General features: G+C 42.1%; 7 protein-coding genes across 19 annotated transcripts in view; 5 read left to right on the forward strand and 2 right to left on the reverse strand.

The window, feature by feature from the left end:
• The first annotated feature begins 3,990 nt into the window (after positions 1 to 3,990).
• Positions 3,991 to 8,148, forward strand: cd8a (CD8a molecule). The gene is made up of 7 exons (XM_083667483.1): positions 3,991 to 4,358; positions 5,314 to 5,631; positions 5,768 to 5,866; positions 6,275 to 6,379; positions 6,795 to 6,834; positions 7,029 to 7,093; positions 7,806 to 8,148. Exons 1-6 carry the CDS (start codon positions 4,310 to 4,312, stop codon positions 7,081 to 7,083), a joined length of 666 nt encoding a protein of 221 aa, XP_083523609.1. The 5' UTR covers positions 3,991 to 4,309; the 3' UTR covers positions 7,084 to 7,093; positions 7,806 to 8,148.
• A 115-nt stretch (positions 8,149 to 8,263) lies between these two features.
• On the reverse strand, positions 8,264 to 54,376 carry cast (calpastatin; the record flags this gene model as incomplete). 13 transcript variants are annotated; one of them, XM_083667474.1, is made up of 35 exons in its annotated part: positions 8,264 to 9,823; positions 10,006 to 10,109; positions 10,297 to 10,326; positions 10,771 to 10,851; positions 11,143 to 11,274; positions 12,577 to 12,621; positions 12,992 to 13,084; positions 13,527 to 13,631; positions 13,841 to 13,948; positions 14,433 to 14,543; positions 15,082 to 15,198; positions 16,471 to 16,575; positions 16,707 to 16,799; positions 17,088 to 17,201; positions 17,506 to 17,616; positions 18,663 to 18,779; positions 19,499 to 19,603; positions 20,001 to 20,069; positions 21,053 to 21,115; positions 21,282 to 21,350; positions 21,673 to 21,714; positions 22,120 to 22,200; positions 22,537 to 22,623; positions 23,658 to 23,702; positions 24,653 to 24,733; positions 25,078 to 25,176; positions 25,292 to 25,336; positions 26,223 to 26,375; positions 26,792 to 26,902; positions 27,280 to 27,408; positions 27,760 to 27,849; positions 28,470 to 28,613; positions 30,800 to 30,877; positions 52,267 to 52,359; positions 54,192 to 54,376. In XM_083667474.1, 34 exons carry the CDS (start codon positions 54,237 to 54,239, stop codon positions 10,014 to 10,016), a joined length of 3,090 nt encoding a protein of 1,029 aa, XP_083523600.1. In that variant the 3' UTR covers positions 8,264 to 9,823; positions 10,006 to 10,013. The 13 variants fall into 13 exon arrangements, with proteins under 13 accessions (XP_083523600.1, XP_083523602.1, XP_083523601.1 ...); XM_083667476.1 differs by lacking the exon at positions 54,192 to 54,376 and adding an exon at positions 53,482 to 53,770 and having other exon boundaries at positions 52,267 to 52,356; XM_083667475.1 differs by lacking the exon at positions 54,192 to 54,376 and adding an exon at positions 53,482 to 53,770.
• Positions 54,377 to 80,586: 26,210 nt separating this feature from the next.
• Positions 80,587 to 98,806, forward strand: pcsk1 (proprotein convertase subtilisin/kexin type 1; the record flags this gene model as incomplete). The annotated part of the gene is made up of 14 exons (XM_083669320.1): positions 80,587 to 80,772; positions 81,953 to 82,057; positions 82,482 to 82,604; positions 87,928 to 88,074; positions 89,598 to 89,674; positions 92,378 to 92,466; positions 93,116 to 93,288; positions 93,699 to 93,911; positions 94,626 to 94,726; positions 95,011 to 95,244; positions 97,049 to 97,206; positions 97,430 to 97,563; positions 97,794 to 97,955; positions 98,357 to 98,806. The coding sequence occupies 14 exons, from the start codon at positions 80,587 to 80,589 to the stop codon at positions 98,804 to 98,806; spliced, it is 2,352 nt and encodes a 783-aa protein (XP_083525446.1).
• A 6,251-nt stretch (positions 98,807 to 105,057) lies between these two features.
• Positions 105,058 to 107,052, forward strand: LOC310803630 (globoside alpha-1,3-N-acetylgalactosaminyltransferase 1-like; the record flags this gene model as incomplete). The annotated part of the gene is made up of 2 exons (XM_083668482.1): positions 105,058 to 105,061; positions 106,094 to 107,052. 2 exons carry the CDS (start codon positions 105,058 to 105,060, stop codon positions 107,050 to 107,052), a joined length of 963 nt encoding a protein of 320 aa, XP_083524608.1.
• A 6,733-nt stretch (positions 107,053 to 113,785) lies between these two features.
• ell2 (elongation factor for RNA polymerase II 2) lies at positions 113,786 to 132,306 on the forward strand (the record flags this gene model as incomplete). The annotated part of the gene is made up of 12 exons (XM_083668624.1): positions 113,786 to 113,959; positions 117,695 to 117,742; positions 120,600 to 120,721; positions 120,894 to 121,057; positions 123,117 to 123,376; positions 125,123 to 125,247; positions 125,895 to 125,973; positions 126,387 to 127,101; positions 127,925 to 127,991; positions 128,373 to 128,544; positions 129,056 to 129,100; positions 129,319 to 132,306. The coding sequence occupies 12 exons, from the start codon at positions 113,786 to 113,788 to the stop codon at positions 129,433 to 129,435; spliced, it is 2,088 nt and encodes a 695-aa protein (XP_083524750.1). The 3' UTR covers positions 129,436 to 132,306.
• A 2,462-nt stretch (positions 132,307 to 134,768) lies between these two features.
• Positions 134,769 to 142,220, forward strand: glrx (glutaredoxin (thioltransferase)). Its single transcript, XM_083668656.1, has 3 exons — positions 134,769 to 135,044; positions 135,552 to 135,681; positions 141,309 to 142,220. Exons 1-2 carry the CDS (start codon positions 134,838 to 134,840, stop codon positions 135,663 to 135,665), a joined length of 321 nt encoding a protein of 106 aa, XP_083524782.1. The 5' UTR covers positions 134,769 to 134,837; the 3' UTR covers positions 135,666 to 135,681; positions 141,309 to 142,220.
• The window catches only part of rhobtb3 (Rho related BTB domain containing 3), a gene marked incomplete at its 5' end in the record, with an annotated part of 25,441 nt that continues 22,561 nt past the window's right edge, over positions 141,300 to 144,179 (reverse strand). The window contains 3 exons of the mRNA XM_083668486.1: positions 141,300 to 141,447; positions 142,777 to 142,873; positions 143,435 to 143,601. Coding sequence (XP_083524612.1) covers positions 141,329 to 141,447; positions 142,777 to 142,873; positions 143,435 to 143,601 — 383 coding nt within the window. The 3' untranslated portion in view covers positions 141,300 to 141,328. The remainder of the gene's footprint in view (positions 141,448 to 142,776; positions 142,874 to 143,434; positions 143,602 to 144,179) is intronic.

Raw genomic sequence — 144,179 nt, forward strand, 5'->3', positions numbered from 1 at the left:
TAAACAAAGGTCATTTTCACTTTACACTCAAAAGCCCTGATTGCATTTTACTTGAAGTGTAGTGTATCATGTGTTGTATGTGCGGTGTGGAAGGGAAGCTTGTATTGTGTGTGATGTGTACTGTGTATATTGGCTATTACCAGTGCTATGACAGTGATCTACTGTAATTGTGTACGACAAATTCCCAACAAATCATTCTAAAGTATTAAGACTTTCTTATTACACAATGCCAATCAACATATGTGTGTGTGTGTGTGTGTGTGTGTGTGTGTGTGTGTGTGTGTGTGTGTGTGTGTGTGCGTGTGAAGTGTAACAGTGTCAATTATATCTCTCTAACAATGACAACTAACACAGGTAGTCAACCATGCTCTACTGTAATTGTGTACGACAAATTCCCAACAAATCATTCCAAAGTATTAAGACTTTGTTATTACACAATGCCAATCAACATATGTGTGTGTGTGAGTGTGTGTGTGTGTGTGTGTGTGTGTGTGTGTGTGTATGTGTGTGTGTGTGCGCGCATGTGTAACAGTGTCAGTATCAATATATCAATGACAAACTAACACAGCTAGTCAACCATACTTACTGTATGTGTTTGAGTTCACTCCACCCTTTGGGTTGCCAGAGATAGCCTCTCCGTCTCCTCCCTTCCCACAATGCATAGAGCCCCTGATCACAGGCAGGTCAAAATCACACATCTTTGCCAGAAGTGCTAACAAGCTAACATACTGTACCCTCATAGAGCTGCTATTGCGTTGGAAATGGCAGAATCCCTCTTCTGATTACATTTAAATGTCGACTTACTCATACTCTGTTTGTCTGATATGGATACATGTTCAGGGGACTCTCTTTCTCACTGGCACCCCCCCCCCCCCCCCCACACACACACAGATGTGTTTAGTGTTGGAGACCCCTCAGTGTGACTCAGACAGGGAAGCCCAGGTGAGAGATAGAAAGCAACGTGGAGGTGTATCTGACTCAACACTGAAACAGAAGAATGGAAACACCAGGCGGCTAACCGTCAGACATACAGGTCTTCTTGGACACCCACCTTCAAGATAACACATCAACAGAATCCCCCTGTTGACTGAAAAGGATATTGATCCCGGGGGCAGCATATTTCCGATTATGATTTAATACTGAAAGTACTTGTGTGTTAGCCAGAGTAAAATGAAACATGAGAAAAATAGAATACATTTAAATAAATTATAGGCTACTGTCTTAAGGGAACAATGTGCCATGAAGTTACTATTTTGTTCATTTACTATTTTGGTAAGCAAATATAACTACTTAGCAGTAGGGTAGCTGTAGTAAAGCTAGAATGATTGAATTGTAAAAATAAAAAACGGTTCAATTCAGTTTCATTAGGCAACTTATTGGTCTGTGTGACTTGCTAAGGAAGAGTAAATGACTGCGATATGGATATGACACCTCCTGAGATATTGGCCAATTTTAGTAGTTGGCAATGTCATTCAACATGACATTCAGATGGTTATTTTTACCCTGTGCATCTGTAAGTAAAAAAAGAAAAGAAACAAAAAGCATACAATTTACGTATGTAAGTGACGTGAACAAGACGTTATTGCAACATGAACGAGATGAGAAGGGCACTGAGTAGGTGGGCTATGATTGCAACGTGATTATTCCAATGGAACCGTTTTGACGCCCACCGTTGGCGAAGATTACCACACCTTAATATTGAACCCCTTTAAACGCGTTTTGCATCCTGTACGATGTTGCGCAAACACTCTTTTCCGGTAAGTCTCTCTATCTTTAAGTCAGGACTCATTCCGTCCCACGCAGCTTCTTTTATTCTGTCACGGGTACATCTTTGTCAACACGAAGGTCCACGAAGGTCACCAATGCCTCAGTGAGCGCCTATTAGATTACAAGTAGAATGACTCGTAACACAATGGAGTTTTATCTCTTCTTTTTTTTTTCAATACGGTTTTGCAGGTGGGTGTCTTTTGCGCACTTATACTCTCATTCTCACCAAAGGTATCCCCAGTGAGTCACCAAGAACAGATACAGCCATTTAGGCTTGAATCGTCATTGGAATTACAGTAAATTGTTGTTTTTTATGTGAACAATTTGTCTTTAGGGGGCGATATAACCTAACATAATTGCATTAGGCCTATCAACTTATTTCAATGACGATGAAGTGCTATGATTGAGGTTCTTTGACTTAGATATCTGGAAGTAACATTTCTGAATAGCCTGTAGTTTTAGAATAGCTAAAACAATATAAATTAAAAGGTTCTGTTAAATATACACTCACTTAACACTTTATTAGGAACACCTGTACACCTTCTCATGGTGGAGGTGATGTAATGGGGTGGGGAATGTTTTGTTGGCACACTTTGGGCCCCGTTTAATAACAATCAATCATTGCTTGAATGCCACAGCCTATTTGAGTATTGTTGCATGTGCATCCCTTCATGGACACAATTTATATCTTCTAATGGCTACTTCCAGCATGATAATGCATAAAGCAAAAGTCCTCTCAAACTTGTTTCATGAACATGACAATGAGTTCAGTGTTCTTCAGTGGCCTTCCCAGTCACCGGATCTGAATCCAATACAACACCTTTGAGATGTGGTAGAACAGAAGATTCACAGCTTGAAAGTGCACCTGAAAAATCTGCAGGAATTGCGTGATGCAATTCTTCTGTGGAGAAGAGCACACATATGAGTGCAACCTATTTTTTTGGTCCAGAAGAGCCCCTAAAAATACATTCTATGTTGAGGAAACCTGTGTGAGGATGTAAGGAATTCAACATCTGTGTCTTGGGTCTAACCTTGAATACCGTATAGGCCTGTAGCCTACCTTATTTTGATGCCAGTAGTCTATGCATCTATTTAAACATAATCAGGAACAAAACATTAGACTCAGTTTTTGACTGTTGAAGGTTTTTTTCCTGTCGAGTGTTTGGTTTCTAATTAGCCGACATTATTTGACATACACTACTAACCTATGAGTTTTCTCTCCTGGCTACAGAGCCCTGCGTAAGGGATCTTCTTCTTTTTGAACTGTACACCAAAAGTTTGGATTGGAAATCAAACAATGACTATGAGGTTAAAGTATAGATTCTCAGGTTTTTGATGGTATTTGTTTACATACACTTTTTATGCATAGTCTTACTATTTCAGGGTAACACAACTAATGGGACAGATTAATATAATGTCTTTGATTGACAATCCTTTGCAATAACTGCAACCCATTGACCATTGGTATCTTCTATGGTGATGCTTTGCCAGGCCTGTACTGCAGCCATCTTCAGTTGTTGTTTGTGTTGAGGTCTTTTTGCCTAAACTCTTATCATCAGGAAATTAAATGTTCAATTGGATTTAAATCTAAAGATTGACTTGGCCAGTCAAGACCTTTGCACTTTTTGCCCTGAAAAACTCCTTAGTTGCTATGGCGGTATGTTTTGGGTCATTGTCTTACTGTATGATGAATCACCATGTACTTGAGCAGACAAGATGTTCCTGTACACTTCAGAGTACATTCTGCTGCTACTGTCAGCAGTTACATCATCAATGAAGACAAGTTAGCCAGTTCTAGAGGCAGCTATACAGTACATGCCCAAACCATAACACCTGCTCCACCACATTTTTAACAGATGAGATGGTATGCTGTAAGTCATGGGCAGATTCTTTTTTCTCTTTTTCCTCTTGCAATCACACTGTACAGGATAATATTTGTATTATTTGTCCATCAGACCCTTTTCCAGACCTCTGCAGGCTTTTAATTTACTTTTTAGTGTAGTTCGCTGAGAATGTATACCGTCACTTTTCGGAGGATATAGCCATAAAAACATTGCATTGCATTGTAAATTCGTAATGATGTAAAAATGATAAATACAATCATTTTCTCTATGTTGAAAAAACATGATTGAAGATTGCATTTCATTTTTCAAATTAGAATAATGTTTAGCAACACGGGCAGAAATGCACGTCCTCAAAAGATCACTGAAGTATCTTCTGCTCTTAACATGCCTCCACTTTTTGATGTTATAACTTCATTTCTATGTTTCCTATGCTTTAGTGTGTCGCCACATTTGCGCTCTGGGTGAGCGCTCAGATGGTGTGCGGTCTGTGCGCCCCGCCAGACTCGGAGGGCTCTAAGAGCAGACTTGCAGACCACCTTTCTGCAACACTACATGCAATGATCCCATTTAACAACGAGGGATGAAAAAAGAGCGAATGTGGGGCGGGGTTGGGGTCGTTCTGAGCTCTCTATCATACCCTGTTCCCACGTCTGATCACACGAGCTTGATAAAGTGTCGCTGTGTCAAATAAGGTGAAAATGGTCCAAAAGTGGATGCAGGCATTTGCTTTACTGCTCTTTTGTCAAAGTAAGTTGATTTTAATTACTGAAGCCAAACATATACACAGTAGCTTAATATTTCACTAACGTTTAAGGTAATATTTAGTCCATAATGATCGAGATGTTACCTATATTCAGAATGTACCTTTCAAAGATTAATGAAAAGGTGTCGTTGTGATGGAAAGAAACGTAACGGTCAAGGGAATAATTATTTAATGTGTAGAGCTATTGATTTGAGCTGCTTAAATGACCTTGAAAAACTCAAGGCCCTATTAAAAGCCTGTCATTTATTTCGCCTTTTATTTGAAATACATTACATGCTGCATAGACATTTACATTTTACATTTATGGCATTTAGCAGACGCCTTTATCCAAAGCGACGTACAACAAATACATTTGTCTAAGTAAGTGAATCATCTATCCAACAGTCATCATAAGACAAAGTAATCAATGCTCACACCAGGGGCCATTGGCAGTCGTAATGCCAGTAGGCTAATTTAAAAAAAATATATATATTTTATTAGCAGGAGAGAACTTGTACAGGGGGGTAGCAGGGGAGAAGAGGCCTCGGGGTTAGGGTTAGTATAGGGGGGGTAGTGAGGGTGAAGGGTCTTTACGAGGGACTGTTAAGATAGTAGCTTGAAGAGATGGGTTTTCAATCTACGGCGGAACCTAGAACATAGAGTGATGATAAATTATACACAGGATATTAGGGGAAAACTAAGAGCTTAAATCATGAATCACATTATGTTTGTGCACTTTTATTTTAAAAGGTTTTGCTGTAAAAGTGATACATTAAGCCTCTTGCATTTTCAGTGTATCAATACCATTTCCCCAAATTTGTAAAGATACAGATTATTTTAGAATACGTAGACTGGGCCTAGTTGGAATCAAAATGCCTATTCACATGAAATAACAACCTAATTTTAACAGAAACTATAAGGTTATCTGTCCAAACTAACCGACATACACCTATTTCTCAGAAACGTTTTCAGCCAAGCGCACAGTGGTCGAGGAGAGAACGCAGTACGACATCACCTGTAGCCCTGGAAAAGCTAGAACCTCCATGGTGCTTTGGTTTCGAGTGCCAGACAACGGTGGAATCGAGTTTATTGCATCTTTTGGCAGCAATGGTCAGCGGAAAACGAATTTGGACAACAATGTCTTCCTCGAAACAAGTTACTCAAGGACCATACGTCTGAGATCTTTCAAGAAGGATCGTGACAGCGGCGTTTACAGCTGTGCATCAATTAACGACAATTCGCTTGTATTTGGTGAGGTGACCCGACTTGCTGGTCCAGGTGAGAAGGCTACAACATCATTGTACCGTATGATGACCTGGAAAAAATTGATTCCCTGCACATTATGTTTATATATTGCAATGTTAAAACAAATAAATGCTCTTAACGTTTTATAACACTTTCCTTCTTGCTTTAGACCCTCCGAAAACTACCACGGCACCACTGACAACCACAGAACCGAACCCATCCACCACCACCACCACCACCAAGCCCTGTATTTGTAACTCCAACAAAGGTTGGCTTCGTTTGGTTAAGCCACTGTTCATTAGCTATTACTAACTGAAAACAACAACAAATATGATATTAATATTCATAGTAGTAGCAGTAGTAGTGGTGGTAGAGGGGCTTTCGAAATATCCTAACAGTACTGTATGTACTGTTCTTTTATCATCATCGTATTATATCATTAGTGAGTGTGAATGTGAATGGTCATTGGAATAACACTCAATAATGGAATAACGCTCAAATATTCAGCTCATCAAACTTTTTTATTATACCACGTTATGGCAGGATAACAGTTACATGAACTCTTCATTTGCTGTGAAATCTATCCTACTGAGAATTTATACAAGAGCACTTAAGAATAATTATGACCTTTTATGAATATTGCAAATATACAACTTGTGTGAGTTGTGCTTTACAGGGGTGAACCCGAGTGTGTCCTGTGATATTATGGTGTGGGCCCCACTTACTGCTGTCTGTGGCCTCTTCCTCATCCTCCTCATCATCACCATATGCCACTGCAACCGTGAGTCCTGCATGTACCCCCACCCATTTCCTTCATATAATGTTGCCTGTAGAGCAGTAACACCTGCGGTACCCATACCCTTTTGTTCCTGTGTCACACCCACTTACCCCATCCTGCCTGATCTGCTAAACAAACTCTCCAACATCAAACTCTTCAATGGTCACATCCCTTTTGAACACCGACAGCACAGCCATAACAGTAACATCGAGCCAATTAGCATGTAGCCTACTGTAGATACAGAGGCACAATTTATCTATATGTCCTAACCTATGCAAGTTCGCTTATAACTCGATTTTTATTTCTACTTTGAAATGTTGAACTCATCACCACATTACAGGCTTGTAATGATGCCATGTTACCACTGTGTTGAGTGCCTCAGTTCAGATGTTCAAATGTTAACATGACTTTGCTTTAGGTATAAGAACGAGACGCTGTCCTCATCATTACAAAAGACAGTAAGTTTTCCCTTTTTTTTCTTTGGCAAACCTACAGAAGTAACTGAAACAATGTATAGAAACATCTGCCCTTATGTGACCGTTTACAGCAGTGGTATAATGGTGTAATGGTATAAAGTTTGATCTACCCTAAATTGGTTGATAATTGTATGATGTTAATTTCTTAAATGTTCTCTAATTTCTCTCTTGGACAGGCCACGGATGGAAGTGTCCGAAAAACAACATCCGATGACCAAAAGAAATGTCTAACCATCAGCAGGTAAACAATACATTTTGTATACATTTTAATGGTAAGTCGTCTATAGACTGTTGTTAACTATTCATTTATAAAACGTTTATAAATAATTTATAAATAGTTAAAACTCATTGGCCTTGAAAATAATAATAAGCTATTCAAGCTCATTTGTCAAGGAAAAAGCTAAATGGAATTGCCCAAATTACAAATGAACAAGACAATAGTATATTGGATCACTCCTGAACGAATTCTTTCAAGATTACGTTTAGTATCAATCCATGGAATAATATAGATATAATTTTACACAGTATATGATTACAATTCAAAGATCAGGTTAAACATGTTTTCAGAATGTTGTGTTGTTGGGTGTTGTTGAGTTAGCTCACTTCACGTTTAACATTTCCACATTTTCAAAAAATCATTGTCAATTTCAGTGATCAAAGAAAACAAAATAACTAATAATAACTGCTGGACAGGGTTATATGATGGGTTATATGATGAGGGTTATATATCTGACTTATGAATACAGCTCTAAGCAGTGTTTTGTCGCCACATTTGAACTCGTACAACTAGAGAGCAAAGCTGCAAGTCATTTGCTAAAGTTGACATTTTGTAAAGCCTTCATTTTTAATGACTTCAAAAGCAAAACTCTTACGTTCATAATGTAATAGTTAGCATCTTTTGACAACTAGTATGTTCATTATATAACCAATATCATTGTCAATTCTTCTCACAGATGAAGATTTACGGCCAGAACACATCATCTTGCTGAAATGATTCTCAGATGTTGTCTGTCACACAATTTTACATGTTCAGCTTTACAATTCCATGTTTTCCATTCTTACATATTTAGTGTGGCATATTAAGCTCTTCATACATCATAGTTGAAATAGCTCTTCTCATTTGTACAAAATATGGGATTTATAGCAGCTTTTTGTAGTTGATTTACTATACTGTGTGCCAGTGTAATATAGAGGGGTATTGCTTATAGGCTACAAGACATTTTTCTTCCCCTGACTTCCTGTAAATGACATAGTTACAAGCTCTGCAGTGAAACTTAATAAAAAACTATAAAACACTTTCTGCCTCAAAATGTTGCTATTCTTCTACTGTATATACTCCTATTCAGTCAATATGCATGATTTATTCAATGCTTTGAGGAGTAATGATCTCTTCTGAATGACAAGACAGAAATGGTAAAACTACATACCTTTTTATTTTCTTTATTATTATTGTTTACAACACTTGAAATCCATTTATCCTGTGTATTCTATCCCACCAGTTATTACAGCAAACTTTCCAAGGCCATTTCAAGCAAAAACAAAGTATTGAAGTAGGTTTTGAACAGACAATGGAAGTACACATTCCAAACTCTATACCAGGAGAGGAAGCATGTTTGTAAAACTTTGCAAACTAAGAAAACCACTGAACTGCTTCATACAAAGAGAGAAAAGTATTTCTGATATTTTACATGACTGTGAATAATGACATGAGAATTAAAAAAATTATTCTCTTTACATAACTGAAATACAAACATATACACTACATTTCCCCTCTACCAAATTATTCTTTTACATATTTTCGGCATTTTTGCATTCGTTTATAAGGTAAGGTTACCCCATGTTGGCTACCACAATTATATTTCTGCTTTGAGGCACAAGGACTTCATTCATATCCATGAATACTGAATGCACACAGCAAATACACAATTATTATTCACAGATTTTTATTTAATTAGAATTCCCATCTCCAAAATATCTCTCAACCTTAGACCTACACCTAAATTCCATGTAAAATTCTATGATAAAATTTGGAAAAATAATCCATTATTCAAAATGTTCACTGGAAGAGAACAGCCCATGGGACTGTGAAATAATACAGTGTTGTCTTATATAAAGCCAAGTTCTTTTTTTACAGTATACAAACATAGGCAGTTTCCAGAGGTAGAGACCACCCATGTTCACTTGTAAGTGCACTTTCGGAGACCAATACTTCTACAAAGCTTACTACACACAAAAAGACCCTTCTAAATATATATATTGCTTTACAGAAAGTAAATATAAAGGATTGCATGAGCTCTCAGTTGCATCTGTATCAAGCAGACCATATCCTGTAAATCCTTGACACATTTCAATATTGTAAACTAAAGTGTTATCATCAAACTAAGCAGACAATGCTGTACACTAGTGTCTTATGGTATCTGTCCACACAACGATAGAAAACACGACTCTCTGTGTACAACAAGATTGCACAGATATCCCGATCCTATACCCCACAATGGACTGCTCCCACCCTAGCTGACACTCACTATTACCCCAACATTGGGAGAACGTTGCTGCAATGTTGGGGGAATAAAACTGTTAACTAGGATGGTGTATCAGGTCTCTGGTGGGCAACGCCTCCCTGTCATTCTCCTCACGGGATTGGACAGAAGATCTGTCAATCCTGGGGAAGAAGTGAAACAATCTCTCTCTCTTTCTCTCTCTTTCTCTCTCTCTCTCTTATTCTGTTCTTTCTACATCTCAAAAGAAAAGAAACCAAAACTACAATCTTCTGTCATGTGTGAAACCAAGCAGGAAAGGCATTGCGCACAGTGTGTGTGTTTGTGTGTGTGTGTGTGTGTGTCTGTGTGTAGATGTTTGTCTTTCATCCAGTATACGTTCTCCACCATCTCAAAAAAATATGATCATCATTCAGAGCAGCTCCCTCAAATGGCGCCTCCGTGTGGCAGGGGAGATGTGGTGCACTCGGAACCTGCAATACGTCATAAACAATCAGTTGGAAGGAAGATTCACTGTGTATTCAAAAGCTTTCTAAGTGTGCTCAGTCAATACAGCTAAACTCAGTAAAATGCTAGTACTTCACAGGACATTGTGATACAGATTAGGGGGTAGTGGCTAGGGGTAGATTTGTAGTTCATCCAATGGGGTCCTTACCCAGAGGTCTAGCTCTTCCCACCCTTCTTTGATGTTGGCACTACGTCTGAGCTCAGCTGTCCTGACAGGAAGTCTGTGGCCGATGGGTCCTCTGCATGATGTTTCTGAAACACAGGGTCCAAGTTTAAGTGAATGAACTGACATTCGTACCCAAATCACATGAAACTGGGCATTTATTTCTCATACATGAGAACCTTTGGTTTTCTTTGCATGACAATGAGCTTTAAGGCTCATCTGCATTTTTACAATCATTTAAATGTGGTTTATGATTTAGTGAGGTTGTTTTCTTACCTTTGGTTTAGACCTTGACTTGCTCTTGCCCTGCAATAGAGATTTGAGACCTTGGTTAGAGTGGATAATGGAGGAAGCTCCATGATATAGTGAGAAGAGAGCCTTGTAACTAGTTTTGCAAAATGTAGAGGGCGCTGTAAGACAATAAACTACCACCACTATGGGATATAGATTTGGGAATCATTCTCTATTTTGGTCCCACCTGAAAGTCATTACAACTTAGGAAGGTTTATTGAAGCATTTATAAACACTTCATAAAGCATACGTCATAAAACATTAATAAGCACATTGATACTATATTAAGCGTGTTATAACAGGTCCTGGCATCTGGCTCTTTACCAAATGTGGCATACTCCCTTTTCCAACCTTTATGTGGCATAGCATGGTCATGAATGAAGCATTTCTATGTAGATTTATGTTTGATAAAGCCATAAAAGTTGTCATGAGTCATGAGACAGCACTTTCCCCTCTCACCTTTGGCTTGTCTCCTTTGGATTTGATCTCGTCTGAAAGCAAAGTGCCTGACAGGGCATCCAGAACAGGGCCAGACATGGGCTGGGCAAAGAAACAAACAGCCAATCAATTAATCAGTTCTGGAAAATGAAGAATGGCCGGCTTATAATGACTTTATTAGGCAAAATAAATAAATCAAGCTTGGAATGCAAAAGCCAGAAGACCTCACTAGAGAGCCCAGAGAAGAAGACCTGACTAGAGAGGCCAGAGAAGAAGACCTCACTAGAGAGCCTAGAGAAGAAGACCTGACTAGAGAGCCCAGAGAAGAAGACCTCACTAGAGAGGCCAGAGAAGAAGACCTGACTAGAGAGGCCAGAGAAGGTCTGTGGGTACCTGGAGGGGCTCTGTCTGCAGAGCTGGAGCAGTGAATTTTGTTTTCACTCCGGCTGAAGGCTCAGCTGGCGCAGCGGAGGCAGAGAAGTCAGAAGACAGGAGGTCAAGGGCAGCCGTGTCATCCATTGACTTCTGTAAGATAAAGAGACAGATAAAGTCAGTACATCAACATGTGAAATACTTCCAGCAACACACCTAAAAATGTCACCATGACATCATCGATAGTTTGGATACAACCGTAGGCTACAGTAACACTATTTTACTAGCTTCAATTTCTCTTCTGATTGTATTCAATGAAAGGAATTGACTGAAAGGAATTAACTTAACGCACATATATCTTTTACAATCTTATCAAAATGTGTTCTTTATCAATAATATGAGAGGAGATCTGTAGGACAATAAACATCTACCACTGTTTTTTGAATCTACGTACAGCCCTTAAAACGAGCAGTCTGAGATTGGTACATCATTAGGGAATTTTTAATGAATGATATATAGACATTGATTCTTGAATAATATAATGTATGCCTCATTAGCTTAGTTGAACTGTCTTATCCCATAAAAAATAAATAAATTGCAAAGCATTGTTTGTAAAGAACGTAAACAAACACTGTGTAGTCTGGCTTCAAAACATGGTTAAAACTATCATTTTGATCTCATGGAAGGTCAGTCCTTGATCCATAGCTCCATCTAGCTCCATCTAATGAATTTAAGAGTAGTTACATTCTCTAGCCTCATCCTTCAACTGTTTACCAAAAGTGTGAGTGACTGCTTTGTTGTTGTTGTTGTTTGAATCCCAAATCTGCCATTTAAAGGGGCAATCTGGGATTGGTACAGTACATACATGTTTGGACTTGATAATATATAGCTATTGATTCTTGAAAAATATAAGTATTAATGCCTCAAGCTTAGTTTAACTGTCATACCCCATCAGAACCCAAAATATAAGCTTATTTTACTCCATTGTTTGTAAATATTGTAAACTGTACAAGACATGGTTAAAACAATAATTTTGATCTCATAGATGGTAATTCTTTGCATCTATAGCTCTATTAAATTGAGAGTGGTTACATTTCTTCACACCCATCCCTCAGCTGTTTACCAAAAAGTGGCAGCAAGAACGCTTTGTTGTTGTTTGAATACCAGATTGCTCCTTTAAACCAAGGATAACTTCTGAGGATGTTATGGTGCATTCCTAACTGTTTCATAAAGCCTACTGTACATAGATGCCTTTTAAATTGTTTAATAAACATTAATAAGCACATTATTCATACTGTGGGTGTGATCACAGGTCCTGGCATCCATAACCCTTTTGCCAACCTTTCAACAGATTTCAGCGCTATATGGCATTACAATAGTGAAACGGATATGAGAGTGGGACTTGATGTGATACGATTTGACCTCTGTTGTCTTCTGCATGCGTATGGATCTCACCTGCTTGGGTCTAACAGCTGGTTTGGCCTTTTCCTCTGCCATTGCCTGTTAGGAAAAAAACAAACAATACTTCACACCTGCACTACAGGGTGAACATTCAACAGACTTAAACATAATTGGCTCAAATGTCAAGGAATGTAAAGCAAAATGTGGCTATGTAACATTATTCTATGATAATATATATGTTGAATTCCAAATCTACCCCATCCACCAAGTCCATCCTGTACAGTAAATGTGAAAGGATTGGACAGGTACAGTATAAGCAAATGGTATCACCATGCCTTCTGACAAGCTACTGTAAGTGGAGTGTTATGCCATATTATTTCAATGCTTTAAGATCTATAGGAATGCATAGGAGTTAGGGGCTAGCGACCCACTTGAAATTCAGCAGTAGTATAATAATGTAGTTGGTTACCAGCAGGTCTGCCTCTGTAGGCCGGTACTCGGGTGGAAGGCTGTCATCTTTCTCTCCCATCTTGATCAGCTTCTCTTCAGTTATCTTCTTTTCCTAGGATGAGCGGAGATCAGACAAGAGATCAAATTAGAGCTAGTTGTAGCATTAGCCTACACTAAGACTGAAAGGTTTAGCTCAACTGAGGTTTGTTTAGCAGTTTTCCCCCAATAACATCTGAAAAAGTCCAAGGGCTGAGTTCCAAACTGAAAACCTTTCCCACTCCCTTTCCTCTTCATGACTCTGCTTTGCCGACATGTGGGGAATGGGTCAGTGATAGGTTGATCGTAATAGGTTAGCATTTTGGCTAAGGCTCCACCTAACTCTCCAATAGGCAAGAAGTCTTCCCCGTATTACCCTCACCTATATACAGTCGTCATTTCCAGTGTGTCATCAAGGGCCGAGGGAGAGGATCTAGTTTTCAGTTGGGAATCCAGCCCATGTGTTCAGACTCTTTACAGCATGTGTTAGTTCTATTGGACATGAAGCGGAGGAGTACCTTTATGATGTCTTTGACTGGGACGGGTGCAGGCTCTACGACAGGGGTGGTGTCCATCAGGGTGTCTGACAAGAGGTCCAGAGCATCTGCAGTTCCTTCAGATAGCTGAGGACACACACACACACGTACACACACACAGACAGAAATGACAACTACGTCCCTGGGGTGCAGTGTGTGTGTGTGTGTGTGTGTGTGCATGTGTGTGCGTGTGCATGCGTGCGTGCATGGTGTGTGTGTGTGTGTGTGTGTGTGTGTGTGTGTGTGCGTGTGCGTGTGCGTGTGCGTGTGCGTGTGAGTGTATGTTAGTACTGAACCTGGCGGGCAGCTTGGGCAGGCTGGGTGACAGCACATTTGACTGCAGGAGCAACAGCTGGAGCAACAAAGTCCCCTGCCAGGGCATCCAGGGCAAAGTCGTCTAAGGGCTAGAGACAGAGAAGAGGAGAGGTGGAGTGAGAGTAGAGGAGAAAATAAAAATACTACTTATAACATCAGCTTTCAGATGTTACAGATGCTGCCAATAAGAACAAACCAAGAAATGATCCTTGTAATACCTGCCATAACTAGTTATAACATAACCTTCTTTACGACTATCATATGATAACTGTTATGGTGTTATCGAATGGTAAACATCTTAATCATAGATTCAACTTCTGACCCCTTTTGCATTATACAAGGGTTATGTCCACTGTAATAACCATAAGAACACTCTTACGTCACTCTTATGAGAGAATTATATAAGCTTTATGTCAAGAAGAAGTATCAGTACACCCTCAATATTACCAGAAACCAAGTACACTGATTGGATGGCTATAGATTGAGAGCAGAGTCTGTCCAATGAATGGACAGATGTTTGATGGATGGAGTGAGCTACAGTGCTGTCGACCAATGGGAGAGGGCCTGTGTCACCTGTGGAGGAGCTGAGGGGATGAGGACCGGGGCCTGGACAGCAGGAGCTACAGAGGAGCTCATGAAGTCTCCAGACAGGATGTCCAGAGCCTCTCCTGAGTCCATGGAGGGCTGGAGAGAGAAAGAGAGAGAGAAAGAAAGAAAGAGAGAAAGATAGAGAGAGAGAGAGAGAGAGAGAGAGAGAGAGAGAGAGAGAGAGAGAGAGAGAGAGAGAGAGAAGGGTAGAGAGGTGTAATATCACTATTGGACTCCTATCCTATAGTCCAACAGCATGCAACACCCATGCCATTAAGCTCAATTTAAAGGTGCATTCTGTAAGATTTTTCTTAAGCCCCTAATTTCCCATGATATCGATAACACTTTTAAAGGAGGTATATGAGGTATATGAATATTAAAACGTTCTATGAGGCACACATATAACACATTATAGGTAAATCTTACAATGCCCTATGAACACATTTAATTGTATGCTCTAAGTACAGTGTTACCGAATGAATCGTCAACTGTCTATAAACCACTTATATAAATCCTTTATAGGCTTTTAACAAAGTACTTTATTGTGACTTTAATGTCAAATGTTATCTCATATGTAATTATTACATCTGATAGTAATAAGTCTAAGGTGTGTTGATGGCCATATCTGACTCACCTCTTTCTTGGGAGCAGGCAGGTCTTTGAGTTTGTCCTCTGTGAACCTGTACTCTGGTGGGAGAGTGTCCTCCCTCTCACCAACCAGCACACCCTTCTCTGAGTCCAGTTTTCCCTCCTACATACCCACACATACATACAAAACACACATGCATAAACATGTACAGACACACAGACAAGTAGACTTAAAATGGAGGGATATTACATGCAGAGTTCATAGTCATTCTTTAAAGGATTGGTATGCATTACTCTAAACTCTGCGAAGAGAATTTATTGAAAAGAGATAAGAATTCTTATTGAAAGCAGCGTGGAAGTGTGGATGATAGACAGACTTGTTCCCTGGAGACAGCTGTGGAAGACTGAATTCATTTAAGGCAGCAGAGGTCAATAGATTTTATCTATTCATTTTTTATTTAACCTTTATCCAAGCCTTTATCCATTATCGTGCTATATCTGAGTGAGCCAGAGCGTGCTACTGTAGCGCCAGAGAAATGAAAAGCAGAGAGACTGAACCAACAATGATTTCCTGTTTGCAACACGCCTTGGCATGCACTGACTCGTCTGCTTCACAGGAAGTAATCACTTATTGAGTCTCTCGGCTTCACATTTCTGTGGAGCTAGCACGCCAGCTATTAGCCGGCTTTCTACAACAGGGCTTAAGCCGTGCATGCCAAGGTCAATTGCTTTTCCACAGTCACTCCCAGGCTTCAACTGTGCTTCCTTTGGGCCTATTTTGTGCTTAAAACTCCACCTTTTAGCCTCCTCTACCCCCCTGGTCCTTATGAGGCCAAATGGGACTGGGGGAGCGGTTTAGAGTGAGGGCGGGATATTCTTATCTTCCAAGTGCAGTTGGTTAGTGAAGTTTGTGGGTGGCAGGCTCAGTTAGCTAAGTTAGCTCAGTGTTGCTACACATTGATTTGAATAGCGCTTTTTAATTACACGTTTGCATACAAGTGCCAAGGGTCAGGGTTAGGATGACAAGTTACCAGAACCTGTTGCGAAATCGGGGGATTTGACATATTGTCTCCATACAATTGCTAACCTTACGAACTGCAGAAAGTAAACATACTGGAGCAGGACTAGAAAGCCCAGGCAGATGCGGAAATTCAAAACAAGCTTGTTCACTAGGCTCGAAGCACTGGGCTTTCAGTACTAGCTAGTCATCATTAAGTCTTGGCACGCACTGGTATAGCTGTCGAAAAGAGGCTATTGAGGACCTCTTTTTCAAGGTAGATCTGGCCAAGAAAGCATACTTTTCAGCAGTAGTTTTTGTCAGCACTTCTCAGCTTTCCTTTGAGTGCAGATGTTATTCCTTCTATCAATTCTTCAAAAAGAGACAAACCGTAGGCCACAACAGTATGCACGGTAGACAATCCATTTGAGTCCATACCGTGACAATGTCCTCAGGTCTGAGCTTGGGGGGTTCTGGGGCCGGTTCTGGAGCGGCCAGGGTGTCTCCCAGAGCACTGAGGGCATCCAAGGACATGGACCCATCCTGGGGACACAGAGAGACAAAGGGGACATGGGGACATGAGGCAGAGCCATGGTTGAGTAATCTATGCCTCCTGTACAGTAGGTGGCGCTAACACACTTGTGGTGAGGATGCACATAGTGCTTCATAGTTACCTCATCGGTTGTGGGTTTTGGAGCAGGTGGGGCTGCGACAGGGGCAGTGATGATGTCAATAGGACTAGGCTTGGCAAAAGGACAAACAGCTATCTATTGACGGGAGGCAAACATGCATATGACACACGTACATACAGTACATATGACAACACCAAAAAGTCCACAGGACACACTTAAACATGAGCCAGGACAAACAGGGCACTCAATTCCTAGAGAAGGTCTCCATTTCTTTTGGACACATTGAACACGCACACACTATAAAACGAAAAAGACATACTGTAGATACACAAGTGCACACACACATGCGCACACACACACACACACACACACACACACACACACACACACACACATACACACACACACGTGCAGTGGATTTACCTTTGGGGGCTTCTTGACGGGGGGAGCCATTGGGGCCTGTACAGCAGAGGCCTTAGTAGGAGCAACAAAGTCTCCAGCCAAAGCATCAAGAGCTGACAGCTCCTCTACTTTAGGCTAGGGGAGAAAGAGTAACATGATTCTTCAAGCTTCCAGCAGAAATGCCTTTATAACAATGACATACTGTAAGAGGAAGAGTGAACCCTGTTATGACATGCCATAGTAGTTCATGTCAACCCACTTGCCCTTATGTCAGTTGAATAATTAGCATGTCATGTTTTGACAAATTAATTTGACTCAAAAAACACATTTGTAAAAAGATTCATCTATTGAACGGGTGAATAGATTGACACAGAGATGACCAATCAGTGAACCAATCGGGAGATGGATGAGCTGCTGTCGACCAATGGGAGAGGGTCACCTGTAGAGGAGCTGAGGGGATGAGGACCGGGGCCTGGACAGCAGGAGCTACAGAGGAGCTCATGAAGTCTCCAGACAGGATGTCCAGAGCCTCACCTGAGTCCATGGAGGGCTGAAGAGAGAAATAATAATAATAATAATAATAATAATAATAATAATAATAATAATCAACTTTATTTATATAGCACTTTTTTAAAACAGTGTTACAAAGTGCTTTACAAATAGATAAAACAGATATGCAAATAAAAACTAAAATATAAGTAGAAACAGTAAAACACAACACATTAAAAAGAATAAGAGCAGCATCAAAAACAAAAATAAAAGTTGAAAAACTAAAACTGTAAAAAAAAAAAAAAAAAAAAAAAAAAAAAAAAGAGAGAGAGAGATCACAAAGAGAGAGAACTCTCTCACTAATCCACCACCAGACTAGTATGAATGCTTACAAATACCATACCATCAGACTACGGTGAATGCTTATAAACACCATACTATCAGGCCACTATGGCTGCTTATAATGTCCTCTAATAGGTATTCTTCTAAACCGATTTGGTACTGTAACACTTTACCTGTAGGGTCTGAGCATTCTACCCATATATTATGACACCCACACCCAACCATCAGACCCCTGAGACTGCTTATTACATCAAACATCAGATCACTGTGGCTGCTTATAAACCTCAAATCACTATGGCTGCTTATAAACATCAGATCACTATGGCAGCTTATAAACATCAGATCACTATGGCTGCTTATAAACATCAAATCACTATGGCTGCTTATAAACATCAGATCACTATGGCTGATTATAAACAACCACATCCAGCAGTTTGCTGTTTTTACTTAAGCTTGTATGCCTGTCGGCATCACTACCAGATCACTATGCCTACTTATGAACACCCTGGAATAGTGCTATGGCTTTGTAAACAGTAGCTAGCTACTGCTGCCTGTATGATGGCAGACTTCTGGTTCCTGAAGTAGTCTAGTAATAATATATAATATATGCCATTTAGCTGATGCTTTTATCCAAAGTGAGTGCAGTGTGTGCATACATTTTCAGTATATATGTGTATGTATGTATTCAGTATATAGTCTAGAAGGTGCAAACTGGACAAAGAGTATCCTTCTCCCCCATGTTGTTGACACCCATGTCTGACTCACCTCTTTCTTGGGAGCAGGCAGGTCTTTGAGTTTGTCCTCTGTGAACCTGTACTCTGGTGGGAGAGTGTCCTCCCTCTCACCAACCAGCACACCCTTCTCTGAGTCCAGTTTTCCCTCCTGCAGATAAACACAGAGATATATACATACAAGTGAGATATTGCCAGGGAAGTCAAATGAACTGTGTGTTGTAAAAAGAGTCCCTCTTTTAGACTAAATAGCTATGAGCTTCACAATCGTTTGTCAAACTTTAAAGAGCAGGTTGTAAGTCTGTTGGAAATCTGCCAACTCTGGCCACAGAGGTGAAATTCAGTTTGAAGTTCCATACAACAACATCCTCCATAATAATAATAATAATAATAGTAATAATATACCCTCCCCCCCCCCACAGAAAGGTGAACATCGATGAGTCCACTCCCCGAGAACACCCCTGGCCAATTGTAAACAAACAATCACCAATCGCCCCTACACACAACATTTTAGAAAGTGCTTTTTGGGACCAAAACATCTGTAAATGAAATATTTATTTCAATGGAACTTTTTCCCTGATCTCTACCTATTAAACATTCTCAACATAAGTCATTTAGAACCATTAGAAAGCTTGAATGTTACATATTGCACCTTTCATTTAAAGGTTTGCTCATAAACTGAACCATCATCTATTATTCATAAACAGTTTGTACATTTATTGTTAAGTTCTTTGCTAAACCAAGATTACATTAACATTATGTATAATCATTTTAATGATCAATTTATAAACAAAGTATGATGTTACCCAAATGTGGAAGAAATACAAGTTGCTAGGAAAACAACTGTGAGGAGCAACTGTGAGTCCATACCATGACAATGTCCTCAGGTCTGAGCTTGGGGGGTTCTGGGGCCGGTTCTGGAGCGGCCAGGGTGTCTCCCAGAGCACTGAGGGCATCCAAGGACATGGACCCATCCTGGGGAGATGGGGGTTGGGGTGGGGAGAGAGATCAGATCATTTGATCCAAAAGTATCTTCAATATATTTTGCAGAACAACTGCCATCAGATTGGGATTCTTTAAAATGGAATCTTTAAATGAATACCACAACTTCAATTCCAATTATGCTGCTTGAAGATTCTTGTAATTCCAATTCAAGATAAATTAATCACTTCATGAATTAATGAATTGTCCCTTGGATTTCAATTGGAATTAACCCCAAACCTTGGCCTGCAACACAAATGTTTTATAACAGGCATAAGGGAGCTAATGTGAGAGGGAGGGAGAGAGACAGACAAAGAGAAAGAGAGGGAGAGGAAGAGAGCGTTAAAGAGAGAGTATGGGGGCGGGGGTAGAGAGCCACCAAATGTCACACCTCATCCTTCTTAGGCTTGGTGTCCAGTGGGGCGTCGCATCCTGACATCAAAGAAAAGTCACCAGCAGCCTGGAAAACAGACCGTAATAAGGTCATCAGTGACAAATTCAAATTGTGCTCTCTTACTAATACTAACCTTAGTGTGAGGGTTTGAAATAACTACAGATGCATAACATATCAATAAGTCATAGATAACATGTATATAAAATATTACTCTGTATAGCATGCCTACTGTATGTATGTCAGCAATAGCAGGGTATAACTACTGACATAAACGTGTTTATCAAGGCGTTATTCACTGCTTTTGAATATGTAGTGTAGTGTAGCGTCTTCTGTGTTTCATAACTTTTGGGGAGGAAGAGACTGGAATAAAGGAAAGAAATGATTCTTGTAACACTCTACCAGCCACCTCTTCGCTTATGCATCATAAATACACTGTGCATTCATATACTCTTAAATGAGCTATGTTTGAGCTATGTACCTGTGTGTTACGCATTGTGAATTCTGAAGCTAGACATTAATCAATAAAGGTTGTTAAATGAGGTGTTATGAAGGACTCTATAGTCTTATAATGTACTGTAACTTGAAAAAGAGATGTAAATCTCAGTGTGACTTGTCTGGTTAAATAAAGGATGAATAAATACAATAAAAACCAGCTAACTAGCTAAGGGACGGTTCAAGAAGCAATGTGCTGAGCCAGGCACAGATACACCAGACGAGACAAGACAAAACTGGCCAGTTTTAGAATGCTGTGGGAAAACATTAAGTAGCTGAAATAATATTGCTACCTCGCCAACTTTCCCATACAGAAACAACAATAATATGTGTTGCTTTTGTAAGTGATCCAACTAGAAAGCTAGTCATAACAAGCTAACTGTTAGCAGAATTTTCTAGAAGAGCTCCATCTTGTCTTTCAGTCCTAAACTAAGATTAGACATGGTGAATCTTGGAGACGTCAACAGTCAAAATGAGTAGTGCAGATCAAGAAAACTGTGTTCTAAAACTGTCCAGTTTCATCTCATCTGGACTGGGCTTAAGCATTCCTGCTTTACCTTGATGGGGGCAGGTGGAGGTGGTGTAAAGTTGGAGAAGCCAGCAGACAGGGCACCAATGGCCTGCAATACAAATGTTCTATTATAACAGATGCATAACAACACTAAAGAGAGAGGGAGAGAGAGAGACAGACTAAGAGAAAGAGAGAGAGGGAGGGACAGAGAGTTAAAGAGAGAGCAATATAAAAGGGGAGGGGTAGAGAGAAACTAGAGCCATCAAATGTCACACCTTCTCCTTCTTAGGCTTGGTGTCCAGTGGGGCGTCGAATCCTGACATCAAAGAAAAGTCGTCAGCAGCCTGAAAAACACACCATAATAAGGTCATCAGGGACCTCTCATTATCCCAGTTTTAAACAAAATGCCAATTCAAATTGTGCTCTATTACTAATACTAACCTTAGTGTGAGGGTTTGACATAACTACAGGTGCATAACATATCAATAAGTCATAGATAACAACACCTTTGTAGAGCATTCTCACATGCCTACTGTATGCACGTCAGCAATAGCAGTTATAGTATCTATAACTACTGACATAAACATGTGTTTATCAAGGCGTTTATTCACTGCTTAGGAATCTGTAGTGTAGAGGTAATATGGGAGCGTCTTCTGTGTTTCATACCTTTTCCACCTTGGCTTTCTTGTCAGCAGGGGGAGTAGGAGACTGGAATAAAGGAAAGACATGATTGTTGTAACACTACATGCCACGACTTCTCTAATACATACATTAATATGCATTCATATAGTCTTAAATGAGCACTGATTACAGTATTAATGCTTATAATGTAGTATGTTTTACAATGCATATTACCACCTGTGTTGTGAATACATCTGAAACTAGGCATTCATCAAGAAAGGGTGATAAATGGGATGTTATGACTTGTTGTTAATTCTTATCAGTAGTATAACTAGCTAACTAACGAAGGGAGGGTTCAAGAAGGAATGTGTTAAGCCGGGCAAAGCAATAAAAGAGGAGACAAGATAACACTGGACAGTTTTAGAATGCTGTGGTAAAACTCAGCAAGACAGTTCAGGTCACAACTGTAAGACAATTGTTGCGTTGCTGTACCTTGATGGGGGCAGGTGGAGGTGGTGCAAAGTTGGAGAAGCCAGCAGACAGGGAATCAATGGCAGCAATGTCCTCTTTTTTCTGATGGTAGAAGAACCAGGAATATTGTTGGGTTCATAAGGCAGTGTGTTCATATCAAAGGGCTAGTTTCCCAGACACAGAGAAGCCTAATTTTATTTACTTTAATTCAACTTAATCAGCCAGTTTATGTTTAACCAGGATTGTGAATATTTGTGGCATAAACAAAAGAGAAATTTGGTTTCCAAAATATGCTCAAAATGCTAAAATGATCATCTGGTACATACATATACTTATATCTTAAGGGACTAATAATGATTTAATAAAGCTGGATAAAGGATGTTTTTTGGACACGGGATGCAGGTTGTTACAAGTTGTTAAATAAATACAGAGACTTACCTCTTCCTTCTTCTTAGTACTTGGGGCAGTAAAGGTCATGAACCCATCAGAAAGAGAATCCAGAGCCTCGGCTGTGCTCAAGGGTTTCTGAAACAAACACATAAACGATTTGTTCAGGACTCTGACTCTCCATTTGATAGCAACAAATTAGATTCCTAGTTGACCACTGACTATTGGCTCATTACTTATTGCCCCTAAATATGTCTGTATCTTACAGAAACAGTTTTATCTTAAAATATACCACAAGAGGGCGACTCAGACTAACACAAAGCAATGAAACTAAATCATGCAAACCAGACTGCATGTGCCAAACCAGGAGGAAAAGTACAGACACACCCATTGCATTCCGTGAAAATCACAACAAAGCTTGCTCAAAAGGAACATATTACTGTAGCTGTACATACTGTAGCTGCGTCAGTTCTGTTTCAAAAATGACTGCTTATCATATGATGAAAAGGCAACTTTAGAGAACTCTAACTTTAGACAACATACTTCAGGTAAATATGTTTGCTAGTGTACACATACAAAAACTAAATAAAACAAGGCATAAAACAGAAAGGAGTGCAGTGTCGAATGGGTGGAATGGAATAATAAGTGAGTGTGCGCTGACTGTATATCCGCTGTCTGTGTGTGTGTGTGTGTGTGTGTGTGTGTGTGTGTGTGTTGGGTTAAGCAAAACAAGAACCAGCTGGAGGTGGTTCTAATATTGTTTGCAAAGCCAACACCCCGCAATGCAATGTAACCTTCCACATTGTAAAGTGTGTGTGTGTGTGTGTGTGTGTGTGTGTGTGTGTGATTGAGCCTGTATGAAACATTGAGGGACAGAGAGAGAAAAAGAGAGAGAGAGAGAAGGAAGGGAAGTGAGTGACATATTAAGGGTTCAGCACTTTCCTTCTCTAAGTTGACAACACTTTTCTTTGGGTCAAGCCAGTATGCTACCATGAGATTATGTCAGGTTTTCTCATTCCAAATGACATTCTCTTCACTTACTTACCTGTACACTATGGTTTATCTCAACAGAATATCACCACACTGTATAAAGTTGTCAACATTACCATTTTTGACAACCTTCAAAACCTTTTCCAAGACAAAACAAAATGTAAACATCAAAACTGTCTTACCTCAGGGATGACCTTTGGCTTGTAACCTGGTTTACCAACTGGGGCCTACGAAAAATGAAGAAACCCATTTCAGATGAATAAAATATAAATGAAAGCGATAGCTCACCCAAATTACCATTTGGTTAGGTAGTTTTGGTCTGAAAGTAGTCAGAGGGTAGACTGAGATCCACATTTGTGGCCAAATCATCACTAAGTAACTTCAAACCATGTCCATTTAAGTTGATTGGCCATGCAATTCTGAACTCATTCTACTTGGCCCATTCATTCCTATTGTTTTTGTTTTTTTTAACAGTCCCACAAGTTAGGAGTAAGTTGCGTTCGCTCTTTAAACAAATTGGAACCGTGGACTACTTTCAAGGCAAGGAACTATCTAACCAATGTTATAATTTGGGTGAACTATGCTGTTAAGCATCACATCTAAGACATTACAATAATGCCTAAAGACTTCTCAATTCAAACTGTTTCTCAATTAGCCTAAATATTAACTGAGAATTTTGAAAGAAGGGGTTAATGGTCACAGTTAAACCCTCAGTTATAACTTGTCAATAGCATGACAAATCAGGTGTCATATGCAGTCATAACTGCTGAAAATGTGCAAATATTGATATAACACTGTCATGCGGCACACAGCTGTATGTCAGCTCAGCATAGTTAGCTTGTCAGCTAGCTACCTAGCCAACCTAAACTGCAGCTTGTGTCATGGCTGTCTGTTATCAGAAACCTGTTATTAGCTATTTTAAGTGCTTACAGTATAACACCTGCTTTGACATGATAATGACAATAATACATATGACAATAATGACAATAATGATAATGTAAAGTCAACTTTATAACAAAGAGCGCAAGCAGTGTAGTAAACCATGTGCCACAGTGCATAGCAGCAAGCTTAAAAGCATACACACACACACACACACACAAAAGAAACAACAACAACAACAGTGGGTTCAGGGTGGGCTGAAAGGACAGATTGTGGATGAAGAGAGGTAGGAACTGACCATATCCTCATATCTGTATCCCGGAGGCAGTGTGTCGTCTCTCTCTCCACATAACACGGCCTTCTTTGAGTCATGGCCAGGCTGTGATACATGCACACTGTTACAATACCCACGCAGTCACCTGACACACACTACAACACATGTATCCAACTCACACATACACACACCAAATAAATCAGAGAGACAAACAGACAGATAAGACACAGACCACAAACACACGCGCGCACACACACACACACACACACACGCACGCACACACACCATAAACACACAGACCACAAACAAACACACACACACACACGCACACACACACACACACACACGCACACACACACACACACACACGCACGCACACACACGCACACACACACACACACACACACACACACACACACACACAGACACACACAGCAAGGCTGTTGTACCTCTGTCACCTCTGGACCAGTGTATACAGGTAGAGGGGCCAGAGGCTCTGATGGAGGCAAAATGTCGGCCAGGGCATCAAAGGGGTCCACAGCAAGCTCCTAAACATGCAACACAATTCAACAACATGCAACGGACTGCCATTCCATTCATTCCTTTAAGTATAACATCAAATCCACATAGCATTATAGAGAGGAGATGTAGTGGCAGAATTACCTCTTTGGCTACCTTGGCTCCTGGTGGACCTACCTCCACCTGCACCTGTAACCCAGACCAGGAGATATGAGTGAATAACATACACACATAGTAGTTCTACTATACCATATTTGCACAACTGTTCTGTAACTGTCGCATCAGTGCTGTGAAAACTGCAGGTACACCCCTCTAGGGCTGCTTCAAATATTCAGAAGTATACTTAGGTGCGGCCAGTGCACAGAAACATAGTCACACACTATACTTCAGTAAACAAAGACGTTCCCCAAATATGGCCAAGGTATGTCTCAATGAAAGGCTGTTTTTAGTGTTGCTCGACTACACTGAGAATCCATGTTTTACTGTATTGATTTGTGAACATTGTCCCAATGTCGCAATGCACAGGAGTTGCTTTAAAATAGTAGAATGGAGTAACACTCATGATCACTGAATGAAAACTAAAGACTATTAAGTCAACTGCAGAGCTTTCAACAGTCTTAATCCATAAAACTGCAAATGAATAGAGCCTTGGCACATTTCGTTAATTATGTCACAAATCAGGCAATAACAGTCCTTAGCTATGTACTAACAATACAGTGTGACACAGTTTGAAAAAAACAACAACAACATGTAATTAATTAAAAGTTAGGCATCCCCTCCAGCATCTCTTGAACACAATTAGGAACTACTCATAAGAGTAGATATAGAGAGTAAAAACCAGAGAGTATGTTATTGTAGACATACAAGGTATTGCTAACTGGTTACATTATATCGTCAGACATCCTGTTACCCACAAATAATGTTATTGCATAGTACTTTAATTGAATCTAGATAATCAAAAACAAGAAAGAACGATAATAATTCCCCCCCACCACCAACCCAACCCCCAGGGCACCCCCCGCCCCTCTCTCTTCCACTGTGGCATGTTAATACCCAAGAGTAATCTGGAGTCTACCTTGGTCCCTGTTGACTGAACAACATCTCCTGGTTTTCCTTTCACAGAGGCGCTCCCGGCCACAACAGCTGCTGCTGCTGCTGCTGCTGGCTTTGCCACTTTAGCAGGATCAATTTTAGCAGTGTCAGCTTTGCTTGATGTGTGAGGCACATTCTATAAGGCATGAGGTTGACACTATTTAGACCAGGTTGAGAGCAACACTCAAATTGCTGCTCGCAAATCACAGTTTAGAGTCCCAGTTTACTAGAGTAATAGGACGATAGTTGGCTTGTTAGTTTACGCTTGTTATTTTAGTGTAACAGTTTAGTATAGGCCGGTAGTCAGCACTTTATCTCCCATCGGCTTTTGAAGAGAGGGTACCATGAAAAAAAGAGCATGAATATGCAGAAGAAATGCATGGACAGGACAGAGACCGCATTCACCTCAAAACCTTACAAACTACACACACACATACCCCAAAACCACTATAATATATGAACCAAGATGTGGTGCAAAGCAATGAGAAGAAGAAGTGTAAAGTAATTTTTTTTTAGAACAGGTTTTCCAACCAACAACCAAAGGAGTCTAACCTTTGTTGTATTTTTAGGGATACTTTCCACTGGTATACCCTTGCTGACAACAGATCCTGCTGATGCATCAGACTTGGCAGACATGGCCAGGCTTGGTGTGTTCAGCTTGCTCTATAACACAAGTGTGGGCATGCTGGTAAGACATTCAATCTTGGGAGCAAAAGAGTCAATTCACTGTTCAGTCAAACACATCCAGACAAGAAGAGGGGATGTCAGAAGCAGAGGCATGTTTCAAAGACATCTTCAGAGCGAAATGCGTATGGATGCCACATAAAAAGGGTGGAAGAATATGAAGATAAAAGAAAATGACCGAAGCTCTTCAAGTTGCTGTATCTGAAAGGGCATTGAGGAGAGAAGAATGGTGAAGAAACAATATTTGGAACAGTGGTCAAGGGGAGTGTTGAATTGGTGGGAAGTTGAAATGAGACAGGCCAGGCAAAGAACCAAGATCCAAAGGGGCCCACATTCTCTTCTGGTTGGGCATCTACCTTGGCAGTCTCTTTTGGAGAGTCTTTGGGCTTCATCACTTCGGATTTCCCTGTCACCACCCCTGTAGTACCGGCTGCTCCAGTCACAGGGGTAGGAGCTGTAGCTTTGGCGTGGGAGATGGGTGCAGTCTACAATCAAGAGGCAGGGTGAAAACTCACAAACACTGAAATGCACAACACAAAAAGCAAAATCACTGTCTTAAAAGTGCACTCTGAGACTATGTTAATGTGAGGTTCAGGAATTGTTTGAAACTTGAAGTAGCATGAAGTTGCCCCTAGACACTAATCTGAGGTCATATTTGCATTTCCCCTTACCTAATGGCTAAAATTAGGATTTACAGGGGAAAGCTGTTCCTAGATCTGTTCCTACAGGCAACTCCTACCCAGAGATTAAATTTAGCAGCCATCGAGAGGTCACAAAGGAGTCAGTTGACGAAACCATTTTATTTTGAGTGAGGAGAGTGTGGGGGGGAAGGTTACCTTAGGGATTTCTTTAGGGCTGCCTTTGGTCTCAGGCATGTCAATAACAGTTGCACCTGCTACCGCAGTGTTAGGAGAGACAAGTGCCGTCTACAAGCCAAAAGGCAAGCATAGGAAACAGGAAATGATGATGATGCAGTTCACATCATGAGTTTACAGCAGCAATATGCACCCCCAACATTGGCAGCGTGTTAGAGCACTCATTGAATTCTCCAGCATCATAGGGTTGGGCGATATTTGGAATACTATGATTGTCGATTTGCCTGTGAAATTATCGAACATATGCCCAATAGAACCCTCAAATCATATTTGTTTTATTGTACAAAGTTCCGCTTTCTCAAAAAAACATTGTGGTCTAGCGGTGTACCGATACTTTGGGTTGTACTCTGTATTAATTGATATAGCACTCACGTACTTGACTAGGTATCTAGGTATCAATCATCGTCGATAAACGTTACAATAAATCAGCCCAACCCTAATCATATGACAAGCAAACCATTTTTATGGTGGTGAAGACAATTTTTATGGTTACACAATGTAAAATAAAAAAAACTAAATGTGAGGAGGTAAAAGTTAGAACCCTAAGCAAGACAGCAGACATCAAGAGCTGCGGAGGATGGGAGGGGAGGGTTAAGAAAGTCAGAAAAAGCCTCTGCCCATCACTATAGCTCCAGAACATAAGTAACTCCATAGACTTAGAGACTGTATACCTCAGGCATCACTTTGGCCATGGCTCTCTGTGTTGTACCCACTGTCGTGGCCCCTCCCACAGTGACACCACTTCCGGTGGCACCACTAGTTTCCGTGGTGAGTGCCCCAGGCTTTGTAGCCATGGCTGATGCAGAAGATCCCTTCTGTAACATAATTACCATTAGGATTTGTTTAACTTCAATTACAACAGGTCCGTATCCAATTAATTTTTTTGCAGGAATACTGACACATTGCCTTCATCAACCGAAACAAATTCAAAAGAAAAAAGGAAAAAAAGGAAAGTGAGGAAAACTTGCTGTTAGCATCAGAATCTATTGTTGTCAGACCTATGGATGACATATTGTACATAGCTATATCCAAGTGTGCCTGTGTGTGTATGTGTATACATGCCTACATATGCACTGCATGGATGTGTGATGCAGTGAAATCTGAGAAGCTGTCCACTTCGAGTAGCATCATTACTTCACAAGCCAGAGGGATTAGCACCGGAAGGGGAGAGACCCCCAAGGTCAAGTTCTAATGAGAGTCCTTTATAGCCCAGGGGCATTGGCTAGGTCAAACCCAGTATGTCAACACTGGTTAATACAACCTTCTCAGTCATCATATTCCCAAACGGTAAACTACCAGCAGTGATGTCATTATCATAATATACTGGCAAATTACTCCAAATGACAATTCTACATTTCCATGCTGCTTGCCTTCATAGCTTGTTTAATAATAGTCCAACCAAAGCCTTTCCCTGGGTTCTGTCCTGAGTCAACACACCAGAACAGATGACATTTATATTTAGTTGTCATGGAGGTCCAGAGGGGACACGTGAACATGCCACCTCAGGTTGGCATCGCTGCCCTGGGCTGTCACCATGGCATTGTCTGGGCACAGGATTGAGAACCTTTTGAACAGACGCAAGAAAGAGATTATCCGCAAATAAGTCCTTTCTAGGGGTAACCAGAACTGAGATGCTTTTGTCCTGATGGATAAACGACTGGCCAAAGCATCCAAGCTCAGATTGTAAACTTCATCTGTGCTTTTATCAAAACCTATTCAGAGAGAGACTTCCAATACCTAGACAAAATCCCCACAAAAACAACAACAACAGCTGACATTTACTTAGCAGAACAGTTTGTTCTAACTGACAGGCCCCTATTGACGTGGAGAGCAATATAACCTTACAGTATGTGCTGACTACAAGTATTTTCTGTGATTAATCAGTCTTATTTCTGGCGACACCAGCTAGCAGTGAGAGCTGAAGTTGAGACGCACGCACGCACACGCACACGCACACGCACACGCACACGCACACGCACACGCACACGCACACGCACACACACACACACACACACACACACACACACACACACACAGTGGAGTGCCTGTGTGAAGAATGTTTGATGGATATTACTGTATAATGATTGGTTAGTGCCTGTCTATTTTATCGCTAGTATCTGTACAGTGTAAGCATCTTGTCTTGTGTTCTTATCAGCTAGTTGCAGTGAGGGTTTATAATAAGTGTGTTTGCACAGTCACAACATGTTTTAGTTAGCTGGTTAGTTAAAATCTAACTGCACAAGGCATGGAGGTTAAGCTATTAATGCAATTAACTGATCAAGGGTTCTGTGAGTAATATTCTCTTAACAAGCCCAATTCCCGAACATCAGGACAAGACTGAGCTTCTCTGAGAGGCCAGTAACCAACAACAAACTCCTGTGGAACACTGTGAGGGACATGACCTTTACACACTTTCTCAATAAAGTGCTGTATGTTTTCCCTTAATGTGAAATCCAAACATAACAAGTCACACATTTCAAGCATACACTCAGAATGTATGGAATAATTCTTAGCATGTTTTAAATATTCCATTTAGAAGTATTAGCGACATCAAACGAGCTAACTATTTCATTTCCAAACCATTGTTTCAGGCCGGGTGTAACCAACCATTTGCTTTGAATGAGAGGAAGAGGAAAGTTTTCTTTTTGTAGTGTTGCTGCTTGATTCTCAACCCTATCCCTGTGCTCTCCTTGAAGATTTTATAGTAATAACAGATGGGGTCTACACAAAAAGAGCAGTCTACTAAAACAGGAAGGAAACTAACAGTGCTGAACATTGCCCAAAGAAGAGGTCGTAGGTTAGACAGACAGGAAACTGGGATGTGTTCCAAAAAAAAAGAAGACGGTCTGCAGCCCATTGACTTCAGATTAGAGTGATGAGAGAGAGAGAGGAGAGAGAGAGAGAGAGAGAGAGAGAGAGAGAGGTTGGGAGGGGGGGACCATAGACAGAAGATAATTACTCATACAGACAAACAGAGTGTTGAGAGAGGATTGTACATTACCTCAAACTGCGCTGGCTGTGCTGGCTTCACGGAGGAGACCTGGGCCACTGGGGTGGACGCGGTCTGTCTGGGTTGCGACTAGAGAGAGAGAGAGAGAGAGAGAGAGAGAGAGAGAGATTGTTTTACTTATTGGCCAGGATTGACAGAGCATCTCTCCAATACCATGAAGAAAATTACATGGAGGTGTTGCATGCAAAACAGGCCTGATATTCCAAGCAAGCTAACAAACTGCATTCTCCTAACGTTGCATCAATGTTGATCCAAGTCCAAAACAAAGATGAGACGCATGTCACGCATAGAAAAAAAACAGGTGGTCATATTTTTGTCAGAATAACTGAGGCCATGATACATAACCTTGGACTGAAATGGAAGAGGACTGCAGAAAAACAACAAATTCAGCCCAGTTGTCTGTTCGTGCAGGAAGAAAATCACGCTGAGTTTGCGGTCAACAAAATTCAAATTTACCACCAATTTCGCATGACAATGAGAGAGAAACATCAACACACACCTAGCTATCTATGGAAGCTACCCAACTAGCAGTCACGTAACATCATGTAGCTATCCTGATAAAAAGACCAGAGGTTAATGTACCTCACCAAAGAGTGCAATGATTTTGAAAAGTTGTTTTTTTTACAGATTTTATTGATTCTACCGTATGTTGTTGTTTTTATTATACTTAATTTGCTCAAAACATTTCATTACACCATCTATGGCTGTAGATTCTGTGTATATGACAAATCAACTTTGATTTGATTTGATTTGATTTGTAACTGGAACAAGAGAACCGGCAACCCGTGATCTCAAGAGAGAGGGGAGGTGATAGTGTAATAATATCATATGATCGTCACAACAAAGATGATCTAATTTATCACAATTGTATTGTCTGGGCATGATGTACTGTACACTATTCACTCAGAAACCCATGTCCAAAGGAGTTAACTGTTGTTTCAACTTTGTCTTCAAAACTCAATTATACTCAGACTTTAATAGTCTGAGTATAAGTGTGTGTGTGTGTGTGTGTGTGTGTGTGTGTGTGTGTGTGTGTGTGTGTGTGTGTGTGTGGAGAGAGAGAGTAGAGCTTTCATTGCTTTCAATAGACAGAAACATACAGTACTATAAACCAGTGACCCTAAAGTACCTCAGCTCTTACTCAGAACATTATAGAACAAAGGTGATAACATTTTGCATTGTGTCTGAAGTTATGTGCATCTCTGTGATAATGTTACAGGGTGTGTACTGTATGTAAGACTAGGACTACAGGATCAGATGTTCCAAGGTATGCAGAAGCAAGGTGGAGTTCTGTAGCTATGTTCAACAGAAGCGGTCTCTGCCATCTCCACCCAGGCAGTGTCCACCCTCTCCACCCATACTGTCCTTGCCTCATATGTACTCTAGTTTCACAGCACAACCTAAAGTATGATGGTGCAATACATCTGATTATTAATGATTCAATTCTTAATATGAATGTTTTAATTTCTTTCTATACCTATATTTCAATTTATTTATGAGTGATTGTATGCAATCCACGTGTGTGTGAGTGTGTCAAACCCTATCTTCATGCTTCAGAGTGAACAAACCAGTCCGGTGAGCTCAGAACGACTACATAGCAACATTTAACGAAGAGATAATAGGATGAATGTTAAGGACAGACAGAGAGAGAATGACAGAGGGAGATTTTACAAGTTGAATTGCACATCAAATGTTTACTCTTCAAACTCCTTTTTGGAATCAGATTCTCCTGACACTCTTCATATCGATTCTCCCTTTTGCCACACTTGGAGATGATTACTTCATCCTAGTCGAGTGGGAGTACAGTCGTGTTGACACATTTGAGCGAGACAATGTCACAACCCAGGTCTGAGAGTAGCCAGTGAATTCGTCCCCCAGTCAATACTGATCCAAATAGGCCTACTGCTTGATAATTATTAGGGGTTCAAGACCGAAGGGCTGAAACTCTATTGTAATTGTTGGGGTTCTTATTATTAATCTTGGGCCCTCTGCCATTTATCTCAAAAACTGGCTGGTGAAAAAAAAAAAATTTCAGCAATATGAAAGTCCATGTCCATATAAGGGAGGAAAAAAGAAGGCTATCGGACAGTGATCGCTGATGTAATTTGCAAAAACACCACTGGCTATAGCATAGTAGATTATTTCTGGATTCTTCAAGGTAGGTCGTGTTGGTTTTGAGATTGACTGTGATAGTTGTAAACCATCGCATATAGATAGAAGTGCAGCTAAGTTATCAAGGGTGCTATGATGAGCAGATGGTGGGTGATATACTTGTATGACAGACAACTTAAGAGTTATTTCCAAAACACAAACTTAGGACTAAACATTCATATTGATTTGGTACAGTGAAGGACAGCAGAACAGATGAAGTAAAACAGTTTTTGACAAAAATAGCCACCTCTCCTCCGTCTGTCTTAAATATGGTATAGTCATTTGAGGACACATCATTGTCAGGCACCGACAAATTTAGCCATGTTTCAGAGAAACAAAAATGTCTGATGTTTGATGATGATGCTTACATGGTTTAATCCCCGTCCGCTTCATTGCTGTTGCAGCTATATTTCAATATATATTCAATATATTATTTTTAAAGGCTTCCACTGTCCCCTCTGCTATGTAATCACTGATCCAAGGGATTGGATGAGTGAGTGTAAGATCACTACACTCCTGCTTTCACCCAATCCAACCTGTCAGACCAGAGATTGCATTGAAACAGAAATTATTAGGAAGGAAGGAAGGAAGGAAGGAAGGAAGGAAGGAAGGACGCATCTCTAAAGTCTTCAAACAGGGCCCCCTCTGTTAGGAGGCTTGGGAGGAAGTCGAGGGAGGGGAAGTGAGGTCATAGCCTAGTCAGGCTGCACTCCTTTTTGGTAAATATTGTTGGTTGCCAGGCAACAAATGAGAATGAATGAAAAGAAGATTAAGAAAGGAAGGAGTATTGCACAGGCATTCTGACTAACTCTTATTTTGGTGACTTTATCTGAGTAGTTGAATCCACAGCCCTCTATTTAGAAAATACTTTTGAATGCTGCCAAACTTTATTAGCTATGTTTTGTCTTCTGAAGACTTAGCTTGATCAAAATGTAGTAGAAAGGAAGAACCTTGGTGGCTCCCTGCCTTATGTTATTGTATTTTATGTTGTTAAACTTGAGGCTGGGAGCTATACAGAGCAGAGCCATCCAATTACGCCAGACCTAATGTACTACCATTTTTCATTAAACAATATTAAACTGACTTAAGTGCCCTGACTGAAATGTTATTATTTGTTGCTAGTATTATGACTTTCATTCAAATATTCCTCTTCTTTTATAAAGGCATGTGATCATAGTAGAGAAGGAACGTCTAACTGCTAGCTTGTCTGTTGTCCTAACCCTAACCCTAACCCTAACCCAACCAGTGGCAAATGAGGAACACATAGGAAGTGGCTTTCGTGTAAACAAACCAAGCTTCTCCTTTTAATGGAGCTTAATTTCCTTCCTGTCCCACTGACATTCAATATGTTATCACCAAGTCCTTCTTTGACATATTGGCATACAACCGACTAGAAGCCAACTTGAACTTAAAGTATACTGGTCTGGCTAAGCTCTTGATTCACTAAAAGCACACCCCAGACACCAACTCAAAGAAGTCCATCTGAATGTATCAGTTGAGAAAGTAAAGGGACAAAGGAATGGTAAAAGAATGTGCCCCAGACCAGTGTGAAATAACTAGACCCTTGACCCTCACACACATTCCACTCTGAGCAGTAACGTCTGAGCGCAGAGGATGACTGGTCTCCTCTAGGGCACTGCTTTCTTTTGAAACACTGATGCAGTCTTTCCACTCAAGCCATATAGTGTATGATACAGTATATGACATATATTATGTAGAGGGTCGGGGAAAAGAGTTCATAGGTCAACTTAAGAGTTTGTTGCCCAGGCAGCCACTCAAAGTAAATAAAGGCCTAGAATATAGAAGCGAAGCTTTGGTGATTCTGACTGGTGTATTTGAATATTATTGCTCTGTTATAGTATATTTTAGTATATTTTATAGCATATTTTGCTTCAGCAGTGTAGTTAACTTTTGAAAACAGAACACAGCATCTTTGTCTGCGTGTGTGAAGTCATATGCAGGTGTCCAGCATGAACTAGAGAAGAGTTTTACTCCTTCATGTTATCTCGTGGGATCCGGAGAGTTTGTTGTCCGCAGGAGAAGATAAGACGGGGAGAAAAAATAGCTCATTAGTTGGTCAAGGTCTCACATCTGCATGTGACTTCATACCCTGCAAGGAATAGATGTAAACAGCTCACTGTTGATTTGAAACCCAAACCCTTTTACAGCGTCCTAATATGATTGCTAATTTTGATTCCTCCCATAAGAAAATACCAATCAGCAAATACCAATACTAAATCTGACGTAGAACCAGATATAACTGTGAATGCAGAGGAGAATTATACTTTGAGAAATGACTGAATACTTATATGCTTGAATACTTGTCATCAAGAGTTTCTCCCAGGCCTATTTGACCAATAAACATCACTTATACAGAGCAAATTTACCATCTGATGTATCTTCATTATTGACCACTTCAAGGAGTCCTTCAGTGCCCTGCGTAAGTAATGTGACTGAAGTATTTTTGGCTCTACACTCTACACAGTTTGGATTTGAAATCTATGTCAAAACATAAGTGTTGTAATTTCTTAATGGTGAAACCAATATGAACACAAATACCATCAAAAAAAGCTGAGAATCTCTACTTTAATCTCATTGTAATTGTTTCATTTCAAATCCAAATCCTGGAGTTTAGAGCCAAAAGAAGAAAAAATGCTTCACTGTCCTATTACTTATGCAGGGCACTGTATAATGGCACATCAATATATATATATATATATGCGCCATTTAGCAGACACTTGTATCGAAAGCGTCTTACAATATAGCAAGTGCATACATTTTATGGTATACTGTATATGATTCCAGCAGGAATTGAATCCCCAGCAAAGCGCTGTTAGCACTATGCTCTACCAACTAAGCTACAAAGGAGCACAGGAAGTGGGCCAATAGGTGGAGGTTGTTTTGGAACAGGTGCTTTTTAGTATGCAGCATGTTTGTTTGGATGGCACCTCAACAGTCACAACTAGGTGCTTTCTCACAAGTGAGCTATGAGAAGGTGTCCACCTCTACATACCCAACCCACCTGTCATACTTGTAATCTGCATACAGGTTAGGCTGGCCCACAGAGAGAACCACCCAGAACCACCTTTTATACAGGCAGGTAAGCAGTCCACCCCATTGCATACAGTCCATTTATAAACACACAATGCAATTTGGATATAAACTACTGGGTAGGTACCAGGCAACATCACAACATGCATACAAGCTTTGTCTCAATGTCAACACTGTGCACAAGGAATCGACCACACTAATACATCTCAGGGTCTGACCTAAACAGCATTCTTCTCTACTATAGGATCATGAGGCCAGGCTAACAAAAGTATACTGACTGTGTCTGACTGATGAATATATCTTAAGACTAACGAAAGAGTACAGTTACATACAACTTGTAAATCAAGTCTTACGAAAGATGGTCAATGCTAAACAAAAACTAGCAACACCAACTGATTATCAGAGTAGCATAGCATTACCATTGCAAGCTGTCACAAATTGAGAGTAGCCACACATTGTACATCTAGGGAGGTAAAGCTTTTATCAGGAAGTGGTAAAAAAAAGAAAAGAAAATGTCTTACAGTAGCTGTCACTGTCTAACAACTGTTAACCAAACATTGTTTTAGCATAACAAATAACAGTTCAACGCAACTTATCTTATCTGAAAGTAGCAAAGACTATGATTGCTTATCAGCGAGTAGCAGAATGACTGAGTCATTACCACTTAGAGTCCGACCATATTCTACTATTGCATGTTCTAGTACTGTATATCTCCAAACTCTGTATTAGCGTGTCTGCTCACCTGATTCTTGCGAAGCTTCCTTCCTACTCACCCAGTATCCATATTTGTCTACCTGAGTCCAACAGATCACAACTTTACAACATTCCACAACATGCATTCTATCGTCAACAGGTCTGCCTGAACTAAACCAAGCCCAAAATGCTAGCCTCGTGACAAGTATTTGATGGCAGTCAACAAACGGTTCAAAAACAGGCTCACTCATTGCTCATACAGTTGTACCTGGTTGAAATTAGGTCTGGGATGAGGAAGGGGGCGGTAGTTGCCCCTCTGTTTCATGGGGTAGGAAGGAATATGTATTGTTGTCAACATTGCATAATATCATTGAAGAGGAATTATTCACAGACTAGTTTGCATATGATGCAGACACAGACACCATGAGAGATACAGTCAAGACACAATTGTAATACTTTACTGGGATCCACACAGTGCAAATAGTTCAACTCCCGAGGTCATGCAGATGCCTTAAACATGTATACAAGTACACACATACAGTACACACACACACACAGTACACACACACAGTAGACACACACACACACACACACACACACACACACACACACACACACACACACGCAGATAGCAAAAAGCAGCGCAAAGCTGTGAGCTAGAGTTACTGTCTACAGTGGCAACCAAAAAAACAACATGCTGACAGTCACTGCTGATAAACTGGACACCAATATCAGTGCGTCACAGCTTCTGGGAACATGGGAGAGTAACCAGCCTCTGCCAGGCTAATGAGACTGGCCAAAATAGATATACAGTGGCTATAACAACCAGGTACTCTGAAACCAGTTGAAACAACTGCCTAAGCAACTTCCCTTCCATTCACCACGAATGGAAACACTTTTGGAAGGCATTCAGAGCTTGAGTCAGAGTCCTATAGCCGCACCCAAGAAGAGTGTAGGCCACAATCAAATGGTTGCACAGAAATGTCATTGGAATGTTTAATAATGGGTACCACTGAATTATACAGGAGCAGCCAACGTAGCATTAAAAGAGCCAATGTTATGCTGTGGTAGATGATGGATCTTGTCTGTGTAACCAGAAAGGGTTGTTCCTCCTAGAGGTTGAATAGGAGTTTACCTATTCAATTGAATAGGAGCTTACTCAACAATAGAGTGTATGAGGACTCTTTTGCTTCTCTGAGCTGGCTTTAAAAACGTATGACTAATTCTGTGCCCCACCCCAAACAGCCACACGCGAAAAGGCTGGATATAGCAACATAGCTAACTAACTGCAGTGACTGTGGAATGGCTGGAGCAAGTTAGCCTCATTGTTAAATGTAATGACGGATGGATTAGGAATAGAAAGTTAGCTACACGGCTAACTGTTGTATTCACTGTGGAAAGGCTGGAGCAAGTTCGCTCCATGGCTAAATGCTGTAATGCCTAATAGATTAGTAACAGGAAGTTAGCTCCACAGCTAACTGCTATAGTGAGTAAAGGTTTTGATATAAGCCTATAACATAGCTACTGGACTGGTGCAATGACTGTGCTAGTACAGCAACACAGCACCTACTGTAAAACTGTATGACTGCACAGGATTGGACTGATATAGAGAATAGAGCATTACTAAGAAGTATTGTCACAATGTACTGTGTGTAACCGGAGCAATGCTAATGCTATGCTAATATGTAGATAGAATCAAACCATCTGACCCTCTTTTAGCAAGAGTTTGGGTCAGTCTGTGTGTTATTGGTACTACTAATACAATGGTACTATAGTATATTGGTTGTATATGTCTTATGTATGTCTTATTATGTATTTTATATCTAGTTCTTAGACCTCATTCTTATGGCCTGGAGTTTATCTTGTAACTAAGGCCTGGAATGTTGCTGGTCAGGTATCTCTCTCTATCCCACTATCTCTTTCATGCAAACCAACATTGACAGGAGTCATCCTCAGGACATATATGCTGACCTGGTTTACCTTTTCATTCAGCTCACAATGCCCTTATTCACACAATGACTTATTCACACAAAACACCTTATAAGCCTGAAGTTTATAAGGCTTCTAAGAGTGATATAATAGGTGCCATATGCCGGCATAATCACCACCAATATTAAATGAGCGTTGCCTGTGTAGTGAGTTGGCCAACATGCGAGTAATGGCATATTGCTACTTGAAGATCATTTGGCATAATTGACATAATATGTTTGAGTGCTTATTATGACGTCTCTTCAATCATGTTTTTGAGAGTGGATTGAAGTTACGTGTCACATAATCAAAATGTCATGGTGTGTGTGTGTGTGTGTGTGTGTGTGTGTGTGTGTGTGTGTGTGTGTGTGTGTGTGTGTGTGTGTGTGTGTTGATAGCTGGTACTGAGTAAATAAGATTTACATTATCTAAGAAGCTTGAGATCATCATGTCTACATGTCCAGCAGCATTCTGATGACAGACTTCCCTCCCGCCTCAAAAAACATCTTACAGTCTGTCTTGGTCCTAACGATGCATATAGGAAATAATCTCTCTCCCCGGGGTACAGATATATGATTGCCAAGTTTTTCGTGATGTATTGGCATGTGAACATCATAAGCCCCATGGTCCCTGAGTGAAACAAACAGTTTGGAGTCTGTGGCCAGGGGATAAGTCTGCACAGATACTTTGCTAACCACCACAGTTGCTCGCTTACGCTATATACTAGAATGCTATGTGTTTTGTGGAGAGGAAACCACAAAACACACACACACACACACACACACACACACACACACACACATACTAACTATATTGAAATGTTGTAGAATGGTACGTACCATAGGTTTTAGAGTGTAAGTGTATCCTGTATATATCCGTGTATATTCCCTCCTGCTGCCTTGAGGCTGGGTTACCTTAAATTCCCTGATCCTTGACGTATATACAGAATTGATGTGTCTCACACACACACTCACACGTATACACACACTCATCCACACACACACATACACACACACACGAGAAAAACCCACTGCCCCTCCCTCTGGAACAAGCCCTACAGGACAGTACGGCTCAAACCCCTCCCCTTCTCCCACAAGGCAATGTGACAGCCTGGGCGTGATTGGCCAAAGAGGGACTGTGTGCCCACCCATATCTCGAAGCTAGCTAGGAAAATAAACAAGACCAGTCGGTTTCCATGTGTGAGGGAAGGTTTGGGCTGGGTCTGGTAGAATGAATGTGTACACAGGAGCAGTTTGATAACACACACACACAATAGTCTACTGATAGAGATGACAAGGATAGCTATTTGAGAGTCTATTGAGTGGTATTGAATGCTGGACACATGTAGTTCATGACAGAATGGAGGCAAGCTGACAGAGGAGGTGGCTTTGCTGCAGCAGGCCTGTTTGGCAGGGGCAGGGTGTGTCTAGTACACTCACTGCTTAGGAATCTGAACTGCAGAGCCACTAAAAACAGAGAGAGGGGAGAAAGAGAGAGAGAGAGACAGAGAGAGAGAGAGAGAGAGAGAGAGAGAGAGAGAGAGAGGGAGGGAGCGACAGAGAGAGTCACATGCAGGCTCTAGCCCCAACCGCACCCTTTATGCAGAGAAGGAGAGAGAAGACAGAGGGAGGGTGAGATAGATAGAAAGAGAGAGAGAAAGAGAGGGTGGTGAGAGATGCTAAGGAAAAGAGAGAGAGAGTGTAGGAGGAAGAGAGGGAAGGGAATGAGGGAGAAAGGGGGTTAAAGAAAGGCAGACATAAATAGAGGGGGGAGGGAGAGAAAATTACAGAAAACAGTCGATAGAAAATACTGGTGTTCCAAACACAGGCACAGACAAGCTCACTCTTCCCAAACACGAGCTTCAAAGGCCTTAGCTAACTGCTCTGAAAACAAAGGAAAATGTAGCAACAGGACATTAGCCAATAACTATGTAAGAGTGTGAAAAAACATGGTGACGTGACCTCATGGCTACAGTAAGTATGTATTCCCTGGGGCGTCATGAGCCTCGGTTCAATTGATTTACTAAAAGTTCAGTGTCTCGATACCACAAAACAATGTTTGTTTACCGGTAACTTCTCAGATAGAACTATGTTTTTTCTCTAGAGGTCTGAAACCTTGATGGGTAGACATCTGAGAGTTAAAGGCTTAAACAGAGAGGGGCGCGTCTAGCAATGTGGTGCCCCCTAGTGTCCAATGGCAGATTAGCACTGAGAAAATTTGTACAAATATTGTCCACTATTAGGTGAATAGAATAGGTAGCAACTGCACTTTATCTGCACTGTTTATGCACTGTTGTCCAGATAACAACGATCCGTGTTCAGACATGACTATAAGGCAGAATCGATTTCAGTCAAATACAATCAGTAGTCAGGTCACTACTATCTGCACTGGAAACAAACAGACTGAACTCAGGTTCACTTCTTCAACAAAGATTAAAGTGACATATTAACAAAGTCAGCATTAAATAAAGGCACACCTTTAAAGTGGATGGAAACCCTGTGGAAAAAATAAATATATATATATATATATATATATATATATATACACTCACTGAGCACTTTATTAGAAACATCTGTACACCTTCTCATGGTGGAGGTGATGTAATGGGGTGGGGAAGTTTTTCTTGGCACACTTAGGGCCCAATCAATCATCGCTTGAATGCCACAGCCTATTTGAGTATTGTTGCTGACCATGTGCATCCCTTCATGGCCACAATTTACCCATCTTCTTTACCCATCTACTTCCAACGTGATAATGCACCATGTCACAAAGCAAAAGTCGAACATGACAATGAATTCAGTGTTCTTCAGTGGCCTTCCCAGTCACAGGATCTGAATCCAATAGAACACCTTTGGGATGTGGTAGAACTGGAGATTCACAGCTTGAAAGTGCACCTGAAAAATCTGCAGGAATTGTATGATGCAATCATGTCACCATGGTCCAGAATCTCAAAGGAATGTTTTAAACATCTTGTGGAATCAATGGCACGTAGAACTGAGGCTGTTTTTAGAGCAAAGGGAGGCCCTACTAGTATAGTGTTCCTAATAAAGTGTTTCGTGAGTGTGTGTGTATATATATATATATAAAACCAAATTATGCTGTTAACTGTGTGAGATATTGCAATATTAGTGTTTGTACTATTCCTTTCACCTTATATGTACTATTCATTTCACCTGTATATTGTATGTTACCTGGAACATAACACAATCAGACAGCCGCTAATTCATAAAGGAAATCTTCCCCCTACTTGAACGCCCATTTCACATGGTGACTGAGCCTTGACGGGCTGACCTTTGACCTTATGAGTGTATGATTATCATACATCAAAGGTCCACCTAAACAGCAAACCTTTATTGATGAACTCTACAGAGTCAACAGCATGGATATATAAGCACAAATCCCAGGTAGTCACAGAATGACTACCTAACTATAAATCAGTAGAAAGTGAAGCATTACAAAGTTTTACTCTAATTCAGTAGATGATTCTATACAAACTACCTGTCCCAGAGGCTTTGTTAAACATAACTATGGTCAGATAACCACAATATGTTTTCAACTGGAAGCGTTTCCATGACAAAGACACAATGGTAGTACAGAGCAGAACAGGGATGTTCAGTCTTCAGTCAAGGTATAGACAACAACGCCCAGAGGTGTCGCCCAGATAGGAGACAAAGACAGAGTCAATTCAAGCAGAACTTGTCTTGGGTGGTCCATGTCCACAAGGACATTTTGATATGTTACACAACCACTGCAGACACATGGGAACTGGAGAACGTTTTCACCCCAGCCAATCTCACACCCAGGTGAGTTGTTTGCTGAGATTGACACTTCTGTAGCGTTGGCCACAAGTAGTATGTAAACTGATGTCTTCATGCCACAGTATGCGTGGGGGAGAGAGGGGGGATGGTATTGGAACAGGGCATTGTGAGCTGAATGGTCTGCATTCTGTGTGCACTTCTCCCACCAGATTTTATCTAAAAAAAAAGAAAACTAAAACAAACCCCTGACCCCTCTGTGTGTTATGTAATTGTTGCTCTTGGCATTTGGTCCATTACATTTGTTGTGGGAAAAACTAATCCGTAGAATAAATCTCCTAAAGTAACGTTTTATCTCCCCCCTACTGACTCTAATAATACACAGAAGTCCACCGACTTTAGTTTGTGTGTGTGTGTATATGTGTATATGTGTATATGTGTATATGTGTATGTGTGTATGTGTGTATATGTGTATATGTGTATATGTGTGTGTGTGTATATGTGTATGTGTGTATATGTGTGAGTATGCTTTTACTGGATTGGTAGAATTCACTCAGTAACTCCTGGTAACACTTATCCCTGTTGACAACTGAGTGCTTAGCCAAGCCTGGCTCCACCCCTCCCAGAGGAGCTGACCAATCAGATTACATATTTGGGTGGGGAACAAATCAGTGCTGGTGGCCGTGTTCTAATCAGACGTTCTGTTCCTATGGGTCTGTCAGGCATGTTCTAATCACAAGTTCTGTTCCTATGGGTCTGTCAGGCATGTTCTAATCACAAGTTCTGTTCCTATGGGTCTGTCAGGCATGTTCTAATCACAAGTTCTGTTCCTATGGGTCTATCAGGCATGTTCTAATCAGACGTTCTGTTCCTATGGGTCTGTCAGGCATGTTCTAGTCACAAGTTCTGTTCCTACGGGTCCATCAGGCAAACAAGGGGAAACTGCAAACTGTGGAGCACTACTGACATTACTCCTCATGACATTTTCAATGAAAGCATGAGTTGCTGTCTTTCAAACGTTCTGTTTGTATCAAAAGCTATATCATTCTACTAAAGGTTAAGGCCCTATAACAAACACATGTGTGCACATTAACTTATATTATTAATGGTATTGAATGTATGTTTTTAAAGGATGACCTTGTGACTTGGTGGGCTGCAGAATCAGACATCTCTCCGTTGTGGTTTTGGGGGGGAAAGATTCTTGGATCTCATTAAGAACGACTTCAAGAACATTTGCTCATATTGGGTCATTAGCATAGCATCATTGCATTTATGTACAGAAAGTGCTATACAAATAACATGTGATTGATTGATTGATTAATTAATTAGGGGCAACATGTGTGTTTAACACATACGTTAAATGGGCAGTCAGTTTGAAAAGGAAGTTGCAAAATCAGTTTGGGGGGGGAAGTCTTGTCCAACAATAGATATAAACTGGCCTTTAGCTGTAGCCCGCCCTTATAGCCTGCTATATGTGGCTAGTGCCTGTACCCCATAAACAACAGTAAGTACAATAGCCTTGATGTCAGTGTTAAGGCCACTCTAAATACACACAAGAATGCCAATGCCGTTGTGGTGCTACCTTCAAAGAACATGTACTAAGCACAGACACACTGACAAACCCCAGGACACGTGACATACAGTACACCGACATGTGTGTCAAGCAACGAGACACAAGCATAATGAGACCACACTGTGCACGCCCAGATCAAATCTACTGTCATTTCTACCAACACATGTATGTTCTCTCTTTTGGTCACTCTCTCTTACCCCCTTTCCAACTACCCACCCCTATAACCCTTTTCCCTCGCTCTACCTGTCTGTTACTTCCCCCTCCCTTCATCTCATTCACCCCCTTTCCCCTCGCTCCTACTCTCTTTCCTACTCCCTTTCTCCTCTCTCCTACTCCCTTTCCCCTCACTCCTACTCTCTTTCCTACTCCCTTTCCCCTCACTCCTACTCTCTTTACTACTCTCTCTCTCTCTCTGTGATAACTCTGGGTATCCTTTACCCAGCTGTATGTCTCTGTACCGCCCATGGAACTATATTTAGCGCTGTACATTCTATGCAGTTTGTTTACCCTAGCAGACGGTTGCACACTATGCTCATAATTGTTCAGGCCCAACCATTTTGGACAGATATAAACATATAGGCCTAATATCAAAACATTTAGCATTTAAACAATTGAACCAGTTTGAGGCCCCTCACACGAAATGTTAGCATTAGCCTAAGCCATGGTTATCAGTTGAAAAAGGCTGTCATTAAGTTATTTAGTGGCTGTAGCAGATATAATTAAGCCCTAAAAGGGACTTGCTAATAAACCAATACAATATAATAATAATAAAGGTTAGATGTGAATTAGTCACCTAGGAATTAGCTCATAATGTTCACTAGCTTGCTTGGCAGTGGTTAGAATTTCATAGCTAGCGTCCCCCCCCCCCCCACACTTTTTTCGTGTTTACGGGAAAACTAACACTGAGCAGCTTAATGATGATATCACTTTACCACTCCGCTGCGAGTGTGTGATAGCACAGGACACTTCCTATCCCTGACCGTTGAGAACAAACATAGCAGGGCCTGTGTCTCAATCGTTCCTCCCTAGAGTTTCCTTTCCTCTACGATCCCTGGTATTGTATTGTTACTGTATATAAGGACACACCAAGTGGATGCGATATAGTGGAATCCACGGCCATGAAGGGAAGGAGAGCCCATTTTATGAATATTCTAATTCGGTTTGAGACAGAGCCAAGGTTCTCCTCAACCATGACAGATGGAAATAGACAGGAGAACAAATGTACGAATGAAAAGCCGCCGTGTAATGTGTTCAACTGCAGAAACACATTCTCAGGTAAGCCCAAAGGTCTGGAAACCATCCCAGAGGTGCTTTTATATAACCGCCGCGTGAGAAGCCACTGAGCATGCTGATTGGATAAGCAATCGAGCTCAAGCCAAGCTGCCAGTGAAGCGAGAAATCTGACGGCTGGACTCTCTTTCTGACGCACACAAACACACACATAGACACAGTACACATACAAACACACACAGACACAGTACACATACACAGTACAAAACAAAAGTATAAAACAAATGCATATGTAATGTACGAAGCACGCACACTACAGAGGACACTCACACACACACACACACACCTACCTCAGGGTATATCACCCATTTCCATTCACATGTTCCGTCCCCTCTGATCAATACAGAGCACGTGGGCCACAACAACACTACCAAAAATGTCAACACTACAACAGTACACCGCATGTAGAAGCTTGTACGTAGAAGCCATGTAAAACGTACATGGGTAAACTCTACACAGACAGAATGTTCCAATACACTGCACACAAGAGATTCAATCATCATTCTAGCTGCAGTACAAGCCCTCGAAGGACATATCTTGAGACATGTTTATGAGTATATCATTTTTGTCCTACATGTTATTGTTCATATGTTCTGTACAACTCTGAGTGTAGAGTTGCCTATATGTGGCATACAGGGTTTTTAATACAGCTGATATGCAAAATACAGGGATAGACCAAAATACATTTGACAGCAGTTTGCAGTGCAAAAACAAGTTTCACGTGTCACCCATGACATACTGTATAGATTCCACACTCCACTCATCCAGCTGCTAACACATATGTTTGACAGAAAGTGTGTCGACTTCTCCAGAGGACATTAACTGGGAAAGCAGTAGCCCTAATGCACCACCATTTGTCATTATTAAATGCAACACGTTGTTGATGTGCACAGCACAAACATTTCCCCTGTGGCCATTTCCTGTCTATCTGATGACAGCAGACCTGGGTTCAACTTCAAATTGTATTTGAAATAATTCCCTGGTGCAATTGAACCAATTAAATGGTCCCAAAAGTACAAACCCTGTCCATACGGCACTGCAGGCAGGCTCAAGTAAATGCTTAAAGCATTTGGAATTATTTCAAATACTGTTTGACCCAGGTCTGGATGAGTGTTTCAGATGATGTTGAGCAGGGATGGCAGAGTGCACCGTCAGTATGTTCACAATGACCCAGGCAGGCCTGGGCCACTGGCCCGATGCAGAGCCAAGAATCTATCCCCCAAAACCACAACAGAGACATATCTGATCCTGCAGCACACCAAGTCACAAGGTCATCCTTTAAACACATACATTCAGTACCATCAATAACATAAACACTCTGCTAACAAAGACATATACACTCACACACACACACACACACACACACACACACTAAAACTGTAGCATCAAACTGGCACAGCCGCCTCTATGTGGATGCAGCAGTCACACTATTCGGTCAAGGCTTTTCACTGTCCTGTCGCCCCGCTGGTGGAACGAGGTACCCACTGCTGTCAGGGCTGCAGAGTCACTACCTATCTTCCACCGTAGACTGAAGACCCATCTCTTCATGTTACATCTTGACTGTCCCTCCTAAAGACCTCTTCATCCCCACTACTCCCCTATACACTTTCTCTACAGTAAATAGCATTGTGACTGCCAATGGCTCCTGGTCCTAGCATAGATTTGTTTGTCTTATGATAACTGATGTGTAGATGATTCACTTACTTAGACAAATGTACTTGTTGTAAGTCGCTTTGGATAAAGGTGTCTGCTAAATGTCTAAAATGTGAAATGTAAATGTATACTGTAACATCAAAACCTTATGCAGACACACAAAGCTACATCATACAAACACAAATGGTGTTAGCAAATGTCAACAACACAACACTTATTCTTAAAACAAACCAACACACACACACATACATGCACACACACACACACTTTATTCTTAAGACAAAATAGAGACATAAGTACACAAACACACAAGACCTACCATGAAACACACAAAAACTCAGTAAAAATCACAGTAACCCATTTTGTAAACTTGTAAACTATCATCTTCCAATGCTTCCTATCAACATACAGTACTGTACTACTGACATAACAGGAAGCAACACTTCTCTGAGTAACATATGAACCACACAGCCCTTGTTTTTGTCTTTGGTTTAATATCACAATACAGACTAATCCTTAATACAGAGTCTGGTTGTTGTTCCCAGACTCAGACAGAGAAGCTTTCACATTCCAGCTGCCCGGGCACTCCTCCTCCTTGCTCAGTAAAGAGAACCATGACAGACTTGGATTAACGCCAAGAAAACTTTTCCTCCTGACGTGCCTTCCCATATAAGCCTGCTACTGAACACACACACACACACACACACACACACACACACACACACACACACACACACACACACACACACACACACACACACACACACACACAAAACAGCTCTCATTCTCACAAACACAGACATGTCCACATGCACACGGACACAAATGCAAACTCTGTTGACATACAAATCGCAGGTGGACACTCTCTCAAAGTTGCACATACAAACACAAACACAAACACACACACCACCCTGACAGCAGAGTGACTCTAAAGCCTCACCTGCTGTTCCACGGCCACATCCTGAAGGGCCTGATTGTCCCGAGGAGCTCGGATCCAGCTGAGCAACTGGCCCATGTTCTCTGTCTGCCTGTATGCGTGTGTGTGTGTGTGTATGTGTATGGATGTGTCTCAGACTCTGGCTGTAGCCTCTAAGCTACAGCATGGTCCCAGCACACAGGGAAGGGGAGGGGACAGGGAAAGGGGGGAGGGGACAGGGAAAGGGGGGAGGGACAGGGAAAGGGAGGAGGGGACAAGGAAAGGGGGGAGGGGACAAGGAAAGGGGGAGGAGCTGGGAGCAGAGCAGGGGGCAGGGTTAGTTGGAAAGGGGGAGGGCACAAAGGCAGACATAGTGAGGGGTATGGCTAAAAAGGGAAGGATGCTGACCGTGATGTGACACCCTCCATCTGGCGGGGGGGGCGGGCACATCTGAACCGCTTCTCAAGGAAATGGAGACAGGATTACAGGACAGGACATATATCCCTGTATGGTGGCCAACACACACCTACAAAATGCACACACACACACACACACACACACACACACACACACACACAGTCCTCTGTGGCTCAGTTGGCATTCACTTCCCGCTGGGACCATATATACTGAAAAATGTATGCACTCACTGCAATGTAAGTCACTTTGGATAAAAGCGTCAGCTAATTGGCCTATATTACACATACACACATTCAACAACAAGCAAACATATACACACGGAAACACATTCACTCATGCAAAAGTGCACACAGACCGTACGCACACACACAAGACAAAACCCCTCACAGGGTGCGCACACACACATATCTACACCTACCAATCAATCAACATGTACAAGCACACACCCTCATTCCGAGATATACAGCCTGCACAACCACCGGGCAACAGGATAAGTTGTGCAAGCAACATGACTAACTAATTGTGCAGAGGAGTATACTAGGGTGGGGCCAACTGCCAAGTGAGGCCAAGTTCAACTTAGACCATCTTGACTGTGTTATCACAGCCACAAGTGGCTAATGCAAAAATTATAACAGTGTTCTAATGCTTGGGGGAGCTCAGCACTGATTTCAGAGCGTCAAAACCATGTAGGCCTACGCAGCAAGAGAGAAAGCACCATGGAGTATGGGAATAGGTGTCGCTTATGCAAAAGACCATGATGAAAGACCAAATGCCTCTGTGAGACTGGAGGAATGGGTGTTACCCTTTTCGGAGCCTTGAATTCATTGACTCTATGCCATCAACTTTGACACTGATGTTTATTGCTTATGTGATACTGTATGTATTAACAAAAACACAGCGTGTTAAGATCTGTAACATGTTTTTTTTTTTATTCATGTACTGTACCCCTAGTCTAGACTGCCCACTTTCTGATCTGAAATACAGTACAGTACATCCGCTTCAAATACATTAAAATATAGTCAAAGAAATTGTTTGTAGATAAATTAAAGCGACATGTCTTCACAAGTGTAACTTGGAAAAGTTCACAGGCAACCTTGCATGTCGACAGGTAAATACCAGCTGAAACAGCTGTAAAATCAAAGGTTACCAACCATTTCTCTCTCATAATGACCATGACATTAGAAGCAACAATTACAAACTGCTGGGAGAGCTCCTCTCCCAGTGTTCCTGTGGGTAGCCCTTGGGCGGGGTGGACAGGCTATATAACAATGCAGTCTCTCTGAGTGAGTCATGGAGATAGAAGGAGCTTGTTGTGGTTTACCTACAGCAGAGAGGAGATATGGAAGGCTGAATGGAATAATTGGGTGAATATTGAAATATACTCTCAGTTGTTGTGTGAATAAGCCTCCAGAAGAACACAACTGTCTACAGACACATACTGAGACCAGGGACCTTGTCCTTGGTCCTCTGGGTATAGGTGTAGGTCTGACACTAACAGTGTAAAAGATTGGCCAATAAATTCCACTACCCACACAACTCCCATTACATCATATGATCCTCACACAAGCATAAAAAAAAGTCCACGTGCCTGAGGTTGTGAAAGAACTCTTGTGGTACCTGCAATATGATACAGAACTCACCAGTCAGTGAAGCATGAATGTGTAAACACATAGATGTGCGCAGAACACATCTAATGAGAATGACAGATGAATGAAAACATCAAACTTGCTTAGTCAAATGTATTTGTTGTAAGTCACTTTGGATAAAGACATCTATTAATTGCCATAAATGTAAATGTAAATCAAACACAGTTTCTGTGTCAGTCACATACTGTTCGGTGACGGTATGGGAAGTATGGGGAATTCAAGGTAACCCAGTGTTGTCTCTTAGGTTTCCAGGAAGTAGTTATGGAATATGTTCTTGATTTCTGAAAATGCAATGCACCCTGAATATACTGGAAATGTTGGAACCATTTTTGGAACTTTTGGGAAACCTTTAGTTTACAAAATACCAATACAATTATGTTTTATGTTAAGTGCCCTAATTCTGAAAACTCCAGAGCCAAATAACTATTCCACCAGATTCCCAGAGCATGTTTGCATTTGCTGGAAAACCAGAGGTCTTTCAATTAATAATACCTGAGAAGCCTATTTCAAATTAAAAATGTCCACATGAAAACATGCACATGACTATGCGCGCATACACACACACACACACACACACACACACACACACACACACACACACCACTGTCTGGCACACACATCTACACTTTCAGACACATCCTTAGAGATTGTGTTGTGTCAGCTTAACCAGCCTGTTAAACCAGCTGATACAACCTAGGCCACACCCTATGTACAGATACAAATGTACAGATATATGATATATGATATGATATACCATGTTTAATACATGTAATTGTGTGTGTGTGTGTGTGTGTGTGTGTGTGCGTGTGTGTGTGCGCGCGTGTGCGTGCGTGCGCGTGCGTGCGTGCGTGCGCGTGTGCGTGTGCGTGCGTGGGCGTGTGTTTGAGCATGATGTGTCTACCAGTGTGTGAGTGTGTGTATGTCAAGGGAAAAGTGTGTAAAATATAAGTGCCACACCATGCCCGGGGGGCAGGCTGCTGTGCATGGACGTCTTCAGTAAGCTCTCTCTGGAGAGTACTGGGCCGTGTCTGTGTAACCAGACTCCCCCTGTTGAAGACGAGGTCCTCACTATATTTAGACACATGCCCTACATCACTGTCCCTCACTGCTTCTGTCACCAGACCTGGAATCACTGCCAATTGCTACCTCATACAAGTCCCATAAACTAGCAAGGGGTCTCCGTTTCACAGGTACACAGGTTTTTTTGTATTTCTGTTCTTTAGAACCACTCACTTTACAAAACCCCTTCTGGAAATATCTATAGGTTTTTAACTCGCAAATATGCTCCACAGCTAACGATCAATTAAATGTGTACGCTGTGTGGGTATATCATAGTATTCATATCTAGAGATTGACTTGGTAAACAATAAGACATATCTGTGTTTCCTTGTCTCCTCTCCTTCATAAACACAGAATAGCAAAAGAGCTGGATAGGTGGAAGTCATATGGACAACGGGCTATCAACCCCTGTCAAATCTGTACTTATGAAGGGAAGTAGAGAAGGATAGAACTAATTACACCTATGGGGAGCGAGCCCACATCATAAGCTAATATTGCCACTACATACTGAACATAACCTGAGTACTGTTAGATTGTTCCATGTATTCAGGTCTTGTTAATAGAGTTTGACTCCTATCGCTTATAGATGAAGTAACACCCAATTAAAAAAGGGGTTTAAGTCCCATAGAGCCCTGTGAAACTGGATTACTGAGGTGGATATAGCAGGTATAAACACCGAGACAAGTGGCCTGGTTGAATGAGTGATCTGACCACCTGTTATCCCCCTCTCTCTCTCTCGTGACTAAGCACATACCTCTTTCACCACCAGAGGATGACAAACCTCTGAAGTTGCTCTTCCTGCCTGGTAAAAGCAATCAGGACAGAAGATCTTTTCATTACAATGCTAAGATACTCTCCACTCCCAAACTATGCTGAAACTATATCAGGAAATTAAATTAAGACATAACAAGAAGAAGAAAAACACAAACTGAGCCAAAAACATGTGACTTCAGCAGAAGTCACTATTATTATGAAAGCATTATCAAACCACCCAAATCAAGAGTCTGATTCGTAATGGTTGATTATGTGGATAATGAGAATTGGTGAAGCATGCATACACTAAATGATGGTATTCTGCACACTGGTATGGTATTCTGCACATTGGTATGGTATTTTACACCTTAGAGTCTGCATCGAAATCTAGTCTATCCCTCTACAAATCCGAAGTGAAGTTTAATATAACACTGGACCTCAGTTGTAAGTCGAAGTGACTTATCAGGCAAGCATGGTTGAGCGAACTACTGTACCAACAGAAACAGGTATTGAGACATAATACCTGGTCTTACCTTAACATGAGAGGCAGCAGCAGCAGCAGAACGAGTTGTAGGCCTGTCATCCACCTGCTGGTCTGCATGTGTAGTAGGCACTGCTGTTCTCTGCTGAGAGCACACACACACACACACACACACACGCACACACACGCACACACACACACACACACACACACACAATGTGAATATTAAAAACATCTGCAGTCTTACGAATATTCTACAAATCACAAGAGGTCAACAGTCATGGTGTGAGAAGAGATAATACAGTATGCACATAAAGAATTGTTGGCTGTGTTTATATCACAAAACTGCAACGCTTGAAGGATACTTCCTAGGTCCGTCGCCACAAAGGACCACCTAGGTCTTGTAAGGAAATTGTCATATCCACCTATTGTATGATGGGTTACTACTAGTTTTAGTATTTGGTAATACCTCACAGCATACCTACATCACATTGTCATTTATAGAAATAGTAATATTTTATTCTATTCTATTCTATATTCAAAACAACTTTCAGCATTTCTCCCTGACATAACTACCCATTTCATGCATATTGTTTGCCAGCACATGCGCCTAGACTTAGACAGTCTCTTGTCAACTACTCTACAGTATGTTAAGTCGTTTGTCACAAACGAGTCATTATGCTAAATGGCATATACACATGCTTTATGTTAGCTTTGTGAAGAGGTAAGACATGATTTTGTCTAAAACTCAAGAGCCATACAGTACAGACAGTTACAAAAGACCATACATGACCATACATGACTATTTGGATATCAAACCGATTTATTCAAATCAGGCTCTTGACAGAATGATCAACAGGTATGACAAAGAAAGGTTCATTACCTATGGAAATCGAGGCAATTGCTGAAAGCTAATAAACTCTGTATTTAATCATATCTGAAGTCAAATAGTCACACACCCTACAACTAGCTGCCAAGAAATGTGGCCCAACCCTTCATCAATGCAACATATCATAACTCATTATTACAACAGACTTCTTGTCTATCTTTACAACCTATTACATAAGTAATACATCAACTCAATGCAGGGTTTATCAACTTAACTAAGACAATAGTTGGGGTGTCTCGTTTGTTTGTTTTCTAACAGTGAAATGAAAAGAGATGTATCTACACTAAAGCTATCTAGGATAAAGGCGGATTGACTGACACTTTAGCATCTCGCCCGAGGGACACGGATCAAAAATTGGTGGCCCATGGCCATACTCACAAAGCTCATCCAATACGCAGCGTACGCCATGGGGGACAGCGCGACGCACTAACAAATGCTGCCTGAACCTGTGTGGCTGGCTGTAACTCCCGTGTTGTTTCAGCAGAATGACTTTCTATGCGTTCCGATGAAGGGCCACTCCCGTGAAGCTCAAATAGCCTTATGTAGACTGATGATTCTCCTAACTGTCTATTGTGCGGACGGACGCAAGATTTGCATTATACTGCATTGAATTGTTCTTTTAATTAAGTTTGCCCGAGTCCTCCGCTTCCGCATTCCGCATCAATGATAGCGAGAGTTGAGCTGCATTTATACCTATCCTTCAAAAACCACAATGCGTGTTTTAGGGTTGGATGGGCGGGATTGCGCAATTGATGCGTAATTAAAAGTGTCAAATACCATCCACATTCTTGGTCAGTTTGAGGGCAAGTGCATTTTTCTAAATTGTATAACGTTCGTTAATATAGTTGTGATGTATCTTATGTCAACAGAGCCAGATACGTGGGGTAAAACATGCGTATAGTCATCCCTGAAGCCATGGCCGGATCCACTAATGCACGTCCGTTTAGAACCGTTACACATTTGTGGATGGCGCAGTTAACCAATGCCTTGGAGTTTTCCTTGCACACATCTAGCCTAATATTTACTGAAAAACAACGATAGGCTACAGCTTATAATGGGCGTAAAGGTAATTTAAAGGGGGAACTCACCTCCTGTGACTTTTTATGATGGCCATGGCTTCTTTTTTTGTGTGGCATCTCTGCAACGCTGCAACGCAGTGACCTATTTAATTCCAGAAAAGTTAAGTGTGGCCCACTTCATGTACTAGTGGGAATCGAATGCGTTGGATCTAATCCTCCGGCGCGCATAGGTTGCCCCTCCTTTCATTTAGCGCATTGGGTACATTACCAAAACAGATTTGTGCAAATGAGAAGTTGTCGCAGCATATCCCAAAAAGACTATCACAGCATTATAGTGTGTGTGTGTGTGTGTGTGTGTGTGTGTGTGTTCTCGCGCGCGCGCGCGCGTGCGTGTGTGTGAGAGAGAGAGTTCTATTCAACATTTACATAAATTCATTTGGTACTATAATAGAGAAATCCTCAGCTCCTGGTGTTACCCTCATTATGAAAACAAAATTATTATGAAACAGAAGCACTGTTCTATGCAGATGATTTGGGGCTCCCGTCTTCCACTGCACAGGGATTACAGCAGAGCCTGGACCTGCTAGAGCAGTACTGCCATACCCGGGCCCTGGCAGTAAACAGAAAAAGGGAATAAAACCCAACACTAAGAAAAAACATTTCTTAGGGGTTATATATGGCACCTTTGAGTTTCAACAGTCATTTATAGAACCGTTTCATCAAAGAGATGTTTTTTGGATATTTTTTTGCCTCTCATTCCACGCGATGCAACTGTTTGAAGTTGGGATGTTACATGAACACGAGCACAGATGTAATACAGTCAGAATCAAACAAGAACCAACATCTCAGCTACATCAGTTAGTGAGATCAGGCAACATGAAGAACAGAAATTCACAATTACCCACGATTCCGTAGAAAACTTGGCACATTGTTCCCTCCTGTTATGGCAGCGAGGTGTGGGGTCTATTGTACTTACAAAACAAGATTTCAATCAATGGGGCAAACACCCAATCGAAACCCTGCATGCAGAGTTCTGTAAGAACCGGCTGATATCCACTAATAATATTTTTTTAAACAATTATGTTTTTTTTAGGAAACTGGCCCTGAAAGAGCAGAGCAAAGAAAACCAGTTGGTCCTGAGGCTTAGTTCCCTTACCTGTTATAACACATTAAAAACTCACAGCATTCAATCTACTGAGTCAACCAAATTACAAAACATTCAAAACAAAACAACCACAAAATCACCTATTGCAAAACACAAACACAGCGCAGAATGCAATGCTATCCCCCCAAATATAAAGTAAACCACAGTAAACTATCTGATCGTGGTGACTTGTGTGTGTGTGCATGTGTGTGTGTGTGTGTGTGTGTGTGTGTGTGCGTGTGCGTGTGCGTGTGCGTGTGTGTGTGTGTGTGTGTATGTGTATGTGCGTGTGTGTTTGCATGTGTGCCTACTGCCTATGTACATGCTGGATGTGGGTGTACATGCTACACAAGTGCATGATTGTTTCTGTATATTTCTGTATGTTTCTGTTTCTGTTTCTGTATATATGTTTCTGCATGATTCTTTCTGTATATAGTAATGTTGTGTACACCATAGCGATATTAAAGTAAGTGTGCTCTGGAGGCTTTGTTCATTACTTTCTTATCAATTAAACCCCTTCCTTCCTATTCCTTCCTGGAAAGAACCACCCAACAAAACACACTGTACAGTAAGTACCTGCCAAGCCAAGCATTCTCAAACATGCCTATCATTCATTACCATAACCTGTTCTATAAGATACCTCTTACGGAGATTCCTCTTCCAAGGGTCTGAAGCACTCCAAATGTACAGAAAGAGCTTTTTTGTTAGCTTTACTGGTATATTGCTGGTCTATTGGTCAGATGGGTTATGTAGGCTTTCATATCTGTTCCCTAAGCTTTAAAAATACAGTACATACTCATGAATCTTTTACAGAATCCACACCCCACAATTCTCCACACACATTGTTTTGATTTGCTTTACAGGGGGTTATATCATTTAGCTTGCCCCCTGGTGGTACTAAATGTTACTGGTTGACAGTGGTATTCCCAATGTACAGTGCCTTGCTTGGCTCTACACTCCAAACGTTTGAACAAAAACATTTACTATGAGGTTAAAGTAGAGATTCTCAGCGTTTATTTGATGATATTACTTATTAGTTTCACCATCCAGAAATTATAACACTTTTTATGCATAGTCCTCCTATATCAGGGTACCCAAAAGTGATGGGACAAATTGGCTTGACAGGTGTGTTCCGTCACATCATTTGTGCAGTCATAAGAGAGCTGTCAATGTGTAGTATTGTTCTAGGCTTTGCGTTTGCCTTTTGTCTGCTATTGGTGTCTGTCAACATGAGGACCAAAGCGACATAAGTAAAAGTCAGAGAAGCCGTTATGAGGTTGAAATATATGAAATATATGAAAACCCCCAAGAAATCTACCAAGATCAACAGTTTGGAACATCATTAAAGGGAAAGAAAGCCTTGGTGAGCTCAGAAATCACAAATGGCTTGGTAGGCCAAAGAAGACTTCTACAGTCAATGACAAAGCTCACCATGAATAAGAAAAGCCCAAAACAACCCACAGATCAGGAAAAGTCTCCAGGAGTTGGTGTGAACGTGTCAAACAGAAGACTTCACCGGCAGAACTACACAGGCTACACATTAAGGATTTTCGACCAAAGACTAAACAGAGTGCTTAATTTGGACATTTGATGAATCTGTCCTATCACTTTTTGATACCATGAAATAGGGGGACTATGCATAAAAGGTGTTTCTGAATGGTGAAATCAATATGTACACAAATACCATCAAACGAAAGCTGAGAATCTCTACTTTAACCGCATATATTAGTTTGATCGTTTGATTTCAAATCCAAACCTGTGTAGTATAGAGCCAAAAGAAGAAAACATGCTTTACTGTCCCATTACTTACGCAGGGCACTGTATATACCGTATGACCTATAGACTGTTATTGGGTTCACTGATGTTAGTTTACGTTCATTAAGTATTCACAAATTAGTAGTCAATTTTATTTTTGAAGTGTTCAAGACCTGACAGACTCTGAAATCAATATGGGAGATTTAAACATATTTTGAAACAACTGTATTGTGTGTTTACGTTCCTGTTGTTTGTAAACATTGGAGTAAAACAGCCTTTTGGGGTTATGATGGGGTAAAACAGTTGTATTAAGCTCATAAGGAATACATATATTCTTCAAGAATCAATGGGTATGTCATGAATTAAAATAATCCAAAAAACGGCTTCAACAAATTATGGATTGTGGCTTTAATGTTCTAGTTCTAATGATCTAGTATTCGGTGTTGTCCGCAAATGCTGGTGCTACACACTAAAGATGCTATATGAAGCAATCATTTCGATTTCCCAATTCTTCATGGTTCCTTGCTGAGGAATATGGCTTTGAAATTCCTGAAATGTATCTTCAACCTCAGAGAACATAAATCAATGCTGAAACAGGAAGAAGCTGGTGTTTGTACACCACACACAGTACACTATAACAGTCAAAGCTAGCAGCATTGCATCTCTGCCCAAGAGGTGGTGCAATTTGACCATTTACCATAGCTGTTCTATGGATATTGGTTTCACTATTTAACATCCTTCCAAAATACACTATTTTGGTTCACTTTACGTCTGTAGGGTACTGGTCTTACACTGCTGTTGTTTTAAAATGTCCCTGTGTTTGTCCATTTGTATATTCATGTTTGAGGGAAGGTACAGTTTAAGTCTGCATTGCAATACATGCATGTCTATTGGCTATATAAAGACACACCTCCTCCCAGATTATTTACTGTGACAAGAGACCAGTGCGTCACCAGCCAGCCGTCTGTTAACAGCGAGCAAGAATGTGTGTGTGTGCATGTGCATGTGTGTGTGTAAACGCTCTGAGGCTGACTGAAGTGCTGCAATATGTCTCTCTATGATGATATTCGAACTGCGGGGTGCCAATTATGGTGGTGGTCTATCTTCAGAGTAATTGAAGTGCTATGCCATGAAGCCTTCATAACCTTGTCATGAGAATGGCATAACACATGCCAATGTGACAATCCATCTCATAAGGGAGTTATAATTCAAGTATTGTAGCAGTGTATTGTCTCACCCTCAAACCTAGCTTCCTTCCCTGAGTGGGTTTCCTTATTGTCTCCCTGAAGGAGATTGTCTTGTTCGTATGACTTCGTACAAAGGTTGAATTGCGAGATGCTGAGAATAAGATCAGGGTCTTGGCCACTGAGCACCTTTCTAGGTGGCTCTGATAACCTTTAGATACACAAAGGGAGCATGAGGATGGTAATGAGAGGAGCTGTTCCTGTTCTGGTTTTCTCAGGGTGAATTCAATTGCAAGCGACCGAGTGGGGCTGGCTGGCATTACAGTTTTGCTAAATCCAAGCTAACACGCTAATTAGCTGAACTGTAAACACAGCCAGCTAGCTAAATATAGCTATTTGATTTGCTAAATGTTTAGCATTGAACTTTGGAAAGAATGTGTATATCAACGAAAGAATGACTTACGAGACTAATAGTCGGGCAGCTGGGGGCCACATTTCCTAGGAATTGTGCCTTTTGTAATAAAACAAAATAAAAACAAAATTTTGCACAGAGCAAGGGCAGGTCTTAGGGAGAATTTTAGGGCCATCACAGATTTGGTACCCCTATTTTTAGAGTACATGTATTTCAACACATACCTGACATACTTTTGTCAAATGTTTGTGTTCTCTACACTCCTAACATTATAAACCATAATTGGTCTTACCGCACCAATAATCTGTTTAGGTACAGTATGGCAATTCAAAATGAGTGTGGTCTTGGTCCCAAAGCAATATTGGTGGCCATTTTGTAAAAGGCTGCCACGGGGGGTATAAGAGAAAATCTGTGATGGCCCCATAGGTAAACATGCTCCTTAAGACCTTGCTCTGTGCCAAATGTGGTGCTTTTATTACAAAAGCCACGACTTTTTCAAAATGATTAAAACTTCTCTTCAACAAGTCTGAAAGTGAACCTCAAGGCAAGCTTGACTCGAGCGTCATCTACAAATCTCAAATAATACTATCCTTGGGCTGCTAATGAATAAAAAAAGTCAAAACAATCAAATATAAAATGTATATCAGCTCACAAATGGAGCAACTCGAGACTGGAACTGGAATCTGGCCCTCCCCCGACCTGCAACTCCACCTGGGTACACCGCTCCGAGCTTCAGAAGTGGGATTCGATACAAGAGAGGCCGTGGTAGGTTCCCGTACAAACGAGAAGAGACATCAACTCCACAGTGGCGGCCTCGACGCCAGCGTAAGAAATGGGAATTGACCCTACCTGGTGGCATCATACTAGAGCCCATGCCCAGTAAAATCAGGTACCGCTCAGAGGAGACGGATGGAGGAGATGCACGAGACGAGGAGGGGTCTAAGACCAGGAGCTTGGCTCGTAAGATGAAACAGGATGAGCCTAATAGGGGTCTATTGATGCGGAGGGGTCCTGTAAAGGTCCGGTCAAGGGTTATCATCCATTCTCGTGAGGGTCTCTTGATGCCGGTTTTCGTTCCAGAGGTAACAATCTCTGCGGAGAAGCAGGTGGGGTCAGAGGCAGCAGCAATGCCAGTTCCCAATCCAGACGGGGGATCCCTACGGTGGAACAGCCAGTATGTATCTTTGATCTCCTCTGCGAAATGGATTTTCCACAGCTGGACTTCGGTGGACCGGATTGTGGACCACAGCTGGGAGAAGCGGAGCTGGAGGCTATACTACATCAGAAGTATGAATCAGCCCCAGGTGAATCTATATGCAGCAATAAGGTTCTAAAATAAAGCAATGTAACAAATAACGGTAAATGTGAGCAATGCAATATACCAGATGGAGATAATTAATAAAGTAACATACAGGGCTGTACAGGGCCTATTGCCGGGAGACAAGACACAGGTATGAACTACTGTTACACAACATATTGCCTATCCATTTCAATCAATCCAATGCTCAACAATGCCCCCTGGTGGATGTATTTTCACGGTGAAATACCTCAAATAAAACATGTGAAAAAGTCTAGTTAGCTTGCTACTGCTGTGGCGTTACCTCCACGCTACCATCACTCAATCATGAACCTTTTCAACTCTGACCTACTGTATATAGTAATGAACTGCATCGTGAACCTGAATGCCACTTGCGAACGGTTGGGATTGGTCAAACCACATACCGATATAGGAAACATGTAAACACCTTTAAATAAAACTTTTTTAAGCCCATTGTCTTCGTCTCTCTTTTTTCCTCTTGCATGCTTTTCCACTCAGTTTAAAATCTCTTTTCAATCGAGCCCCACACTCCCATTCTCTATCTCTCTGTCATCCTCCTCTTGCTCTCTTTCTTCTGTCTCTCAGTTTTTATCTTAAAGGGCATATATGACGTGTGTAGAGTGATTTGAGGGTCTCACAGATGTTAGCGATCACAAATGTGGTGGCAATTAGCAGGTCTGGGTGCCTGAACAGTGACAATGACGTTGTGAGCCGCAACTATGGCTTTCAGAGATAAAGCTGACCTTCAGACTAACTCAATACCGATAACAGCAAAACGCTGAAGCACACAGGGAGAGAGAGAAAGAGAGGACTCCATCGGTCGCACCAATGCAGGCACAGTTCATTGATAAAGTAGAGGAGCGTTTCAGTGTTTTTCAGACCTGTATCGGGTTCACATACTCACTGACGCATGCATGACATGTATTTTAAAAATAAAAATAAATATGCTTCTGACGACCGGAATCACACTCCAAAACAGTCTTATTTGGTCAGATGGAATAACGTTTAACATGGGTTTCAATAGGGAAACATGTGCTGTGTCCCAAAACTTTTACTATTGCTTTTCACTACCACTCGTCTCCTACCCCAGAAATACCTGAAGGAGACGGGTGGAGGAGAGCATGGTTGAGGAGTAGTGGTGAACACTGGGGCATCCTACCCACTTTAACATCACAATTCTGAACGAGGCCAAGCCCTGGAGATGTGTAACAACCAATCACAGGTCTTGTTAAGGCCAAGCCGATTACATTTCTGCTAAATGCTAATGTCGAGAAGGTGACAGTCCAACGCAGCACGCCTGTGATGCTTTACAGGCTGGATCAAACGTTGTGAAGAGTTCAACAACAATGTAATACAAAATATTAGCATTTGAATTTCCATATTAAAAACGATCGCCAAATGTGTGGGGGCAAACATTCTTGATGTTTACATAGGCCCATTTCAACATGAATTCATGCCAGGCTCTTCTTACCGTACTACTGCAAGCCAGTGTTCATTTCATCAATGAAATGAATGCTGAAAATATTCATCAAACAAAAGACATGACAATATGGAAAAGACATATTTTTATTGTCATTGTTTCAATGACTTGATATCAAGTGCCATTTCAGTTACTCAACCATACATTTAGATTATTCCAATTCCCATTTCACATTATGGACTCAATTATTTCACTTACAGTGCCCTCCATAAGTATTGGAAAGAGGAAGCATTTTGTCTTCTTTTAGCACTATACTTCAACAGTTTGGATTTAAAATCAAACATCATTACTATGGGGTCAAAGTAGAGATTCTCAGCTTGAATTCAATGGTTTTTTTTCAGATTGGTTTCACCATTTAGAAAGTACAACATTTTTTAAACATACTCCCCCCATTTCAGGGCTCCAAAAGTATTGGAAAAAAACATATAATGTCCAAATAAAGCAGTCATGTTTAGTATTTGGTCGACAAATGCAATAACTGCCTGAAGTCTGTGACCCCACTGACCCCACCAGATGCTGGGTATATTCAGTGGTGATGCTCTGCCAGGCCTGTACTGCAGCCATCTCCAGTTGTTGTTTGTTTTGAGGTCTTTTTGCCTTAAGTTCCATCTTCAGCAAGTTAAATGCATGTTCAGTTGGATTTAAATCTGGACATTGACTTGTACTGTTCAATGAGTTTGGAAGTATTTGCTCATAGTTCAGCAGACAAGATGTTTCTGTAAACTTAATCATTGATGTAACTGCTGCAGTCAGCAGTTACATCATCAGTGAAGACAAGTTAGCCAGTTCCAGTGGAAGCCATACATACCCAACACGCAACAATGCCATAACACCCCCCCCCCCACCACCACCACCATATTAGGTGGTATGCTGTGGATAGATAGATAGATAGATAGATAGATAGATAGATAGATAGATAGATAGATAGATAGATAGATAGATAGATAGATAGATAGATAGATAGTTGGATAGATAAATAGATAGATAGATAGATAGATTGATAGATAGATAGATAGATAGATAGATAGATAGATAGATAGATAGATAGATAGATAGATAGATAGATAGATAGTTGGATAGATAAATAGATAGATAGATAGATAGATTGATAGATAGATAGATAGATAGATAGATAGATAGATAGATAGATAGATAGATAGATAGATAGATAGTTGGATAGATAAATAGATAGATAGATAGATAGATAGATAGATAGATAGATAGATAGATAGATAGATAGATAGATGCTTTATTGATCCCCGAGGGGAAATTCAGGCGTTACAGCAGCTCATTGGATATTGGGCAGTTCCTTTTTTTCTCCACACTTTACACTTGCTATCACTCTGGTACGTGCTAATCTTTGTCTCATCTGTCCACAAGACCTTTTTCCAGACCTCTCTTTTTAGAAAACCATAACCTGGCCGTCCTGTTTTTGTGGCTAACTAGTGGTTTACACCTTGCAGTGAAGCCTCTGTAGTTCTGCTGGTGAAGTCTTCTGCAGATGGTCTCTGACACATTCACACCTACCTCCTGGAGAGTGTTCCTGATCTGTGGGAGAGTTGTTTTGGGGTTTTTCTTAATTATGGTGAGCATTCTTTGGACATCCACTTCCTTAGTCTATCAGGCCGTTTGCGATTGCTGAGCTCACCAGTGTTTTTATTCTTTTGGATGATGTTCCAAACTGTTGTTGTTGGCAAGCCTAAGGTTTTGGTTATGTTTATTTGTTCAGGTATCTTCTCTTTGGTAAAGAATACGGCCTTGGTCTTTTTTTTCTTTTTCTTTTTTTTAAGAATAGATCAGCTTTAAAAGGTGCCACATGTTATCTTTTCCCCCTTGAAAATGTCACTATATGACCATGCTGAATCATTACTGATGATGCATTGGCAGTCTGCAACAGTGTGAGCACCTGCCAAGACCATGCCCTTCTGCCGTTTGCTTTTCCAAAAGGTTCAGGGCATTTCTGGGCGTCTACCACTTACTGTGGGCATGTAATCAGTGACTTCTGTGTGTGTGGCTCATTGGCTACGTACAATACTGCCTGAGAGCTGCAAACATTTCAGTGCTGGAAGCCGACGGAAGCAACGGAAGTCTTTGTGTGCAAATACGCAGTTAAAAATTGTGCCCACCCTCTTTTCCCCCACTTACCCCAGGTAAAACATCAATCAAAGACAACAATCCAATACATATTAATGTTCAACTGTTGTTTTAAAATAATTCAAAGTTAACAAAGTATTTTATGTGTTTTGAAAATAAAAATCTTTCCCAACAAAATTATAACATTATTCAAAATGTTACAACTGGGCCTCAGGTCCCCAAGTAGAACTACTGTATTTGTGGTGTCGAAGGGGTTGAAGTGAAACAGGGTTTGAAGTGAAACAGGGGTTGCAGCCACTTGTGTACCTCTGTCAGGAAACTAGCCGCCATTGGGAAAAACCAAAACAAATGTATTAAATCCTCCACTTTCTCCTTACAAAATCGACACCTTTTGGAATCCTCAATACCACATTTATTCAGTATCCTCTTGGAGGACAAGGTTTTATATCAAATCTTCAACTGAAACATTCAAGTTGTTGAGTCCATTGTTGTTTTATAAATCAAACTAAAAACCTGCTTCCATGGGATGGGAATGTCAAATTCCTCTTCCCAGGATATATGGAATTCAAAAGGAATGGCCACTAGATGGTGACTTTCCAAAACAAAATGATATACTTCCCTATTAATTTTTAACCATTTATGAGATTTCATGTGTGGTCTGCAAACTGTCAGTTTCTTTCCCCTTCCAATCCTTAATGTATTATTCCACTCTGATATAATTGCTGCCATTAACTGATAATAGGTATGCTGCATACAGATGTTCCCATACATGTCACAAAATGTTCCCTTCATTGTCAACAATGTAGTTTATTCATATTTTACCATTTTCAAAGAAACCAAACTAAAATACTTTCAATTTGATAACCATCTTAGTTCCCTCTCGTTCTAGGTTTCCCGTTCTCATGTCTCTAATATGCTAACTCTAGATCTCGCGATATCTTATCCAACTATCTGTCTATCAAACTATACTACATCGTCCATGCCCACATAGCACAACAGGCCTACCGCTAGTTTCTTTGCCTTTACCATGACTAACGGACCATTTTGGGATTGTCAGTGCGGATACGTGTTCTGTCTCCACTGCTACTCATTATCCTGTGAAACATTTAGTCTCTCTGAAGCATCTCGTTGTTTTAGGCAGACTGTCATATGCTTAAGTTAGACAGTGTTTTTCTTCAGGGGAGGAAAAAGTGTTTCCCCCAGTCCCAGCCATTTAATCAGTAGGCTACAGTTTTATTTCAATTAACTGCACAGTTTTGCATGTATAAAGTGAGCTCATTCACTCAGTAAGCAGTGCTATAGTGTGCATCGTACTCTGGCTCGCCACCGGTTCTACGATTCACTTAGGGGCGTGTCGGGCAATTAGTTCAGGGAGGGGTGATAGGGATTGGCAACATCTGTTCTAGTCAATTTAGTCCATGCCAACAAAACCACTAGTTCATGCAATTCAATTTCTCACGTAAGAATGTAAAGGATGGTAATCGCACAGGTGATTGCGAGGCACTCGTAAATAAGGCATTGTGGGGGGCTGGCTGAGCTTGGCTGACTTAACTTGAGCTGGATGGCTGTGCTCCTGAGCGTGAGCTTTGCAAAGAAAACTTCCACAGCACTCCGTTGTAAAAAGAAAAAGGTAAAAACAATGACCTTTTTTATTGTAGGTTCCACACAATCAATCAACAGGCATTACTCCTCTTCACGGGAAAAAAAAATCAAAGCTTTCTAAAACAAGAACGACACTACGGTAAGAAAACCGTGTGGCTCCCAAGCTAAAACACGGCCAACTCAATATCACAGGAAAAAGTGCGCGAATCACACAACAAAGGTGCAAAAGCTATTTCTCTTAAAGTGACGGTACTCATTTACAAGGTAAGTATACATCTTAATGTAATATAGGCCCATCTTATGAATATGAAACACGTGTCACCGTGAAAAACATTAATATAAAACAAATTATGCAGACAATAACTTGTAACGAGATGAAGTTGTAAATAGCAATCATAGATAATAATGACATAAAAACAATAAACATATAGCCACAGTAATGTGGGCAAATGTGACTTTGCTCCGACATACCGGCCCCTAACTGCCAATTACCAAAAGAAACAAAAATACAAGGAGCCGACAAAACAAAAACTCTTCAAGCAGTCTTCAGTCTTTGTTGCTTGATTTACCGTTTACCTTATCATACCTTGAGGGCCAGAGGTTGCTAGCACATGGCACCCCGTTGGAGGACAGTCTTTACCACTGCCTCATTCAGCTTCTTGGAGGAGACAGACCTTGGTGATGGGTCTATCTAGCGTGCTTATCTTGGTCTTGACCTGGCACACAGGCTGTTCTTGTCTGGGACTGCCTGGATGACCTTTCCCATGATCCAGGAGTTATGTGGAGCTGAGTCATCGATGATCAACACAATGTCTCCAGTGGTAAAGTTGTGAGACGTGTGACAACTTCTGGCGCTCCTTTAACTGAGGTAGGTGATCTCTTGTCCACCATTTCCAGAATACGTCTGCCATATACTGGGCCTGTTTCCATCTTCTGCGAGCGTAAAGATCTTCCTTGATGAAGAGCCCGGGGACAAAGGCTGGGCTGGGTCTTGAGGAGCAAGAGGTGACTGGGGGTAAACACTTCCAGATTGTTCGGGTCACTGGATGCTTTGGTAATCAGACGGCTGTTGATGATGGCCTCTGCCTCACATAGTACAGTGAAGTACATAGTGAAGGCCCACCTCGTCCAACGTCTGTAGTTTTAAGGTGATGCTGAGGATCTTCCTCACTGACCTTCCTATCTTCAATCTTGGAGCTATTCCACTCTTCGATAGCTCACACTCAGCTCCAACGAAGTTTGTTCAGTTGTCTGAAAAGAGGATTTTCACCTAAAGCGACATTTACATTTATGGCATAGGTCGACGAAGAGCGCTGATGACTGAGTCCGTGTCCAGCAATGACACAATCTTGATATGGACTGCACCGATGGCTAAACAGGTGAAGATAACACCATACCTCTTCATGATGCTTCTTCCACGTTTGACTTCGAACGGCCCGAAGTAGTCCACTCCTGTGTTAGTGAACAGGGGTTCACCCAGCAGGACACTGTCCCGGGGCAGATCAGCCACCTGTTGTTGCCCAGTGGCACCATACGAGCATTGACAGACAAGACACTTGGACAGGACTCTTCTTATAGCTGCAATAGCACCAGGACTCCAATACTTGAGTCGCAGCTTAGATAGCATATGATTGCAACCACTGTGACCCATATTCTGGTGGATCTCTCTGAGGATAAGCTCTGCCACATGGAGATCCTTGGACAGGATGGCAGGGTGGTTTGATTCTTCTGGCATAGCTGCCCTTCTTCCTCCTACTCTGACGACTCCATCCTGGAGTACGGGATTGAGTTTGTAGGTGTGACTACTTCCTTTCACACTCTCACCCTTTTGTAGCGCGGAGAATTTCTTCCGTTGGCCATAGCTGCTTCTTTCAGAGACGATGTGGCACCGAACAAGTGCACCACCATCCTGTACTCCACCGTTTCTTGACTGATGTCGCCAGATGGCCACCAGAGAAACCTGAGAAAGTTGGAGGCTTCATCTGGTACCTTTACTTGGTGGAACATGGCTTCCACATCAGCCATGGTCGCAACCCCTTCTTGTCTGAACCTGGTGATGACCCCCAGGTGGGTGCTGGTGAGATCCGGCCCCTGTAGCAGCTGGTCGTTCAACATGGTGCTTTGGTACTACGCTCCACAGTTGAACACCACTAGGATCTTCTGCTTCTTGGGGTGGTACACCCCGTGGTGTGTTAAGTACCAAACCTTCCTGTTGCTGCGGCTGAGCTCTTCACAGGGCACCTTAACTGCATAGCTCTTGGCAATGATGTCACCCACAAAAGCTACTGGCTTTGAACAAGGGATTCTTGACAAACTTTCTCCTGAGGTTGAGAGCTCGCTGCTCAGCTACTCTACAGTTGTTTGGCATCTTGATGACCTTGTTTCTCAACGGTAGCCCAATGCTGTAAGGTCCATCGACGAGTCTAGCAGAGTGTGAGACCACGTCCATGAAATGGAGGTCTTCCCTTGACATTCCCAGCTGGTTGTCCTGACAACACACAGGGAAGTCAATCTTGAACTGTTGGCTCCACAGCTCATCCTGCCAGGCTACTGATATGTGGTTACAGTAGGTAGAAGTTTAGAAAGTACCCACTGGTGTGACGATGTCGCGGGAGTCATGTGACGGCACCCCTGAGTTTATTTTTCCCAGGTCATTCACTTCGCAAAACAACCACCAGCATGATGGATATGTTTACATTGCAAGAATACTGTACTGTAGCTTGCTGTATGAGTTGTTTCAAAGGCACTGCATTTTGTACAGTATCATAGCCTTGGTAGGCTAAAAAGTTTGGTCTAACTTATACAGTAGATTAACTTTAAGGTGGTGATAAGAGCTGTGAAGGATGTTTGAAAAGAGAATGGTTGTTGCGGTATATGCAGTGTGTGCTGCATTTTGAGCCAGATAGGTAGGCTAGCTTGTAAGGCTTAACTTTATCTTCAATTTTGGATTGGATATCCAATTAATTTATTCAGCCCAAGACACTGGCAGTCGCCACTTGTATCAATAAAAAAATCACTGACAGGTTTGTGTGGTGATAATTCTTTTTATTCACGTTTTCAAATACTGCTGACAAATAATTTTTCTGATTCGTGCATACATTGAGTTGGACACGTGATATGTGTAAAATACTTTTTTGAAGGTCGTAGTCGTCATAATAAGATGGCCTTTCGCAATCACTTGCTTGATCATTTCAGATTAACAATCAAAGCAGAGCAGTCGAGGTATAGTTACAATGGGAGGGGGAGGGAGAGGGAGAGAGGACTCACTCACACAGTCACAATCAAGCAAGAGAGCGGGAGAGAGAGGGGGATACAACAGAGCGTGTCCAAAACCTCTGCCAGTGCGCTCCTCCCAAATAGGCAATGGCATTATGATAAATAGTGTGAACAAAACAAGATTACATTATTTTATTCTATGTTTTAACAAAAATCAAGATTTAGCCGACTGGTACTCACTTTTGTCGCGTTTCTATTCACAGTAAAAACCTAAAATCCAGTGTGACTGGAGCGAGATGTTCCTGAGCCAGCCAGGAGTTGAACGTTTATAGTGATAAACTGTATGGTTGATAGGGGAGGGTAATCTTTTTCTTGATAGTTTCCGATTAACAAACAAAGGCGTGACAATTCATCCAGCACGCTCTCCCCCTTCAAACGATCCACCAAAGAGTGAGGTTATTGACGGCTGGTACCGTTCAAGATTAGGGAGGATGATTTGTTTTTTTGTGAGCCTGGTGTTATTTCTATTACAGCCAGGGACGGACTGCAACAATGGACTGGGGGGAGGGGTACTGATTACAGCTAACAAATAATGCATGACTTCTATTATTCCTTCTCGCAAAATAGACTTCCTACAGTACATCCCTTCCCCCAACTATTTGAACAGAGTGGGAGTGAGTTAGTGTTAGTGTTAAATGCTCTTTGCTTTGTGAGCGCGCTGTGGGGTGGCGGAATCTAGAAAAATAGCCAAAATGCGAGATGGTGCGCGGTGACATACAGTAGCCGCTTATCAGTTCTGTTTATAGGCCTAATGTTATAAACCTGAGATCTGATCATTTCATGCTTTTCAGTCACACTAACCACTACGTTATTCTCCCATCAAAAGTAACCAGAATTGCTTGTTTAACCTGTGATATGCAACACAGCCCCCCCTTCACCCCCCTTGCAACATTCTAGGCAGCACCCCCTCACATCTTTTCCTGTCCTTGATACTGTATATTAGCTCAACCCGTTTCGCTGACAAAGGTAGATCTTCTCATGTGAGATCATTTTCCGTTCCCGATGTAGCGATTACAATTCATCACATTAGTGCGAGCTCATTAGTGGTCAAAATAATTGACTAAAACACTTTTCAGAAAATGAAAATAATCCGATAGCGGTTATTGTTTGTGCGCGCTGTGAAATGCATGCTAACAAATGTAAACAAGCATGGATGTTTGCAAGTGCAAGACGCATATCTTACCCTTCACAGCTCTTGTCACCACCTTGTGGTGGCTTTCGGCAGCGCTTCACACCGTGAAATTTCTGCAGGTACCTATTCAACCCCTACCTACTGTAGCTGTAACCTGAATCAGTCCAGTGGTTGCTCCGTGACCAATGTCTGCCTGGAGAGGTCCATTAATCTTTTCGCACGTTCTAAACATTTCCAACGGTCCCCCCAGCGTGAGTTCTTTATGCACGTAATATCAGAATGCGCAGCTGCTGTTCTAGAATTGTATTGTTGCGCCATAAACGCGCCTGTGCGCTGCGTTTCAGATATCATAGTCTCCCTCGTTCATCTCATTAGGTTGGTCTAGCTTGTATCGCTGGACTTTATCTATTTTACCTGTATTAGATATGCGACGAATTTATTCAACCCAAAACTACTGTCCCCGCGTCGTCACTACAAAGGCTAATCTACAAGGGTGAGTAACGCTACCAAGGTTATGTGTTTGTTTGCATTTGCTTTGCCACCTATGTCTCGCTGCCTTCAACTTTATGTTTGTCCAGTAACTTTCCAAGATCAAATATCAAATATTATCATTTGTCTTTAGTGTAGCCATAATGATTAGGCCACATCCGCTGATTTGATTATCGCTCATGCAACAAAATTGTTATTTCACAAATATTTTTTATGACAACTATAATTTCCTAATACAAAGAGGCCTATACCATAGCCCACATTTCAATATCCATGTAATGGCTAATGTTTGAACAACAAATGTTTGAACTGTAAATGGTTGAACAAAAAAAACGTCATCCCCCTCACTCCAAATCATGTCAGGTCACCTGTCAAGTTAGTCAGTCAGATAATAATTACTTCAGCATTTGAAGCAGTCAGTCCTATGAATCACACTCTATTAGCTAAATGTGAGAGACTATGTAATTAACTGTTTGCCTAGTGTTTCTGACCAGGGCACTTACAATAAAACAAGACTCACCGTGGCCAATAACATTTACATTTATGGCATTTAGCAGATGCCTTTATCCAAAGTGAATCAAGTATCCATCAAAGTAAGTGAATCAACTATCCATCAGTCATCATAAGAAAAAGTAATCTATGCTAGGACCAGGGGTTATTGGAGAAGGAAGAATTTATTTATTTATTTACAGGAGAGAAACTTGCACAGGGGAGTAGTGGGGATGAAGAGGTCTTTAGGAGGGACAGTTAAGATGTAGCCTGAAGAGATGGGTCTTCAATCTATGGCGGAAGGTTGGTAGTGACTCTGCAGTCATGACAGCAGTGGGAAGCTTGTTCCACCAGCGGGCGCCAGGACAGTGAAAAGCCATGACTGAGTAGCGCGGCTGCTGCATCCACATAGAGGCGGCGGTGCCAGGCGGCCAGCCGAGGTGGAAGAGCGGAGTGATCGGGCAGGGGTTTGGGAGCTGACCATTGCTTGGAAGTAGGGAGGGGCTGTTGCCCGGTAGGCGGCACCAGGGTCTTGAATCTGATGTGAGCTGCCCCTGGGAGCCAGTGAAGGGTGCGAAGTAGGGGGGTGACATGGGAGAATTTGGGGAGATTGAACACCAGACGGGCGGCAGTATTCTGGATGAGCTGCAGAGGCAGGGAGCCCGGCCAAGAGTGCGTTGCAGTAGTCAAGGCGAGAGATCATAAGTGTTAGGAACAAAAGTTGTGCTGCTTCTCTGGTGAGGAATGGACGTATCCTTCTGATGTTGTAGAGGAAGAATCTACAGGAGCGTGCTGTCGCTGTGATGTTCGCCACACATGATAAGTGGTTGTCAAGGATCATCCCAAGGTTTTTGGCTGTCTGGGAGGAGGAGAAGTCTTGGAGAGGGCAGGCTTTCCCCAGGAGGAAGAGCAGCTCAGTCTTGTTAAGGTTGAGATTGAGGTGGTGGACTGACATTCAAGCGGAAATGTCTGCAAGACACGTAGAAACATGTGTTGCCACCTGTGAGTCAGAAGGGGGGAAAGAGAGAAAGAGTTGAGTGTCATCTCCGTAGCAGTGGTAGGAGAAACCATGTGAGGAAATTACAGAGCCAAAAGATTTGGTATAGAGAGAGAACAGTAAGGGCCCTAGGACAGAGCCCTGGGGGACCCCAGTGGTGAGGGCTCATGGAGAGGACAGCGTGTTTTTGCTGTGTATATCCTGCCTTAAGTTCTGAGACCTAGTTTCTGTTGAAAGCTATCTGTTTGAAGCCAATTGCTGTCGATCTCCAGTGGATCTCCCAGGTTTAACATTTATAAATAAATGGAAAATAAAGCTGGCCATTTGTAAAAAGAATTGCCAAAAAAACAAAAAAAACACCAATGTATAAACTCCGGCCAGTTGTCTAGATTTTTGAAAATGAACAATTAAGAATGAATACGTATTTTTGGTAGGTGATCCTCTCACCTATGAGAAAGGGAGTGGGGAGAATAAGGGAGTGGAGAGGATGGGGGAGTGGGTAGGCATGTCATTTATACTTACTTATAGCTGACAAGAATGGCACATTACTTGCGATCGTCTCTTTTAGCAGCTGTTTTCCTTCCTTCCAAGGCCTCCAATCTTCCATATACACTCACCGGCCACTTTATTAGGTACACCTGTTCAACTGCTCGTTAACGCAAATATCTAATCAGCCAATCACATGGCAGCAACTCAATGCATTTAGGCATGTAGACATGGTCAAGACAACCTGCTGAAGTTCAAACCGAGCATCAGAATGGGGAAGAAAGGTGATTTAAGTGACTTTGAACGTGGCATGGTTGTTGGTGCCAGACGGGCTGGTCTGAGTATTTCAGAAACTGCTGATCTACTGGGATTTTCACGCACAACCATCTCTAGGGTTTACAGAGAATGGTCTGAAAAAGAGAAAATATCTAGTTCCATCTGGACGAAAATGCCTTGTTGATGCCAGAGGTCAGAGGAGAATGGCCAGACTGGTTCGAGATGATAGAAAGGCAACAGTAACTCAAATAACCACTCGTTACAACCAAGGTATGCAGAAGACTATCTCTGAACGCACAACACGTCGAACCTTGAAGCAGATGGGCTACAGCAGCCCACACCGGGTGCCACTCCTGTCAGCTAAGAACAGGAAACTGAGGCTACAATTTGCACGGGCTCACCAAAATTGGACAATAGAAGATTGGAAAAACGTTGCCTGGTCTGGTGAGTCTCGATTTCTGCTGTGATGGTAGGGTCAGAATTTGGCGTAAACAACATGAAAGCATGGATCCATCCTGCCTTTTCCGGTTCAGGCTGGTGGTGGTGGTGTAATGGTGTGGGGGATATTTTCTTGGCACACTTTGGGCCCCTTAGTAGATTAGATTAGATTAGATTCAACTTTATTGTCATTGTGCAGAGTACAAGTACAGAGACAACGAAATGCAGTGTACCAATTGAGCATTGTTTAAACACCACAGCCTACGTATTGTTGCTGACCATGTCCATCCCTTTATGACCACAGTGTACCCATCTTCTGATGGCTACTTCCAGCAGGATAACGTGCCATGTCACAAAGCTCAAATCATCTCAAAATGGTTTCTTGAACATGACAATGAGTTCACTGTACTCCAATGGCCCTCCACAGTCACCAGATCTCAATCCAATAGAGCACCTTTGAGGTGTGGTGGAACGGGAGATTCGCATCATGGATGTGCAGCCGACAAATCTGCAGCACTGATGCTATCATGTCAATATGGACCAAAATCTCTGAGGAATGTTTCCGGCACCTTGTTGAATCTATGCCACAAAGAATTAAGGCAGTTCTGAAGGCAATAGGGGGTCCAAGCCGGTACTAGCAAGGTGTACCTAATAAATTGGCCGGTGAGTGTATGTCGCCACTCCAACTGGAGTCGGTTTTCTTATGAATGTGGAGTTGGCGATGTTTTCGCTTTGTATGGAATAAAACTAATTATTATGCAAACAATAACTTATAACAATATGAAGTTGAGGTAAATAGCAGTAATGCCTAACATTGACAAGAAAACAATAAACAGGCTCTATATAGCCAAAATGATGTTGGCAAATGTGACTTGGCTCCCACAGACATGACAGTAAACAACAAGACATGCCGATACATAAATATAATAACATGCTGTTAATAATCACGGCAAACGATAAGGCAGAGTGGCGGTCTCTAGTAGCAACGAGTCAGTGTCACTTGTGACATACCCTCTCTTTGTCTCTTTCTAATCAGAGCATTTGGTGATAGCTCGTTAGGTGAGATATGCGATGAATTCATTAATTATATCCAATGCTTGCGTCGCTAATAAAGGAGAAAAAGAGGGTAGAGGGAGAGGGGTGGTTGCCTTGACAACCACACCATCCTTGATGGATGACATGGTCGAGGCAGGAGTAATAGAAACACAGAGAGTAGGCGAGAGGAAAACGGAGTGATGCATAAAGCAAGGTTAATGTTAGCATACAGAGGTTTATGTGATTGTGATTGTCTGAGAGGGTGAAAATGTACTGTTGAAATCCAAAACGTCCTTTTTATTATTTTTATTTTTTTGTGTCGACTGTTTTAAAAGAGGAATTTCTGTTATGGTCAGTTTCATTCCTTTTTTTCCACACTTGAATTATACAGACTTGTCTTGCTGTTTTATTATGTATTATAATACATAATAACAAAGTTCTTTTCCCCAACATAATAGTACATATTATATTGAATATATAATATTACAGCTCTAAACATAAGATACTGAAGATATTATATGTATAAAGATATATTTTATAGTGTTAGAAATAACTAGGCCAGAACAATAGTTTCCATATACTGTATGCTGGTATGTTATCTAAATACAGTACGTACCTTGGGAGTCACTCAGCAAATAACACAAGAAAAATAACCTTGGAGATACAAACTTTGAGGCAGTCTGCTTTATTGATTTTTGAATCAACTTTATTGATTTTTGTCTTAGTCTCTTACTCTGTTACTGGACGAGCAGTCACAGCTGTCTCCAATGGGAGGTTTCTTCCATAGAAATAGAATCATCATTCAAATCAACCATACCCATTGTGTATTTAAGGCTATAGATAAGCTGCCGTAAGGACAGAATTTGTAGTAAGGCTGTGTTGGTCCGTGTGTTTCCGACTAAGCAGCCCCACCGTACCACATATTGTAATTTTCTATGTGTAAATGTTCGTCCTCCGGGAACAATAATGTGCCAATGCAATGTTAAGGGCACTGATACTGGGGGTTGTGTGTACATTTGTCTGTGAGGTCCATAATTAATATCCTTTTAGTGTGTATTTCCAGGGTTATAGTCTTTGTTTTGTGTTTCCTACGCCATTACTTTCCATGGAAGTGGTCTACACAAGCACGGCACTTGACAATTCCACAAACATCAACTAATTGATCCACACAGAAGCTATACATCACCCCCCTAGAGCATGACGTCTGTTACAGTAGGTTGACTCAGAGTCTCCACTGAGCCCACAGTCATTTCCTGCTGTAGTGGCTCTCTCCACAAACGTCATTACACACACCATTACACATGGGCTTTCCCTGTAATACAATTATCTGTATGAAACCTGGTTGGAGCTGGAAGAATAACAATTCGGTGAGGTAAGTTGACCAAGCAGCCCCTCCTTTCAAAGAATGTATGTAAAATTTTTGTGTGAAAACATTGCATGTATGGTCAATGTGATATCAATAATTTGTATGAGATGTTTACGGGTGGGCAGTCAGTCTTACAGACATTACTTTATGTAAGATATTGGATGAAATGATTGATGAGATCAGGCTGGTGTGGTATGAAGATGGCTCAGAGGTGTGTGCACAAATGTATTGGGTATTTCAGCCCCACTCTCCATGAAACAGAACGATGTGTGAATGAACACAGCCAATTTGGGCTGAAAAACACAAACACCTGCTGACGGCTGCCTACGGGTTCTATGAAATCAACAAGCATACCATTTCACTTTAGACGCTACTTAGGAACCAAAGTGATTTTATTCCCTATAACCGGTATTGGGGAAGCTATACTGAACATGTACAGTATTTAACTAAATGACCAATTACTTTACAGGGGAAGCAGTTGAACTACGCTAAAGCTACCCTTGAGAGAAATATACAGTCAAGTACAGAGTGAAGCATTTGTTCCTCTTTTGGCTCTATACTCCACGGTTTGGATTTAAAATCAAACAATGACTATGAGGTTGAAGTATAGATTCTCAGCTATTTTTGTTGATATTTGTGCACATATTGGTTTCACCATTTAGAAATGACACTTTTCATACATAGTCCCCCTATTTCAGGGCACCATAAATAATGGGACAGATTCATATAATGTCCAAATTAAGCACTCATGTTTAGTATTAAGTCGACTATCCTTTGCATGCAATAACTGCCTGAAGTCTGAGACCCAGTGACCCCACTAGGCGCTGGGTATCTTCTCTGTTGATGCTCTGGCAGGCCTGTACTGCAGCCATCTTCGGTTTTTGTTTGTTTTTAGGTCTTTTTGCCTAAAATCTTATCAGGAAATTGGGGTGAGGGTTCAATTGGGTTTAAATCTGAAGATTGATTTGTCCAGTCAATACCTTTCCATTTTTTCTCCAATGAATTTGAAGGCATTTGCTTGTACTCGAGCAGACAAGATGTTTCTGTACACTTCAGGATACATTCTGCTGTTGCCATCAGCAGTTACATAATCAATAAGGACAAGTTTTAGTGGCAGCTATATATGCCCAAACCATAACACCCCTTTCAACTATAACACCCCTTGAGGTGGTATGCTGTAAATCTTTGGCAGATCCTTTTTTATACAAACTTTCCACTTGTCATCACTCTGGTACATGATAATCTTCACCTTATCCACAAGACATTTTTACAGACCTCTGCAGGCCTTTTAGGTACTTTTTTGCATCCTGACCGTCTTTTTTTAGTATAACTAGTGGTTTGTATAAGTGTACAGTAAACATTTTGTCCCCCACAAATGATGTAGAGCCCTTCTATATGAGTAGAGTGATGGAGATGCATGTGAATGAAGCAAGACGTTTATTCATAAACTGTTTACTATGACACACTGGTTCTCTGTGTTTTACAATGCTGTGTTCCCGTTGTGCACAGGGAGGGCTTTTCTCTTGGTGCGATCACCTTCTGTAACCAAATAGAAAAATAATTTGGCCACCATTAGGCTACTATCATACTAACTCTGTATTGATATATAAGATGCCTTTACTTCAAACATAATTTCACCAATAGGCTAAGACAAAATATATGCACAGCCAATATTTCCATCAGTCTTGCTTCTTACAACTTTGCATTGATTTCTCAAAATATTATTCCCCATTAGATAAGACAAAATATTTGCACAGGCAAATTATCTGGTTACAAATGTGACTGGCTATAAACCAAGGTTACATACCTCTGGTTTCCATATTGATATAGGCCAGGTTTCGGTATTAAATTATGCTGCATAACAGACTTCACTCACAATATATTATTCCCAAATTTGTTAGGCTATAGGCAGACAGCTGCATTCATCGCTAGACTTAAAAATGACTGGAACCTGTAGTGTTTATTTGATTCATTATCAGTCTTGCTTCGTACAGCTTTGCGTTGATTTTTCAAAATTGGGCTATATGCCAACTGCATTAGGCTACACTCCTAGCTCTCCACTTTGCACCCTATTATGACGTGTAATGATGTCACCTTGAATCTCGAAACAATCTCTATGGCAAGACATCGCATCTTTCATCTTTTTTGGGCCAATCAGTGTAATTTCGTAAATGTCCCAACTGTATGGCAAGACCCATCATTCACCCAAGTTTAAAAAAGTTTGTCCCAGTAGTATCTGAGAAAAAGCTTGTGACATGCGAACGGGCAGATATCATCGGTGGGGGACAAAAAGTGTTGTCATTTCTAAATGGTGAAACCAATATGTACACAAATACCCTCAAATAATGATAATGATTTAAAATCCAAACTTTTAATATAGAACCAAAATAATACAAAATACTTCACTGTCTTCATTCACACTATTACTTACGCAGGGCACTGTAGTTTGTCAAAATTCACAACATCGAAACTACTTTGTCCAACACACTACAGCCATTTACTGAAAGATGACTAGTCCGTATGACATACTGAACAACCGAAACACTCTGAAATCACTGAGAAAGATAAAAACAGGTGAGGTGGAGCAAAGTGGGGAGACGGGAAGCAGTGAGAGAATAGGGACATTTGAAGTTCAAGGGCAGTTAAATTCCTGTTTCTTTTTTTTTGTTTTGGGGGTAAAAGGTAATGAGTAGACAGTACATGGTGTGGCAGCCGGGTGGGAGTAAGGAGGATGGTAATAGAGGACAGATATGTGGCAGCACACTGGCTCCGACCCATGCCCATATTAGGGCTTCCTGCTCAACGAGCTGTACCGGCGGAGAATCACACCGCACCTGAGAGGAATCACCGGGCTGAGTGGCCGTGCTACAAAGAGAGGCGCGGCACTCAGTCCAGGCAGAGTACTGCGAGGGAAATCAACCAGAGAGTGTGAGTAGCAAGAGAAGTGAAATTACAGTGCTGTGTGCCATTCACCGTTTCACATCATTATTTGGATAGGGGAACCCGCTTGTGTACCAAACCTCGACCGTCTGACTACCCCGCTGAAAGACCCGACCTGGACCGTAAGAGAATCTGCCCCGTGTACCGACCCCAGCTTTCGACCCAAGACTATTCTCCAGGATTACAGATTAACTGCCAACTACCATTGACTCTCTTCCCCTCCCCTTTTCCCCTGGAAGTACAATAAAACTCTGATTGATATTTCATTCCTTTGGTTGTGAATCTCGTTTATTATTTGGCTTGGTTTCGTGGCAACTCCACACTCCCCGGGGTTTGTCACAATGGCAAAACTATTGAAAACACTACTAAGATTTCAATTTAGTTTAACTGCCACCAAGCTACAGCAAAATGTAGTTAAACTAATAGTTGAAGCACCTGTAGTGGAACACACTGTAACCAACACTGCCTATAACAACATGCAGAGTGTGTTGACGTCTACCGTATCCAGGTTAGCCTCACTGAGATTACATGAGAGAGATGACTAACCACCTGACCTCTGTTCTCCTTTCCCCCCTCCACTTTCTCTCCTTAGTAAATCCTTCCTCCTCCCCTACACATTACACCTGCCTCTTTTTTTTTCTTTTTTCTTGGACCTTTATTTCATCAGGAAGTCCCATTGGTCTCCGAGGACCTTTTTAAAGGCAGACCTGACAAAGATAGCAGCTTTAACAAAAATCCCACAGTCAAGACCATCACTTATCAGACTCATTGGACCATTAAGTTCCCCCAACATTAGCAAGTTACAGCAACTCTTATTCCCCCTCCATCACTGCCTTTTTCCCTGTGCAAAGTCTAATGCCCCATGCCTGAGTAAGTGCCCCAGCTAAAGCAAACAGGTGTTGCTAGGTAGAGATGGATTAAATGTCATATCTGGTCCTGTCCTGTTTGCTCATGGCCAGGTGACAGGAGGCCTTGCTGGCTCTCAGACTGCAATCCCTATTCTTTCCCCCTCCACATCACTAGGGCTCATAGTGCATGTAATAGGCATGTTCTAGTGGAGTGTGATTGTATGAAGTGAACATAAGCTGTCTACTTGCGACAAGACTGTTATCCAGAGCTAAACGCCCTGTTGTATTTTACACTGTGTACATGTTATAATGCTAATGTGCATCTTGGCCAACAGATACTGACATATTAATGTACCCAAACAGCCTCTATAATGTACCAAATATAGCACAATTAATATATAACAATCAAGAAAAAAACATCAAAAGGGAAGCATTGTAGCATAATGAATGCCACCATGCCCTCAAAGCGCACAACGTGCTTGCTTTGATGGGAGGACCAACATAATTATTAACATTTCCAATGTGAGAGAGCACATTTTGTGTGGGTCTTGCTTTGTAACCCGTTCCATCAGGATTCATTGTGACATTGAGTGGTGTATTCCTATTCATGAGTTGGTTGCTTTGAGCTCTTCACTCCAATTTCTCCCGACATGGCTTAACGATTAAATGCTTTAATGGTTATTTTGGTTATTATAGCAAAGCTGGCAGCAGATGCTGTAGACATAAAGTAGCCTATAGGCTTGCTGAACCAATCATTGTGCACAGTCTTATGACTTCACCATTGCCATACAGATTATGTTTTATGTCTTATTTTGAAGGCTATCATATGAATAACGATTCAATATGGACCACTGGGCTACGCTATATAAAAGACATCAATTTGGTTCATGCATCTGCAGGGGAGTGCACCAAACCACTTGTTTGCTGTAACCTTGCTCTGGACTGGGGAGCTGTCCGATGCAGTGGTGCTGAACTGATCCGTGGACTGAATGACGTGCGTTGCCCACTAGCGTCACCAGCGCCGCCATAGGATACATCAAGAGGCTGAACTCCCAGATGATACTTGAAGAAATGTGCTATCAAAGCTTTTTCCAATTCGTTTTTCCAGCTCATTTTGCCTGAGCTAATGCTGGCTCATCTTTTCCGTTAATAATAGCCTACCCCCAAACATTGTAGCCTACTTCATAATGCTGCATTTTTGTATGTATATGTGCCATAGTCTTCCGCTTGAATAGAAAATAGAGGGATATTTTTAGAGGCAACTTTCTCCCTCCCCTCCGACGCCCGTCTCCCAAGACTCGAGCATAGATCTTACCCCAGGTAGACTCGAAATTGACGTCAGAGCCCCCTCGTAATTTGACGTGTAACCCCCCCCCCCTCCACACACACACACACACACACACACACACACACACTCACACACTCACACACACCCTCCCCCTTCCACGGTACAGTATACTCTCTGCTTGCTTTTCTGGATGGTTCAATCAGGCAATAACCCGCAGTTACAGGTTCACTCCTTCTCACTCTGCAGTCTAGAGTGGAAAAGACACGAACCAATACACTGAAACAGATTTAAGCTGTTCATTAAGCCTTTATCTCCTCATACAATTTGTATTTATTTTCTGTTGTCTTTGTTGCTTTCCGGGTGCATTTAGTTTATTAAATATCCAGTTTTTTTATCTAGTCGTATTTTCTCAGAGATGGAATTGAGATGTCGTCCAATGGTGATGTGCTGTGCCCTAGCGGTTCTGTTCACCATCGATCGTTCCGTGGATGCTTCGTTCAGCGACAGACAGTACCTCAACGAATGGGCGGTGGAGATTCCGGGCGGACCCGACGCTGCCAGGTCCATCGCCAGAGAACTAGACTACCAGCTGGTCCGCCAGGTAGGAACCAGAGAGAAAACCCAACCTGAAACCCATTCCAAGAGAGTCAGCGCTCTGAGAACATTGACTTTTTAAATTATTGCTCTGGCTACACATTTATACAAACTATAGTACATCGAACTGTCTGGAAGATGCTTATCTGTATTAGAATTCCTCAATGATTTATTCATTTGGTTGTGTATTATGCATAGTCTTTGACAGCTGAGATGGAGGGCAGGGCGCTACGGGCAGCCGTGTTGCTGGTGAATGAATGCTCTTCTCTCGACAGCATCCTTACTGAACTTCCCCAAGCTTCACTCAGCACTAAAAATTAATAACACAACTTTATGACTGGTGTATTTTCTCAATCTTCATTTTGCTCAGTGAGCGAAAGAAGGCAAGTGACTTGCTGCATGCGGGAAAACTCAATCAAAAATATTTTTAAAAAACCGAAGAAGAAAAACTATGGCACCAAATAACTCCATGATTGATGATGTGCATCTGTGTATGTATTCTGTACCACTATGACTTCATTTAAAGTACTTTGTGACTGTGATAAAGCAGATAAATAAACATACAAATATGGCCTCATTCCTTATTCCAAGGCTTGTTCCTGCTGCATGTTCAATGCTGGGAAATTATTGATTGGAAGCCGGTATAATAAATCATACGTCAGTGACTCATTGTGTATCTGCTTCTCATAGCTTCCTCATATCCTGCCTATTCTACTTCCCTGACCACAGCTTGTGACATATATCCCTAATGCTTTTTCTCTCTGTCATGTCCAATTCACACACATTAGGCCTTCACCAACAGGTTATATTGTGCACTTTTAGGCTATTTATTTGCAGAGAAGAACATAGCAGGTTGATGATTAACTGGAGTGTCCGAGACAGATGGATGGGTAGTTTAAAATCACACTTTGCCTGTATGCATTTCCATCTCAGAAATAGTTGTTACTTGATTCTTCCTAATTTTTACAGAGAGACAGTACATTGTTTTGTGGTGCAGTAAACTTATGTAGATTCTGTCTTAATCCTGTTTACTTTGTCATATAGATAATTTGCCATCCAGTCATAGAAATAGAATATCAATACAACAAAATGTGCTTGAGAATGTTCTAAAGCATTGATTGGATAGCAAGGGGGGTTTCAATATGTTCTGTATATGCAATAACCCATTCATCTTCTGTTGTCTGTAGATTGGAGCACTACAAAACCATTACTTGTTCAAACATCGGAATCATCCTAGCAGGATGAAAAGAAGTGCCGATCACATCACAAAACGCCTGTCTGAGGATGATCGGGTAAACTATCCTGTTGTCGTGTATTGTGTATACTGTCTGTCTGTGTGTGTGCGTGTGTGTGTGCGCACGCTTGTCTGTAACCATATCCGTGCAGAATGTGCTGGTTTCTCTCTGTCTATGAGGCTGTCTTTATGTCTCTGTCAAACATGTTGTTGTAGTTAGAATTCTATCTGCAGAAATACATCGAATAGATCTCTACTCTTCTAGATAGTAGACTGCCGTGTAGATTGTTTTTATTTCACCTTTTGATACTTTTGATGGAGCAAGTATACTCCTCTCACAGTTAGATGCTTCCATTGTCAGATTGAAAAGGACACAAGTTAATTAAGAAAATCTATTGCTTGAACATTGCCATGGCAGGGTTTGATGTAACCCGTCTCCTTGGAGAAGGTAGGAGGCCCTCATCTCTCCATTCTCTCTGTAGGTGTCGTGGGCGGAGCAGCAGTATGAAAAGCGTCGTGGTAAACGGGCTTCCCTCTGGGAGTGTAAGGACTGCCCGGCGGACAAGCTCTTTGATGACCCCATGTGGAACCAGCAGTGGTACCTGGTAAGCCTCACTGAGCCTTGGCCTGAGGGTCTGTTGTTGTTTGTTGTTTTGGTCAATCGAAATATACACCAAATTTACGTTAAAAAATTGTGTATGGGGGCGCTCAGTGGCGTAGCACACTAAGGCGCATACCATATCATCGCAAGGTCTCTGGTTCGATTCCGGCCATTGACATATCCTGCATGTCATCCCTCCTCTCTCTCATCCATCCTTGTCAATCTCTACTATCTCTATCCCAATAAAGCAGAAATGCCCTAAAATATATTAAAAAGAATATGTGTACGTCGTTTCCACATGATTGAAATGTGTTCAATCAACACAAATCTTCTTTGATTTATTTCAACGTTTAATGTTCAACCAAATTTATGTTGATTAAACACATTTCAATCATGTGGAACCGATTTTTTTTACATAAATCCAAAGCCTTTTTTTTTCAGTGTATAGCACAATGCCACATGTTAGAATGTGCCAGAATTGAGACTGCATTACAGTGGTACTGCTAAGATGTATCACATCAATGTCAGATGAATCGCAGAAATCACACCAGAGCAACGTCTTACAAACATTGTTTTTACATTTGTGCCATCAATTTGTCACTGTGGCAATTAGAAAACATGATACAATTGCAACCCTATGAGCCAGATTCCACGTGAACCAAAATATGCGGTTAAAATAGATTCCTCTACCGGTCATGTTAGGATTCAGTTCCGGCTGGTGTCTGGTTCTCCCTTCTGTTTGGCCTAATTTACAGACAGTGTGTCTTGTGAGACTACTGGCAGAACCAGGCACCAGCCAGACACTAACCCTAACCCTAACCCTAACCCTAACCCATCAATGCTGAGAATATAGTCTTTTCCTTCACCAACAACTTGTAGTGATCGTACAGTCAATTATACAGTAGTATTTATCAATGAGCTTGCAGCTCTTGTAATATGGGCTCAATAGGTAGTCTGTATTACAACTTGGATCTATTTAGGCAGAAGAAGAGTATGACATTTGATAGCATAGATTTCAACTCAGATAAACAATGCATTTGTATTCATCAGAAATCCCAGCCAAGAGACGCATTTTCTTCAGTGTGCAAAGCGTACGCAACCAAATGTAAGGGAACTGAAGTCTCTCCCTCTGTGATCCATGGACAGAATAGGCTGTCACACATTAAGACTCAATTTGCCCGAACACAATGGCTATTCCAGCCAATGGCTATTCCAGCCGATTGAGGCCAAGCTGGTGGATGATAGTGGATGGTCACAGCTGTGCATCCCTCCTGGATCCATTACTGACACATCTACTTTGTCCTGTGCTGAGGATTAGGCTAACCTCACCCTACTCTGATTTGACTACCTCTATGCCATGTTATTAGTGATTGTTGGATTACTTTCATGGGTCAACATGGTTTGTTTTTTGATAGTGTTTCAATAGCATTCAGCTAATGTTGTTATCATGTTAATATGCCCCCCTAGAAATGATTGAGAGCAGAGGGGACATTGTGTGTCGGTTGGTTTAAGGTATTTGATGATGTATTAAGCACTGAGTCATTACTTTTCATGTCTTTATTACTTTTCCACTGCAGTGACACTGCCCTGGTCAAGTCAACACCTGTCATCTCATAAAAATAGATTGTGTGTGTGTGTGTGTGTGTGTGTGGGCACGTGTGTGGGTGCGCGTGTGTGGCCGTGTGTGGGCGCGCCTGTGGGCGCGCGTGTATGTGTGTCGGCATACGAGTTTGTGTGGCTGTACGAGTTTGTGTGTGTGTTTGTATGTGTGTGTGCCTGGGCTGAACAATGTGAGTCACTCACTGCAAAAAAGAAGACAAATCATTTTTTTCCATCTGAGCTGATGATCCTAATTGAATTAGTCATGAAGTGCCCGTTTACTGCATTTATAGACACCACCGCCACGGTGCATGACTAAAAGGGTACTTTTAGTACGTCACTGTCTCCCCCCCACCCTCACTGGATGACCAATGTCACTGCACCTACCTACTGTTGAAAGCACTGCCTGTCGATCAAGGATATTCGATATGACATGACAAGTCTGGAGGGTATTCTTAAATCAAGATTGTTTAAGGTAGAAAACAGAAAGACATGTTCTGCTTTAGAAAAAAGGCTAAACAATACATGTAGAGGTATTCTATCCAGGTTAACCAGATCTCTAAACAGACAGTTAAAGTGGATAGAGGGCTGACTGACAACAAGCAACAAGATATGAGATATATATACAGACATGATCTTTCTATTCACGTTTGAGATATGGTTGTATTATGGCTGAATGAGGGATAGGGTGGAAGGAGAGGTGGGGAAAACAGGGAGAACAGGAGCGATGAAGGGAGGTTTTAGCTGAGGGGGTGAGAGAAAACGAAAGAGGGAGGGGTGTGTGGGATGACGTAAAAGAGGAGATGGAGGAAGAGAGAGAGAGAGAGAGAGAGAGAGAGAGAGAGAGCTCATTAGGGATAGCAGGGATGAGGGATGGGGGGGGTTTGAAGAGAGGGGACCAATAGTGAGAGGGAAGGAGGGAATGTTTAAGGAGGAGGGGGAATAGGAAGATGGTAGAGAAGTGTAGTGATGTCGAGAATGACGTAGAAAGAGCAATGGAGGTAAGCAACGATAGTGGGGATGAAGGGGTGGAGGAGTGAGGGGGCAGAAGGCGCCGTAATAGAGAGAGGGATGGAGACAGGGATGTGGATAGAAGGAGGGAGGGAAATGGAGGGAGAGAGAGAGGCTGTATGCAGGATGAGTGTCTCTGTCTCCCTCCATAAAGGGCTGTGTGTGTGTGTGTGTGTGTGTGTGTGTGTGTGCGCGTGCGCGTCTCTGTGTGTCTGTAAGGGGGTCTGTGTATGACGACGATGTGTTTGTTTACTGTGTGTGTCCATTTTAAATCTATGCTTGTGCGTGCGTGAAAAGCGAGAGAGTCCACAGCTTACATGCCAGTCAATAAATGACTCATCCAGTGAGAGACAAAGAGCTATGGATTGGTTCACCAACAAAAGCCTGATTACAGCAAACAGATACTGAAAACATACATATCCTGTGGCATCTAACTTGTATGGATACAGTGTTTTGATGGTCTGATGGTAATTATTGTATGTCCCACCTCCACCCCCTTCTTCCTCCAAGAGAGAGAGAGAGACAGAGAGTGAGAGTGAGAGTGAGAGTGAGAGTGAGAGTGAGAGTGAAAGAGAGAGAGAGAGAGAGAGAGACAGAGAGTGAGAGTGAGAGTGAGAGTGAGAGTGAGAGTGAGAGTGAGAGAGAGAGAGAGAGAGAGAGAGAGAGCAAGCGAGCAAGGGATATGAGAGGAAGAGGCAGTTGAAGATGGGAAAAGAGGCGGACCATGAGGGTGGAGATGTTGAAAAAGAGGGAAGATGGAGTGAGTGTGAGACACAGAGAGTGAGTGAGATACAGAAAGAGACAGGGAGCAAGAAGAGAGAGGGAGAGAGAGGGGGAGAGAGGGGGAGAGAGAGAGAGGGGGGGGGGGGGGGAGAGATCACAGCGATGACTCATGGTTCGAGGTGGCGTTCCGCAGTGTCTGTGCATAATGCGCAAAGAACCTTGTCGACTTCTTTCTTTTTTTAGTTCTGTCTCTTGCTCTGAATCATCCCCTTCCCCAGGCAGGCTACTGTAGCGTGGCCTTGCATGCACATCCCCACTCCCCACTGATTATCTAATTAGAGCTAGCTGGGAAGCCTGCACATACAGACATACATTACATAGATTAAGGGACCAGCGATTAGATTACCAAGGCTAGCTAACGTTGATAGAGGATTATGGAGGTAAAGGGTCGGGTCATGACAGTAACATTGTTGTCGTTTCGGATCATGTAACCTCGTTGAGACCAGGTTTTCCTAGTCCGGAAAGCCTGGGGAAATCCTTACAAAGGGGTGGAAACCTGTCACTCAGTTCAATCAAATACCTTGCTTGGGTAGAGCTCCAAAAAAAAAATCATTTTTTTCTTCAGGTTTTCTTCCATTTTCTTCAATGTTGCAACAACCCGGTCAGAAAAGACGACGCATATAAGAACAAACAACTATTCTACAGGCATGTGGGGGAGGGTTCTTGGAATGTAACATCCAGACCTCCAAAGGAGGTGTGAGAACAATGTGATTTGGAGGTTAGCCATTGCATCGTCTCCAGAGAAGCAATTAACTGTGGCTGAATCACAGTGATGGGCTGAAACAAAAGTGTGCAGATACATGACTGGTCTCCAGAACCAGTGTGCCTACAGTATTCCTTCTATGAGTGGTCAATCGTGGACTCTCCAGGATGCAGAAACCAACAAGCTGACAATTAATTTCCTTAAGGTCAATGGTGAGAGATGACAGTCTCCATTAGCTTGAGTTGGCGAAGCTCTGCAGCCATCTTATATTGACCTTTCCCAGTTATTGTCAATGCAGGCTGTGATACTTGATATTCACAGATGCTTTTCAGGTGAAGTACCTCACTCTTAAAGGTGAAGTAGTTTAGTGCTTTGCTGTCCTCTGGGCCACACGTAAAACGTATGCTATATAATAAATAATATGCTATGTTTTCGCATAGCAAAAAATATGTGCATATCCTTGTACTGTATGTGTGTATCCTGGGTTTATAATGAGGGTGTTTCTCTTCCTGTGTATAAATCCAGTATCAGAGATCTTGTCTTACGGCTTATAGAAGCTTATAAGCTTTAACACCAAGCATTATGTATGCTTTATGAATGGTTTATTCATTAAGGCTGAAATCCTAACTCGCTACTGCTTAAGTCAAGCTCACTACACACAGTTTATTCAAATTTGAGTTGTTCGCATCCTAACTCTGACTACGCAACCACTTATCTCAGTATATGGGTGGTAGCGGCAAAGTATGCAAATAAATGAGTTTTTTGCTAAGCACATTTTCAAGTAAAAATTGTCAGCTTAACCTTTAAAGCACATGCACCTTTAATTCAACATACTCAACACAATTTATGTTGAAACCCATCTGCAGTGAAATTCAGCGAAGCTGAAATCCATTAAGGTAATAACGTTAGTTTGTAAGTCACTTTTTCATAAACAAGACCTTGTTTTTGTGCAACTCCACCCCAACCGCGCATCTGACAAATTGAATTAAGCAGTTATGATCCACTCAGAAAGAGAAGTGCACAAATCATTTAACTGTCAGAGTTAAATGAGTGCAACGTCACTTACGATTCCCTCCATTAAGAGATAATTACCAACAAATTATTATACTATTACTATTACAATAATATAATATAATAATGTATACTTTATGGATGCAGTATTTACACAATAGTATCTGACTACAGCTGCTAACCTGTTTATCCCCCCCCCACCATGTATCCCTTACTCAAGCAAGACACGCGGACATCATCCTCCCTCCCCAAACTGGACCTTCACGTGATCCCGGTATGGAAGAAGGGGATCACAGGGAAAGGCGTGGTCATCACTGTACTGGATGACGGGCTGGAGTGGAACCACACCGACATCTACCCCAACTACGTAAGCGTGTTTCCATGGCGACTGCCATCATCACAAAGGGAGAGTGTTCCCATAGCAACGTTGTTGGTGACACCTTACAAGGCTCTGCACAAAGCTCTAATTTAGAAGGCATATGATAGGCTGATAATGCTTGTCTTCTCCATGTAGAGATCTTATGATCAGTGGTTCATTGTAGGGTGTGTGGAATCCTTGTTGTTGCTCTGTATAATTGTTGGGTGTATGTAGTTTGCGATAAAGAGGCAACATTTCTGTTGGTTAATTTAAAAAATAGTTATTTTATTCATTAATGTTTGAAATAAATGCCAACTGGCATAATGTAGGCACATCAGAATCAGAATTATTTTATTTGGCCAAGTATATTTGCACATACAGAAATTGACTTGGTGAGTTTGGTGCGTGGACATAAAAAACAATAGCAAATATTGACAAGAAATTTACAAAATAGCAAAATATTAACAAAATAGCATGTCAGTTCATTTTTGAAAGAACGCTCTTCTGTCTGGATTGTTGGCAAATGTCGGCTATCTTGAGACAATAGGAACTCTGAATGGCTCATTAAAGTCCCATCTGTGGTTTGGTAGCAAACAGTCCTTTTCACCCTCAGTTGGGAGGCATTGACAGACATGCACTACAGCTTATATAGAGAGAAGGAGGTTGAGAGAGGGCGAGATAAAGAGATAAAGAGAGAGAGAGAGAGAGAGAGGATGTATGACAATAAGGCGGACAGAACCGACTCCCACTGTAATTAGTCTGACTGTAATTAATCAAAGGGACTTAATCAACCAAGTCGCTCATCTTCACTTAGCGTTCTGCTTTCATTTGCATAATTTTAGGAGAGTAATTCCTCCATGACACTGAATGTCATAGTTTCTTTTCTTTTAAAAGCTTTGTTTGATATTAAGGTTTGTTAAACTAGTGAGTGAGGTGAGTCAGAATCATTGTGAAATATTGACAGACCTCAAAACTTTATTGAAATTCATAACTCTTGAATGATGAAGGTATGTCAATTCAGTAACACATTATTTTTCATTAGAAATTATGCTTGATTGATAATGTACAAATCAAAATAAAGTGTACATTTTATGGTGGGTTTTTTTGTGAAACAAAACTCCACAGGCTTCCAAGACTGGTTTACCATAATATTGTTTTCACCACATCCAGTTCTTTCAGATCAGTGGTCACAAGGTGAAGGAGACAAGGAAATCATTCTGTGACTAGAATATTAAGAATAAGAATATTTCCCATTCTCAAAATAAATGGCTTTTCTCAGTTCTCATTCATTCCTCTCGTCCCCTTTGACTGGTGTGATAGCATTCATGTAATTTACAGTCTTTCTCAGGGACAGCAGGTCGAGCCACCTATAAGTTTGTTTCTGCTATAGCAAACTCTTTCTGTACAACAACATACAGTATTTGCAAATTTCAATAACAAATGTTGTTTTCATCAAGGTTTGTCATACTGTATGTGAAATGATTGCCTGTAGAACTAAATGATAATTTTCTCTATCTATTTTTCTCCTCCAGGATGCAGCAGCCAGCTACGATTTCAATGATAATGACCCTGACCCCTTTCCAAGATATGACTCCACCAATGAGAACAAGTAAGTTAGCTACCTATCTGAGAAGGGACATCTAAGTACTTGGCATTGCACTGTTTCTTGACATGTACACATGTTGGTAATCTTTATTGTTCTCATTGAAAATGGTTCTTCATACATTTACAGTATATACCATGTTCTTGTGTCCACATTCCACATATGCCTCTAAGGTCAGGTGTAAATTTGTCTCTAATTATAAACTGTGAGATCATTTTTGACTGACAAATCTTTTAATTTTAAAAGGGCAATCTGGGATTCAATCAATAACAAAGCAATCTCTCTGCCACTTTATTTGGTCTACAGTTGAGGGATGGGGCTGGAGAAATGTAACCACTCTCAAATACATAGATGGAGCTATGGATGCAAGGACTGACCATCTATACTGTACTGTACACTGTTTGTTTACAATTACATTGTTTACAAACAATAGAGTAAAACAAGCTTGTATTTTGGGTTCTGATGGGGTAAGACAGTTGAACTAAGCTCATGGAGCATTTATAAGTTACATTATTTAAGAATCAGTGGCTATATATCAATAATGTAGTCCAAAAATGGATAAAACAATCCCAGATTGCCCCTTTAAGAGAGAATATGCTATTCATCATGGATCTGGTCCCATGCAGTCTGGTAGCCACCACAACAACCATGTAATCCACTTGGCAGTTACAGCATCCTCTATGCTGATGATATAACAAGATAAGAGTAGAGGGGAGAAAGCCAAGCTTAACACTCACCCACGGGTCACACTGGCTGGAAATGGCCATATCTGAGACACAGATGTTCCAACTGTGACTGGCAATGTGAGCTGATGTCATAATGGTGTTTTTTTTTCCGTATTTTTTCTTATCAACAGTCTCTCCCAAAAGAGGATTTTCTCTGATTTGTTTTATGTGCACTCCTGTAACACCGTATCCTAATTACTCAAATCAAAGTTTATTTATCACGTACATAAAATACAGTCATAGACGATGCAATGCAGCAAACAACAATCAAACAATCAACAATCGCAATACAATATAATAATATTAAAAACAATAACATAAGGTGGCAAGGTGTATAGCAACGGAACACAACAGCAATATTGGGCAGTAGCAATAGTTAGTAGTATAGGAGTGCAAGCAAGCGTTGAGGGGAAAAACCGATCTTTCCCACTAAAACCAGTTTGGGTGTCCTAATCAGCTGCGTCCATCAGAAGCCTCTGTGTGTATCTACACTGTCGAGCGTGTTAATGCACACTGTCACTATTTCAGATGCTTGCATTGGTTAGTTCCATCTATTGTAGTTTGTTTTGGGGTTGTCTTGCTGTGCCATCTGACTGATCGTATCAGGACAGCCTCTACAGATCCCAGTACATTATTATATTATGACAGAGTGTATTAGGATGCGGTGTAACGCTGTCATGGGAAGTATTGTAGCCTTCTTGAACAGTTTTTGTTTAGAATGTTGATTTTACTGTATAATGCCTACGTGTTTGTAGCAATATATTTGCAAAGGTTATGCATACATACAGTTAGTGACCTAGCACGGTACAAAGGCTATAGATTTCTTGCCTGTCTCAAAGTGTAATGATTCCTGTTTGAAGGGGTGGTTGACCAAAAGATAGCTGGTATGGTTGTTTAAAAAGTGTGATTCTATTTGACAAGATGGCCCATCGTACAAATTTGAGTTAGCACTGGTGTGAGAGAAAATTTGTTGGAAGGCATCTACAGCAGTACATTGAAAACTGCTATCCTCTCAATGGTTTCAATGATCTCTCCCACTCTTTCTCTCAGACAATACCTGTGATGACTCTATGCCAGCTGTGAGGGTTATACAAACACACACACAGCCCACCCCCTCCCCACCCATATTACTGCACTCTTTTGTTGTCAATGTACTCTCGGTGCTCTTGCATAATTTAGACTCTGCCATCAACCCATTTGTATCTCAAAGAAGCATGCAAAAGGACATGTAACTTAAGGACCTTGATTTTCAGATTACAAGGTTTACCCATAGAATAGATATATTCTATGTTCTTAGCATGTAATTAGCTGAAAGATGTTATGTAACTAAACAAAAAAACAAATCAAGCAAAGCTCGAACTATTTCAGCGGTTTTCGGGTGGACTGGATCTATTTTAAAGCTTATAACATAATAACGAGTAGGGCTATACGTAGCAAATTAAGATTACTCAATGGTGATGTTAAGAATGAAACAGTTTGTAAAGGTTGAGCAGTAAGAGGGTGTTTAGTTGTTGCCAGAGATGAGGCCCATGATGGTGGTGTCATCTGCCATGTTTCAATATCCTGAAAGAGCTGTTATTGGAGGCATTGGTGAAGAGGCAGAAGAGTGAAGGGGATAGGATACAGCCCTGTGGCGCCCCCGTGCTGGAGGTCAGGGGGCTGGATCTCAGTTTGTCAGCTTTGACAGTCTGCCGCCTGATTCTTTGTAGCACTTGGCACGGTTGATGTCCATACTGTATAATGCCACTTGTTTGTTAAACAAAAGAAAAACTGTTAAACTCATAATTCATAGTTTAACAGACTGTTAAACTATACAACAGTTTGTAAAACAAAGGCATTTATGTAAAAAAAAAGGTTTTCACAAAAGGTTTAGCCTAAAACCATTTGAAACCTAAGGCACTTCTGTTAAAAGAAACCATTTGTAAGGCAGTTGTTTTCAGTTTGTAACAGTTTGTAAATGTGTTTTACTTTGTTATGTTCTCAGGCATGGGACCAGGTGTGCTGGGGAGATTGCCATGCAAGCAGACAACAATAAATGTGGAGTCGGGGTGGCATACAACTCCAAGGTTGGAGGTAAGAGACTATGAAATGTGTACCCGCGTGAGCTGTGTGTGCCTGTGTGTTTGTCAGGATAAACAGGCAGCAGCTGAAACAAAGACTTCCTGATGGTGACCCGCTTTTTGAGCGGATAATTACGTAACACCACTTAGTGTACATAGACAGTATCATACCAGGAAGTGTGGTGGCAGTGGGGTCAGCTCGATTTCCTGTTTCTTCCTGTCCTAGAATAAAGCCACAGAGGAGGGGACTTTGTCTCACAAAGAAACATTGTCTCACACCATAACTCTTGACTTGACCTGATATTGTTGATTCTGACATAATTATTCAGGTTAAAAACATTTGTGGCCTCAGTTGTAAAAAAGGGTTAGTTTTGAAGGATGTGTAGTCAAATAAACTCTGCACTGAAACCAAAGCCATGTTTGAATACCTTGAAAGAACTTCTTCCCCGGCAATGATAATGAATATGAAAACAATATGAACACTTTTTTCAATCAGTGATTAGGAGGGATGTAGTCTTGCTGGTCGGACCAATGAGCTAGCGTAAGACCTCAAGCCTGGCTTGTGAAACTAGGGAGGATACATTGTTGTTGCACGTTTGGTGACAGGAAGCGCACAGGGAAGATATGTGCTGAGACCGTTTACCTTGGTTTCTTCCTGCCAGGGATCCGTATGCTGGACGGTATCGTGACAGATGCCATCGAGGCCAGCTCCATTGGCTTCAACCCGGACCACGTGGACATCTACAGTGCCAGCTGGGGACCCAACGACGACGGCAAGACAGTGGAGGGCCCCGGGCGCCTGGCAACCAAGGCCTTTGAGTACGGCATCCAGAAGGTGACAAAAAGCTCTTTTTACATCCAAAATAAAGAGCATCATATTATATATGCAGTAGTTGGAATGGAATGGATGCTTTACAATGTGTGGGAGTAACTCACCTCATTCACTACAAAACTGATACAAAAACGTCATTACACCTTCACTTGCACCAGAATCGAAGAAATATACAACCTATGATTAACAACACTAGTATAACAAATAGAGAGGTAAAACAACTGAAAGTTTCTGCCTCATGCATTATGACAGGGTTATACTGTATATCAGTTGTCCAAATTGGATCAGCGTTACCTGCCATAGTACACACGCAGTATGTCAGGCGTTACATCTATTCTGACAACACTGTTATGAATGTGTGACATGTACTGTATGGTGTCATATCACTAACTCCCTCTGCTTCTCCTCCACAGGGACGCGGAGGGAAGGGCTCCATCTTCGTGTGGGCCTCTGGTAACGGGGGCCGTCAGGGAGACAACTGTGACTGCGACGGCTACACAGACAGCATCTACACCATCTCCATCAGCAGTGCCTCCCAGCAGGGCCTGTCGCCCTGGTACGCAGAGAAGTGTTCCTCCACTCTGGCTACGGCCTACAGCAGCGGAGACTACACCGACCAGAGAATCGTGAGTCATACAGGCCTACTTCACACCTCTGGATGTTACAGATGCGATCCCTAGGTGTCTCCCTCCGGCCGCCCACTCTGCCGCCTCACTCTCTCACTCACTCACTCACTCACTCACTCACTCACTCACTCACTCACTCATCATGGACTCATTACCTGCACTTGTGTTTAATTGTCACTGATGCTTTATGTACCCTCACTTCCCTTCACTCCCTGCTCAGTCTTCACAATGTGTGCACCGTGTGTTGGTCACCTGAGAAAAGTAAGCCTTTGATATTTACGAGTACTGGTTTGGAGAAGTTTTTTACTCCCTTACCTCGAGTTTAGTTCATAGCCTTCTGTACATAACCGATTCCTGGTTTGGAGACTTTGTTTTCGAGTAAGTCTGTGTTTTGTATCCTGTGTTGCCAAGTAAAGATCCTTTTATTTTGTATTGCTGCCTACTCGTCTGCCTCATTTATATGCACCGCACCTGGGTCAGCTCATCCTGCCTAAAATCTTACACCGGAAACGTCATTTGTCACATTGGATGACCTAATGTGACTTAGATGTTAGATTATACTGTTTTTTACAATATTGTTATGTAACGCTACATCACATTACTTTACAGAGTGTCACTTTATTTGCGTTGATGTGTTTTCCTTTGCTTCATGAAATGATGGTAGCCATAGTTGTAGTTGTTGTGGTAACTGTGTTTATGTCCGTCTCCCTGCAGACCAGTGCTGATTTGCATAACGAGTGCACAGAGACGCACACTGGGACCTCCGCCTCTGCCCCACTGGCTGCTGGGATATTCGCACTGGCTCTAGAACAGAAGTAAGTAAACAATTCCTCACGAAATCTCTGACCATAGTAATGCACACACACACACACACACACACACACACACACACACATGTGCACATACATGCAAACGCACGCACACACACACACACACACACACACCATGTTCATATCAGTCATGTGACCATAACACACTCGCCCACATTCAGCTGCAGTCACCCTGTGTGCTCTTGATCATTCCTCATTGGCCATGACTTGAGATCCTGTCTTTGTTGATTTCTTATTTATTTGTCCATCTATCGATTCCACCCTCTCAGCCCTGACCTCACCTGGAGGGACCTGCAGCACTTGGTGGTGTGGACGTCCGAGTTTGACCCGCTGGCCAATAACCCAGGCTGGAAGAGGAATGGGGCAGGGCTTATGGTGAACAGCAGGTTTGGCTTCGGCCTGCTCAATGCCAAGGCTCTGGTGGACCTGGCCGACAAGACTGTGTGGAAGCACGTCCCTGAGAAGAAGCAGTGCATCGTCAGGGACGAGACCTTCCAGCCCAGGTAGCATACAGTGACTTCCCAGCAGTCCCTTCTTCACAGCTGCAATGTGCTAACTCTGTGGACATCATTTGAATATAACGACGTCCTCTCAAGGGTTCGCAATGTGTGTCAGTGTGATGGGAAATGACGGAGCAGGGAAGAAACCAACCAGTCAGATAAACCTGCTAGTGTGACTGACAGGGTTCAAATTCATCTCTCCTGAGAGCCACACCATTCCTCAGCTTGTTATAATAGACAACGCTTGGGCTTTAGCTTGGGGAGCTAGCACAGATGTTCAGGTCTCAGGTTCCAAACTACCTAGGTTACACCAGAGTGTTCTAGAAGGAAGAGTAGGTTACAGTGGAGTGTTATAGAAGGAAAAGTAGGTTACAGCACAGTGTTCTAGAAGGAAGAGTAGGCTACAGCAGAGTGTTCTAGAAGGAAGAGTAGGTTACACCAGCATATTCTAGAAGGAAGAGTGGCCACTAAGTTGGGTCCATTTTCTATTGGCCAACACCAGATAATTGCTTTGCATTATACCAACGGAGCATGTTGCCAGGCAACCGGTTGTTAGTCCAATAAAAAAATCACAATTGGGTAAATCAGGAAGTTTCATCAGGAAGCTATATGGAATGATTTGAAGCTCATTGGTGCCACTCTTCTAATATACCACTCTGGGTTACACTAGCTTGTGCAGAGAGCGTGTTGTGACATGTTTAAGACATTCTGTAGCATTCTAGTTGAAAAGAAAAGAGCTTTTACCCTGACATAGATTGAATCAGTTCAGACACATTCAGATGGGCAAACAAACTTCCCATGTCCTGAAAAAAAAGCCTGTTTTTACTCTTTTAATAATGCCATCATGAGATAAACGTTCTCTTTGATGAGATGCCATCTGTAGATTTTCGTGTGGAACCGTGACAATAAATAATCACAGTAAAATGACGTCAGATGTGCGTGTGTGTGTATGTGTGTGTGTGTGTATGTGTGTGTGTGTATGTGTGTGTGTGTATGTGTGTGTGTGTGTGTGTGTGTGTGTCCTTTGACGGAGGAAAGATGGGATTTGTTCTCAGGAGATAATGCTTGTAACGGATAACAGAAACAATTTTTGTGTTCAACTTGAGCTCTCAGCTGCTACAGCGATTCGTTAAATCACTGCCATGTCGGATTAACTGCTTCAGGAAGTCTGTGGCACAAGTTTAGCTGCTATCGCTGCATCCTCCAAATGACCTTCAGCTTGTAAACGTCATAGCCATCATGCTATTGCTAAGCTATTGACAAATAACAAACAGCTCCTTACAAAGATATTCTTGTCACTGTGCATGTGCCAGTCTCCATGGCATTGATACCCAGTTTCCTCTTTACCTTGAACATCACGTCATCTGTGTATAATCCAGGGGATTTGGTTCTTCTCCATTGCTCTCATTGCTACAGCCCCCTCCTGATTGATGTCAGCTTGGGCAAAGAAATCCTTTCATTCATGTCCTGGGCCAATGGATAGAGATTAACCCTGATTGTTTATGAATGACTGTGGGCATCAAATCGTGTGTGTGTGTGTGTGTGTGTGTGTGTGTGTGTGTGTGTGTGTGTGTGTGTGTGTGTGTGTGTGTGTGTGTGTGTGTGTGTGTGTATATATATCTGGTATACTATTGATATGATGCTGTATATTTTAATTGTAGCTGAAAAAGAGATTGATTGATTGATGGTGTTATATATTATATATTTCCTTCATGATTTCCTTATGTATGTCCTTCTGTGGATTTATTAAAGTTGTTATGTAGTGATGTTGATGATGGCTTATGTACTGTGTTTTGCTATGTCTCAGAGAGTTGAAAGCAGCAGGGGAGATCACTATAGAGATCCCCACCAAGGCTTGTGCTGGACAGGAAAACGCAGTCCTCTCACTGGAGCATGTTCAAGTAGAGGCCAGCATTGAGTACACCAGGAGAGGAGACCTTCATATCACACTCACCTCCCCATCAGGTAACACACACATACTCACACACTCATACACACAATTGCTGAGATACACACAGTCATGAATTTGTGTCACACACATGTACTGTCACTCTTATTAACACACGTACACGCATGTACACACACACACACACACAAACACACACACACACACACACACACACACACACACACACACACACACACACAGCCGTTAAGGAGACTTGATGCTGTTCTTTTCTCCTATCAGGCACCAACACAGTCCTATTGGCTGAGAGAGAGAGGGACACCTCCTCCAATGGCTTCAGGAACTGGGACTTCATGTCCGTCCACACCTGGGGAGAAGATCCCACTGGCACCTGGACCCTCAAGATCACAGACACGGTGAGTCAGAGGGATAGAGGTTTGGGCTTTTTCTGTGTCTTTCCATCACCTACTGTAAGTCGTGAACTTGTCTTTCCATCACCTACTGTAAGTCATGGAGTTCAAACATTGATTCAGTCTTTACCAGGTTCTGTTTTGCCTGTATTCTCACTCTCCCTCTCTTCCAAGAATTTCTCTAGCATTCAGTTTTTGTTTTCTGAGTATCAAGTTCTCCTTTCCTTCTCTCCTAGTCGGGGCGGATGGAGAACGAGGGTCAGATCCTGAGCTGGAAGCTGATCCTCCACGGTACGTCGGAGAAGCCGGAGCACATGAAGAAGCCCCGGGTGTACGTTCCCTACAACGCCGTGCAGAATGACCGTCGGGGCGTGGAGCGTATGGACGACATGCTGGAGGTGAGCCATGCCGGTTACGGCAGCGATGAAACGAAAACGGCATGTCATCTGACAAATTTGTAATCGACATGAGAATAGAATCCTTCAAAATGGGTCCTTCTGTTGTGGACGGAGCACCTGTTCAAGTTTATAGCTGATGAATACATCTTTTCCACTGAAATAATTCAACTGTAAAGCGAAGCCAAATGCTACAAGCTAGCTCCACCGATTTGACATCCACCGCTAGTAATTCTAAAGGTCATCGTAATTATGAAATGGATATACCTGTCTTTTGTTAGTTCTCAAGTACACTTGTGTGCGAGAGTAACTCACCTCAGCCACCCACAACATGTAGAACCCACCTCTAACCTGCTGCCTCTGTCTGTCTGTTTGTCTGTCTGTCTGCCTGTTCCTTCCTCCAGGAGGTCCCCACGCAGGCCCACCGACCCCAGAAGGCCCAGCCCCGCCCCGCCCAGGGCTCCCCACTCGCCCCCAACCCCAAGGTGGAGTCCAAAAAGCCCCCCTCCTCCTCCTCCTCGACCCTCTCCCAGTCCCTGACCCTCCTGCGTCTCCTCCAGACTGCCTTCAACAGGCAGACCCCCTCTTCCCTGCTCCAGTCCCCAGCCAAAGCCTCCTCTATCTGGGTGAAACAGTACCAGGGCCAGGCCCCCCCTCCAGGGGCGGCCCAGCCACAGCGGGTCGCTCCACAGAAGCTCTATCAGGCGCTGGACAGGATCAACCAGGACCGGGGCCGGGAGGACAGTCTGTACAGTGACTACAGCGACGGCTTCTACAGCACAAAGCCCTACAGGCACAGGGACGACCGCCTGCTCCAGGCGCTCTTTGACATGCTCTCGGACGACAGGCAGTGAAGGAGAAGGGGAGGGGGGGAGGGGAGAGAGAGGAGGATACGGGGTAGAGGAGAGGGTATGGCAGGTGGAGGGGAGAGAGAGGAGGATAGAGGGGTAGAGGAGAGGGTATGGCAGGTGGATGGGAGAGAGAGGAGCATAATGGGGTAGAGGAGAGGGTATGGCAGGGTCCTGGCCTGGTCCTGGAGGGTTTGCGTGTAGGTATGTAGGGTTATTTTTCCAGCCGAGCACTACCAAACCTGATTAAACAGAAACCCCACCACTCCGGTTGGGTTGGGGGAATCAAGCGTGTTAGTGCTGGGCTGTAGCAAAAGCTATTGGTACACTGCCGTGGCCCTACAACTCTGTAATTGGCCACACGGGGGTGGGGGGGGGGGGGGGTGAGGGTGTCAGCGAGACAGGGGGTGAGGAGGGGCTGGACATAGAAGGAAAAAGGGTGAAAGCTAGAGAAGAAACTCTTCCAGTCAATTGTGTTTCTGTTTCCAAAAGTGCTGCATTTATTATCATGCAGCATTCCAGCCTGTCTGTCTATCTGTGTATGTCTGTCTTTCATTCTGCACAGTTGTACTGTGGGCTGCGTATCAACACTCAATACTCTGCGTATCAATACTCAATAGTCTTTGCTTTGTCTCCCTTCCCTCATTTGCACTGTTGTAGAGGTACCTGGCAGGTTATCTGATTAAGATTCAATCCGTTTAGATAAGTATGGAAGAAGGAAAGGAGACACAGAATGGAGTATTGAGATGCACCCCCTGTAGATTCCACTTCCTGGGCTGTCATATGACAAGTCAAGCCTTGCTGTGATTGGCCAGGTCCCACAACACCATTCTATCCCCCTCCTCCAACCCAGGATGTGTCCCAAAAGTCTAAATGGACACTCTTTCCCTCTATCCTGTCCTTGCCTCCTTTCCTTCACGGCCATAGAGGTGAAAGAGGTGAAAGTAAAATATTCAAAGTGATTAATAATGAACACATATACAGTATATGGCCCTTTCCCTAAATCATAGTTCTTGTACCCTCAGTAAAAATAGAAAGTAGTCAAGGTGGTATTTAAGATTGTTAAGGACATAGGCCTATCCCCCCTTCTCTTCATGACCTGCTTGAGCATGCTACCTTTAGATACAGTACCAATGTCATAATTGTAGCTATATATTATCTACACTCACTGAACACTTTATTAGGAATACTATACTAAGGCCTAAGGTAGGGCCTCCCTTTGCTCTCAAAACAGCCTCATGTTTGATTCCACAAGATGTTCCTTTGACATTCCTTTGAGATTCTGGTCCATGATGACATGATTGCATCACGCAATTCCTGCAGATTTTTCAGGTGCACTTTCAAGCTGTGAATCTCCTGTTCTACCACATCCCAAAGGTGTTCTATTGGATTCAGATCCGGTGAGTGGGAAGGCCACTGAAGAACACTGAACACATTGTCATGTTCATGAAACCAGTTTGAGACGACTTTTGCTTTGTGACATGGTGCATTATCATGCTGGAAGTAGCCATTAGAAGATGGGTAAATTGTGGCCATGAAGGGATGCACATGGTCATCAACAATACTCAAATAGGCTGTGGCATTCAAGCAATGATTGATTGGTATTAACGGGCCCAAAGTGTGCCAAGAAAACATTCCCCACACCATTACACCACCTCCACCATGAGAAGGTGTACAGGTCTTCCTAATAAAGTGTTTGGTGAGTGTATATGTTATACAGACAATGATTGTAATGTTCTTTTCAAGATACTTGACCTCAAAAATTTCCACCTCTCTAAATAATATCAGAAATGTGGTTTTCCTATTTTGAAATAGTTATCTATATTTGTTTTAGAGAGGCACTCACTATGCTACCCTTGAGGCAAATTCTAACTTGTGTATCTCAAGTTACCTCCAAATCTACCACTTGTTTCAAAGGTTTAAAAAGTTGATTATTCTCAGGGTGTCAAAAGGTCATTGGAGAGTTTGGAGAACTTTATCAGTCCTTTATGCAGTTCTCTTGAAAATATCAAATGATTCATTTCACTTGTTGGGGAAGTTCTTTAAATGAATCTTGAATTAAAACAAATAAATTTGACAAATATTAATGCTTTTGCAGATTGACAAAATTGAAACCATCTTAATAGTTACATACAGTAGATATTCCGACTAAGACAAACTATCCTACACATATTGTGCAATTTGATTAATTTTATATTCAAAGGTACAATGCTGCATTAAATCAAATATTTTTCTAAGAATTCCTCATAGTTTATGGAAAGAATATATATATAAATCCCTTAATCAATTAATTCAGTTCTTGTCTGCAAGTTGTATTAGTTTACATTTAGTCAAATTATAGGTTTATGGTAAAGTTCAAAGTACATAAATGGAAATATCTACAGTATATAAATGAACACTGCCAAACTATTGTGCTGACAATACAGCTTTTGTGTGCTTGGGTGATTGTAAAACAGGCTTGGATGTTGTTTAGTTATCATAAACAGACATTGACACCATTGCATAAATAGTTATATGCAATTTATTGCATATAAATATGTGCATATCTACAATTTGTTTGATATTCATGTACCTATCACAATTCCTTCGAATGTTATCCTGTAACACTTTAGGATAGGGGCTCTACATGATGACACTATAACACGTTTGTAAACATCATATAATGATTGAATTTGACCCACATGAACATTTACTGTACGTTCATGCATGAAGCTATAGCATATATAAATGCTTACGTGGCGTTAACAACACGGTTATGAGCAGCTATGAATGTGCTATGATTTAGAGCCCCTACGCTACACTGTTAAATACACCCCTGTTTTGTGTTGGTTGGGTGGCCTGTCTGGTGACAAACCCTGCTTCTATGCCAACAAGGAGACGGATTGAGACAATAGAGGGGAAAAAGGTTTAAATTCATCCTGTAATTTATACATCTATCAGTGTAGCCAGTGTTGTTTCTTTGTTTGTTTATGTTTTGGGTTTGATCCATGCTTTTGTCCAAAGTTGTTTACAAGAGCTGAAATATGTTGCAATTTCTGTATGGGTGTACAAAATGAGATTTATCGTAATAAACTGCAAAGTTACCTTGTGAGTATGTTTGAGTTGTTGGCACCGTGATACAGTCAACACTTGTTCACAGGACAATCTAATAATATGCGCATAACATTAATCCACAGATTTTCTTTTCTTTCAAATCCCCCCAAATAACATCAACATGAAACCAAAAATGGAATCCTAAACTCACTGTTTGGGACACGAGAAGCAGGCCTAAGCCTAAAATTGGATCCTCTTCCTATGATCTTTCTTTTATGCACATTTCCAAGTAATCACTTGTTCATAAGGAAAGAATATTCACATGCCTTTTTTTTTAAATAGTATTTTTTATTGTTCTGGATATTGATAACATAACAACAGAGTATATTGGATCCAATTATTCCACAGGGCAAATCTTCAATATTCACTGAAGATGCACTTTCAATAGATGTTGTGGGGTGATCTAAACTGGTTGCCATTCTATGGTCCTTTCAGACCGAAATCTATCAGTTATCCACGGTAGTGCTGATGGTGCTCCTGGATACCAACATTGCTGTGAATACAGCTCATCTTCTCTTCTGCAGATGACATCATCATGTGGTCATTTGATAGGCATTTCATATTAAGTTTTCTTGTTAAACACCACCACCTTGTGGCCGGAAAAGTAACGACACACTATGCCGATTGGCTTCAGATAGTCGCTTGTCGTGACTTACTTACTTACTTGTCGTACTGCTGAACAACATAAATTGATCTACAATAAATACATCTTTGTCGCTGTGATATTTATAGGTCATATGTACAGCCATAACACACTCTATTACACATAGAACACAGGGCATGGGAAAGAATACCCCAGAACCAATAAAGGCATGATCCCAAAACATTTTCCCTCTCCTCTGCACTTGGTGACTCACGCTAGCAGAGTCCAATGGTACACTGAATAGGCGAAATAATCATTTGGAATCGCCATAAGCATATTGGAGTGTGGAGTCATCGGTATAGCCATCAGATTGACAAGAGCCAAACGAGCCATTAAAGTAAGTGAAGGGATTCCGTTTCAGGTTTGGAATGAAGCCATTGCTTCTTTAACGCTACCACGAGAGTTCTAGATCAGGGTCAATCAGTTAGCTTGTGGAGTTTTTTTTGCATCATCTACTTGTTTTACTGCAGGTAAATTGACTGAGAACACACTCTCATTGACACACTTCTTTATTTCCCTCTTTTATTCTCCTCTTCTACATCTTCTCTGCCTTCCTTGTCTTCACCCCCCTCTCCCTCCTTTATCTCTCCTGTCCCGTCTTCTCTTTTCCAAATCTCATATTGCTTCAACTCTTCCCATCTGCCCAGATTCCTCACACATCTGGTCGCTCTGGGCAAGCTCCAGCACATAGGAGACGTCTCCAGAAGCCTGGAGGGGAAAAGTCAAAAGAGAGGGGGAGAAAAGAGGAGAGGAAAAGTAAAATGAGTGGGATCTGAGAGCGGAAAGCACAACGAAAAGAAGGCAAAAGACTGGTGAAAGAGAAAGTTCATGATCGCTTGCAAAGAGCGTGGCATAGAGAGAGAGAGAGAGAGAGAGAGAGAGAGAGAGACATTCGTTCTGGGCAGACGTCCAGGCCTGCAGCCTCTGTTTGTCATCAGTTCAGGTCAGAGCATGATGCTCTTCCCACTCTGCAAACTACTCTCAGGTCAGTGATACCACCGCCTCACCATTACTTTCTCTCTCTCTCTCTCTCTCTCTCTCTCTCTCTCTCTCTCTCTCTCTCTCATCTTGCTATCTTACCTTCTGTGGCCTTGACTATCTGGATATAATTTACCTTTTTTCTGTGCTTATATCTTTCCACTTACTTTATCTTTACACTTCCAAGAACTTCCCCACCGTCACGTCCTCCTTTCTCTTCCTCCTTTTCTTTCCATCCATTACTCTCCATCACATCTCTCCCAGTCCCAATCCTCACTTCTGAAGTGTGTACTTCTTAGTAGTGCATACTTGTCATTCCTAACATAGACTTGTGCAACATTTTCCTCATCAATGCAGACTTCATTCTCAGAGCAACAGGGATGTAAGCTGTGCACTTAAGAGAGGAATGCAAATTATATGATTGAATTGTGTGTGTGTGTGGAGTGTGTGTGTGTGTGTGTGTGTTTGCGTGTGTGTGCGTGTGCATGCGTGTGTGTGTGCGTGTGTGTGCGTGTGTGTGCGTGTGTGTGTGTGTGTGTGTGTGTGTGTGTGTGTGTGTGTGCGTGCATTTGTGTGTGTGTGGTGAGATTTCGGTCCAAGTAATCCAAGTAATATGACCTGGGTAGTATATGGCACCTGATCTACATGAAGCAGATCTATGTCTCTGTGATATAGGCTGATTGAACCAACGTGGTGAGTTTGACGGTAATGTTTTGTGTGTGTATTGCAGCCTGTACAGGTCAACTCTGTGTGTTTCCAACAGGCACGGTCAGTGTGACCAGAAAACAGCTATTCCTCTACTGTCTGGTCGTCTCTCTGCTCATATGTAAGTGTGCTGCAGAATTTGTCCTTTCATCCCATTCTGTGCCAGGAAGGGAAAATGCAAATCCACTTTTTTGTCACGGTTCCTTTTGTGCTGTTCCCTTATTTGCCCTCACAGATGGCTAAGAATAGCGCCCTTCATTTTTCATAAATGTTCATAGATGATAATGGTGAATTTGAGAGGGGGTGGGGGGGGTTCAGAACATTCCATAGCAATTACAGACAGATGCAGATAATTAACATCACCTCATCTAGAATTAACATCACCTCACCTATGCTTGTCGATAGCAGCTTGACTTCCTCCTATTCCAGCTTCATTGGATAGGAGAATGTATCACTGCTGCCTCTTAATCATTATTCAGTAGAGGAAGGGCTTGAAAATGGAGGTGAGGAGGTGAACTGATCTGGAGCTATGCCATGTCCATACTGCAGATGAAAGCACTGAGAGAAGCGCTGGGCATGAAGTATTTCAGTGGCTTCAAACAGGGAATTGAATGCACACTGCTTACTTACGAAATGATGGCATTGAAAAACATCTCCAGCCAACGTTACCTTCCCCGTCTTCCGTTCTGTCTACCATTGCAGAATCTCAATCGAGAGATTCGATTTTGGGTTCCAAAATATATTATTTCCAGACTAAAACCGTCATAGAATATCATGGGTCAGCACAAGGCTTTGTTTAGCAGCTTTAAAAGATATTGCTTGAGTGGGCCTTTAATCGATGGGTACGAAAGGGATGTGCGACTGGGCCCGGCACCACAAGGGGGCTTGAGGGGGCAATGCCCTCAGTTTGAATTATGTGCCCTCTCTGTTTTGTGCCCCAATTTCTGAAACATCTTTTGTCAAGTCATTTGATTTGCTCCACAAAGGGTTAACTCTCAAGATCTCCTTGTTGCTCATCCTGCCTTTGAAAAAAACCCGCTAATTTAATTGACTTTAATTGACCGCTAATTTAGGCTGAACTGGAAGTTCTTCTGAAGTTGCCGCTTGCATGGCGCTCGTGGTAGTTCAGGCGGGGCACTATAAGTCAAACAGCACAGATGTCCGTCAGGTGACAGGACAGCTGGTTCACATGCAAAAACACCATAACATGTTCCAGGGACAGGGGCTTAAAAGCAGCCAAGTTTGCGATCCTCTGTAGCATTCTATTGTTGTGACCCTGTTGCACTGGTTGTGAGAGTAAGTTTTGTGTGTTCGTCTCACCAACCACCCCCAGCCTCCACCCGCTCGGTCGCTCTGTATGTAGCCTACCTCCGGGGGGTTTGATAAGTCATGGTCTCCCTGCCATATTGTATACTTGCATGTTGTGGTAATTTAACTCCAGGCAGGGAGCTCTACAGAGCAGAGCCATCCTATTACACCAAGCTTAAATGTACAGTATGACAATTTTCATGCAATAAATAGTTAAACAGACGTGAGTGTCCTGACTGAACGGTCAGTCTAAGGGAGAATGCTGCTGTAACAACGTAAAACTTGTTGAAATCTCTTTATAAAGTGGCACAGTAGCCCGCTCTCCGCTGGCAAGACAGCTGTGTATAGTTACAAACACATTTTGATGTTGGTGTATGATCCAACCTGTTATGACCAAGCTCAAATAGTTGTGCCCCTTCAGAAATTTCAGATGCCTCCTTTAGTGATTTTCCCCTGTCTCCGGACCCTTGTGCGACTGCTTTGTTTCCAATGACCCCACTGTTTTCACTAGATGTGCATGATGGTTGACTATTGTTGAATCAACTCAACGTATATTTTTCCCTCAGACTTCCTTCGAGGCAGGAGAACTGAGGTCAGGGTGGATGAGCCTCAACTTCCTTTTTCCTTGGAATCGGACACAGAAAGTGAGGTAAGAGACACAGGGGAGGGCAGCGTAAGTCAGCCAGAGCTCCTCCCCCTGGAGACTCCATGGGGCGCTCCCTTGGTGTGGGGGGACAGCCGAAACTCGGCATGGAGGAGGGAGGAGTTTCATCACCAGGAAGTCCGCATCGGCCTGCTAACATTAGCGGTGGGCAGCTACGCCCGCCTCCTCCGCCGCTTCCTGTCCTCGGCCGAGCTCCACTTCCTGCCTGGCGAGACCGTCACCTACTATGTCCTGACGGACAGCCCTCGAGCCCTGCAGCCCCCGCCCGCGCTGGGCCCTGGGAGGGAGCTGAGAGTAGTCCCTGTGGCGGAGCTGCCTGGCTGGGAGAGGCTGGCTGAGCGCCGCATGGCCCTGCTGGCGGCCGCCATTAAAGAGCCCATCCAGGGGGAGGTGGAGTACGTCTACTGCATGGACGTGGACCAGGAGTTTGTGGCCCCAGTCGGGGAGGAGATCCTGGGGGACCTGGTGGCCGCGCTGCACCCGGAGCTCTATGGCATGCCGCGCCACGCCTTCCCGTACGAGCGTGAGCGGGACTCTGTGGCCTGCGTGGAGGAGGACGAGGGCGATTATTACTACACCTCTGAGCTGTATGGGGGCCTCTGTGCCGAGGTGTACACTATGGCCCGGGCCTGCTCCCAGCTCATCCTCCAGGACCGGGAGAGGGGCCAGCGGCCCAGGGGGCTGGAGGAGAGCTACCTGAACCGGTACCTGATCAACCGGAGGCCTACCACCGTCCTGTCGCCCGAGTACAGCTGGTGGGACTCAGCCATGTCGGCCAACGTGCCCATGCAGAGGGTGGTCTCCCTCGGGAGGCAGTGTGAGGCGCTGGAGCCCCAGAAGAGAGAGGAGCAGAACTGCTAAGGGAGGAGAGGAGAGGAGAGGAGAGGAGAGGAGAGGAGAGGAGAGGAGAGGAGAGGAGAGGAGAGGGGGGGGTCCTACAAATTACCCCAACATCTCCAAACAAGTACCCTAAACAACCCCAAACTACTCCAAACAACCCCAATAGTTCCCAAATAACCCCAAACAACTGCAAACTACCCCAAAATATCCCAAAACAACCACAAACTACCCCAAACGCCCTGATAGCCCAAACAACCTCATTCCTCACCAGAGAAGCAGCACAACTTTTGGTCCAAACACTTGTAATCTCTCGCCTTGACTACTGCAACGCACTCTTGGCCGGACTCCCCGCCTCTGCCATCAGGCCTGTGCAGCTCATCCAGAACACTGCCGCTCGTCTGGTGTTCAATCTCCCCAAATTCTCCCATGTCACCCCCCTCCTCCACACCCTCCACTGGCTCCCGGTAGCAGCTCGCATCAGATCCTACCTATTTGCAAGCAATGGTTAGCCCCCAAACCCCTGCACGATCACTCCGCTCTTCCACCTCGGCTGCCCGTCTGGCACCGCCGCCTCTATGTGGATGAAAAAAAAAAAAAAAGAAGAAAAATAGGCTTCTGGCATTACGACTGCCAATTGCCCCTGGTGTGAGCATTGATTACTGGATAGATGTAATCAGTTGGATAGATGATAGATGATTCACTTACTTAAACAAATGTATTTGTTGTAAGTCGCTTTGGATAAAGGCGTCTGCTAAATGCCATAAATGTAAATGTAAATGTAAATGTAAATGTAAATGTAAATGTAAATGTAAAGAACCCCAAACTAACCCAACAATGCAAACAAACCCCACACCACCCCTTCATAGAACAATCTACCCCAAACAATATGTACTATATTTGTACTGTAAGTCTTAACTCGGTTGTTTGGTGTACTTTAGGGTTGCTTGGGGTATTTTGTGGTTGCTATTTGGGGTTGTTTGGGGGTAATTAGTAGGACCCAAATGGGGTCTAGAGGAGAGGAGAGTTAGAAAAGGAGAAGTGATGAGGAGAGGAGAATAGGAGAATAGGCAAGGTGAGGCACGATCTACACACGGTCTACACAACAAGACAGGATAAGAATTGTCATTGCGATAGAGAGTGTAGTGGATGATAGTGAAGAATATGTCATTGTCCTAATAAACAAACACATTTTGGCAGCAGCAACCAGTGTGCTGATATCTCTAATTTCTCAATTACTGTCATTTTGATCCAGCACCTGGGCTAAGTATTTTTGGTTGTGTGCATACAGTACCATCTCTCTAAACCTAACTCATCATCAGTCAATAAATGTGGCCTCACAACAGGCCCAGAATGACAGCGCTCTGCTTTCAGTTAAACCATCCGTTTGTGTGTATACCATGTGTGTGTGCAGCGTATCTCTATCGCACTGGACAACAGAAATTGACCTGTCTCTTTAAACGAGACACTGGTCCTCCCCATTAATGTCAGCTTTGAGATACGGCTCCAGAGTGCTTTGTGGTTTCCTGCGATAAGAGTCAATGGTGTAAGTGTCCACTTTCACTGCACTGGCCAATCATTAACTGGTGAAGCTGCCATTTCAAGGTCTTTAAATACTGAACACACATGCGCACGCACACACACACACACACACACACACACACACACAGACACACACACGGACACACACAGAGACACGGACACACACACACACACACGGACACACACACAGACACGGACACACACATACAGATACACACAGGCACACACACACACACACACACACACACAGACGGACAAACAGTGGGATGCTGCTTCCCCACGTGTCTTGTAGCCACTGTGTTTAGGACTATGTGTATAGTATGCAGAACTGGAGAGGGAGTATCGTACGTTCAGAATGTCCTGAGAGTATCGTCTTGTACTTCCTCCAATCATTTGTCTTTTTAACAGTATGTCCAGTCTGGTGCATATGATGGTGATGATGCCTTTATGGGTGATTCCACATGCTCTATGCTTTCTCTCTCTCTAAAACAGTGATTCTCAAAGTGGGGTCCGTGAAGGGGTACTAGGGGGTCGGCAGCAAGGTGAAGAAAAACGATTGATGAAGGAAATAGTTCAACAAGAGTTGTGAAAATGTCTCGAGCGTGTATCGATTAGGATTGCTGTAAAATAAAAGGGCCTTTTACTTCTCTTTGTGAGTAAAAGGCCTATAAATTGACTTGGTGGATAAACAACTTATTTGCCATGGGCCTGCGACCAGCGACTTATCATATTTGGGGGGTCCTTTGTATAAAAAAGTTTGAGAACCACTACTCTAAAATATGCAAACACAAGTCTCCAAACAAAGTGAGAATCTCTCTCTCTCTCTCTCTCTCTCTCTCTCTCTCTCTCTCTCTCTATCTATCTATCTATCTATCTATCTATCTATCTATCTATCTATCTATCTATCTATCTATCTATCTATCTATCTATCTATCTATCTCTCTCTCTCTCTCTGTCATTCTTGCGTGCTGGTTGTTATTGGGGAGGCTAACACAGCAGATGTTTTTTTCCCACTGCCAATAGAGCTGGCCTTCAGGGCCAGATCGCCACGTGTAGTTGTGCAATAATGTCCAATTGGCAATGAACTGTCATGGTCACGCTCCCAAGTAACACTTTTTGTGTCCCCTAAACACACATCTGTAAATGATCAGTTAACTATCAAAATGACCAATTACATTAAATAGTTAACTGTGCTTCAGTATTATACTGATATGCATCTAGGCCTACTGTATTGGTAGACCTCATCTATGACCCTACTTGCACTACAGAGACGCATCGAGCTGAGCCCAGATGAGCCCAGATGAGCCCAGCTGAGACGGCCTGGTTATGCATCCACCTAGTTGATGAAAAGTACTGGAAAGGACAATGTGAAAGAAACATATCTGAGCCAGCACAGTATGGTTGGGGTCTGCCATGTAGTGTGTAAAGCCTCTAAAAAAACGGACATGCAGCTGCAACTAGACTGATTTGGGTGTTACAGGTTCTCTCTGATGTTGTTCACCAAAAAGGCCCTCTGAAGCCCACTACTATATGTTGGTGTTGAGCAAATGTGTCACTGTGAACATCATGAGCAAAAATACTGACCCATCGATGAGAAATCCCATATAAAATAGTCATGTCCAACTTTTGATTTAGTTTTTCTATATTATTTAACCTTTATGTAAACACACAGGTGTGGGACCACAATGGAATTTTGTATCACTAAACTCACAATTCGTTTCGGTAAGACTTAACTAAAGTTAAACTCTCTACTTATACCAGTTGTACCATATCACCTTCCATAGCCATTGGGCATGTCCTTAAATGCAAGTCACATTCCTAGCTTCAAATCCAGAATTAAGATGAAAAAGATCATATCCTAGAATTGACCTAAATCCCCGGGCATAACACATTGAAGCCGCCTCTGAGAATTGGCGACAGAGCAGGAGCATCTTTATCTCTTTCTGAACTGATTAGAGGCTTCAGGGGCCGTCCAGTGAGCATGTGCTGTTGATTATCACCGATGTGGGAGCCTATCCAAATAACATGGTGATTAATTATTAACTTCTGTTGTCGCTCGAAATAGATTTGAAGGTAGGAGGAGAGTGGAGGAGAGTCTGGAGCATATGAGACAGGGAGAGAGTTACAAAATGGAAGACAATTGTAAGCTAAGCAGACGGTATGGATATAGAGCTAACTCCCCCCCAACCCCCACTTGACTTGGCAGTCTAGATCAGTCTTTCAGCAGTATATCTGTTTTAATGATACTGGCATATTGAAGCTAATGCCCTTATTTAGCTGCACTATCAACATAAACAACGTGTGTGAGCACTCAAATGAATGTTTTCCCTTTCCTAACCCTGGCAAATATCAACAAAGCGGGCGTGGGGCCTTGAGGATCTTTTTCCAGTGACACCTAAATCTTAAGACCCTTCAGTGACTGCCTAATGGCTTAGGGCCTTTGTAAAAACAATGGCTGTTAAATTAATGAGTCTAATCCCATCCATTGCTCATTCTGTTCCCTGCAGGGTGCCTAGAGGGATGCACAGCCTTTGAGACTTTTAGCCCTTGTGTCAACAAAGTGCAGAGTGCACAAGAGACAAAATGTATAATAATATAAGATGACATGTAGGGAGTGTTTCTACTATTTTCAATTCTATTGTTTTTGTTTTATAAGATCTGCCAAAAGAGTATGTTGTAATATTATGAGGGTCTGTTGGTTTATCAAGGGCCTGGCTAATGTTTCAGATGAGTGTGTGTGTGTGTGTGTGTGTGTGTGTGTGTGTGTGTGTGTGTGTGTGTGTGTGTGTGTGTGTGTGTGTGTGTGTGTGTATTGGTGTGAGATACATTTATATTAGTCTGTGTAGACCTGAATGTTTGTATGCTTGTGAAAGAGAGACTTCTACGTGTTAATGAGTAATAATTCTTGAGTGTGAATGTTCACAATGTAATTGTTTGAATGTGCATAAGGTGTTGTCAGTGTCCATGTGTGTGTCTGTGTGTGTCTGTGTGTCTGTGTGTGCGTGTGTGTCTGTGTGTGCGTGTGTGTGTGTGTGTGTGTGACTAAGCTGACAGGATGGGTGTGGTGGACAGGCTACAGTAATCTATTGGATTCACACAGCCTTTCCCACACCCTGCCTGAGACTACGCCACACCAAATCATGCTGCATAATCACCCTGTTGAAGTGACCCCATGGGCATTTTAGAAAATGATATTGTATTTACGTTGGTTTTTGGTTGTGTTATTGTATATTGGTCATGATGGAAAATGGTATGGTGCAACAAGGTCTAAATCCAAACATTGTATTGTATGTACTGTAAAAGGATGTTGATTTACTGTCTTGTGCTAACTAACCATAGAGGGACGATGGAAAATAACTGTGGGACAACGTTCAAACCAAACGCTGCACAGTAGAATGTGGTAACACCGTCATACCATGTTGGTTTATGGTTGTCATTTGATGGTCATCATCCAACTTTGCAGAGGTGTATAATATATGTTTCTGGACTCTGAAATGAAAACAAAATTGTGATATGTGTACAGTACTATGTGTCTATTATAAAACATATCAAACTAAAATATATATAAATATGTGTGAATATACATTTTAGTAATGGGCAAGTAACATTTATCAGGTTAAATAATTTATACTTATACATTTTTATCATACTTGGAGAATTAAGAAATCCTCAGTATGTATTAGAACAGAAGTACATATATGCCACCAACATTAGACAACCATGCAGAAAACACTGACAATGTTGACATATATCTGTAGAAGTCAGTCAATTGTTTAAGTGTAGATTAACTAAAATACTAGATAAGAGTGCTCAAGCCAATTTATAGCAAAGTGCAGATGTGTGCTCTTCCCAAAATCCAGTCATGAGGGTGTAATTTGAATTCTGCACTGACCTAGTGGAGCACAAAGTAAGGCAACGTGTCTTACAAGAGGTTATATGTTTGAATCCCAAGTGAGACACATCAAACAGTGAGTACAATGAATTCAAATTGAAAAATGCTAATGTAATCCTGACTGTAAAAGATGCCTTTTTTTGTGCCAAAGTATCTATTTGGTTAGGAAGCTCACGTTACATCAATATTAGACTTTTAACAATGTATTTACATAAATAGAAAACATTTGAAAAATGAATATTTTCAACTGTGATACGGTCTGATGCTGTCAGCTGCCAATGTTAAGAAAACCCATTTTCAACCCATGTGCAATCATGCAGCAACGTTATATGATGAGCATCAAATTACATCCTTAAGTCAAAGTTGAAAAATAACCATCACATAACAACGTCTAATAAACTGTTAATTCCAACCAACATGTGACTAACCAACAACCATCAAATAACAATGTCAATCCAAAGTTGCAAAAGCTACAGAGCACCAGCGTTTGCATTTTGACGTTTAAATAACTTTCAAAAACAATACTCTCACAACCGTTGTACAAGTTTGGTTAGTTTTTGAGTGTTGCACAACTGTGACAGAATGTTAAAATGTCCATGGGGGCTGACTCTGAGGGGTAGTGTAGGTGTACAGTACATAGGGGCTGGCATGTGGTTCAATACTCTTTTGGTTAGAAAACTACAATACAGACCACTGTTGTTTTGTGGGCGGGACACTTGCATATCCTGGTTTGGCCAAAATGTCATAATGCACCGTCTAATATCTAGTATTTTTCTTGAGATACTACAATAAACGAGTAGCCTCGTATTTACACGTTTCCTGTCTTTTAGGTCTTTTATGATTTCCATTTGAATTTGAAGTCGGAATAGAATACAAATCAATGATGAAAACGTAATTGTACCATGTCTGCATCATATCATATCCACTGACAGCAGTGAAGGTCAGATCATGTGTGCAGATAATAAAATCACACAAGACACGGGGGGAGGATGTGTTTGTCTGTGTGCATTATGGCTCATAAAAGTCGACATGACACCTTACTGTTCTATGACGTAATAATAAACCCAGCTGATCTATCTCTGCCACCACCACCACCACCCCCCCCCCCCCTGCCCCCCACAAAAAAAAGTACTTTTATCATGACAACTCTTGCATTCGAAACTCCGAGTGAGTGAGTTGCTTGTCTCTGAGGACAGCTCAAATGACATCTGGTTTAAAGGGAGGTAAAGAAAAAGTAAGCCCAATCAGACGGATAGAACATGCCCTTGTGGGAGTCCCCTCCCTTGAATGTGAGCTGGCTACAGTACTAGATAGAGTAGCTATATGCACGGAAGTCAGAGGGACGATGGTGGAGGGCTGGTAAAGATGGCGGCGCTCTCCGAGGATGGGAGATATGGACTGAATTGTGGCCGACGGAATGCAGACCGAGTCACCGTTTTGCATGTGAAATTGACAGAGACAGCCTTTAGAGCGATAGAGGGCTACCAAAATTGTAAGGTAAGTGGTGAGGACTGATTCGGCTATAGGTTTAGAGTTGGCTCACCGAGGTGATCAAAACTGGTGGTGAGCAAAACTCCCACGCACAGGTTGAGCCAGCTAGCTAACTTTGCTGTAGTCGCTAGCTACGTTCTGTCAAATTCCAATTCAATCGCTAGCTAGGTAGCTAGCTAATCCATTTCAGCTGAAGAAGTTGGTTGTACTAGTTTAATACTTTGCGAGAGAGATGAATTGACCTCAAGCATGTATTATCAAAGCAGTGTCAACCAAATGCTATTTTCTCTCCTAGAAAAAATCTAATATAATGTATGTTAACTTGTCTACCTCCTCCCTGGCCAAATCCAAAAAATTTCAGCTCATCATGCCAGCACAACTTCACTACCGGCTAGCTAGCTAGCTAAATTCGCTAAGCTATTTTCGCTATGAGATTTTCATGTTTACTTTAGTGATAAATAGCAAAATATTCCGACGTATGTCTCGCATGACACTATGACTTTGTGTTTGAAGGGGTTCTTTCCAGTTAGAAACGGGACTTTGCAAAATTGTAAAGCGATTTTAGCTAGCTAGTCGAGCTGTGTTTTAAGAGTTTGATAGATTAATCTTGGGGGGGCTATCAAGCTAGCATGCTAACAAACGGCCTCATCAAAAGTTCGCTAGCTGGCCAATTAGCTGAGGAGGATGGAGCAATTATCTCTAGCCTACTCTTTAGCTAAGCTCATTTTTCTAAAAGATCCACAGCCAACTTGATTTACTGAGTTAGGAAGGTAACCGATATTTAGCGTTATAGTACAGTACCATCGACCGATGGGTGAAAGGGTACAGTACCAATCGACCGATGGGTGAAAGATAGTGAAGACAGTCATTTCTTCATATTTCTTTGGATATGAATGTGTTGGTGCAGTGCTGAAGTATTCCATTTAGTCTGAAACAAACTTGGCAAAATTCACTAGATCATTTCGGCAACTGTGTCACGTGGATATCCATGTCAGTCCAGCTTGCTGGCTTGCAGTTTATTCTTTATTTGCAGTCATTTCGTACGTTTGCTAGGTACCAAACCAGTCAACCAGAATTAGATTTGATTTGAATTAGATTTGACTGGGTATCCCAGTTGGAATTGACAATACTTTGTCAAGATAATGCCAGTTTTGATCAGCATACATTTCTTTTTGTTGATCGAATTTTGTTTCGACTCTGAATATGGTTTAGGAGTGTTCATTATCGCTTAAAGCTACAGTAACGATTTAGGAGCCACAGCCGTGATCATTGAGGGCTTTTAAAACAAGTGCACCGACTTTCAACAAGTTCGTTCCTCCACGACGGGGCGGAGCGATCCACATTTTACAAACCATTAAATCAATGACTAACCGTAAATGTGACTCTAAAAATGTGATGTAAATGTGGTGATGTCTCATCTGGTCGAAACCTATTTTAAATTGCATCATGCTCTTGACAATGACCAGTGGTATGTGATGCATTGGTGTCATTGTAGGCTCTGCAAACTGTAAAATAGGTTTTTGCAAACCTTTTTCTCAATTCTCAACACAATCATTTCTGAAGTGAGTTGAGGAAAATAAAGTCTGCCTCTCGTCATTGGTTTGTGTTTGAGGTGGCAGTTATAGAACTAAGGAATCAAGACCAAATATAACCAGTTAAAAAGGTGTGGAGGGGCTTCTGAGGCCAGGGGGATGAAGAGAGAGAGAGAAGTTATCTGTCAACAACAGTTACATAATATCAGGAAGATGGCTAGTCAGAGTAGATATAGCCCAATGCTCAGAATGTTTAGAGGATTCAATTACAGAACAGGCACACGCATGTGGTTTCTGTGTGGAAGTAGACTCAACAAGTTCCTACAGTAAAGTCAAGTGTAGCAGGTGAAATGTAAGTCTGAATTGTAAAGTTTGGAAGAAGACAATGTGGAAATGTATGCGGCCCTGGCCAATAAGGAGCTTAGAACAAGCTGTCAAGATACAAGATCCTTCATTTGCCACACGACCAAGTTTGCTGAGTGAGCTCTGCATTCACCGACATGTACAGCAATGAGACATGATACAAAATGATTTACAATGAGTGTGTGAGAGGCTGTAAGATGTGGACAGGTTAACAGGTCACACAATAGTAGCACTACCGACAAAGAAAATGAGACCCAAACAAGTAGGCCCAGGCTTAGGCCAATAACTGGAGGCACTACTCCCAAGTAATACAAGTCTTTTCTGATGGCCTGTGCAGCAACCTGATGGGAGATAAAATGGTAGTTAAGCCCGCACACACTGCCATGAACAACCTGCCATCGCTTGCTGACTGAGCAGCCAAAACTGCCTGCTTTTTGTTTCTCTCTCTCTCTCTCTCTCTCTCTCTTTGATTTGTGTGGGGGCTGAACTATCTGCTGGAGTGGGAAAGCTGGCTACCCTGGCTCTCTGTGGTGACATGAAATGTGATCAGGTCTGTGTGTGTGTTTTGTGTAGACTGGTTGGATTGTGTGTGTGTGTGTTGGGGGATGGGTGAAACGCTGTGGCTGGTTCTACAAACTTCGACAGGGGGAAGCTGTGGCGAACGCAGCAAATGCAAGGGAACACTGTTTATTGTGTCAACTACCAGTCTCCACAGAGCTTGGCTCCTGTGCTGCTGGATTCACTGTAGCAAGTGTGCAGTTCAATACGCCAGTGCTGTCATACATTATGATTTATTTTTCCAAAAAGTATCTCAGATACTTTTGGGAGGACTGAGATGGGGGGGGGGGGGGGGGGGAATGGGTCAAACATAATGTCATCTAAAAAACACTATCCCCACTTGAGATCAAGTCGAACTTTGTCAATGTATTTTAATTATTTAACAGGTTAAATAAATGATCGGTAAATATCTTCCTGTGTGACTCCTAGCAACTGTGCAAATTGACTGCAGTCCAAAGAGCTAATGTTACTTTGTCCACTTCAGTAGACACTCCAGTAACAGCAAACACCAATAAAAGTTTATTCATTCATAAAAATCCATATATATGTATATATTTTGCTCTGGAAAAAAACAATTACACTGGTTTTTCTATCATTTCGGAGTATGCAGCTGACACATCTGTGGTGCTGTATCAGTGCATTAAGGGAGGAATATGTCAGCCGATAATATTGGTGCTCCAACATATGTCAGGCTCTATTTTCTTTGACGTTTGTGTCTAAAGGAGAGGAAAGCCACAGGCATGCTATGACTCCCCTCTAACTAGGATGGGTACTTTTAGTGTTTTCCCAGCATTGCCTGTCTCCCCTATGAACTCTGTTGGTCCCCAGACAATAAAATTATTAACCTTTTATTGGTTTCAAGTGTTTTTTTTTCCTGCCACAGAAATCAAGTACGGGAAATACCAGTATAATCATGTAGCATTACGACTGCCAATGGCCCCTGGTGTGAGCATTGATTACTTTGTCTTATGATGACTGTTGGATAGATAATTCACTTACTTAAACAAATGTATTGTTGTAAGTCGCTTTGGATAAAGGCGTCTGCTAAATGCCGTAAATGTAGTACATGGTCAAGGGCCAGGCCTCAGGGGGAATGAAAAGGGAGAGCTTGCTAAAGGGAAGTTTCTTGAGTTCCAAATCATTACTAGTCAGGGAAGAACCTATGCTGCCCATGAATTTTCTCATTACATTAGACCAGCTGATCTGGTCATCATTACATTGAAACCTTGAGCTCACTCAGTGCTGTTAAAGAATTGTCTAATTTCGTCTCCGTAATCTTTTTTTTCAGAATGTACCGTCCTCCCGGCCAGCAATTCAATTCAAGGGACTCCAAGGGGTAAGTATTGTTATACCCCAAACCTTTGTTTTGGCATGGAAGCTGATATTGGTGATAGGCAGGGCAGTAGTTTACAGACTGCATCAGTGGTCATGGCCATCATCCTGCAGTTTGGCCACAGTGCCCCCGGAAAAAAGAAATGCAACCCCTACAGCCGCTGTGGCTGGGGTGCTGTTTTTTTCCAGTTGTTGGTGCCCCATATTCCCGCATTCCTTTCATTTACATGCATGTGTTGAAACCCATGAAATCATGCGGTGAGCTACTGTCCACCGTCTCTGCTTACCAAATCCGTTCCATTACCTGGAATCGCTCACAATGGAATCGCCTCTGTGGAGCAAAATGTATTTGGACAACTAACTCAGAATTGATCGCTCTCTCTCTCCTAATGTTTAGAGTCCTTGTCAAACACACGTCCACATAAAAGCAGATAAAATACGATTGTAAACAAAAACACATGCGCTTACAATTTGCTTTCATTTTCTTTGATGCTTGCACTGAGCATTTGTCAACTTTTGGCACACATGGGGAAGCATGCGAGTAGTCTGTCTAGTTGCCAAGTGACATGTTTTTATAGTATGCCCAAATATATATTTTTTTTTACTAATTTAAATCCTGAGGAATGTCCTGGTCTAGGCCAAAATGTATATCCATGATAATAGAAATGAGCTATTCCATCATGTCACTGGATAGAATTTACTAGTCCCTGCTTTACATTGATTGGTTTCACGTTGCACTTTTTAAAGGTTCATTTTGTTGGAACCGGTTGACCTCAACATTTGTGTAGGCTCTATATGGTTGTGTGTGACTGACTGAATGAATAAATGAGTCCATTTGAGTTATTGCATGATACGCTTTGCGTTTTGTCAATAAAATGTTAATGGTATTAAATGAAACCATTTGGTACAAGTGTAATAAGAACAGTTCCACACAAACATGTTCTTCTGGTATCCAATCAAAATTAAATTTGGCCTTGCCCTAAAAACATGAAATTTCAAGCCTATTGGATGGCAGGAGCAGGTGTATGACCACTCACTAAGGGTATTTTCACAGACCTCTTTAAAATACCCAAATTTAAGTTAAAGTTAACAAGATGGAAAAAAAACTAAGAAAAAAACATATTTTTGTATTCACGCTTCCCTTCTATTTAAATGTGGAGTCAGTTCTCTTGTCGGTCCATTTTCAGGGAATTTTCACACTTGGCCTCTTTCAGACTATTTTTGCCAGAATGTTCATGCATATGTGAATGCTCCAAATGACCTCCGACCCCTCCTGAAGCGAACTGAGAACCTTTCGGGAGGTGGTCTGAGTTCAGTTCCCTTTCGGGTTGACTTTCGGTGAATTTTTGTTTTTCTGTGTACAATGTGAGTGCAAAGCACTCCCAGTCCTGCGCTCTGTCCCATCCTGGCATGACTCCTGGGCCTCTGGGCTTGCACACTAGGTCAGTGTTTTAATATAGGAATTAGTCAACAACGGCAGAGCACAGTTACTACCACGGCGGCAGCAGTGGTGAGTTTATTTGCCTTTCACAAAACTTTTTTTTGTGGGGTGGGTGTAATACACCTCGGTAAAAAAAACCACCTGGATTAATCTTTGAGCAATTCTAATGATTAGGCATACTGTACCTCAATAACATACACATTGAAGTTGTTAATATTGTGTTAGAGGGTAGATCTCAGCATACCACATCAGATTAATACATTTATAGAAGATATTATATGTAGGGTATATAATGTGTTGCAAAAAATTATTACTATCAAAGTGAGTAATTTATTCTCACAGTAAACAGGCGTTTATTCTCACAGCAATCATATTTAATTTCTCCTTTTTTTACCAACATAATTTGCAAGAGTAAGCTCCTTGGGTTGGTATTGAGAAAGGGTACCCTGCAATACCCAAATGACGCGTCTGCCCATCTCGGCCAGGCAGCTGCACCATCGTTTTGGTCTCTGATATTCAGAAATTAGATTAACGTTGGAAAGTGTGTTATAAAAAGTATTGCATTGGTAATCTGTATGGGCCTATCCTTAGGAGAGATGTACTTGGATCGCTTTGCGAAAAGTATTATTGGTACAGCTCTAATTTCTAAGTAACTGTTAGAATGGCCAACTCTCACAACTGCAAAACACTTATGTGAATTCCAGTTATTCCTCTGTATGATCAGCTGTTTAGTGTATATTATTAAAAATGGCCACGTTGTTCCAACCAGGCTATGTATTATAAGGTTTATTTGACAGGGCCCATGCACATTAGGCAGCAGTTCAGTTTACACATCAGTGTAAATGTCAGCATTGGCTAGGAATCACCACCTTTTTATGCAAAAAAATATATTTATTTCAATATAAACAACAGTAAAGTTAATGTCATGCCAAAGTCAAATTGAAGATCCCAGTCTCAACCCAGACAAAAGGTCATCTGAATTGACCTCATCCCCTAGTGCAGAGACCAAGCTGTCTGTCTGTCACACAGACCTCAAAGACCCTCCTGTGTCATGCAAGCTCACACTCCATTCACCTAAAATCTCATAGTTCAGACCAGTCTGTGCACACACACACATACTGAATGTCACTGTAAGGGGATATCCTTACTGGACCATGAGACCTAGTTAAAGTGTTTTCACAGATGGTTCTCTGTTTGGTATGACTGTCATATTCAAAAATGAACAAAATCCCTCCCCCACCCTGAGGCTTTAGCAAAGTAAATTCACACTCCTCTCCAAATGATCAGCTACCGTAGCCCTATTCTTCACTCTTTTCAGCTTGAAGCGGCAGAAACAGGGCAGAGGGGGAAACTCCTGGTTTTCTTGTTGGTGTGATGAATTAGTTTTATTCATTGATGGATTGTGTCGTGATCTTTGCAGCGCATTAAAATCCCAAGGACCGATTCCTTGGACGGATCCCAGAGCTTTGACTTTTACCTGTCCAATGTGGGCAAGGACAACCCTCAGGGAAGCTTTGAATGCATCCACCAATATGTGTCCAGGTGAGGTTCCCACCACAAAGTACCGTCTGCAACAATACATGGCTGCTTCCAAAATGTTTACGTGTCACCAACCCGGATTCTTGTTCTACTTATGACTAATAGTAGTTAATGGCTGTTAAGTAGGGTTCAGAGTTGTGCCATGTTGACATCAGCTGTCCGTTCTCCCCTCCAGCTCAGGGACCCCCCACCTGGCGTCTCTGGGGACGGTGCAGGACAAAATCACTGTATGCCCCACCAACGACTCGTACCAGGTGACCAGAGATCGCATGGCGCAGGCCGAGGAAGACACCCGCAAACGGGGGACCAAAGTCATCAAGCCCGGGGGCCAGTTCAGAGGCAAGTTCTCCCACGCCGGGTCCCAATACTCCGACACGGCTTTGTTCCCCGACAGCCTTTTTTTTTCTTTTCAGACCACTGTTGCTTTTGAGGGACTGAATAGGTGAAAGCAATGCTGCACATAGGCAGACGCTCCATTGAAAGCCATTGTTTTCGCCTGAGTAAGCCATTCGCTGTGGTAGTCTTTTCAGATTAGTGCTCAGCTCACATTGATAAGGCGAGGGAAGGTAACTGTTTCAGTATTGACACGCAGGCTGCCCACACACCATCACCGGGGTACAGTCGGCTGGTTTAACACCCAACACTGGCACCCAGTAAAGACTTCAACCAACAGACCTACACACATCTCAAAATCTGTAAACCTGTCTGCCCATTGCTATGCACAGTCTCTGGATTGAGGTCAGGCAAGTGGAAAAGGAAAAGTTAATCTTGCCTAATCAAATTTGGCCCGTTGCTATCTCACGTTCTCTCCGTCTCCTCTGGCAGGTGGAGATAAAAGGAAATTGACAACGTTGCAGCTTCTGTGTTGATGTAACGCCTTATGCCAAATCTGGCGCTGTTGGCCTGAGACTTATTTCTCCCACAGTGAAGAACAACCTAATGAATTTCACCAGCCATTTTCTCCCGGCCCCATGCAACAGCAAGAGGTTTGGCGTCTCCAAAACGGGATTGTCATCTTTGGAGGCATCTGTTTTGCCTCAAACTATAGTTTGTTGTGGGAATCTCTGAAATCTGTTTTTCTACTCTTGGTTCAGAACTGTCTCACCCTCTAAAACTTGAAAAGTCAGTTATATCTTCTTTCAGTATGTGTTCTGCCCCTGGGGAGTCATTTGCATACGGTGGCCCAGATGGAAACTGGGAATTGAGAAGGGGAGTAGAGGAAAGGGGTGTGGTTTGGGCATGTAGCAGCTGGCTGAGAAAGCACCCTATTAACATGCCCAAAACCACACTTGTAACTTCACTATCCAATTCAAGGGCATTTCCTTCTGTTGTGCCCGACTGCTTCTGGACCCTATACCGTCAGTGTCATAAACGGGAGACATTTCGTTTGATGTCTTGCCCATTTCTTGTGGTGAATGCTAATCAGCACGCATACGCTTGCCATGACACATCAACGTTGCCAGTTTTTTTTTTTTTTTTTTTAGCACATCAGAACACCTGGCGTGTTTCTGTAACAGCACTGCACAACTCACTAACTGCCAAATAATTCAGGAACACTGACCACCTAGACTGCTGTGTTTATGTGGTATTTAACCTAGCAACAATACTTTGATTGGCTACAAAATGAAGCATCATAATGTATGCTTTTTTGGCACTCTAGAATGTTGACCACGTGGGTGACTTTATTCACCCTCGGCATTAAATGAGTTAAAACCACCAAGTCTGGCATAAAGTCGCTAGGCTGACTGGTGCTGCAGGCAAAGCTCCTTAGCAGCTGACGCAAGCCATTCACCTGCCCCAGTCTCTCACCAAGCCGTGAGACGGCACAAGTGCGTGTGTGCGCTTGCCTGAGCGCAAGAGATCTCTGTCTATCTGCGTTATCCCAGGCGACGGGCTAGGTGGGAGAAGGGGAATAGAGGGGGCGACAAGGGTACACGTTTCTCTTTTTAACCATAATCTCTTAAAGAGCTTTAGAATTTCATAATCACTGGAGTGCAGTATGGAGAAATGGCAAGGCATCCTGACGAAGCAGAAGGCTTAGGAGCTGGGGGCAGATTATTACAGGTACACGGTGAAAGAAATGGACTTTTACATACATGCCTCTACAGTTATACCTCATTCAATCCATTTCAAAAATACACTTCAGAACAAGGATGGATCTGGTGCACAACTGACCCAGTGGCCCACTGGCTTTTGTCCTCATCTCTCAATCAGTATGTCATTTAGGCCAAGTGGTTTGACTGTACTGCCAATAAGTGGCACGTATGAAAGAACAGTGTCCACCAGCAGACACCTAATTCTCCACCACTCCATCCTTTCCTCTGGGTTCCCATGATCTCAACAGAGGTCCGGTTAGGGACGATGTTCCCCCTAATCTCATTGTCGTCTTTTTAAACAGGTAAGAAAGTCCAGATCCGAAAACCAGCGCCGTCTGCTCCTGACCCGGTCCCGGAGCGGAAGCGTTCTACGCCCATCAACCCAGCCAACACCATCCGCAAGTGCCTTGCCAACAACCCGGTGTCCCAGCGGCCCTACCGCGACCGCGTCATCCACCTGCTGGCCCTGCGCTCCTACAAGAAGCTGGAGGTGCTGGCCAGACTCCAGAGGGACGGAGTCAGCCAGAAGGACCGCAACTCTATGGGGAGCACCCTGCAACAAGTGAGACAGAAACTAAGGGGTGTTTGTGTACTGTAGAGGACACGATGGCAGTTAGGGCTGCTAAAGCAATGGTCAGACAACTGAAACATCAGATAAAGCTACAGATACATGTTGAAGGAAAGAATTCCTGAACCATGCACTTTAGAGGCTATATCTTAGGGCATTTGTAACTAGCAGCTATGTACAGGAGATGGCCTATCTGCTAGTTTGCACTAGGACTCCTTGCCCTCAGGTTTTAAAACCACAGAATGCAAATCACCCTGAGCAAGACCAGTACTTCTGTACAAAGGCCTTCATTCACCACTACTACCAGCAAGAAACAAGCAACCATAGAACCTGAATCATGGTGGACGAGGTGTTCACCTAATCTGTGAATCATGGTGGACGGGGTGTTAGGTTTGGGTATGTATAGCTGCCACTAGAACTGGCTAACTTGCCTTAATTTATGATGTAACTGCTGTAGAGAAACATCTTGTCTGCTTGAGTACAAGCAATTGCCTCCAAATTCATTGGATGGCGCTTCATCATACAGTAAGACAATGACCCAAAACATACTGCCATTGGAACTAGGGAGTTTTTTTCAGGTCCAAAAAGTGGAAAGGTCTTGACTGGCCATGTCAAATACCTCAAAACAAACACAAAATAAAGATGGCTGCAGTACAGACCTGACAGGGCATCACCAGAGAAGATGCCCAGTGTGTGGTGGGGTCAATGGGTTGCAGACTTCAGGCAGTTAATACATGCAAATGTATGATTGTAAACCAAATACAAAACATTCGTGCTTAATTTGGACATTCTATGAATCTGTCCCAATACTTTTGGTGCCCTGAAAATAACCCTAACCCTAAAAGTGTTATTTCAAAATGGTGATGATGAAACCATCAAATGAAAGCTGAGAATCTCTACTTTAACTTCATAGTAATTGATTGATTTCAAATCCAAACTTTTGGAGTATAGAGCCAGAAGAAGAATAAATGCTTCACTGTCGCAGCACTTACGCAGGACACTGTATATGCACACACTCTTATATTCAGATAAGGTGCGGCTGGTTTACTTGGCAAAGGAAATTGTTTTGGTCTGATTGAAGTACAATACTTTAATGCCCAAGCCTGGCATACGTTAGCACAACAACATATACTTTTATGGGGATTTGCATCAAATCTTGAACTTTGATCGAGATCTAGAGATTCTGGGTCTGGTTACCTAATCCAGATGAATTATGCCGTGTCATTGTGCCCAGGTTTTTATGCATTGAGGCATTAACCAAACAATCACAAATGATGCATTTCAGGTTAAACAGAGTGGACCCTCTTGGTGAATAATGTTGGGAGATTTGTCAGTGTGCCCTCCTTTCCCTTGCCGTTTAAAAGTCTCTCCTCTCTTTGACTTATTGTTGGTATGAATGGAGGTGTATTTACTAGTTACAAGTTTTGGGAGGTTTTAAGAGAGAATTACCACACCTGGTCGTTCATACATTTGGAGTCAATGAAACCGTATATGCTCAGCTGTATGTATATGCAAATCTATCAATGAGTCTGCAGCATCCAGACATATGTCATGTTTTGGTCTTTTCATTTTGTACCTGTGACTGGTCAGCACTTCTCCTGCAGTGGTAACAGAAATAGTACTTTTCCAAAGTAATATAGCCACACACACCAACTTATTGTATGTAGAGCTTTTTTCTTACTTTTCTTCAAGGAAATAGCACTACTAATCCTGATTGTTTGTGTGTGTGCGCACTAACAGGTGGCCAATCTCAACCCCAAAGATAATTCCTACTCCCTGAAGGACTTTGTATACCGTGAGGTCCAGAAGGACTGGCCTGGCTACTCAGAGGACGACCGGGTTCAGGTGGAGAGGACCTTGGCCCGGTATGTTACCAATTCAGTTAGATGTGGTGTTTGGCCCAGTGCTCTTATTCCAATCCTATTAACCACGTCCATTGGACCTTGTTGGCTACCTCTTGATAAGTGTTGGCAGTACTATGAATGCAGTAGCTCCACCTTGCTTTCAGGAAGGCTAGGCGAAGATTTGGCCATATTGTCTACAACTGTCCAGTTATTTCAGATTAAAGAAGGGGAGCCCTCAAGAAGGTGCATAGAATTGGTTCCAGGCTGTGTTTGGATTCTTTGTGGGGCAAAATTGTACGAAAATCTCAAATTGGAAAGGATCTTCTTTCCTTAAGAATGTGTCGAATTCCCTAACCTTATTATGGCTGCCAGTCAGACACTTCAGGGTCACCAAAGGCAGTGAGGAAGGAAACTACTTGGGAACAATGAACTGGATTGGGCAATACGATTATCTCTCTGTATTCTGGGGTTAGGGTCAGTGCCATTTCAGTTGTGGAGTTGCATGTGGAAGATTCAACAGAGGAAAAAGCCCATAACTGAACTGGAACTCAATTTAAATTGGATTTCCTCCTATATCTAGTGTATAAATAACATTCCCTTGAGTAAACCTAATGCAATGATGTTGTAGTGGTGATTCATGGTCTGCCCCCCCCCTCTTTCCCTCACAGTAAACTGGGTCTCTCCGTTGAGGCACAGCCACTTTCTTCCAGCAGTCCCACCAAAGACGGTATCCCCACATCCCCACAGGTGAGAGCTCAGATGCATATGCTGATAAAACAGACATGCACATTCTCTCTCTCTCTGTCTGTCTCTCTCTCTCTCCCACACTTAAGTATGCACCATTTCCGTGGGCGAGCAAATTGGCAACCCGAGCATGATGACCAGGTGTTTCATGTTGGTCCAATAAACATTAAATGAAACTAATCACTAGAGCACGACATGACTGGATTTTTGGGTCCGATACCGATTTATGATTTATGATTTTCTATTATTTCGGTATGTGAGGCTGATGCATCTTTGGTGCTGTATCTGAGGAATATGTGCCGATACACATATTTCTATAAAAGGTCAATATCGGCGCTCCGAAATACATCCGTCAGGCTCTGAGTCACTCATCATGGAGAACCATGTGCTTGATTGCTTTGGTCCTGATGTTTCAGAAGCGGCAGCCGGAGGGTGACTTCATCGATCCCCTGATGCCCAAGAAGCCCCGTATCTCCCACCTCAGCAACCGCGGGCCCCCCACCCCTGCCTCCACCGCTGCCGCCTCCTCCACGACTGACCGCCGCACGGAGGATGACACCTCCAGCACCAAGCGCTCATCTCTCCCTGCCAGCGGCACATCCTCCGTAGCCTCCCACCTCCCCCCGCCCTCCCAGCTCCCCGTCTCGTCGCACCCCCCTCCCCCGTCACACCAGCCCGGCCTGGGCTCCAACTCCAACTCACCCAGCACACCCGAGGGCCGTGGCACTCAGGACCTCCCCCTGGACCAGAGCTCCACCTGCCGGGACCCCTCGCCCAGCCCCATCAGGAGCCCCCACGGCCGGGCCACTGCCGACCTCTACCACCGGCTCCCGGCCCCGGTCTCCACCAGCCCTCACCCTCCCCGACCCTCCCTCACCATCACCTCCTCTGTCCTCACCCCTCCCTCGCCTAGCAGTAGCAAGAAATCCAAGAAGAAGTCCAAGAAGCACAAAGAGAAGGACAAGGAGAAGGACAAGGAGAAGGAGAGACGTAGGGAGGGGCGCGGCAGCAGCCCACCCAAGGTGGAGCAGGTTGAAGAGGGCCAGAGGCCCAGGAAGAGGCAACGCGCCCAGGCTGAAGAGAGACCCACGCCTACCATCGCCATTACCAAGAGCCCCTGCTCAGATGAAGGTAGGCTCCCCCAATGTTTCAGTTTGCCATGATTTATTTAAGACTTGTATTAAGAGGTGTGTGTACAGTATGTGTGATGTGATTTAAGGATAGCGTTATGGATGGAGAAAATTGTCAGTCAAAAAAGCAAGCCAATGTATTTTCGACGAGATTAATGCTTTTAATGGAAGGCGCAATTAAGTAGATGTAGAAGATGGATTATGCAAAATATATGCCATACATATAGGCCTCAATTGTCTCCACTCCACCGTCCTCCTACTCTACGCCTCTACAAACACATTTCATGCATTTCGGTGTGAATTCACTCTTAATTGTATGCATGCTTATGTTGCTAACTCGATTCCTGAAAGTCTTAAAGGGATGTTTGTGTTGTTTCCGGGCCTGTGTGCCACTGCCTCAAAATCTAACCTTTCAGACTTTGGAATCCAGCTCAACATGTTTTACTGTGTAGCTGTCTGTGTATTTTGTGCCTTCATGGGTCTGAATTTCACTGATAGTGATATGCCCTTGTATTGCCTTGCCTTTATGATCTTTTTTCTCACGTCAGAAATGATGGGACATTGAACCACTCTACTTCATCCTCCAATCTCATACGTTTACCCATTTTCTTTTGAAGTCAGCTTTGCCCCTAGAAAGACGAGCAACCTACTTAGTCCACATACCTTATACATGACTCGTTGTAGAATTATCTCTGTGGAGCTCTCAGTGGTTCCTTTTCACTTTATCGGTACTCTTTACCCCTGACATCAGTTTTGAGGATAGTTGTGTGAAGACTCTGAACGTACAGGACAATAATCTCACATGTCTCTCTTCTGTCCCCCAGATGCTAAAGAGAGACCAGTCCACTCCACGGACCTTTCCTCCACCACTGTGATGCCAGACTACGTAGCGTGAGTAACCCTTTCCCTCCGGGATGAAAGTGTGAGGTCCCCCCTCATTTTTCTTGGCCTCTGTACAGTCCCTTGTCGTCTGTAGATAAGGGGAGAGTTTCTGAAAGCTTTGTAGCAATAAAATCATAAAGTCCATTGTAGGTGATGGAAGCACGATGATCTTGGTGCTTTGACACTTTCAGGAAACTCGCCCCAGAGATACTTACAGTATCTTCACATAGGACTCTTAAAAGTCACAGAATGTCCTCATGGTGCATATGTCCTTCTGTGGTTACTTGTGATAGGAATGGTGTTTTCCAACAACTTCCATCTCTCTGTTGACGCAGTATCTTAGCTGTTACTCTAATGGACCTCTGTGAATGTTGTGCGCCCTCCCCGCAGTAAATACACGGCCATTGTGTCCATGGACCAGCGCCAGACCTACAAGGACGACTTCAACGCCGAGTATGACGAATACCGCGTCCTGCACGCCCGTGTGGAGAGCATCACCCGCCGCTTTACCCAGCTAGACGCCCAGTGCAGGAGGCTTCCGCCTGGCACCAAAGAATACCAGGTCAGATTACACACAACACACACACAATGGTACATGGTTGCATTAAGTAAACGATGAGGATGACGAGGTCAAGTTTTGAAGAGCACCTGAGGCGGGTCCAACAAGGTGTTTGTGGCCAGCCGTGTCCTGCTTTTAAGGACACAAACGACAGTTGGAGACTTATTGATTTTTAATGAATAACTATTTTATGATTACTGCGGTTGCATAGCAGCAATATTCAAACAGAATATTATTTAGCTATTATTTCTATTGTACTGTGAGTCACACATCATCACATCGTTGTTTGGAGTGGCAGTTTCGACCAGACACAGAAGTGTATGTACACTGCGTGTGTTGTATATGTATGTTCATGGAGAAAACAAAGCCATCAAAAACAGATTAGCAAGCGTTCTCTAACCGAACACCTTGTTGAATGTACCTCAGGTCAGACTACCGAACATGGTTGACACAGGAATAAAAGGGCAGCAGTGCAGCTTTGTTTCAGCTTGTGTTTTCTTCGACTTTTCCTCAGGAAGTACATGAAGAAGTGTTGAAAGAGTACAAAAAGATGAGACAAGTAAGTGATGAAAAAATAATGCTAAATACTGTGATGTAAAAAAAAAAAAAAAAATATTAACCCCAATCATTTACTTGTACTTGGTATATTCAATTACAAATAATAGACTTAAAAATGGATAACTGTATCACTTGGAGTATATCATTTCTGGGCCTATCAGACCCTTGATGGTTGCATATTGAGTCTGACACACGTGTGTGTTTGGTGTCACCCTGCAGCACAGCCCAAACTACCATGAGGAGAAGCAACGCTGCGAGTACCTGCACAACAAGCTGGCCCACATCAAGCGCCTCATTGCTGACTTTGACCAGCGCAAGGCCCAGTCCTGGCGCTAAAGCACAGGGAACAACGCCAACAACGCTTCCACCACATCTTGAAGTCCACCGTGTCGGGGGAGGTTTGGCCCGGGGGGGTACAAGGGGGATCCAACTGGCTCTTATTTATTCAGACCCCCCTCTGCCCTTGCCGCCACTGCCTTCCTCTCTCCACCCTTCCATCTTCCCTTTCTTCCTACCTTTTGAATTCCACAGGCTGTTATTGTCTCTTGGAATCTTCCAATTCTTCCTTTCACTGTCCCCCTCTTTTTTTCTTAATGGTTTGAACCGAAGTTCCCCTCAGATACTACAACACTGGTCCAGAGGACAGAGCTACATGCATGTGTGTGGGGGGGATTCGGGGAAAATACTTAACTCTTCTAGCCTTTGAAGGACAAAAAATAAAATTAAACGTATTTTTGAAAAGCAGAGAAAATATTATACTTACACATGTATTTAATTAAAACAAAAAGAGGGAGATCTATTTATTTTGGACTGTTAGGACAGAGGAGAAGTCCACAGATGATTTATTGTTTAAAAAGTTTATCTTTTTTTCAAAAGCAATGCAAAAAACCATGGGCCTTATGTGTTCGAATTTCTGAAGCCATTTTGCACGTGAAAGGACATCCATGCATCTCAGTGTCCCAAAATGGCTTCCTTCCCTCGTCTCGGCAGCTTCAATCCCCACTGTTGTCTGGTGGGTGTTCTTCCAACATGTTGCTCTCACCCTTTCTATGTTGTCAGATCAGTGTACATAAAGGACTGGAGACGAGGAGAGGGAACCATTTTTGACCACAGACGCAACACCAATATGTGTGCGCATGGGTTATAAATGGGTTGTAATGGCCATGGGGGGAGGGGGGGGGGGTGCGGGCGGCGGGCATTTAGGAGTATTGTCCCTACTACCCTGGGCACCATCAGTATTTATGCCCTTGGTCCAGAAGGGTGCCTTAAGGTGTTAGTTTACACTCGGCAACACAGAGGAACTACAACCACCTGGCAACCTGTGTGAAGTGTGTGTGTGTTTGTCTTTGTCTATTTGTGTGTGTGTGTGTTTGTGAGCGAGGGACAGAGAGAGAGTACGAAGAGAGTGTGGGGGTCAGGAGTGGGACTTGATTAAGAGGTCAGGGTGGGTAGTGGTCCGTGTGTGAGAAAGTATGGTGCGTGTGTTATCAGGGGTGTGACAGATGAAAAAGAAAAAACACCAATGAGGAAAAAAAAGAGAAAATGAAAAACAAAAAAAGCTGCTATAGTCTTTGTTTGAATAGCCAGAGCACTCAGGATCAACCTGGCTAGAGTTACATGTTCTTAATTGGGGGGAGGGCCCTTCTTCTAGAGTGACCCAGCTCTGGAACAAGACAGCGCTGCCTCGCCTGCTTTTTCAAAGGAAAACAGGCTGTATTCAGTTTGACACGAAAAAGCAAAAACATTCATCCACCAGAGGACAGATCTGTATTACAATGACAAATGTATTATTTTCTAATTGATTCCAGCTTTGGCAGAGCTACAGAAGAAATTACGAATAGCATTTTTGTTTTGTTTTTGCATTCAACTTATGCTGATTTTAGTTTGATGGATGGATGGATGGGTTGTATGAAAAATGAATCTACTTTTGAGTCTTTATTTCATGATATCCTTATTAAGAGAAGAGCTCATCCAAGCTCAAGGGAAACATTATGTTTACAGATCTGTGTTAGAATGTTTGCCAAAAAATGTAAATACTGTTCTGGTATTTCAGAGAGGAGTATTCCTACTGGTATAGTCTTTATCTGTGAGACACTAGATACAAATACTGGATACAGGAGAAAAAAAGAAAAAAAAAGTGTTCCCTCAATGATAACATTTCAGTTTTTTTTGGGTGGGGGGGGGGCTTATGCATTTTTATTTTTTATTTTCATTCAAAACATTTTTAGCCCATGTCGGCATGACTACAACTTTTATCAACTTTCCCTGGGAAGGCAATAAGGAACTGATTATGCACTGTTCTTGTGACGGACATAATTTTTAATGTCTGCATTAAGACCTTATTACCGGTAGAGCGTAATCGTTGGTGTAGTTGTGTGCATCCTGTCGGAAGGCCAGTCTCTGCAGTGGACTGACTCTTTGGACGGTCACCTGAAACTACCAGATTCTCTCCAGTCATAATGCAAATCGTCTTACGGTGTCCATACTTATCAATGAGATCCCAAGAACCCCTAAAGTGATCAGGGGGCCAAACCCGGCTTCACAGGGACCGTGTAGGTCTCTCCCTCCAGGGAGACCTGAATGATGTCATCTAAAGCTTGTAATCACAGCACCTGTATCTGTGGGAGTGTGACATGAAATAAAATGCTTGTTTTGAGATTTCAGAATATTCTTGACACTGAGCAACAAGCCTCACAGCTGAGGGCCTACTACGTAACGGGTTCCACTCTCAGCAAGGTGGATATCTGTATCTCACTCTAAGGACAGTGATAGTCTCATGTTTTATTTTTTCCCCTTGTCCCATAAACCAGTATTGCAGTCATTTCCTAGAGTCTGTGAGTCACGGAGGGCTGACACAACAGCTAGCATACACAACTCCCAGGGTCTAGTCTGTCTCAGTCCTCCCCACTCATGTTTTTTTTTTAGAGACAGGGGTGGTAAATGTAGCGTCTGTGCTGCTAAGCCCCCTCTGCCTGCCAATCCCTGTGAAGCGTGAGCCACTTGCTAATCGCTAATCGTTGTCATACGGCAGCTCAGGCAACGGCTGTCCTCACCACGACCCTGTGGGCCACCACTGAGCTAAGCAGCAGCAGCCAAGAGACGGGTCACCAGAGATTTATTCACAGAGGGTCTTAGCAACATGGCAGGCCCTTAAGTGACTCAGCAGAGTGCTAATTTAAACTGAAGGGGGAGTTGAGGGAGCTAGAGCGGAGGAGTTGTGGGTGGGGGGGGGGGGGTTGGTCAGACGTCTTAATGAGAATCTATAAGGGTAAATACGAAGAACAAAAACCATAATGTTTTGGCAAGAAAAGACCACTCAGAACTGTATGGATTGTGACACCTGAAAATGCATTAAATCAGTCCAATAAAAGTCAACTTGGTTCTACATTGAAGATGGTATGTCGACTTTATTTTATTTGTTTCTCTGTATTCATTGGATGCAGCTTGTACTTTCCCATGCTGAATGACAATAATACCATCACGATATGTTGAATGTATAGCTATCAATATGAATAGATAGATATCAGTAGTATTAGAGAATTTGAATCCCAAACCACACAGACAATGTTAAGCACTCTTGAGACCTGGTTAGAAACACGATGTGAACACAATAATCTCTACAGCAGCAAACTAGGCTCAAACTCCCTTGGTGTAGAAAATGCCCTCAAAGGTATTCAATTCTTGCACTACTGCTCACATGGAAAAGGTGATTGTTTGAACAGCTGTAAGCTTGGGCCCTACAAGAAAGTTCAGTGTAATTTTGTAGTCTAGAAAAATACTGTCAGGCTGCTTTAGAAGACATGCACATTTCTTTCACGTGTCATAATTACTTTTTGAAATGTCTGTGTTTACTGTATGTGCAAGGGACTAGACGATTAGTATTTTGTCCATGTATTGTGTAAATCTGTCATTCTGAATGTGTATTCCAATACCTACCCAACCCTGTCTATATGACATTCAACATGAGTTTGAGTGTGAGAGTACGATTGTATTTCATCCTCCATGTTAGATTGGGTGGTAGTATATGCTACTAGGCTAATCTGACCTGGCCCACCCCTCACCATGACCTGAGATGCCTCCATCTTCTGTGTGGACCAGGGCCTCTGTCTGCAACAAACTGCACAAGGGATTTGAAAATGAATGGCTTAAAAAGCCATCAAGGGAAAGAACGAGTGTCCTCATGTTACCTGATAGGAACTGGCATCAGGGTGGGTTGATAGTCGATGGCAGCTGCTGCTCTGCAAAGGAATGTTCCTTCCTGGCCTCGTCTTCACATTCCTCAGAACCCAAAATGCCAAATAAGAATGTTTCATTTTTACATTTGTCATTTAGCAGTAGCACTTACAATAAGTACCTTTGTCTAAAGTAAGTGAATCGACTATACATCAGTCATCACAAGTATTATTATTCAAACTTTTAATAAGAACAAGTGCCACAGGCAGTCACAGTGCTAGAGAAAAGAAGAAAACAAGTTTGTTTACCAACAAGCCTACAACTAGACTTGTTTGTCAGCTACTAACAACCTGACTGTGTTTACAATGTAATGTGACAACGGATCAGTCATATGGGGAAGTCATACTTTTTGATCAAATGTTTTGTTAGGCACAATAATACATATTAATACATACTAATTAAAGTGTGGGTCAATTATTGTAACATACACATAGCTACAACTGATGATAAGCCTACCGTTTGTAATTTCTCAGTGATCCTTTTTTCCCCACTTTGCTCAGTCAACGAATGTCTTTCAAGATATTTCCATTTAGAGTTTATTAGTAAATGTTTGATACATATAGGTTTAGGAATTGGCACATATGTCAGTGACTGGCACTTTGACAAGGCCCATTATGAGTGGTTGTGTCTGTACCTAAGAAGTACATTACTTATGCATAGCACCATATGTGTACCAAATGAATACCGTGCAAAAAAAATTGCACAGATGTGTAGACATCCTTTGGCCCTAGCATAGATTTTCTTCTTATGATGACTGATGTATACAAGATTCACTTTACTTTAGACAAATGTACTTGTACTTGTTGTAAGTCGCTTTGGATAAAGGCGTCTGCTAAATGTAAAAAAATTATTAAATGTAAATGTGTTAGAGGGATGTTAAGAAGGCTGGTCCTCTGTGGCTCAGTCGGTAGAGCATGGCGCTAACAATGCTTAGGTTGTGGGTTTGATGCCTGCTGGGACCATATATACTGAAATGTATGCACTCACTGCAATGTAAGTCGCTTTGGATAAAAGTGTCAGCTAAATGGCATATACAGTACCAGTCAAAAGTTTGGAGTGTGAATTTGCTAAGAGTGTGCAAAGCTGTCATCAAAGCAAAAGGTGGCTGCTTTGAAGAATCTAAAATATAAAACATATTCTGGTTTGTTTAACACTTTTTTGTTTACTACATAATTCCATGTGTTCCTTCATAGTTTTGATGTCTTCAATATTAATCTACAATGTAGAAAATAATAGAAAATAAAGAAAAACCATTGAATGAGAAGGTGTGTCCAAAATTTTGACTGGTACTGTATATTATCAGCTAAATGGCATATATATTATCAGCTAAATGGCATATATATTATCAGCTAAATGACATATATAACAAGTGGGCTGTCTCTCGGTGTAGCCACGCCTCTTATCCAAATGAGATCGACACAATACGGAAGTTGTGTCATTCATTCATAGCGCCAGGACCGTTATCTGGATTGTTGTTTATTATAAACAGACACACACTTATCGGAATGGCGCAGGAATTTGTCGAGACTAAACTTAGAGGAGATAAAGTTGTGATATTTCTCAAACCTTTGTGTCCATATTGCGTGACGGCCAAAGAGTTATTGTCCAAGTACAAATTCAAAACGGGCCATTTAGAATGCATTGACATTACTGGACGGAGCGATATGAGCAGTTTACAGGACTACTTCTTGGAGATCACCGGGGCTCGGACGGTAAGTCTGTTTTATATCTGAACGCGTTGTTGCTTTGTTGTGATTGCAACTGGCCAGCTGCTGTTTCAAAGATGGATGTCACTCACTGACGATTTCCGAGAACAAAGAACAAAGTGTTTCACATGGAATGTTGATCATAAGCATGCTTATTTTAAAATCTTCTATTTTTGCAAGATATAATACCCCAACAAAAGACAGAGATTGTGTCAGATATCCCTGTTCCTCGACAAGCTACCAAACGTAAACATGTTTCACACATGAGGGAAGATGTGCTCGGTCAGTCGGGAATCAGACATTCCGGGACGCTGATTGGCTCAATGCTCATCATCTGCCAATTAACCCTTTATAAAGTTCATACTGGAACAGTGATCACATAATTCTGAATTAATTATTCATTTCGAGGGAAGAAAGCTTGCATCATTTCATTGTGATGGTCCACACATTAAATAAGATAAGGTTTGAATGTAAAAAAATATATTAAAAAAAGGTGTGTGTGTGTGTTTGTAGGTCCCGCGGGTGTTCATTGGCGAGGAGTGTGTGGGAGGGGGCAGTGACGTGGCAGAGCTGGATGAGAGTGGGAAACTGGAGGGGATGCTGCAGACCATCGGAGCGCTGCAGTGAAACACACTGCCCCCAGGTACGTACATGAACACACACACACGCCAACATCACACACACACTGCCTCCAGGTACGCATGAACACACACATGCCTGAACACACACACTTTACACACAGTGCCTTCAGTTCGTACCCTGGGCTTTTTCCACATTTTGTTGTGTTACAACCTGACTTTAAAATAGATTTAATAGATTTTGTCACTGATCGACACAAAATACCCTACAATATCAAAGTGAAAATTATGTTTTAGAAATGTTCACAGATTAATTAAAAATCAAAGGTTGTAATGTCTTGAGTCAATAAGTATTCACCCCCTTTGCTATGAAAGATATTCATTCTGAAATCACATGAACTATCCTTGCACTCAGATGGACTCAATTTAACTTTTAAAGGCATTTTTGCATTTGAACTAATTTTAGGAGTGCAAGGGGGTGAATACTTATTGCCTCAAGATATTTCAGCTTTTCATTTTTAATTAATTAGTAAAAATGTCTTTGTAGGATATTTTGTGTGGATCAGTGACAAAAAAAAGTCCAGGGGGGTGAATACTTACTGAAGGCAATGTACATAGGCAAATATGTATAACATGAATATGCAAGTATTAAGTATACTTATCTTTTGCCTTGTAATAACAATGTTTAATCGGTAGCTATCAGGGAATGAGATCCCTTGAAAGAAATATTTCATTTACAAACGCTGTTGTAAATTGGTCCGGAAAAAGCACTTTCTAAAATGGAGTGTCTATATAAATATGTTCTTACTGCCAGGGGTGTTCTAGGGGAGTGGACTCACTGATTTCCGCCTTTCTGTCTCTGGTGGCTGCCTCTTCAAATCGTGCGTGCATGCAGAAAACCAACAGCTAATGTCTGACGCTGCAAGTCCATTTCGGGGGGTTATATTATTATTAGGGAGGATGTTGTTGTTTGGAACTTCAAACTGAATTTTGCTGCAATGGCCAGAGGTGGCGGTTTTCCAACCAACTGACGCCCTGCTCCTTTAAAGTATACCAAAGTATGCATGTATTGAAAGTGTACTTAAGTGTGTTATTTTGGAACCACTGAAGTTGTACTAAAAATATATTACAGTATATTGAAGTAGTGTCTAAGTACTATTTAAAAAGTAATAAGTATACGTAAGTGCGTTAAAATTACTAAACTTATTTCATACTTAAGTATACTTATTTGAGATGCACTTTCAACACACTTAGAATGTAATCTAATTGTAATTTAAAGCTACTATCAAATAGTATTAATTATAATTGAAATGTGTGAATAATGTGTCATTGACATATCCTACGTATACTAAAAGTACTTTTCAATTAGATTAGAATTTTGTTTCTAATTTATGCTTTTTAAAATATTTAATATTCAACCTTTATTTATCCTTATCTTAGCCTTAATTATTTAAGTTATGGTAAGCACCTAAATACACATAATTGAGGGATAGAAGGCAACTAAGTATACAAAACAGGGGGGTAGAACAATTAATACATAATCTCCAAATGAGCATTGAATCCAATAAATAAGAAAACTGTAAGTGTTATTTTTAACCAAAACTTACATTTCAGCCATGAATGCTGGGTAATATGTAAATTACATGAAATATATTCAAAGTATATTAACAATATATTCTAAACATACTTTGTTTGATTATTATTTACTCACGGCACAAAGGAACCAAGATATCTACTTGCCAAAACAGAGGTTCTAGCTGATCCCATTAGAGGTGCAACTGCATGAGAGGACCTTTTGTTGAAATTAAAAACATATTTTAAATCAGTATGGGATTATGAATCTTTGGAAAACAAGTATAATGAAGTACACATTTAAGGATATGACAATAAAGTAATTTAAAGCTAGAGTAAGTGACAAGTAAACAAGAGCGTTGTATCAAGGTGGTTTAAGCAATTAGCATCTCTTTGTCTTAATCTGGGAATGGGAATGGCAATTCGTACCTTTGATGTGGAAGCCATCATGTCATTGTTAACTTGTAAAGTGCCCTACTGCCCCAATCATTGTTTAGGTTTCTTGTATAGAAATATTAAGATAATCACTGGCCGCCTTAGTTGCAAGGTTAAAAAAGAAAAGGCTACAAAATGTAATATTTCCACATATAATAGAAGAAAAAAAAATCAACTAATGTTTTTCATTGACTGACAGCCCTAGTATGTATGTATGAATGTATGTACAGTACCTTTGGAAAGTATTCAGACCCCTTCACTTTTTCCACATTTTGTTGTGTTATAGACTCAATTTAAAATGCATGAAATATAATACAATAATATATAATTAATATATAATATTAATAATTTGCCATCAATCTACACACAATACCCCAGAATGACAAAGCGAAAACAGGTTTTTAGAAATTTCAGTAAATTTATTAAAATTGAAATACAGAAATACCTCATGCACATAAGGATTCAGACCCTTTGCTATGACACTCTTAAAATTAGCTAAAATGCAAAAATGTCACCAACATATCACTCAGTAAGTTGAATTGAGTCCATCTTCATGCAAGGATAATAGTTCATGCCATTTTGGAATTAATATCTTTCTTTTTATAGGGTCTCTAATTTGCATAGGAATCAATTACACGGTGTGGATCAGGTTGTCATTATAAACTGAGCAAATGGAGAGGAAAAAACTGCTCAAGGACAAAAATCTACAAAGTTAAATGGTGGAGAGGAAAAAGCACAGTCAATGGGACAACATCATCTCAGTCACTCTACAAAATTGGTCTATAACCAAGTGGCCAAAAAGAATCCCTGAATGGAAAATAATCTAGTTCACATCCATAATTGTGTTTGCAAAAATGTATTCAAGTGATACAGCAAAGAAAGTGGCTGGATATGTGTTTTATTTGATTTTACTACAAAGCATTAAGTTTAGTGCAAATCCAGCACATGCAATGCAGTTTTTGCACCATCCCTCTTGTGAAGAATTGTGGTAGCTGCATCAAGTTATGGGTATGTTTGTCATTGGCAGGGATTGGGGAATTTGTCTGGATCAAATTTGCTGAGTTGGTAGTGACATCCTAATCCACACAGTGTGTAATTGATTCCTATGCAAATAAGAGACCCTATAAAAACACAATATATTCATTCCGAAATCACATGAACATCACATCTTTTACACTCAATTCAACTTATTGAGTGACTTGTTGAAGACATTTTTGCATTTTAGCTAATTTTAGGAGTCATTGAAAAGGGTGTGAATATTTATTGACTCAAGACATTTCAGCTTTTCAATTTTAATTCATTCGTAAAAGATTCTAAAAAATAATTTCCACTTCGACATTCTAGGATATTTTGTGTAGATCAGTGACAAACAAACATAAATTACATCTATTTTAAAGTTGTGACACAACAACATGTGGAAAGAGTCCAGGGGGGAATACTTACTGAAGGCACTGTGAGCACATGTGTGTGGCCTTTCAGGAAGGCTGGTCATTATGAGGTGCAGGAGATGGTACTCCTGGAGGGTGGATATGTCACAAAGACTGACATGAAACATGTCATCTAGAAGAAACACTAGTCCACTTAGGAATAAAACACACTGGCTTGGAGCAACACACAGACAGACAAACAGACAAACAGACAGACAGACAGACACACACACACACACACACACACACACACACACACACACAACATGTAAATGCAGTATGTGAATCCATACATACACACACACACACACGCATCATGTAAATACAACATGTGTATACATACACACACTCACACGCACACAGACACACACCACACACACATCATGTAAATACAGTATGTGTATACATACACACACACACACACACACACATACACTTGTAAATACAGTATGTGAATACACACTCACACACACACACACACACACACACACACACACACACACACACACACTGGGGAGGTCTCACAAAGAAGCTTGAGTAAGCAGTGCATGAGGGAGTCCTTCTAAAACATCTTTATTCAGAGTGAGTCAGAGGTCACAATATCACTGTACAAGAACGACTCCCCCGTGGCCTCGAGGCTACGACACAAACCCACTGCCTGTTCCCCACATGCTGGGTGCACAACGCAGTCAGCGGTGATGCTTTATTTTACAGTCCTATTTCAGCAGGTATTTCATTTGTTCTTTTAAGAAAGTAAAAAGTTGTCACAGTGGGTACTCTGCTTGAAAGACCTCACCACAATTGATAACTACCTAGCCTATGTCAGATGCAATACGATGTTCAGTTTAGTGAATCTCCAAAACACAAGTATTTGTAGAATAATCATTACCCTGTCACCATGGCATTTCTAAATACATTAATGGTAAGTAGGGGACTGTAGAATAAAGCATACCCCAGTTATCTCTACTAAATCCAAACATAAAAAATAACAATAAGCCTTGATTTACAGTACACATTACAAAAATAGTTGCAGCACTGTCAAATTATAAACTTGTGGCAAAAAAATAAACATTTTGAGGTGTTTTCAACCAGAGGCGTTTGTTTGGCTGGGGTTTCAATGAATGGATCAAAGAAATGTCCACCGTGAAAGACTCTGGTGTGGCAGGAGACTGTTTATTGAGTCTCCTGGTACCCCGATACTGCTAAATACTGGCTACTCTTTTAAGGGATTTAGCATTGCAGAAGAACCCAAATAAGACAACTGTATAGTAGTATGTAGTATGTACTCACAGTTACATAGTGGTATTTTTGTTGTAAAAAAAAAAAAAAAAAAACTCCTAGCCACTTGAACAGTTATTGGTGGCCTGAAAGAATTGCATTGCCCTTTTAGGTTGTAAGCAATATGGTGCGATAGATTGTGTTTCCGCCATTTTGCTTACATCCATCCGGGGGAAGGAGTGGGGGGGGGGGGTTGGAGGCAAGAAATGTGTAGGGGGCTAGGAGTTGATTTGGGGTAGGGGCTATTCTGTGTCCATTCTGGATACGATACACAGACATCTTCTATTGATGCGCATCAGGGAGGTCAGGGTTCAGCCCGTTTCGCCAGAACATGCCCTGGTACGACCGTTTGCTTCTGCATCGTTTCCCACCCCCCACAAATGTCCGCTTCGGTAGACAGACGACGAATACAACCACGAATACGAACCGTTCTCAAGTGAATCCATTTTATTTTATTACAGTTATTCACCATAGAAATCTGCCATTTTGTTTTCACCATATAGAAACTCAGTCCTTCATTGGAGTGTCTCCCCTGGTCTCCCAGGGAAAAACAGTCATTTTCTATTCTCCATGATTGAACAGTCATTTGGCCAAGGACACAGTCACTTTCTCCCCACGGAAACGGAGTGCGTCACAGTCACGGTCTGTATGTCAGCGCCTGTTGATGCTGTCCTTTTGTCCAGGGCCTCAGTGGGTCAACCTCTCTCATCTATATTGGCCCTCCAGGTCATCTCCATGATGTGTAGCACCACGATCCCCTTCAATTAGTCTCCACTTGAATCCGATAGCTAGCATAGTACTCTGTATTCACTGTAACAACACTCTCTCTCTCTCTCTCTCTCTCTCTCTCTCTCTCTCTCTCACCAACCCCCTCCCCACCCTCTTTTTCCTCTGTCTCTTGTTGCCCCCTGTCCTGCGCCCCCCCCCCCCCCCCCCCCCCCCCCCCTCACTCCTCTCTCTCTACCCCCACGTGTTTCCAGGGTGTTGAGGCAGGGCTGGGTCACATGACAAGGCAGCGGGACTTGCGCAGCTTGCGTCTGCGCTGCTGGTACTCGCTCAGCTCCTGCAGGTAGCCCCTGGAGGGCCACCGTAGCCTCTCCACCTGCTCCCGCTCCTCCTCTACACCAAGACAAGAAGAAAGACAAGAGGTTACCGTGACAAATATCACCCTAACCCAACCTGTCATCCAACGCACGCACACACGCCCGCCCGCCCGCCCGCCTGCCCGCACGCACGCACGCACGCACGCACGCACGCCCGCACGCACGGACACACACACAAATGCTTGCCTAAATCCCTCTTGCCCACACCATACTCTACCACCTCCCTTTTCCCCCCATAACCCATCCCAAACCTTTCTCAAACACACACACACACACACGCACAGGTCACCATCAGGGATGTAGTGGTAGACATAAAGATGGGTAAATGCTGGATACCAGGTAAAATGATGAACATAAATGCTAATGTTAAAATCCACACATTTTTCGCAAAAGGGGGGTAAATGCTATTCATCCAAAAACATGGCGCATAGGCGTTTTTCCCTCCACTACACCACTGGTCACCACACACAAACAGAGCCCATATCTCCTTCCATCATTGCCAAAACGAAAGTCATCAAGCCACCACTGTGCTCAACTGATACACTTTAGTTGACACTACAGAGCTGGCAGACCAATGTGTCATGTGTATCTATCTTGTCTTAGTCTTAGTCTAGTATCATGTTTGATTTCACTTGTGCCCTTCAAGACCCGTCCATTTGACCTTAAATATGCACTTGTGTATGAGAAAATATGTCATGGGAAATAAACATGTTCTACATGCTACTAAGCCAGCCCAATGTTGTAATTAACCACACACTTGTTAACCTGCATTGCTTATTAAACCTGTCGTACATCCCCTTTACAAAGTCATATGTCCTCACTAATCTGTAATATATGCTATTAAATCTGAAATGCATGTTTGTTGGGTGCTCATGAAGCCTCAAACATAAGCCCTGCATAACACTGTCATAATCGCACTCGCAAATCAAGTATTCATATTTATTTATTTCATAACAGCGGTTACAAGGACGCACTTCGAATCAGCAAGCCTTTGTCAGCCGAAAAGCGTCTTTGTAACCAGGGATATGAAATGAATCAAAAGAAATCTGTGATTTGCAAGGCGGATGACTCCTAGGCTGCAGCACCCAAATACATATACTGTAGATATCCTTAGAAGATGTGAGCTTTCCAGATGATTATACTATGAATTATGAACAACTGACTTCACATTTATGGGGGTTGTTGGTTAGTACTGTATAATGCCATAATGCTCAAGTCATTGTTGTTGTCATGAAGGGTTGCTGTTCAAGGCAGTTCTTATAACATAGCATTTGCAGTTACATCTGACAGTTTCAGTTGTCATACGGTGCTATATGAGCCTCATGGCAGCTCATAACTCTCTCACCTGAGAGTTCCAGGAAGTCAGGCTTGTGGCTGAAGATTAGGTAGTTATTGGCGATGAAGTGGAGAAGCCATACGTACAGCTGCTCGGCATTGTGGCACTAAGGGAGAGAGGGAGAGAGAATGAGAGAGTAAGGAAGAGTATACTCTACAATCACGCACACACACACACACACACTTTGCTATAAACAGGCAACAGTTCACCGTGTTACTATTCAAAATCGCATATTCTTCCCCTTTTTCAGAACACAACAGTGATGTCACCTTCTACCACATGCATGTGCGCTCCTGTGTTCTGATCCACTGCTTGCTTTAATGCCAATGGCTTAGGCCGCTAGCTTTACAGTCCTTAAAACAAGTGATACGAACAGACCAAAAGTCAAGTTATATGGCAGCAGGTTGAAAATAGGGACATGGGTCAGTGGATGTGTCTGCCACTTGTTGCAGTTCAATGACAGCCTCAATGATGCACCCGTGGCTGAAACACAATGAGGATGCATACAGACAGAGGCGGATGAAACCCATAGTGTTTGCATATGCAACTACAACTCAGTACAAACTGAATACGTAGTGGAGGTGTGACTCTGTATACGACTACAGTATTTGAACCCAGGTCTGAAACACACACACACACACACACACACACACACACAAAAACTCACCTTTGCCCTGCGGAGTAGGCGTACCACACTGATGCCTGTGGATGCCAGTTCTCGGCTTGGCATGCTTTGTAGGTAGGCACACACACACACCTCGCACAGGTGTTGCAGACGCTTCACCTGGTACATCTCTGCACAGACCAGCACGGCCATGGCCTGCAACACACTGGCTGGACACACACACATACAGGGCTGTCAAATATACAGTTTCTTTTCTACCACCATATCATACACACGCACGCACGCACGCACACACACACACTCACACACACACACAAACACACAAACACACACTCTATAGTCACACTCTCAGGAAGTGCTCTGCCAAAAATACCTTCACTGTCCCATAACCCAGAAACGTCAAAAATAGCACACAAATGCTGGCATCAAACATATCACACACTGCTTTTGAACATATCCCCCTATTATTAAAACACACACACACACACACACACACACACACACACACACACACACACACTGCTGTCAAATGTAGCCAGCTGCTATCAATCATAACACATTAGACACAGACAGCTGTCTAACCAGTGTAAAATAACAAAACAAATACATGCTCTGTAACACACACAACCATCGGACAAGTCATCCATCGTATCATACAAGTGTCCCCTCAAATAGCTCTCGATCTTCTCTGATCCCGTCATCCCAAGGGAGCTGTCAAATCTCTCTCAGTAAAAAAAACCACCCCCTCTAGGCAATCTGACAGTTAAAGAGGAGCTGAAGCGAAAAA

This window comes from Argentina silus (genome assembly GCF_951799395.1).
Source record: "Argentina silus genome assembly, chromosome: 4".
NCBI lineage: Eukaryota > Metazoa > Chordata > Actinopteri > Argentiniformes > Argentinidae > Argentina > Argentina silus.

Bases quoted from the DNA above. Each gene is read 5' to 3' on its own strand.
- cd8a (XM_083667483.1), top strand. From the start codon at position 4,310: ATGGTCCAAAAGTGGATGCAGGCATTTGCTTTACTGCTCTTTTGTCAA. The intron at 4,359-5,313 runs GTAAGTTGATTT...CCTATTTCTCAG, and splicing joins TTTACTGCTCTTTTGTCAAA to AAACGTTTTCAGCCAAGCGC. The intron at 5,867-6,274 runs GTTGGCTTCGTT...TGTGCTTTACAG, and splicing joins TATTTGTAACTCCAACAAAG to GGGTGAACCCGAGTGTGTCC.
- glrx (XM_083668656.1), top strand. From the start codon at position 134,838: ATGGCGCAGGAATTTGTCGAGACTAAACTTAGAGGAGATAAAGTTGTG. The intron at 135,045-135,551 runs GTAAGTCTGTTT...GTGTGTTTGTAG, and splicing joins AGATCACCGGGGCTCGGACG to GTCCCGCGGGTGTTCATTGG.